This window comes from Larus michahellis, chromosome 18 (genome assembly GCF_964199755.1).
Source record: "Larus michahellis chromosome 18, bLarMic1.1, whole genome shotgun sequence".
Lineage (NCBI taxonomy): Eukaryota > Metazoa > Chordata > Aves > Charadriiformes > Laridae > Larus > Larus michahellis.
This window is the reverse complement of record NC_133913.1, coordinates 8,178,776-8,299,447: the sequence shown is the minus strand read 5'-3', so window position 1 is coordinate 8,299,447 and position 120,672 is coordinate 8,178,776. Positions and strand designations below refer to the sequence as shown.

Sequence of the window (120,672 nt, the reverse complement as noted above, 5' to 3'; positions counted from 1 at the left end):
CTAGGATGCTGGCCAGCTTCCTGACAGGGGTAGGAGAATGTCTGCTAGTGGCTGCCTTGCACAAACGTTCTTCTTTCATTCATTGGGAGCTATTGAATGTTACCTTCTGGCAGCAGTGTCTTGTGATTGATATTTGGCAACAGGCAAGCCGTTACATTACACAAACTGGATAAACCACAAGTCCCTGCCTTGGCTTGGATGTGTTTCCTGGATAAAAGTGTTATGGTATTGCTATAACGTCATTGGTGTCTGCACTAAGTCTTCTCTCATGAAATCCCACCTGGAGTACTGCATCCAGCTTTGAGGTCCCCAGTAAAAGAAAGACATGGACCTGTTAGAGCACGTCCAGAAGACTGCAACAAAAATGATCTAAGGGGTGGAACACCTCTCCTATGAAGAAAGGCTGAGGCAGTTAGGGCTGTTCAACCTGAGAAAAGTGTAATCCGGGGAGACCTTATTGCAGCCATTCAATTTATAAAGGGAGCTTATAAAATAGATGGAGAGCAACTTTTCCCCAGGGCCTGGAGTGACAGGACAAGGGGCAACGGTTTTAAAGTGAAAGAGGCTAGATTTAGATTGAATATAAGGCAGACGTTTTTTACAATGAGGGTAGTGAGACACTGGAACGGGCTGCCCAGAGAAGTTGTGGGTGCCCCAGCCTTGGAAGTGTTCAAAGGCAGGTTGGAAAGGTCTTTCAGCAACCTAATCTAGTGGAAGGTGGCCCTGCCCATGGCAGGGGGATTGGACCAGAAGACCTTACAATGTCCCTTCCAACACAAACCATTCTCTGTTTCTGTGATTATATGAACCTTCTGTGTCCCTAACGAAAGAGAAGACTTCTCTGATTTCAGCCCTGTGGCAAAACTTAGGTGCAGTGACACCTAATCACTGGCTAGTCCAGCTTTATCTTCACTAGTGATCACATTTACTCACACACCAACACTTCTTTCCATTGCTGGCACCACTGACTGCTGTCCACACATATTCACACAGAAGAGCGAGACCCTTGCCGTAAAATAGTTGAAGGTGGATTTCAAGAAGGAAGTAAGACAAACTGCAGTGATCAGGGGCAGGGCATGATCAGACAAGCGTCCCAAGCAAGCAGCCCCTGCTTACCTGTGAATGGATCCTTTTATTCCCTTGTGCATCTATTTTTCACACCTGTTGCTTCCCATGTCACTAAATCCCCCCTTTTTCTCACCTTTGGTTCCTCCCCTAAACATCCCATAAGATGTACTGTCGAATCCCAAAATGCTCTTCCCCTGGGGAAAGCGGGGGGGAACTGTCCTTCCCGCATAATGTGTCCCACACCCGTATGCACCAACCACCCGTTAGTTGCAAAGGTGAGCTCCTTGGAGTCACCTGGAGAGCTCCTCCTGGTGACCCATCTTGATGGATTTCATGCCTGGAGAATGGAGTTCATGACTTTTCAGGGACAGACCCAGGAGGAGCCTGGACAAGGTATTCATTCCTCAGGAGTCAGTTTCAGTTCTGAGTTGGAAGAAACCCATGAGTCCAACTCCTGACTCCACACAGAGCAACCTAAACGTTAATCCATATACCTAACAGTGTTGTCGTAGAATCATAGAATGGTTTAGGTTGGAAGCGACCTTAAATATCATCCAGTTCTAACCCCCCTGCCATGGGCAGGGACATCTCCCACTAGATCAGGTTGCTCAAAACCCCAGCCAGCCAGTCATCTTGAACACTTCCAGGAATGGGGCATCCACAGCTTCTCTGGGCAACCTCTTCCTGTGGCTCACCACCCTCATAGTGAGGGTTATCTATTCCTGTTATCTAATCTATATCTACCCTCGTTCAGTTTTAAGTCATTACCCCTTGTTCTATCACTACATGGCCTTGTAAAATGTCCCTTTCTGTCTTTCTTGTAGGCCCCCTTCAGATACTGGAAAGCCATTATAAGGTCTCCCCAAAGCCTTCTCTTCTGCAGGCTCAACCCCTCCCAAATCTTTCAGCTTGTCTTCATAGGAAAGCTGCTCTAACCCTCTGACCATCTTGTGGCCTTTCTCTGGACCCACTCCAACAGGCCCATGTTATGCTGGGGGCTCCATAGCTTGTCCAAGCGCTTCTTGAACACTGACAGTTTTGGGACCATGTCCATTTCCTCAGGGAGCTTGTTTCAGTGGTCGGATACTTTCTCAGTGAAGAACTTTTTCTTAATATCCAATCTGAACTTCCCCTAATGCAGCTTTAGGGCATTCCCTCATGTCCTATCACCAGAAAAGAGATCAGCACCAACCTCTCTGCTTCCCTTCATGAGGATATTGTAGACAGCAATGAGGTCATCCCTCAGTCACCTCTTCTCTAAACTGAACAAACCTAGTATCCTCAGACACTCCTCATAAGTCCTGCCCTCTAGTCCTTTCACCATCTTTGTTGCCCTCCTTTGGACATATTCTAATATTTTTATATCTTTCTTATATTGTGAAGCTCAAAAGTGCACACAGTACTTGAGGTGAGACTGCCCCAAGGCTGAGTAGAGTGAAGTCATTCCTGCACCTGTATGGAAGTAGAACATAACAGAAAGCCAACACGAGAGACATGCTTTTTAGAAACAGCAACCGCAAGCCTAATACAGCACCCTGCAGAGTTTAAAATGTAGCTTTTTGGTCACTTGAATCACGCCTCCACACTCCCTGCATAGTCAAAGACAGTAAATGAGTATTTCTTCTAATGGGGTTATCTGATTTGAAAGCAAAAGTAGGATTCAGTGTTTAGAATCACACAGAAAACCTTGGGAATTTCCAACAATTTAAAATGATTAAGCTGCTCAAAATAAGGCTGCAGTCATTCCATTTTGTGAGCATTTGGGCGTGAGGGTAGGACGAGGTGGAAGGCAGTGATAATTTGCTTTGAGAAAGGAAGATGTGCAATTATACTGGTAGTTTAGACGACTTACAGAGCAGATGTGAACAGTCATTTATTTAGACGTAAAGTGATGATAAAACAGATGCACATCTTGCACTGTAGTCATAATAGTACTTTATGTACTTGACACAATAAAGAAACAACAAACATTCCAGTTGTGACACAACCAAATGGACACCACCAAAACACCTCTCTGGATTTCTCATCATGTTTGCAAATAAATGTCTTGACCTCTTGGGCAGTCCCTCACACACACACTTAGATGCGTCTCTTTTCCACATCAGCCTGGTTATAAATGATACTTCACATAATATATGAATAATATATAATAATTATATTTCATCTCCATGACGAAAACCCAGTGCAACGTACTTTTTTCCCAGAAATACGTCTAGGTAGGAACAAGAGTCCCAACACGTCTGCAGTGATTCTATGTGGAGCTTTCAGAGTATTTCTTCTAACCCAAGCAAGAGTTGCTACTATTATCTTTCATGAAGTGTGACTCATCAGCCTTCTGTAGTGAGATCCTGGTGCCTAAATGGAGACAGAAAGTGCCAATTGGTGTTTGTCTTGGTCTTGGTATTTCACATCCTGGACTCCACTTTTCAGAAAGTGGCAGGTAACCTACAATCTCATGCAAACGTATCAGCAACCTTAAGGCATCTCAAAACACACTAAACACACACGTTTAAGCTTCTGACTCCCACTGTAGGATGGGAAGAAAAAGTCAGAATGAATTCCTGTGACCTCTTGTAAACATCCCGTGTAAGGATGAACTGCAAATCTCTCTCTCTCATTGCCCAACCTCTCCTCTGCTAATTAAAGGAGGGCAACATGATTAGTCTGGATCTAAATGGGCAATTTTAGATGTTAAAATTAAGTTAGATAAGTCCATACTTAGACCTTCTAGGACCCCACTTTTCTTCTCAGGCAATGATTCGCCCATCTCCAGAAGATGATTCATCCTGGTGCTGTGGTGCACATGCAATCTCAGAGAGAGAAACAGTCTATGGTTTCTCATTATTTTTTCCATTTGGAAATGCCTGCAAAATAAACTTTTTTATTGAACTTGTTGCAGTAGGAGTAAATACAAAGCAAAATGCTCAAACTTTACTGAATTCATATGATATTTCTTCTATTTTATATTAACGGCATTACTGTTATTACCTTGAATTGAAATGGCAAACCTAACACGTTGTTTCTTTTGGATGCGTTTCTAAGATGTGAAGCCTCTGGTCCTCTGAAATGGAGATTCTTTGTGAATGACTCAGTAATGAACAATTTGAAACACTAGAAATGCTGTTGTGCTGTCTAGGTATGAAAGATGCAGTCGCTGCAGTCTCCTTATACCTTCATGTCAGGATTAACTTAAAGCAGTAGATACAAACCAATTTACCTCAGGAAGAGCTGTGTACGCCTGGCTCACAGCTCCGCTGTAGGGATATGATCAATACTGCAAGAAAACAGCCTACTAATGTCTTCCTCCAGACTTGTGGGAGTAGCACTCTGGAGGCCTGCATAGGAGCTCAGAAGCACAAAGACAAAGCTAATCCGTGGTGTATTTTTCAACTGCAAAGTCAAAACGGACAACTTGCTAATAGAATGCTTTTCATATAATGGAAATCCAACTATGGTCTCAGGTAAAAAAACTAGATGTACACACAGTAGGATGTCGATTCATAGTACACTGGGTGGCAACCAGACTTGACTGTCTTGTCATTGTAAGAAAAGGAAGAATTGCTTCTCGACATGTTAATATCAGCTCATGGCTAAATTGTAAAGAAATTCTTGGGAGGGGGTTGGTTTGGGTCTTTTTTTTGATTTTTTTTCGTCTTGGATCACTGAATTTCATTTTGATTCTCTTTGTTTTCAGAATTCTGTCTGATGCTGTAACACAAGGAAATGGCTGGCATTTTCTGCACTGCCCTAGTGTAAAAAAAACCAGAATTGGTACACATAGCAAAGGATGCCTGGGATCCTGTCCCTTCCCAGGGAATGCGTTGGATTTGCAAGCTCTCTGACATGTCTTGATACCCTAGATACTTTTGTTAAGCAACAGAATATCATGTTTACTTCAAGACAGCTCTTCTCCTGGAGGAGCTGGTAAATCATGGCATAGACAAGTGTTCTCTTCGCTGGGGTAAAAACTGGCTGGATGGCCGTGCCCAGAGAGTCGTGATTAATGGGGTGAAATCCTCTTGGCGGCCCGTCACCATTGGTGTCTCTCAGGGCTCGGTTTAGGGGCAAGTTTTGTTTAATATCTTTATGAATGATCTGGATGAGGGGATTGAGTGCACCCTCAGTAACTTTGCAGACGACACCAAACTAGGTGGGAGTGTTGATCTGCTTCAGGGTAGGAAGGCTCTACAGAGCTGGACAGGCTGGATCGATGGACCAAGGCCAACTGTATGAGGTTTAATAAGGCCAAGTGCCGGGTCCTGCATTTCCGTCATGACAACCCCAAGTAATGCTACAGGCTTGGGGAAGACTTTTGGCACTCCAGGGCATGCTCTAGTGGCAGAGATTGTAGGTTGGTTGGTTGTGGGGTTTTTTTTTTTTTTTTTGGTGTGTGTGTGGTTGGACTCGATGATCTCAAAGGTCCTTTCCAACCATGAATATTCTATGATTCTATGATTCTAAGAGTGGCTAGAAAGCTGCCCAGCAGAAAAGGACGTGGGGTTGCTGGTGGACGGCCAGCTTAACATGAGCCAGCAGTGTGCCCAGGTGGCCAAGAAGCCCAACAGCATTCTGGCTTGTAGCAGGAATAGCGTGGCCAGCAGGAGCAGGGAAGTGATGGTGCCTCTGTACTCGGCACCGGTGAGGCCTCACCTCAAGTGCTGTGTTCAGTTCTGGGCCCCTCTGTACAAGAGGGACATTGAGGTGCTGGATTGTGTCCAGAGGAGAGCTACCAGGCTGGTGAGGGGTTTGGAGACCAGGGCATATGAGGAGAGGCTGAGGGAGCTGGGCATGTTTAGCTTGGAGAAGAGGAGGCTGAGGGGAGACCTCATTGCCCTCTACAACTACCTGAAAGGAGGTTGTAGAGAGGTGGGTGTTGGCCTCTTCTCCCAGAGGAGAGGTCTCTGAAGGAAATGGTCTGAAGTTGTGGCAGGGGAGGTTTAGATTAGATATTAGGAGGAATTACTTTACTGAAAGAGTGGTCAGGCACTGGAACAGCCTGCCCAGGGAGGTGGTTGAGTCACCATCCCTAGAGGTATTTAAGAAACATCTAGATTTGGCGCTTCAGGGCATGCTCTAGTGACAGAGATTTTAGGGTTTTTTTTTTTTGTGTGTGTGAATGGTTGGACTCGATGATTTCAAAGGTCCTTTCCAACCATGAAGAACCATATGATTCTATGACATTAATAAATAAAGAATTAAATAAAAAAGGTTCAGGCTATGTGTAAAATAAACCTTCTTCACCATGAGAACAGCGAAGCATCAGAGTCAGTTGCCCAGAGAGGCTGTGACATGAACCCCTCACCAAACCACAGGTTGGGGTTTGTAAGAACAAAACCAGCAAACGACACAAGCTGAAAGCAGGCTGAGGTTTCCTGTTTCAGCTCCAAACTTCATATATATAGATTGCCATTCTGTACCTGTCACCTGCCTGGCCTGGCCATAACAACTGTTTTGGCTCTTCAGAACAGTGGTAGAAGATGCTGCTTCTCCTTCTGCTCGCAAGTGCTTTTCTCCTTGTCCCATGGGCTGGGGTTGGTGAGTACAGACAGACGGGGTGTAGAGGAGGACGTACAAGGGCAGAAATGGGCACTGAATAGGAAATATGTCTGGTGCCTGCCTTGTCTTTTCTCATATCTCTACTCTCTACTCTACTCATATCGCTCAGCTCAGACTGTGGCTGAAACCAATGATGCATTACAGGTAGCCATGTAGTGTTCTTTGACAGCATTTTAGACATCCAGAGTCAGGTGTGGTCAGTCATCCCCAGGAAGTGTTTGTTTTTCTCTCCATTGTGCATAAGAAATGCTTTGGACAGCCCCAGGAAGGAGAGTTATTGGCATCATTGGCATATGACATCAGAGGATGACTCTCTCTCCTCACGTAGCTCCGAACTTGATGGGAAATAGTGGTGTATGTGATATTAACACTTCTTATCTCTCTTCCAGGAAGGATCATTGGCGGGTCAGAAGCTAAGCCCCACTCCTGGCCCTACATGGCTTATTTATCAATTAGAAATGAGTTAGATGATAACATTTGATGTGGAGGATTCCTAATTCGCCCAGATGCAGTGCTCTCATCAGCTCACTGTGCGGCTGAAGAAACGTAAGGCCCATTCTTACTTGTATGTGGAATTTTTTCACAGTCTCACACAGTCATGAAGAGCCGCAGTCCTGCTTTGGGGGGAAAGAGTCCTCTGTGTCTCTTCAGGCACAGCAGGGCTCTCTGTGAGGTGATACATCCCCTCTGAGTTGCAGGAATTGTCTGCCAGGGGCTGTGTGCCCCTGGGACGGGACTCCTTGGCAGTGGTCTCCTGGTCCATGGTTCCAACCATGGCTCGGAGCTACTTTTGCAGAAGAAAGGCCAGTGTCTCCCATTCCCTGCTTCCCTTTATTCTTCAGAATGGGACACCTCAGCCCTATGCCAGCGTGGAGTAAGGGACCCCATGTGGTTGTGGTCAGTGTAGCTGAAATGTGTTGGTGTTTCCTGGCAAAAACGTGAATATCACTGTGATCCTGAGAGCTGACAATGTAAATAAGGGCAAGCCAAGTCAGCAAGCTTTCCATGTTGGCCACTGGGTCATCCACCCCAATTATTCAAGTCATCCCTTTAAAAATGACATCATGCTGCTGAAGGTATGCCATCACACATCCTTGCTGACTGAGGGATCTCCTCCTGCTTGCTTCCCCAAGCCCATGAACTTGTTTCCCTTCCTTTGCCTGCTGGCAAAATTTTTTACTGATGGGTTGTGCAGTCAAAGAAGTTTGGAGACCACTGAACTAGATGATGCTATGGCCTATGATCACCATGAGTACCAGACCTCATGTGGAAGATAGTCATAAGCAGATGGGCAGGGGAAGAGGCAAACGTCAATGAGGTAGATGCAGGAGTTGAATGGAAGTTCGCTGATGATACTAAACCAGGAGGTGCTGCTGACTGTCTTGAGGGATAAGAGGCCTTGCAGAGGGATCTGTATAGATCGGAGCATCGGGCAATGATTCCAATGGATGGAATTTAACAAGTCCAAATGACAGATTCTGCACCTGGGATGGAGTGGGGTGGAGTAACACCAGGAACAAGTATAAACTGGGAGAGGAGTGTCTGGAGAGCAGCCCTGCAGAAAGGGATCTGGGGGTGCTGGTTGGCAGCAGGCTCAACAGGAGTCAGCAGTGTGCCCTGGCAGCCAAGAGGACAAACCACAGCCAAGAGGACAAACCACAGCCTGGGGTGCATCAAACACAGTCCAACCAGCCGGTCAAGAGAGGGGATTATCCTGCTGTATTTAACGTTGGTGTGGCCTCATCTTGAGTACTGCGTGCAGTTCTGGGCCCCACAATTTAAGAAAGATGTGAAAGTACCTGAATGCATCCAGAGGAAGGCAACAAAGACAGTGAAAGGGCTGAAAGGCATGTCCTATGAGGAGTGAGTGAGGACTTTGGGTTTGTCTAAGAGAAAAAGAGTCTGAGAGGTGACCTCATTGCTCTCTACAGCTTCCTGTGGAGGGGAAGCGAGAAAGGAAGGTGCTGATCCCTTCTCCCTGAAATCCAGTGACAGGACACATGAGAATGGTTCAAAGCTGCATCCAGGAAGGTTCAGGGTTCACATTAGGAAACATTTCTTTACTGAGAGGGTGGCCACACACCGGAATAGCCTTCCTGGAGATGTGGTTGATGCCCCATGCCTTTCAGTATTTACGAGGCATTTGGACAATGTTCTTTATAACATTCTTTAACTTTTGGTCAGCCCTGAAGTGGTCAGGCTCTTCTCTTCTCTTCTCTTCTCTTCTCTTCTCTTCTCTTCTCTTCTCTTCTCTTCTCTTCTCTTCTCTTCTCTTCTCTTCTCTTCTCTTCTCTTCTCTTCTCTTCTCTTCTCTTCTCTTCTCTTCTCTTCTTTCTCTTCTCTTCTCTTCTCTTCTCTTCTCTTCTCTTCTCTTCTCTTCTCTTCTCTTCTCTTCTCTTCTCTTCTCTTCTCTTCTCTTTTCTTCTCTTCTCTTCTCTTCTCTTCTCTTCTCTTCTCTTCTCTTCTCTTCTCTTCTCTTTTCTCTTCTCTCCTCTCCTCTTCTCTCCTCTTCTCTTCTCTCTTCTCCTCTCCCCTCCTCTCCCCTCCTCTCCTCTCCTCTCCCCTCCCCTCCCCTCCTCTCTCCTCCCCTCCCCTCCTCTCCCCTCCTCTCCTCTCCTCTCCTCTCCTCTCCCCTCCTCCCCTCTCCTCTCCTCTCCTCTCCTCTCCTCTCCCCTCCTCCCCTCTCCTCTCCTCTCCTCTCCTCTCCTCTCCTCTCCTCTCCTCTCCTCTCCTCTCCTCTCCTCTCCTCTCCTCTCCTCTCCTCTCCTCTCCTCTCCTCTCCTCTCCTCTCCTCTCCTCTCCTCTCCCTTCCTCCCCTCCCCTCCCCTCCTCTCCTCTCCTCTCCTCTCCCTCTTTTCATCTGAAATCATATTAAGAAATAAAGTGCAGATGTAGCTTTAGATTGAGGGAAAACTTGGAAAATTTGACATTTTGATGTTCATATGGAACTGCAGGGCCTTGATTCAGGTTGCTCAGTCAGGTTACCTAAGAACATCTCTGGATACCCTTTTCCAATGCTTGACTGCTTTTCAAGGTGAAAAAAGTTTTCCTTTAAATACAGTCTGTTTTAAATTTAAGCCTCTTATTTCACATCTTCCCACCTTGCACAACTATGAAGAGCCAGGCTCCTTCCTTTTCATAACATTCATAATGTACTGAAGGGCTTGCTGTTAGGTTTCTCTGAAAAATTCCTTTTTCCAGGATCAACAAGCCATCTTCCCTCAGCTCTTCCTCACACGGCATGTGCTAAGGTCACCAACCACCTTAGTGTCCTTCCTCTGAAATTGCTTCAGTTCATTCGCTTCTGTTTCCTGAACCAGGGGACCCACAACTTGATGCAGTAGCCTACATGTCGTCTAATGACTTCCCACTAGAGGGAAACAGTCACTTCCTTTGATGTAGTGACTATGCTCCTGTTAACGCAGCCCAGCGTGCTGTTGATTTTCTTTGCTGCTAGGGCATACTGCTTGTTTTATGCTCAACTTGCTGCTCACAGGGTCCTCTAAGTGCTTATCCATAGAGCTGTTCTCAAGACAATCAGTCGACAGTCTGTATTTTCACCCAAGGGGAATGTACATTGTTCTTGTTAAATTTCTTGCAGTTCCTTTTGTCCCCCTTCCTCCTGCCTAAGTCCTTCTGAACGGCAGTCCTGCCTTTAAGAGTATTGCCTGGTCCCCTCAATTTGGTATCATCTGTGAAACTGACAAGAATGCACTCTCTTGCCCCTCCTCCAGGTCACTGATAAACATGATGGGTTCTAGTACGGACCCCTACAGCACTCTACTTTTTATCAGCTTCCAAGTTGAGGACAACCTATTAACCACTGTCTTCCGAGTACAACTATCCAAGTAGTTTTTTTCCACGTCTAACTGTCCACTCATCCAGATTATAATGACCTAACTTAGATACAAGGATTTTATGGGAAACAATGAGGAAATCCTTGCTAAAGTCAAGGTAAATGATACACCATGCTCTCTCCTGGTCCACAAATCTAGTCAACTTATCGTAGAATCATAAAATGGATTGGGTTGGAAGGGACTTTAAAGGTCATCTAGTCCAATCCCCCTGCCATTGCTGAAATCCCTGACCAACCTGACCTTGAACAGTCTCAATTATCTGACTTCTACAACTTCTCTGGGCAACCTGTGTCTCATCACCCTCATCATAAAAAATGCTTCTTTATAGCCAATCTAGAGCTACCCTCTTTCAGTATAAAACCATTGCCCCTTGCCCTGTCACTACAGGCCTTGGTAAAAGGTTGCTCTCCATCTTTCCTAGAAGCCCCCTTTATATACAGAAAGGCTGTAATAAGGTCCCTGGACCTTTCTTTTCTCCAGGCTGAACACAGCCTTTCTTCATAAGGTAAGTGTTACAACTCATCATTTTATCAAGTGTTATCATTTTTGTGGCCTTCCTCTGGGCCTGCTCTAACAGGCCCACATCTCTCTTTTGCTGGGGACCCCAGAGCTGGATGCAGTACTACAGGTGAGGTCTCATGAGAGTGGAGCAGAGAGGCAGAATCACCTCGCTTGACCTGCTGGCCATGCTTCTTTTGATGCAGCCCAGGATATGATTGACTTTCTGGGCTGCAAGTGCACATTACTGGCTCATACCCAATTTTTCATCCACCAGTATCCCCAAGTCCTTCTCTGCAGGGCTGCTCTCAATGGATTTATCCCCAGTCTGTACTGATTCTGGTGACAACCTAAACCAGGTGCAGGACCTTGCACTTGGCCTTGTTGAACTTCATGAGTTTCACATGAAGCTAATAATCAAGCCTGTGAAGGTGAATCTGGATGGCATCTCTTCCCTCAAGTGAATCAACTGTGCCACTCCTCTTGGTGTCACCTGCAAACTTGCTGAAGTTGCCCTCAATTCTGCTATCTATGTCATTAATGAGATCTCCTTTGATGGCTTGGCCCTTAATTTTTATCCACAACCTCTCAATCTGTTCATTGCTGTTTTTCAAAGACAGTAATAGGCAATCAGGTTGACCACGTTGATCAGATCGGTACATGCAGACTGACTTTTCCCAAGTAACCTTTGTCTCCTATATATGGCCAGAAAAGTGTTCCAAGAGGAGGTGGTCATTCATTTTCTAGGATTTTTTGTGTCATTTGAGATGCCAGAGTTTATGTACAAAATCAGTACAAGACCGGTAGAGAGTGCAGGACCCAGCAGTAAGTCGAGCAGCAAGGTATGATATCCTGGGGTTATTTTGAGGCATCCTCAGTTGCCATGCACACCTCTGTGAGCAGTTGAACTCTAATGTTGGGTGAGATGGATCACATGGTAACTGTTCACTATTGCTCTTCCTTTATTCTTTTGAGCCGACACTCCAGTCCCAAACTCCATGCCTTTTAAGATCAAAAATATTACCTGGAAGGCAGGAATCAAGACACACTGAAAAGTTTACAGTAGTGTTCAAACAGTGAAGGATGCAGAGAGCGGACTAGGAGGCTGTGAGATCACCTAGAGCATTAAAATTGTGTGACACAGAAGTGTTTCTGAGATCATGGCTAACACCTCTCAAAGACTTCCATTCCCCCTCTGGTCTCTGCACAGACAGACTGAGCTGAGAATTGGGAATTCTGACTGAGATCATCTGACTGATTTACTTGAAAAGGACAAAGTAGAGTATCACATTGGTATTTTCTAGCCTTACATGTAATAAATGCAGCAGAATTTTACTTTGAATCTCAGCTTATGAACAGTACAGAGCTCCAGGGACTATGTTGAAGAAATCCTTAGAAAGAAAGACTCCCATTTCATGCGTGAAAGCCTAGAATATGAAAATGCATTGCTCACTTGAATAGTAATTCTGACCAGCTCTGCCTGTCACTTCAGACTCAAAAGGAGGAATGGGGGATTTGAGCCATTTTATCCAGCAGGCAGCACAGGGACCAGAGGGAGAAAAGTCAGATCAACAGAGGACAGGAACCTGAGCTGCTTTTACAGGGGGAGGACTTTGCTCCCCCAGTCCCTGTATCGTCATGTGAGTTATGCCTCTATGCTTCAAATGTACTGACTGGAGAGCAAGAAAATAAAAGGACTTGAGAGAGACATTCAGGTCCCCATAGCAAGAACACTTATATTTGATCAGCTGAATCTTTTTTTTGGCTCCATTGGTTGTTCTGACCGTTGGATGCCTGATTCACAAATAAATACCAGGATTTGGGCACCCCAATGTAGGTCCGTTAATCTCTCCTCAGGTTAGCTAAGAGTAATCCCACCCAAGAACATCCACAGGAGGTCAGACAGAAGCCCCACCTTGCTTGGTAACTTGATTTTTTAGGTAACCATTAGTGTACAGGCAAGACTGGAAGAATAAATCAAAATATAGTGCTAGGGCTACAGAATATTTTGCTAGCCTCCAGAAACTTGTACAGCAGTATATGCTGTCATTCTTTGACACTATAGCTTGTTTAATTCCAGTAACTGCATTAACTGGACCTGCAGGGATAATAATGAAGATTTAAATGCCCAATTTACATCTTCAGTTGGACACCTAGATTTAAATATCCTCATCTTCACCTAATTCTTGCCCATGCTGACTACACAGCTGAATCACACTGTCCCCTATAATGAAGACTTCTTCACTGGGTATGAAGTAATTGCAGATATTTGGAATGCATAAAGACATCAGCAAATGAAAACTAAGCATCAGGCTTTTTCCTGATGTCATTTGAGACAAATGAACTAGGAAAGGAAACTAAGGAACTAACAAAAGAACTAGGAAAGGAAAATATGTTTTGTACCCATTTTGGTGAAAATAGATTCTTCCCTACAAAGTCTCCTGGGGTTTGTCTTTCCCAGAAAGAAATGGATTTTCTTTAGTGCTGTCAAATAACTCTTCTGATTGCTCTTGGCACCTGGTCCTCTGAATGTCCACAGGGTGGAACTGACTGTCAATTACTTGTCTCCATCTGGAGTGAAACAAACACGTTTGTAGAGTAGATCACTCCAGGAATCCCTTTCAAAGAGGCAACATGGATAAGATTGGAACAGGTTTTGTTCTTTCTGCTCTACACTGTCATCCAACGCTACCTAGGTAAGCTCTGCAGTGTCTACCACCTGCAATGGCTCTCAAGCAATTCCTTCAGGGCTACAATGCAAACCCTCAGCTCCATGACATAGAAGTTTTCTCCTGGTTTTTTTTGGTGACTACGCATAGCCCTCATAATAGTTCAGGATTTTTGAACAGGGAAAAAAAAAATAAAGCCTCATGTAGAACCTAGATGGCTCTCTCTTAAGTAGAAATCTATCTGCCAGTCAGACAAACCGTGCCTGGAACTCAGATGGCTGCACTGGCTGGATCTCCAATGACTATTGGGAAATATGCTTATAGATGCCTTGATGTAGATATCTTAATACTGAAGTAAGTCCTGCCCTTGAAGTTCTAATCTCATAAATTCCACCCTTTCTGAACTTCAAAAAATGCTGTAGGTCCCCAAATGCAGTTTAAACATTGTTCCTGTCAAAGAGCTCGGTGTAGGCTCTAAGAAAAGAGCACCGGGTCCAAAACAAAACCAGAGAATAAACATAAAAATTGAAAATACAGTTTCCCTGGTTCTCCCCCAACAACTAACAAGAGACATTTCAGCATAATTCTGATTTCTAATTATTCTGCAGAAATTATTTTCTAATTATTTTGTACAATATATAGTCTGCCTTCATCATCTGAAGTGCACACTGCTGAGACACATTCAACACCTTGTTCACCAGGCCTCCAGCCTGTCCTCTGGAGGGGGCTTATTTTGTCCCAGGTGCAGGACTTTGCAAATGACTAGCTATACTGAAATTACAACAACCTCTTCTATGATGTAAATAAATACTGTAAGAAGGGCTTTTGGTGGATTTCAGCTCAATCCACTACGTTCACTCAAAATACACCCTCAAGTCCAAGCTGCCTTTGGAGGGTCTCTCAAGAGTCAGTCTGCTGAGAACATCAACTGGAGTCTTGTGCACTTTTCTAGAAAAGTCAGAACATGCAAGGCTTGGAGAAGAAAGCTACTTTAGTCCATCCCTGGAATAAGTACTGACACCCAAAAGCAAAACGTTATGAATGCCTTAATAATAAAAGCAAGAAACAAGCAATAAACTTTAGAAGGAAATACTACTTCACTACACCAAAAGATTTTTTTATGATCCATACATTTTTAACTGTAAGAAGTGTTGATATTTGCCTCTTTCCCATCTGTCTATTGATTATAGTTTGATTATAGATTGATTATCTCATGATTATATTTTTGTCTTGTTTTGCTATTCGTTTGCTTTTGTTTGGCTATAAATAGTATAAGAATTTTAAATGAACAGTTCCAACAATTAGTTTACCATTTCCAAAAAAATCACAGAATCACAGAATGGTTTGGGTTGGAAGGGACATTGAAGATCATCTAGTTCCAACCCCCTGCCCTGGATAGGGTCACCTCCCACTAGACCAGGTTACTCAAAGCCCCGTCCAACCTGGCCTTGAACACCTCCAGGGATGGGGCATCCACAACTTTCCTGGGTATCCCTCTATTTCAGCTGAGTCCATTCTTCACATTTGAAATGTCTTTGTTGTAACTTCCCGTGTTCCCGACATGGAAATGTTGAAAAATGGTGTTAACTTTGGAGAAGAAAAGCCATCCTAAGAGAATGCTCCTGTCCATAGCTCTACCTCACTAACGCTGTAATTCCTGAAGCAGTCAATCAAGTCGATACTCAGTTGTCCTGTCCATCTGCTAAATTATCTGGCAAGCCAATGGCATTCTCTTCTGCATGAGCATGCAGTTTTCCTGAATTTATTCCTGTTCATCCCATTGTTTAAACATTCCGTAGTCTAATTGCCCCTGAAAATTTCTATCACCTGTCCCTCTCTCCATTGAGCCAGCTATTTTCAGGGTTCATGTCCTGAGGAAACTGGAGGTCAGTGGGACCAGAGTAAAAGATATCACTTTCTTTAATAGAGATTTTTTTCTTTCTTTCATCAAAAAAGACCTTGAAATTGTTTTGCAGTGGTGACGAACATTCCTCCTGTTTCTGTGCATAGTTAGTACCAGGTAAAGACAGTGCTAATTAGAGCAGGCAAAGGCTTTGCAAGGAGAGCCTTTGACCCTGCTGTGGGCTGCGGTGACAAGAGAATAGACTGTAATAAGAACTATCTTATTCCCAGCACATGAATCAAAGTTTGACTATGGCCACTTGTTGCTTGGCGACAAAGATACTTTTCCTCTCTCTGCCTTATTCCCTCCAGGATATAAGCGGGGCTAATTTCCTTTCAAAACACCTTCATTTCTATTCTTCTTGTCATGCATAATTAAAACAAATGACAAATGAAAATTATACTGTACTTATTCATTGAAACACATCTGAGAGGCCCCTGATCAGCTACAGGATGCTTGCAACTCTATGGGGAGTGGCAGAAAACCACACGCAGAGCTCATTATGTCTGTCAGCATTTTAATGAGCCCCGTGAGGAATGTGGTGCTGCCTCCCTGTTACTTTGTAGCTGTGGCAAAATCTGGCAAGCTGCCTTGAAGAAATGACAGGCAGAAGCAGAAGGAAAAGTTACTTGGAGTTTAATGGAGCCCAGTGTGAGATGCGAGACCAGAAACGTAATTGGACAATGTGCTCCCACCAGGACTCATCAGAGCAGAAACTCACAGACTTTGATTACAGGCAGCACAGAAAGCCATAGACATCTCCTGTATCAAACTTCCCTTACAGAAGTCAAACGGCAATCCCCAGGTGCCGGGAAGGTGGTCCTCTCAGTCAGCAATCTCCACACACGGCACGTGGAAAGGAAATGGCCATGGACCCACCTCTCCAAACCTGCCCTTCTGAAACACTGGCAGATGCAGGGGTTCTGCTCCCCAGGCTTCCGTTATAACGATCAGCCAAGACACTGTGACTGCAACACACACTGCTGACACATTCATGAACCACAAGCCACCCTAACTCACAGCTCCCTCCTTCCACCTCGATCTGAGCCATCTCTGGATTCAAACACCTGCAGTCTTAAATGTTGCACCGCAGCCCCCATCCTCTGTTACATTTGACCTTGAACATCTCTTTCTCTGCTCTGTGAGATCAAAACCATGGGCTTAATGGCTTTTCTTGATGTCATGTATCCCACTACCTCTTGCCAGAGCTCTGATAATGCTCCAAGTAAGGACCTACAACAGTCTACTTTATGGTGTAAGAACAAATTCCAGCAATGTTCATTACCTCCTTGTTACAATGGAGATAAAAGAGACTGACCAAATGATCCTTTGGTACTGCCCTCTGCTTCCCAAGTTTTGCTCCCTGCAACTCACGGAGAACACTCATGCTGTCACCATCACTGAATGAGCACTTGTTCACTTCTTTGGAGTGAAACCTCAAGTCTACATCACAACAAAGGCAGAATATGGACTTGCAAATAGTTTGAGATTCCCTGGAGTACCCCACCTGGCATCCAACTGCATACTCAGAAGAGTGTGGTTTTCTTATAGTTTCTACATCATATTTAGTGGCCTGATGAGAATGTCCAGGTACCCCAGGGCACCTCAAATGTTTGGACAGATGAACTGACCTCTGTACAGCTGTATTTGGCAACCCAAAGATGGGCATAAATTCCAGAAGCCAAAAGGAGTTCATTCCATCTTCGCTGCTGTAATAGTCACAACTAGACTACAAGAACTGGCCCAAGAACTATCTTTTCGATCTATAGTACAACAAAGATGATATATCAAGTCTGAAATAGTCATGTTTGCTCTAGCTGGAGTCCTGGAGAGAGAGAAACACCTCCAGAAGACAACTCTTTCCACATGTCCTGGAGACATCCCTTGCCACTATACTCATCAGGCACCTTTTTCTCCGCTACATGTCTAGATTTGCAGCATTATTATTTTTCACATGTACTGTGACTGACAGAGTCCCTCTAGATGCACAGGGTGCAACCAGGGTGTGAATCACATAAGTTTTCACTCCATTCCTGAATTCCAAGTTCCAACCGTCCACAAGAAGGCAAACTTCATTCACTCTTGGGCTAATCCACAAATTCCCTCTGTGTTGTGGTGAGACTCTCCAGCTTGCTTGTTTCAGGGACTATAACCACAGACAATAGGAACAAAATCTCATTATTTGGCTCCCTCTGCAGTTCTCCATCAGTAACGCAGGAAGTCTTGCAAACCCAGACACTGCTGGTTGCCTTTGCACGTCATAACTGTTGAAACAGTTTCCTGCATGTTCCTTGTTCATCCTTTTACAACTAATGTAGCAATAGAAGGGACGGAGTTAACTTTCCCCACAGCAGCCCTCACAATGCTGTGCTTTGTAGCTAGAACTGTGTTGATAACACACCAGTGTTCTGGCTACTGCTGAGCAGTGCTCGCACAGCATCAAGGCTGAATGTCCCACGCCCTACCCCTCCGTCCCCAAAGGCCAGTAGGCTGGGGGTGGGTTGGGAGAGGACATTAGCCAGGACAGCTGACCCAGTCTGACCAAAGAGATATTCTATGCTGTATGACATCATGCTAAGCAATCAAACCTAAGACAAAGGAGGAGGAAAGGGGCGCATTCGTTATGACGTTGTTTGTCTTCCGAAGAAACCAGTATGTGTACTGAGCTCCTGCTTCCCGGGAAGGGGCTGGACATCGCCTGCTGATAGGAAGGAGAGAATAAATATTTTTTTCCTTTTTTTTCCTTTGCTTCTGTGTACAACCTTTCCTTTTGCTTTATTAAACTGTCTTTATCTCAGCCCACAAGTTTTTCATCTTACTGCACTCTCCCAGTGAGAAACAGCCAGGATGTGCTCTGGGAGCAACACATCTGAAGTCCAGTGCAATTTGGCCCTTCGAGTGTCTTGGTGCCCCGATGAGGTGGGTTGTCTCAACCAGGGGCTGGCTGCCAGGGAGGCATGTGCATGGGGCTGGCTCCTGCACGGAGAATGGAGATGGAGCTTCCCAATACAGCAGATGAGAGGACACACCCATGTCAAAAGTAGGTATATAAGCCTGAGCTGGTGTGCAAACTCTCCCCATTCCTCAGCTGGCCAGTATGTTGGGTTTGCTTCTTTGCAATCGACCGCCCAATTAACGGCCTAGCATTATTCAGCGTATGGCCCTGAGCCCAGTCTCCAAATCTGCAGTCGGTGCTGCAGGCCTGGCAAGGGGACAGGTTCCTGGTGGGACGAGTGCCACCTCCTCAGCCACCCAGAAGACACCGCCCTGGTTGCAGAGCCCCCTTGGCAGCTGCGGCCCATTGCACCGGGTGTGAGGGCAGAGCGGAAGGGCTGGGCAGAGCCCCTTTGGCCAGGAGCAGGCCTGCAGGGGCCTCTGCAGCCCCTTCCTCGGCTGTGCCCGGAGCATCCTGCGCTCGGGCGCGGGCGGGGCGGGGGCGCGGGTGCTCCCGCCGCTGCAGCAGCTCTTGCCGCGCTCCCGCCCACTCGCCACTTTGGCTTCCGAGGCGGAGTGAGGGGTCCAGGGACCCCGGTCAGATTCCCTCCACCGGGGCTGTCCCCTCTCCATCCCACAGCCTCCCGGCGGTGTCCGCTGCCCCCACAGCCCCCAAGGGAACCAGTCGCCCCGGTGCCGGGGAGGAGGTTTGCAGCGATCCCAGTGCCGATCCCAGTGTCTCCGCCCCCCTGCCCCTGCCTCCCCGCCTTCCCGGACGTCTGTCTGTCCGCCTGCCCCTCCGCCTCTCTCTCCATCACAGCCATCCCTCCTCCTTGCGTAGCCCTGCATCTTCCTGCCAGACCGAGCATCTCTCTCTGTCTCTGCAGCCCTCCCCCCTCTGTTCCCATATCTCGTTCGTCTGCCCCTTACCCTCTCTCCCCCTTCCTCTTCCATCTCTCCCTCCATCCGTCTGATCGTCAGTCCGTCCCTGCTGACTCTGGCCTTGATTCTGGTGAGTGTCTGCTTGTTTGTGCTTCGTTTTGTTATTCTGGCCTTATTCTCTGTTCATTGTCCCTGTGCGCTGAGGAGAGCTCGCTCCTATTCAATCCATCCCTCTCTCCATCCCTCACCCCTACTCCCCCAAGGACGTACACCCTAGTTGCTCTGTCTGACCACCCTGTCAGCACAATGGTGGGGTGGGGATTTTTCTGGTGCTCCCCACCCTGTCACCCCAGAGTGAGAAGGGGGGAAATTGAGGCAAATGCGTCTGAACCAGAGAGATCTATGTGGATGGGTCTGGAGTGGAGGGTGGTCCCTTTCACCTCCTGGCACTTGGCTGGAAGACAGCCAGATATGACTTGAACTACACCCTCCCCCTCATGCCTTTCTGGGATTTGCTCTGCAATCATGTCCTGGCCTCATTTCTCTCTCCATCATGTTCCTCTTATTACCTAGACTTTCAACCTGCCCTCACAAGTTACTCCATCAACATATCCTCATGTGTGCGGTCTCCTGTGCAGCTACATTGACACAATACTGTTAGTGATGGGTACCTGCTCATCTCTTCTGAAACGGACCCCTCTGCCTCTCCATCTATCCATTTCAACAAAAATTCTGATGTCTCTCTGCCCATCCATCTTTCCCAAAATGGACCTTGTCTGCCAGTCTGTCCGTCCAGCCATGGATGGAGAGCCATGTATTGTTCATCCCAATTCAGTCCCTCCCTTCCTTCCTTCCTTCCTTCCTTCCTTCCTTCCTTCCTTCCTTCCTTCCTTCCTTCCTTCCTTCCTTCCTTCCTTCCTTCCATCCATGCACTCTTGCTTTCACACCTTCTTCCCTCTGTCTTCCCTTGCTATTCCTTAGTTCTCTTCAAGATTCTCCCATGCTGGGGGTGGAGTCCAGACCTCTTCAATGCAGAGATACTCCTGGTGACAACCCAGTGCTCATGAACAGGGATTCTGGACCCCTGGGTTTGCTTTGGCTATACATGGTGGGTTGGGGCTTCCAGCTACGTGTGTAGGACAGGAAATGACAAGGAATCTTCACCAATGAGGGGCTGACATGGTTTCTGTGGATCTCTCCTCTTACAGAAGAACCTTCTTGTCTGCAGGTCTCCAGAAATGTGGCATCAGAGCTTTGGACTTCTAGGAAAATCCTACGCCCATGACAGTGAGCTGGGGATCAGACAGCTGAGGGACATTTTGGTGATGGGAATGCTCCCAAGGGGGGACAAAAAAAGGAGGACTGTAGGCAGCTATAGGATGAAACAAGGATGAGAATGGTCAAGAACTCTACAGGAAATGGGTGGGGACCAGAGATATGGGGAAAAAGGGAAAAAGGGGAGTGGAGGGCAGACACTGTTTGCTGGTAGGCTCACAATAGACCCTCAGTAATGTTGGTCACCTAGTCTTGGTTTTCAGAGTGGGAACAGCCACATAGTTGAAGCAGCCCCAATCACCTCCTTGTGTCATTCATGTGTGCTGATGGACAGGTTGCATCTCTCCCAACAGCAACAGGATCCTTTTTCCTGGGGAAGTGGCTCCGCGTACCCCTGTACCCAGTATCTCTGTGCAGTGCTGTTGTAGATGTTGCTATCCAGGATTATGTGGCTGATGTGGCTGCCGAACTTATCTACCAGAATAAGAGTCAGACCTCCACGGAAGTCCTCTTCGTCTTCCCCCTGGGCCCTCACATGGCCATCTACTCCTTCCAGGCCCGCAGTGAGGACGCCAAGGTCCACGCTGTGCTGCAAGATGAGGTACCAGCATCCAGGGATGAATGGGCGAACCACCACAGGGGCATGGGATGAGCAGCCCATGGCCTGCCTGGTGATCAGCTTTCTGTCCCTCCCTGTCCCTCCCAGGTCCAGCAGCCGCACGAGGCTACAGGGGGCTGGGAGAATCTGGAATACCTTCGGGATCAGTCTGAGTATCCAGGCGAGGCATTTGCCTGCTTCCTGGGCACCCTGTCCCCTGGCAGGGAGGTGGTCGTGACCTTGCGCTACGTCCAAGAGCTGCCACGGGAGCCAGATGGAGCAGCCCGTTTTGTGCTGTCACCCACACTGAATCCCTACGGAACACTCTATGGTGAGTGACCCCACAAGGAACCTGCCCTCCCAGTCACACACCCCACAGAAGGATCACAGGGTCCCCGTGTACTTTATGAACAGACTTGATGCAACTTCCCTTGGCACCCACAGGGGGACCCATATTGGTTCCCCATGCAGCCCCTGAACAGATTCACGTATTCTTCCTTGTGCCCCATGTGGGGATCCACACCTCCCACACACATTTCCCATAAACAGACTCTTGGACCCCTCCATACACCTTATTGACAGCCCCCAATTCTCTCCACATGTCCTAAATAGGGGTGCAAAATCCTGCTGCGCGCACCCACACAGGGAGAGCCTTTGTGCTACCCCGGGCCATGTTTCTCCTTGCAGTCTGGAATTGTCGCACTAGCAAGCTGCACTACAGCCTGCTGCTCACCGCTAGCCTACAGTCACCCCGTGGAGTGGTCGATGTCCAGGCCAACTTTGCCCTCACCCCTTTGATCTACACTGCCCAGGACCACAGCACTGCACAGGTATGTCCTCCTGCGTGCCAGGATCCCAGGGGGAGCTGGGGAAGGGTGTCTTCACTGAGAAAAAGGGGATGCACTGGTGTCAGGGCCTGTGCTCCCGGCCAAATGCTGGCTCTGGTCCCCTCCTCCTGTGTATTACCAGGCACCCCTTCTTCAGGTCTCACTGGCTGGCAGCCCCCAATGTCATCATGATTTGGAGCTGCTGGTATATTATGGAGACCCCACTGCAGTCAGTGCTGTGGTGGAGAAGGGAGACCCTGAGGCCCCTCCAGGTGAGTACAGCTGGGGAGGAAACATGGAGGCACCTCTGGGTTGCAGCAGGCACTGGGGCACAGGGTGACACTAGGAGGCGAGGTATCGTTGGACACTGGGATGGGAATAGTGGGCATTCAGATGGCATAGTTTGGGTCCTGGTGCTCCAGGGTGGGGTGCTGGGGACACTGTGGTGAGCTATCAGCTATAGCAGGATGCACATGTGAGGTTCTATGTTAGGTCTCACTGGGTAGCTGTATTGGAGACACTGGATTGGAATACATGAGGCACTGGGCTGTGCAATTGGTGGACAGTGCAGTAGGGTATTGAGGTACCAGTGTAGGGCACCACAGGCTCTGGGATGGTGGAAGCCCAAAGCACAATGAGAATCAGTACCAGAAGGAGGAGGGAGGTCCTTATCTAGCCTTCATCCCACCCCATGCCTCCTCCAGGCTCCCTCCTTGGTGACCCCATGGTGTTGGTGACGCTGGCACCCAGCATCCCTGAGGCAGTGCCTGGGCAGCGCCAGTCTGGAGAGTTCATCTTCCTCCTGAACACCACATTCCTCGAGCATGCACAGGTACCTCCTCAGAGCAGGGACCAGGATGGGGTGGAGGAGCAGGCTGAGGGGGAGCGGGCCAGGGCAGGTGTTTATGCAGGGACAGAGGCATGAGGGGGGATTGGTGGGGCCTGAAAAGGGCCTGAAATAACTTGTGTGACCAGCAGAGTTCAGGGCACTGGCTTGGGTCACCCAGGAGAGACCAGAGGCTTTAAGAGGACCAGGCTATGGGCCAAGGCACCTGTACTCCTTACAAGTGCCTCCCAAGACCTGCCTGCTGTGTCTTTCCACAGGACTCCCTGCTCTTCCTTCTCAAAAGCCTGCCCCTGGGCTGCTACTTCAACATCTACTGCTATGAAGAAACCTCTGTGGGCATCTACTCGTAAGCAAACATGGCACAGGCTGGGTGCTATGGTGCTGGATTGGGTGCTGTGGGTAGGGCTGGATACTGTGGGGCATGGTCAGGTGCTGGAATGGGTGCTATGAGGAAGGGTTAGATGCTGGAGGGCACGGGTGCATGTTCTGATGCTGGATGGTATAAGGCAAGGCTGGGTGCAGGAGGGCTCGACTAGCTGCGGGAGGGCAGGGCTGGATTCTGGGGTTGTCCTCTTTGTGGCATTATGGGACAGCACCTCTTGGGCTTCTGCTGAGAAGAGACTTGTAGGAACTACGAAGCCAGGTCTCTGGAAGAACTACTACGGGGCGGGGACTTGCAGAGGACCTTAGGGCATAGCTGTGGGAAGTGCTATGGGACAGGGTCTCAGGAGCACTAGGGCCAGCACAGAGCAATGTGCTCTCCAAACATGCTCTGTCCCCTGCAGGCAAAGTGTCGAATATACTCAGGACAACCTGACCGAGGCCATGCGGCGCATCCCCTCCACCGGCTCCAGTCTGGGTGACTCCAATCTGCTGGAAACCCTCCGCTCAGTCTACAATACCCCTCGTCCCCACCGCCATCCACGACAGGTCTGGGTACAGGGGCATGGAGGGGTGGAGGGGCAGGTGTCCAAGGGGAGAGAGAGAGGACACAGGAGTGTGGGTGGAAGGAACCACCCAAAGTACACGGTGGTCACAAGGGAACAAGGATGGTACTGTGGGTCGGGGAGGGGGGAATGGAGAGGTGGGTCTGTATCTTTGGGGGTTTCTGCCCCTGAGTGGATATCTCTCCCTAGGGTACTCTCTCTACAGAGGGTCTCTCTGCTGGACCCCTCTCTCCATTTCAGGGGCCTGCTCTCCCCATTTGGGGGTCACTGTGCCAGACCCCCACCACTCATGTCCCCTGTCTCTCAGCTCTTCATCTTTATGGCTGGGCTACCCCCTGATGTGGAAGCCATTGCAGCTGAGGTCTGCCGTCACCGCAACAGCCACCGGTAATGGAGACTCGCTCCCCAGTCCTCCAGTCATCCTTTGCTTGCCCAGTCATTTCCATCCCTTCCATGCTTTGTGACCAGCAGAAGTAGGGAGGTGATTGTCCCCCTGTACTCAGCATTGGTGAGGCCACACGTTGAGTAATGTGTCCGGTTCTGGGCACCTCAATATGAGAGAGATATCGAGGTGCTGGAGCGAGTGCAGAGGAGGGCAACGAAGCTGGTGAAGGGCCTGGAGAATAAATCTAATGAGGAGAGATTGAAGGAGCTGGGACTGTTTAGTTTGAGGAAGAGGAGGCTGAGGGTAGACCTCATCGCTCTCTACAACTACTTGAAAGGACATTGTCGAGAGGTTAGTGCTGGTCTCTTCTCACAGGTAATTAGCGATAGAACAAGAGGGAATGGCTTCAAGCTGCAACAGGGTAGGTTTAGACTGGACATTAGGAAAAAATTCTTCACAGAGAGAGTGGTCAGACATTGGAATAGGCTGCCCAGGGAGGTGGTGGAGTCACCATCCCCGAATGTGTTTAAGACTCGTTTAGATGTGGTGTTAAGGGATATGATGTAGGGGAGAACTTTGTAGAGTGGAGTTGATGGTTGGACTCGATGATCCCAAGGGTCTTTTCCAACCTAAATGATTCTATGATCCCTGATGAGGGTCCCTGTTCACTAGTGCCTGTCCCAGTCCTTGGGTGCCTCCAGTGTCCCAAAGACCCTTCCCACCCAGCACAGCTCTCCAGTGCCAAGCTCCCATGTGGCAGTCTTTGCGTACTACTCCCACAACCAAGGCACCTTTCACAGAGTGAGCAGGGAGACTGAGGCGCAGGGCTTGTACACCCTGATGTGTCCCTAAGCTCTCTCTCAGCCCCACTAGACTCACCCCAGCTCTGCCCCAAGTCCCAGCTCTCCTCTGCCAGCTCCCTGTCTAACCCCAGCTCCAACCCCAGGCCCTCACTCCCTGCTCTTCCTCCTGCCCCCTTGTTCTGCAACCCAACTTTGTTCTTCCAGCTTTAACTCCAGCCTGTGTCCTCCAGCTCTACTCCACATCCTTGCGCCCACCTCTGGCTCTCATTTCTGACACCTTTCCCTGCTTCCCCCATAGGTGTTTCTCCTTCTGCTTCTCTGAGGACAGCGCTGCCCTGGCTATGGCCCTGGCCAAGGAGACAGGGGGTGAAGCTGCCTACGTCTCCTCTGACAACAGGAGGAGCTTTGTGGTAGGAACCCAGGAGTCCTGGCTGGTCCCCCTCTATTCCACAGGCACACTGACTTCCAAGTACCCCAGCACCTGCACTGCCCACACACAGTAGTCAAGACCCAGCTGCCCCAGGACCCCAGGCACTCATTTTCCCTGACTCTACCCACACTGAGAACCCAGGTGCCCAGGCTTCTACCCCACTACAACCCACAGACATCACTGCACCCAGGGAACCCAGCTGGCACAGGTTACCCCACACATTCCACTGTCCCCCAGAGACCCCCAGCATCGGGGGACATGGGCTGAACCCTGGTGGAGCTGCCAACTGTGGTGTCCTGCCCTCTGTCGCCAGGTGCTGAAGTGCCTGAAGCAGGCCCTCAAGCCAGCAGCTGAGGGAGTCTCTCTGAGCTGGACCCTGCCCCGCGGCCTGGAGGTTGAGGTGCTGGGGGGCACTCCTCAATCCATCTTCCAGGGTCAACACAACCTCCTCTATGCCCAGATCCATGGACAGGCACAGGTGAGAGCTGGGCCTACAGTTACCTTCCAGTAGCCTCCCAGTAATCTTTCAGTAACTTTCCAATATCCCCCAGTAACCATCTTGTGTCCCCAGTAACCTCCAGTAGCTTCCCATGTGTTCACAGGATACAACAGTGGCCAAAGGGGTCATGACCTTGCAGTACAGCCTGGATGGCCAAGATGTCACTTACACCATTGAATTCCCCCTGTGCCCACAGGGAGATGGCCGGTGAGAGCCCGTCCTAAGGGAAGATGCATGCATCCCCCACATTGCTAACATTGACTCCAGCTGAGGAGGAGCCCAGATAGATTACGCATTCCCACCTTCCACACACAATCCCAAACTGGCAGAGAACCCAGGTGTCCAAGCATGCCTCCCTTCCCTGATTTGACCCCACAGTGGTAGGACCCAGAAACCTGGGCATCACTTTCAGACAGACAAGGACCCAGGCGTCCAGGTTTCCCCTCTGTCCATCCTCAGCCCTGAAGGGAAAGAATTCAGGTGTCCAGGCTCTCTCTCTGTCCACCTTCTCCTAACATGAAGATAAGCCAGGTGGTCAGGCTCACCCCATTCTGTCCCCAGGCTGGCTGGGCATCGTCTGGCTGCGAGGTGCTTGATGAAGAGGTTGTTGCCAGAGTCTGTGAGTGGGTCAGGGGAGGAACCAAGACATCGTGCAGTTGAGATCAGCCTCACTTCAGGGATCATCTGCCCCTTTACCAGCTATGTGGGGGTTCGCACACCACAGAGGGTCACCTGGTACCAAAGTAAGGAAAGACATTTCTGGGAAAGAGCTGGTGGGGCAGCTCCATGGGATGTTTTCATTCCACTGGATCTGGAACCCCAGCCACAGGGCACCCCCAGTCTTGCGGGGTAGGCCCCGTCACCACCAGGTGCTTCTTTCCCATCTGTTTAATTCAGCCCCTTGCCCTCTTTGCTCTCAAAGGGCCCCTGGCACTGTTGCCACCCCGCCAGTCACTCATCCCCTGCCAGATCGTTGAACTTCGTGGCTCCAGGATCTCTTCCTGCTATCCTAAGAGCATCTGGGTCCCACCTGGCTGGCTGACAGCGGTGCGTGCATCATGGCTTGCCCTCCGTCAACTTACCCATGACATTGCTGCCCTGCCCCAGAGGAGAGCTTGCTCAAAAGGTATGGGGCCTTGACCCACATGGGAGATGTCGGGATAACCTAATATCTTATAGAAGGGTTATGCTGCCATGTCTTGCCCATGGCATGGAAACCAATGAATTTTGCCTTTACCCCTTCCCTTAGTTACCCTTAAACCTGCAAGTCCTTCAGCAAATATCAGACCCAGCTCAAGGACACCCAGGGATGGGGCAGGGATGGTGCTGGATCATAAATACACGTTTGGATAAAATGTTTTGGGAGAGTATCAAGGGAGGTCCTGGGACATGGCTTGGAAGGAATGACAGGAGAATAGGCAATGACCGAGGTTGGAGATGAGTTAGGGGTGTCCAGAAAGAGCTGTGGATGGGTCTGCTCTGGGGACGTACAGGAAGGAGCTTAGACTGCAGGTAGCTGCCTAAAGAAGAGCAGAGATAATGTTCTGGAGCATTATTATTGCACAGGGGAGTAGAGAGAGGTCAGATTCCTGTCATTCTCCCAACCTTGCTGTTCACATCTCCTCCCACAGCATGTAAACCACCACCACCACTTTTTTCTTCTCTCAAGTATGTGGATCCCATGGAATTTGGTTTGTGCTCTTCAACTTTGTGGCGATGGTGCCCTGAAGCCGCTGCCAAGTGTCAGGAGCTGGTGGCCCTGCAGAATGCAGATGGCTCCTGGGCCCTCAGCTCAGGACTGGCCTCTGTGCTAGAAGTTGATGAGGATGAAATCAAGGGAAAGATGCCTGATGAGGTAAGGGGAGAACCTCTTACGGTGGCAGCATGTCATCCTGGAGCAGTGGGAGCCCATTGGCTGGTGGCAACACTGGCATCCAAAGGGCAGACAGAGAGGAATGAAGGGATCAGAAACCAGAAGCCACAAAGGAAGGGGTGGGAAGCAGTGAGGGGGCAGGGAGGATGCTCAGCACTGCGTGCTAGTCTCAGTTGTTGTTCTACTACAGGTCATGGAGCCAAGCATCTGGGCCACAGTGATGGCTGTGACGTGGCTACACAGACATGACGAGTATTACCAAGACCTCTGTGAGCTGCTGGAGGCCAAGGCTGTGACCTGGCTGTGCAGCCAAGCTGGTGAGTCTTGATGATCCTTCTCCTGCTGATCCCCACAGAACAGCCTCCTCCATTCTCTCTCCAGTGGGACCTGCCTCACCCCTTTGCAGGACCACAATTTCCTGGGGGCAGGTGAAGGAGTCCTGTGTCTCCATTCTCCTTTCCATTTGTGGAGTCTCCCTCCTGCCTAACTTCCCTAGTGTGCCTGTCTCTCTCTGACTGCAGTGTCTCAGCTGGACAAGTGCCTGGAGACAGCCAACACCCTCCTTGGGAGCAGCGTGAAGCCAAGTGTTTTCAGGCTCTGAGCTCAACACGTGCCTGTGCTACAGATCAGCAGCACCTGCAGAGATAAAAAGGGCCAGAAAGTATAGCCTAAATTCACCTACCATGCTGGGATACCACTATTGCTACCAGCTGCAATCTTACATTACAGATGAATTCTCACTGCTTATGTCTTATACCAGTTGGGCTGAACCTGTAGCATGCCGAACTCCTCAAGAGAAAGCCTCTAGTTCAGAGCCTCCAGCGTGTTTGGTTTGGATGGAGGTGGGAGTGGGAAGGAAGCATCACATTCTCCAGTGGTTGCGCTTCCTGCATTTGGCTTTGGCAAAATGGGCTACTGGCCTCCACAAAGGTGGTGCTTAGGGAGATGGTTTAGTGGTGGTTTTGGTAGTGTTAGGTTAACAATTGGACTTGATGGTCTGCAGGGTCTTTTCCAATGCAAATTATTATATGATTCTATGGTTTCTGTCCTGACGAGAGACTGCTGTGCACACCAGAAGAGTGTTTAGAGGTGTCAACGGCAGTGGCTCCCAATGAAGGACTCCTGCTGCACCCCACTCACCGAACTCTTCCCTTTACCCCATAAGGTCAGGCTGTGTCAGGAACTCCCGTATCTGCGTTGCCATGTAAAACAATCATTTTGGAAGTAAAACTCTCATCCGCATCAGTCCCAGCCCATCACAATGTCCAAGAGAACTCATGTGGGGCGAGATTGATTTGAAAACTAGTAGTATGTTGGAGGTGGAACAGCAGGAGGTTTTGATTAGCAAACCAGTCATGAAATGTACCACCTCCTGCCCCAGCACCCTTAATTCATGGGTCTCATGCCGTGTTGGCAAAGTCTCTGATTCATTTTCCAATAAACAGTGAATCTTCCCTAAGCCAAAAGGTGCAACATAGTCTTTATTTCAGTCGGGTCTATGATCCTTCCTTCCAGGGGCCGTCTATAAGTCACCAGGAGGGGCACGAAAGGTCGCTTCCCAGAGAGCTGTGTATTGTAATACAGTGAATAAGGGACTGCCATTGCTCTTGGAAGAACATAGATCTGTTCTAGGTTAGCAAGACAAGAGTTAAGGACATGCCAGGCTTTTTCTAGACTCCTTTTGGCTTGAACTTATTTCAGCTTGCTCTTAGAGGTACCGGCTGTAGCAACATTTGCCCAGCAGATCGATGACTGATATCTAACTTATCCTAGCTGTAACAGAAAAGTTGTCAGGTGATTAATGTCCAACTTGGTTTTAGCTTTAACTTTTTAACTCCATTGGAGCATGCGACTCTGAAGATAAATGCTGTTCTCCCTTTAAGCTTCATCTCTGCTATCTGGAGCAGACACAGCGCTAATGTCTGAGTGCATTGGCAACCCCCTCCTTCCCTGGGCGTCAGTGGGGAGACAGAGGAGTCACCTTCCCCAGAGATGCAAATGGGATGGGGCTGAGAGGAATGTCCCTGCCACACTTCTTGGGGTGCAGAAGGAGGAAAGAAGGGCATTGGGGACCTCCCATTTTGGAGAGGTGAATCATGGCTGTGAGGAAGTACTGGTAGCTCAGCTTACTTCAGCCACCAACAAATGCATTGTTGACCCAGGGACAGGTTTTGGCTTCTTCCCTCCAAGATACTTCCAAGGGTTGATCGAACTTGGTCTCCATGGCCTGGAGGGAATACCAGACTCTGCTTCTTTCTCCCCATTGACCACTGGCAGAGGCTGAAAAGGCAACCTCAGTCAGCCACGGCCGCCTAATTCTGAAGGAGTCAATCCTACTTTAGTCTTCTGCAGAATGTGAGCTGAATCCCCTTTTCGGAGCCTCACCAGGCTCTGCTGCATCAGTTTGGAAAAGGCTGTGCTTGTTGCCCCACCTCAGTTTCTCTTTTTCTCACAGCAGGCTGAAATGCTTTGGAGGTCTGGGGAGGGACAGCCATTGCCTGAGGTGTTGAAACAGTTTGCACCCACTCAGAGCTTTCATCCTCCACAGGGATACACTTGTGCAGTGCTCCCTCCCTGAAATCCCATAGGAGGCACCCTCCAGGACACCGATTATTTCCATAACACCAGGATATGGCATTCAGGTGCTTCAGGTCCAGAGCTCCATCTATGGAAGGAAGAGTGAAAAAGCTAAACTTTCTGTTGGCCTTCCTGCGAGGTAAGGGCTTTCAGAGAGAATAGGTAGGTAAGCGATATGGGGCAGAACAGGTGACACCCAGACCTGAGTCCTCATTCACAGGCACCATCACACTCTTCATTCACAGTGTTCAGCGGGGGAACCTCTCCTAATTGCACTTGTCATTAACATCTCCAGACACAATTCATCCCAGCCTCAGAGAAGGGTGCATTCGAGTTTGGGTGCATCACTTTTTGAGCAGCCCACCCATCCCAGAATTTCTATGGACCCTTAGCTGCTTTCCTTCAGCATCTCCATCTCCCTCTAAAGGCTCAAAAGCCATGGGGAGCAAATAAGCGGGGACATCATTGTGCTTACCCACAATCTTGGGAAATTGGGAAAACCCTAGGATGCACTCTGGGCAGAGGGTTCTGTTCCTCAAGCATGGGCTTTCCCTGAGCATGCACGCAGGTTTGTAATGGGTATTTACCACAAGCACACACTAGATGCTGCTCCTTCCCCACTCCCCACTCTATGCACTCAGCAGCCTCTTAATGGCAACAGAACACAGAGCCCTAAAACCACAGCTGGGAGCCCAGAGGTACTCAGCACCCGCGGTGCCAATTCTTCTCCTGACAGGAAAAAAGGCATCTGATATGATATGACATCAGTTGTGTGTTTTCCTCTGTTATTGGGGAGGAAAGCATAGAGCGGCATGAGCCAGTGAGGGAAGAAACTGTGACTATAGGAAGTACACGTGGAGAGATCTGTAATACCTTACCTAGGCTGTGGCCTGTGGTTATGATAATCACAGCAATAGCAGGCGCATTTATGTCAGTTATGTCTCTTTAAATTTGCCAGTATGTGACTACAATATAACTGTGATATGATTGACTCTAACAATTGGCAGTGGATACCTATCAAGCAGTCAGCCACACAGCCATGGTCACTATTAGCAGTGCAGTGTTATAGTTATGCAGGCACTTTCAGATGCCTTTGGACAAGCACTCTCAGATCCCCGAGAGCTACCAACCTGCTGAGTTCCACAAGACCTGCATGGAGAAAGGGAATGGGAACAACAGAGACTGTGCTTGGGAACATCTTCATTGTTGTGCTGGTGGCAACACACCAGCATCTCCCCAGCCCAGTGGAGAATTTGTCCAGCTTGGAGATCTGCTACGCTTCCATCGATCTTCCTAGGCTGCTGGCCAGCTTCCTGACTGTTGCACCACCTCTGCTCAGGACTGCTATGGCTCAGCTCTATTTCTTTGAATCTCTTGTAGTCTCCAAGTGTTACCTGCTGACCACCATGTCCTACGAACAGTACCTGGCCGTATGTCACCTCATGTTCTATACAAGAATGGTGAACTGGAAGGCGTTTTTCCAGCTGGCAGTTGGCTTGTGGCATGGAGGAACGACTAGTTCCACAATCATCACATACTTCTCAAGCCTATTGAAGTTTTGTGGCCCCAACCCAATTGACAATTGACGTCACAACGTCTGTGATTTGATCTCTTTGCTGGAGCTCTCCTGTAGTGACACCAGGCTGCTATAATGTCCATCCCAGATGCGGTCTTGCTATTTTTATTCCCTCTGGCATCCTATGTCTGCATTACAGATTCCATCCTGAGGATCTCATCAAGTAAGGGGAGGCAGAAGGCCTTTTATACCATGTGTGAGAACTGAAAGCCTTCTCACACATCCCTGTGGTCAACATTTTCTAAGGGACACTTCTTACTGTCTCTTTGCTGCCTGGGACACCTCCACTGAGTAACCTGAACAAAACCTTCTCCTTTTTCTATACCATCTTCCCACCCCTGGTCAATCCACTGTAAGCCTGAGGAATGGAGAGGTCAAGCAATCCTTGAGAAAAGCTGTCAGGAACACGGTGGCCTGCCCTGAGAGTGCACCCTAGCTGTGCATCACTGGCTACAAAACACTCTTTATTTCTCCTCAAAACTGTAGGGATGATGTGGAGGGAATACATTACGTAGCAGGTATATCTCTGGAGGTGTCTGGCTGTCAGAACAATTTTAGAAAGGCAGGCAGGGAGAGAGAAGAATTCCTTTCAGAAACATGAGTCTTCACTAAAAGGTAGTGGAACAAAATGTTTTTGCTTTATTCCTTTGAGGTAAAAAGAACATTCTTGCATGTGGGAACTATATACACAAGAACTATAGTCTTTCTGCATGAGATACCAAGAAAGACCACCTAGAAGGCTACTGGGGGCAATCAGGCATGTGCATCGTGAAAATCAGCAGTTTCAGCTATCTTCTTGTCCCAAGAAGTGCCGTGCAAGACGCCAACGTACACAGAGACCAAAGGTATTTTATTATAGTTTATTTGCGCAGAGATGGGCACTAGGTGGTATTCCACAAAGCTAGCGTACCTGTTCACAAAATCTTCAGTACATTTATATGAATCAAAACACAGAAGTACATGCCTTTAGTTATGATTATTGGTTAGTACCTTATTTTAACAATTTCAATTGGTTAGTATTATTCCTTGCTTTCATTTAAAGTTACAGTGCCCTTTAATTGATATGCACGTGCTCCAGTACAGTGGGGGGTAAGCCTGTTCATCTCCAATTGAGTTGGAGATCTCCCCCTGCCACCTTTCCCTTAGTTAAAGCTAACTTTTGCTGACTTTATGGTTTTTTTGCAATTATTTGGCTTTCAGCACCTCCTGGGCTACGATGTTTTGTTTTTATCAGCCTTTAGTCCTTCTTTATCAGCCTTTCAGATCTTCTTCAAGGATACAGTCATTAGTAAGGCATGCATTAATAAAGTAGCCAAGCTTACTTATTACAAAGTAGAATATCCCTTTTTCTGCTGTACATTAATCCGGCAGGCTCGTACAGACTGCTGCTCCGGGGGTGTGCTCAGAATGGCAGGTTTAGGGATTGTGCTGGCTGTTTGGGGTTAGCCATGAAAAATGAGCTAGACATGAGAACAAGGGGTTAGAAAAGGAAAAAGATACTTGGAGAAGATTTCACCCTCCCCCACGTAGAAGTTCACAGTTCAGGTGCTAAAACTTGTTCATCTCACCTGTTCTTTTTGGTTTGGTTTGGTTTTTTTTTGTTCAGTTGTTTGGTTTGGGTTTGGGTTTTTTTGTTGGTTTTTTTGTGTTGGTTTTTTTTACAGTCATTAACATTTACTGTTCTTGTTTGCTTAGCATTTGCAAAACAACCACATCTGTTTCCAAATTTGTGTCTTCCTTCTGGGTGTTTAACACCTTTCTTTCAAAACCAGCCTATTCAGCTAAGGAAAGAAAAGTTCCTGTGTGACTGCCTAGAGCCAGAACCTGCCAGGAGCTCTGGCTGCAGGGAGATATCTCCAGAGCCCTGGCTATTTAGTGTGAACAAGGGCTGACTCATTGCCAGAAGGCTTATGGACAGTGCTGAACAACATGTTTCTCAGGTGTCTGGTGAGGTAATGCCTGATACTTTCTTCTGGCCTCAGGTTATTCAGTTGCCAACAGGATGTGCTGATATTATCATTCATGCTCGTTGTGGTCCTTTTAAGATTTTCAGGCCAGACCCTTTTTAAAGTTTAAGACTTCAACGTCCCTCTTGTACAGAGGGGCCCAGAACTGAACACAGCACTCGAGGTGAGGCCTCACCAGTGCCGAGTACAGAGGCACCATCACTTCCCTGCTCCTGCTGGCCACGCTATTCCTGATAAAAGCCAGAATGCTATTGGCCTTCTTGGCCACCTGGGCACACTGCTGGCTCATGTTAAGCTGGCCGTCCACCAGCACCCCCAGGTCCTTTTCTGCCGGACAGCTTTCCAGCCACTCTTCCCCAAGCCTGTAGCATTACTTGGGTTTGTCATGACGGAAATGCAGGACCCGGCACTTGGCCTTATTAAACCTCATACAGTTGGCCTTGGTCCATCGATCCAGCCTGTCCAGCTCTGTAGAGCCTTCCTACCCTGAAGCAGATCAACACTCCCACCTAGTTTGGTGTCGTCTGCAAAGTTACTGAGGGTGCACTCAATCCCCTCATCCAGATCATTCACAAAGATATTAAACAAAACTTGCCCCTAAACTGAGCCCTGAGAGACACCAATGGTGACGGGCCGCCAAGAGGATTTCACCCCATTAATCACGACTCTCTGGGCACGGCCATCCAGCCAGTTTTTACCCCAGCAAAGAGTGCACTTGTCTATGCCATGATTCGCCAGCTTCTCCAGGAGAATGCTGTGGGGGACGCTGTCAAAGGCCTTACCAAAGTCCAGATAGACAATGTCCACAGCCTGCCCAGCATCCAGAAGGCAGGTCACATGGTCATAGAAAGAGATCAGGTCAGTTAAGCAGGACCTCCCTTTCCTAAACCCATGCTGGCTGGCCCTGATCCCTTGGCTGGCCCTGATCCCTTTAAGGTGGTAAACCCTCCTTTTATTCCTAAGTCCCTTCGGAAGTTCCTTATTCATCCAGACCGGCCATTTTCCCCGCCCTTTAAACTTGCGACACTTGGGGACAGCCTGCTCCTGGGCCTTTAAGATTTCCTTCTTGAAGTGTGTCCAGCCTTCCTGGACCCCTTTGCCCTTCAGGACTATCACCCAAGGGACTCTTTCAACCAGTGTCCTGAACAAGCCAAAGTGCGCCCTCCAGAAGTCCAAGGTGGAGGTTTTGCTAACCCCCCTCCTTACATCACTACAAATTGAAAACTTGACCATTTCATGATTGCTAAACCCAAGACGACCTCCGACCACCACATCTCCCACAAGTCCTTCCCTGTTTGTGAACAGTAGGTCCAGCGAGGCACCTCCCCTGGTAGGCTCACCTACCAGTTGGGTCAGGAAGTTCTCTTCCATGCACTTGAGGAACCTTCTAGCCTGCCTGCTCTCTGCTGTGTTATATTTCCAGCAGATACTCAGCAGGTTGAAGTCCCCAACCAGAACAAGGGCTGGCGATTGCGAGACTTCAGCCAGCCGCTTACAGAATACTTCATCTGTCTCCTCATCCTGGTTGCGTGGTCTATAGCATACTCCCAGCACAAGATCTCCCTTATTTGCCTTCCCCTTCATCCTTACCCATAAACACTCGACTTTATCATCACTGGAATCTAGCGCTATACAATCAAAACATTCCCTGATGCACAGAGCCACACCCCCACCTCTCCTTCCTTGCCTATCCCTTCTGAAGAGCTTATAGCCATTCATCGCAGCATGCCAGTCGTGACAGTCATCCCACCACGTTTCCATGATGGCAACTACATCATAGGTGCCCTGCTGCACAACGGCTTCCAGCTCATCCCGTTTGTTGCCCATGCTACGTGCATTTGTGTAGATGCACTTGAGCTGGGCTACCGATTTCACCCCCATCCTTGGCCCTTTATCCCTAGGCTCGTTACTAGTGGGCCTGGTTTTATCCCCTTCCCCCTTCGTTTCTAGTTTAAAGCCCTGTCCATGAGCCTTGCTAACTCCTGGCCTAGTCCCCTTTTCCCCTTTTGGGATAGGCTTTTCCCATTCTTAGCAAGCAGGCCTGGTGTCCTGCAGATCAAACTATGATCACAGAACCCAAAGTCCTGCTGGTATCACTAGTTTTGGAGCCAGGTGTCGATCTGTCCAATTTTCTTGTTTACCCATTCGTCAGTCCCCAAAACTGGAAGGGCAGAGGAGAACACAGTTTATGCTCCCGAACCCTTGACAAGCCGTCCCAACGCCCTGGAAACTTTCTTCATTGCCCTCAGACTTCTAGTGTCCAGCTCCTCACTCTCTGCCTGTACGATCAAAAGAGGGTAATAATGTGAGGGCTGTATCAGGCCAGGAAGCTTCCTGGCTATATCCTTAACGCGGGCCCCAGGGAGGCAGCAGACCTCCCTGTGGGAAGGGTCCGGCCTGCATATGGCACGCTCAGTTCCCCTCAGAATGGAACCCCCTATGAGTATTGCCCTCCTCCTGCTCTTCACAGAAGCAGTCTTAATGCCTGGAGCTGGCTGCTTTGGCAATTCCCCGGATGGGGCTTTATTGCATACTTAATTACCTCATCGTCTGTCTCCAGAGGCCCGTATCTGTTCTGTATGGGCAGATCCCATGGGCTTTCTCCAAGAGCACTGCAGAGTTCATCTGCACCTATGCGGATACCACGAGTAGCAGGTGGATCCCATTCGTCCAGAGCCAGACTGTGACTGGCTCACAATAAGATGTGACTGCCTATCCTGACCATTGCCTGTAATTAACACCTTCAGTTTTGCAGTGAGGTTGACCTCAGCTCTGTGTATAACTAGAAAAGCTAAAAATATTATTTCTAAATGCCAGTAGTCAACCTGGAACCCGTCCTCCCTGATGTGCGCTGTAGAGAAATGAACATCTGGAGACAACTGTTTATTTTCCCTAATATTTCTGTCCAAAAAAAGTGGAGTTATGTGGCTGCCATGTGGATGGATCCTGCCTGCCTTTATGCTCTGGCTCAAAGGAGAGCTTAAGGGTTCTAAGTTGCCTTTGCTTTGTAGTTCTTAGAATTGTAAAGCTGTGTGAGTCAATTATTCCCTCCCTTCGGGTTGGGGATGAATTGCTTAAGTATGAGCATCTTACGCCATAGGAGCTGGCAGGTAAGGTGCAAGACACACACGTGTCCTACAGGAGTATCACCTGTTGGCTGCAGAGATTACTTATTACTAAATTAGAGATTACTAAATTAGAGATTACTAACCAAAATGTTACCAAATGTTTATCTTTAGGTAACTAAAAGCTACCAGCCCCAAAAAGTAGCTGAGAAGAATCCCAGGCAGCATTAGAGTTGGTGTGCTGCATCCCTTCTTCTGATTGAACTGGAGAGAGGCTGATCAGCCCTTTCCTTCAGCATTGTGGATTCTCTGGAGAAAAGAGCTTTATGCAAAGAAAGAACAGATAAAGTGTGAAGAAGCAATGAGGCAGAACCAGGAGAGGTTGTCCCAGGGGGTGGAGAGACCAGTGTATCTGTGGAAGAAACGCTTGGACAATCTAGTGTAAAGGATGTGGCAGGTAGGATCTCAGCTGCAGGGCGGCAGGTGGAACTGGACAGCAAGAAGTTTTGGGGTGGCGTTTTGGGAGCTGGGTCCTCATATGAACAGTAGTCTCTGTCACAGGTCCCTGACATGACTGGCATGGCATTGCTCTGTAGAAGTCTTTCTCTGCACGGCTTTAACAGTGTGTCCCAAGTCAGGAGCTCTGGCAGGGCTGCAAAACTGTTCAATATTTAAGGTGAGAACATAGGCATACAACATTCCTTTCACTTGCAAGAAATAAAAACTCTGCTGATTAAAATCAGCATGCCATTTGAAATAAAGTGCACTCATTTGCCTTAGGATTTGGTATGTATTACAAATATTTGTAAGAGCAAGATGTAGAGACAAACCCTACAGGCTCTGAAGAAATTACATAGGTGTCTCCTAACCTTCCCTAACGTAGCTGATTCTGAACTAAATTTACTTCATCTGGCTGTCTCTGGGATTGTTTCCCACTGGAACCAAAAAAGCATAGATGATAAGATCAGAGGAATTTCGTTTCACAGGTGGTTTCTAAAGTTTCATGAGGTCACTGCCCTCCTTACAGCAGGTAAAGTTATTTCTTCTTTGAACACGTGATTCTTAATCTCTAAGAAAAAACACCAAAATACTCCAAAAATAGTTGTATATCCTCTAGAAGATAAACTCTCTGAAACCGTAAGCAAAATGCAAAGGCAATATGGAGAAGATTAATTTTTTTTTTAATATTTGTTTTTAGATCGTTAAGTTCCTCAGTCTTTCCTTTCCTCCTTCTTTCCTTCTATTATGGCAATAAAAGGTAAAGCAACCAAGAAAGCAGTGAAAGTAATCATCGGTTTACTGAAAGTGAGCCTACATCCCCTAAAATTTCTTCCCCAAAGTGTTAAGTAAAGTAATTTTGTTAACATTTTTTTCACTTTGTTCAACAAGATGGAGTTCCACTAACTGTGACGAGGATTTAGAAGTCCATCTCTGGTGGACAAATATCTGCACCCCATGAGGACAGGAGTGTATTCTGAGGCATACAGTATATCCTTCAGAAGACAAGTACACACAGGATTTTACACACCATCTAAAAATCCAAGGGCACACAAATAGTTGTAGAAGCATATCTCAAAAATAATGTATTTCTATTGTTATCTACTTAGGCTGTTTCTTTTTATTGTTTTCCTTTGCAGTGTCTTAACAAAAGTAAATCTGGAGAAGAATGAGGGAAAATCATGACCAATAGCCTGAGATTGAGCAGATAATCATGGAGATTTGTTTCTCATAATATTAAATGATGAATTGATTAATGATTTTTATGTTCTTAAGCAAAGATCTGCTTTTCTATATAAAAAACATTAGAAACATAAATGTTGGATAGTTTATCAATAGGTGGGCTGAGGTAATGGTAGGAGGGCATTCTACTTTACAATAGGGAGAAACAGACCTTTAAGGGAGAATCTCAGAAGCAGAAGGAGGTCTGGAAAATTCAGAGGCATTACCTCTTTAAAGCGCCTTTTCCTCTCTGCTGACCAAAACTAGAGATTGACTCAAGAGATCACTGGATTCAAAGCAACAAACACTTCTAAGGTACACTTCACCTCAGCCTGCTCTGAGTATCCTCAGTTCAGATTATTTCTTCTTAAGAACTACCATTGTTGCAGCCATACGAACTTCACTGAAAACAACATCACCCTTATTAGCAGCAAAGGTTGACACAACACTGCGACTACCCATGAGCGTGGACCATGCAGAACAGGGCCGACAAGGATGGGGATGTGGCTATGTGTATTAACTTTTCCTGAGAAATGATACAAATTCACAGAATGCCGCTTTGATGACTTTGTTTCGCAAGCTGTAGATCAGAGGGTTCACAGTGGGAGTCACCAGAGCATACATAATGCTCACTGGTTTGTTTTTCTTTTCTAATAGAGCGCTAGTTGGCTGGATATAGGTGTAGATGATGCTGGAGTAGAACAAGCCAACAACAGCAAGGTGTGAGGAGCAGGTGGAGAAGGCTTTCCACTTCCCTTCAGAACCCTGGATCTTCAGGATGGTGATAATGATAAGGCAATAGGAGAGGATGACCAGCAGGAAGTTTCCCATGCCTAAGATGATGTCTGCCGTGTAAACCATGATTTCACTGAGATAGGTTGAGCTGCAGGACAGGGCAAGGACTGGGGGTATCTCACATAAGAAATTTTGGACTAAATTTGGCCCACAAAAGTCCAACTGTGCCACAAGAAGGGTGTTTATGAGGGAATTGACAGTACCGATTCCCCAGACACCAGCCATTAAAGTGATGCAAGTCCCCTTGCTCATCATGCTTACATAGTGAGGAGGCCGGCAGATGGCCAGGTACCGGTCATAGGACATGACTGTTAACAGTATAAGCTCTGTTGAGCCTGAGAAAGTGAAGATGTAGAGCTGTGCTACACAACCCTCAAATGAGATGGTGTTCTTGCCCAGGATCAGGTTCTCCAACATCTTGGGCAGCACTGAGGAGATAATTACCAGGTCAAGGATGGCCAGGTTGGAGATGAAAAAGTACATAGGGTTGTGAAGCCGTGGGTGGACAATGGTAGCTATAATGACAAATGAGTTGCTGAGGATAGCAGTGAGGTAGACACACAAAGATATTGCAATATAGAGACCTTGGAGGTGAGGGTTGTCAAAAACACTCTCAAGGATGAATTCAGAGACCTTGGTGAGATTCTGTGGGTGCATTTGCCTTGGGGTCCCCTACGTAGGAACAAAAATAAAGACATTACTGCATCATGGCCAGAACATATTCAACGCTAACAGGACTTTTGGGGTTTTTCCTTTTTTTTCCCTTTCTCTTCTTTTCTTTTTCTCCTGAAATAGTATCAGAGACATTTTAAAGCAATCACATTGCATAGTGGATCTTCCCTGACTGTGGTATGGACTTAGACTTCTACACACGAATCCCCAAACTTAGATGCTGAAACCTAATTTCTTCCAGTGCTGTTTGGGTGCAAAATAAGTCTGCATTGGGCTAAAAGCAACACCTTTCAGAAGTGAACGCAAGGAGAGGAATAGGGAATATTGTGTCGTTGTACCACAGAGTAACAGATAGACAGAAGAGAACAGCGATATTGATTTACTAATTTATAAATAAATACGTAATGTAAATAATTACTTTTTAAAAAGAATTTCAGTGTTCCCTGAGGAACGGAGAAACTTGTTTAGCAGCTGTGTATCATGCACCCTACATACTTTAACTATGACCGATCAGGGTTATGAAGGGATCTCAGCTACTGAAGGTACATGCCTATTAATTGCAAGCAGAAAAGGTTAACGTTTCTGACCATCTTTGGTGATTGTCCTCCAGGAATCTGGCTGATAATGGAGAGATCAGAGACTGTCTGCATGAGGATTTACTCAGCAGTGTAAGGTTGAAGCTGTCTCTGGGCTTGCATTTCACCAAACTAGAGTGCTGCTAGCTGCAACTGGCGATCTTCCCAAATATGGTCATTACTAGTAGATTTTACATAGTTCCATCTGGTTCATCCCATTTTGACAATCTAAAATTGTGCCTGGGATTCCATTCCAAATGACCAAGCAGAGGTTCTCATACTCAGGTACAAGAAACAGAGTTATAATTTCTGCCTTGTAGTGCAATGGTACAAAATTAGCTCTTCAGTGGAATTCAACTCATCTCCCTGCACTTCCAGGCGACCTGCAAACAGAGTCTGATGGAGATTTCCCCTTTCACTGGTGTCAACTGAGAGAGACTGACTCATCTATAGCACACTCATCTCTTGATGAAGACACAAGTCTAAGATGGTTTACCCGAATCACCGTGCAGAGGCACCAGCATTTTCTCCCCTGTGTTGATTAAAACTTAGCTCAGAATTAGGTGACTAACTTGGGGTTGAATGAATCTCCAGTGATCATATTTTTCATACAATATTAAGGCATTACTGGAATGAAAAGTGTGGACCAAGTCTCTGCTCATTTCCCATTGAATTGAAGATGGAGATATTGAAGGTGGAGATATGGAGTTCCTGACACTAAAGTATTAATTTAAGACTGTAATAGTTAGTTCTGTTTACCTATAGCATTGAAAGAGTCAGACAAATATAGAACAAGGAATATAATTCATTGTTGCTTTATTAGACCCAGTGAAGAATGTACGAAAGAGAAAACAGCAAAGAAAATAGAAAAGGACCCAGCAGCAAAGGATTAATATTCTCACCTTTCATCAGAAGCACAAATAGTCTTCACAAGCCTTTCTGAAATAGTATCTTAAAATGCACCCCATCTATCAAGGTAATTTCTGCTGGAGGTTTCTCCTCCCTCATGAATGGAGGCTAGAATGAGCTCAAAAGCATGCCCCAAGAGGAGGAGGCAAGTACTTCTAACTCAGTTCAGCACTGAAGTCATGACCTGCAATAACCAAATGCCCCGTGGAGTGAGACCCAGACAGGTTTGTTACCTAATTTGCCTCTAGGGGAGAAGTTTCTCTTCATTTTCCCTCCTTGACAACCCTGGTATTAGTAAAGCTGATTTCTACTCAGACTTGCTGGTTATGATTCTTGGGCTTGAAAACTAACAGTGTACTGGGCTGTATCATGAGGAGGACAGCCAGCAGGCTATGGAGGGAAGTGTTTATTCCCTTTTACCCAGCACTGGTTAGACAGAATCTGGAATAGCACATCCAGTATGGGGTCCTCCTGTATAAGAAAGATGTTCATAAGCTTGGGTGAGTCCGGTGGAGATAAGTAAGATGGCCAAGGTGCTGGAAGAACACACTGTATTTGATGAGACTCAGGGAACTGAGTTTCTTGTTCCTGGAAAACAGAAGGCTTAGTGGGACCTTATGACAGCTTAATAATTCCCAAGGGGAAAAGGAGGGGTTCCTGTAAAAAATAGCCTAAAGAAGGATTAGTTCATGGTTTTTCTCATATTTTCATGCACATCGCCCCTATCCTGAGGAGCTGTTAAGGTGGCAAACTATGCAGGCTTCTGTAAAGCCTGTATTCATATTAAACAGGAAGAGAGGAAAAGAAGTTTCAGAATGATTCCTTTAACCATGAATGAAACACAGAACTTTATTCGCAATGGGATGGGAACAGGGAAGCTGTTGGTGGAGGTCCCAGGTCAGTTACTGGGTAGACTGAGTATCTCAGCCCAGCTGTGGGGAGATGCACAGTGTGCCTGTGTGGGATTGCTCATGTTTGTGGGAGGTTTGTAGGTCGGTCTGGGTCTGTGCCAGCTGTTGTAGTGGTGCTGGACCTCAGGACACACAGGCCCATGTGAGGGTAACTGGGGATTCAAGGACAGGCACTGCACACTCTAAGTGTCTAGGGCAGTGACTGGGAGATCTGTATCGTATGTGTACATGTATGTATGTTTACACTCGTATGTATGCTCCACTGACAGATCCTCAACCTGATCAGCCAGAGGTGAATCGGGATAGGTGCCATCAGCATTTGCAGAGTGTTTCTATCCACATTGATCTGTGTGGCCAGCCTGAAGATGTAGTCCTGCCAGGGGTGCACATGTGAATGTGCCTGGAGGGGTCCATCTGCTCTGGGAAACCCTGGCAGGAGGCACTGCAGCTGCTGCTTCAGTCCCTGTGCTGGGTCCTAGATCATGCGATGGCCCCTGCAGCTTGGGGTGAGGTGTCCTCTGGGACCCCAGCCCTCCAGGCACTGCCACTTCCAACAGCTGCCTCTGCTTTGGCCTGACAGGAAATGAATTTTGGGCATTCATTCAGAAGCAGTAGTAAGTTGTGCATTACACGAAATCTTCCATTTACTCCTTCCTGATCTCACCTCAGCTGTCATCACAGACCTTTCACTGAGTACTAAGGCTGCAGATTCCTTCTACCAGCACGCCCCAGGGAATCCCCTGTCCAGAGCAGAGTGTCGCCTTCAAGTCATCCTAGGCTTATAAAAGTATTATTAAATGTATGATATTGATTGTACTAACTTATAGGTATAGTAAATGAAAAGACTGCATGGATGTCTCCTTCTACATGATTTCTGGATATAACTGCATCAAGCCATTTAGTTATGTGACTTCTGTGTTCAAACACAATACAAGCAACTTAGTATGAGGTTTCCTAAGATAAGGGAGGAATGATCAGTGCATGCAGAATGCTGCATGAACGTTGCTGCAGATTACTGCAGGTTGATATGTTTCTTTCTTTTTTTTTTTTTAATAATTGACAGCTGCTCCCTCATAGCGGCAAGCAATCAAGCATGAAGACAGCAGTCACCTTTTCTTTTTTTTTGATGTAACAGTGCTACTTATACTTGGAGATGTTTAAACCTCAGCTCTCTAGGATGAGAGCAACAGTATTCTTTGACTGCTTTAAAATGCTTCCAGTACCTGAACCCTCAGTATCTTCTTCCTTTCTCTCCCAGCTTTGTCTTCCACGCAGTCTGCCCCTTCTTTCCCCTTCTTTTCAGCAGAAAACAGACGGAGATGCCTTCTGTACAGATGGGAAGATGTTCCCTGGAGGGACATAGAAGTGCAACAACATGCAGCTGTCCTTTTTGGCTGTGGCACGGAAATGTCAGAAACACAGGACTTATATGCGTCTGATCTCTGAGATGCTTCTAAGAGGCAATTTTCCTGTGTAGTACAGCACACTGGAAATATTTCATCCTCTATTTATTTATGTATTCATTTATTTATGATTTATTACGATCTTAACCAAACAACAAAGAGTGAACGTGTGAAACTTCATGGAAAATATTGCCTAAATTCCCTCCTATGCTAAATGAGGGTCAAGAGCGTAAAGCACAGTCATTATTGTTTTCAGAATACACCAAATACACCATTAGTGGCTTTGCCGCCAGCATATCACGAGCTCCTATTAATTTTCCCCATGGTGGATAGAAGAAAAATATAATTCCTTAATTAAATATTTCTATCAAAATAAATGGTTTTGCGAGTGTAAGTTACTTTTAGTCTCAAAAGCAAGGCTTTTAAAAATCTTCATACATGACGTAAATCAAAATAAACTCTCTCTAGCTTGCCTCTCTCTCAAGCCTGTTTATGTTTGTACACAAAAGGAATGAAGGCGTAGGAAATTTGACTTGTTTTGCTGAAAGGTAATTTTACAGATTTGAAGACTTCTGTTGGTGCACAGATCTAGCAAGTAAAGGTCTTTACCTCATTGTGAACACGAGCTAGAAAAGTCCATTTCTTGCCTGTGGTGATGGACAGAGTGTAGAGGTAGACCTGTTCCCTTTTGGAGGTACAGGTGGTTGCCAGAGGAGACATCCTAGGATGTATCAGGTGGCAGCAGGTGTGTACGTGTGGGTGACTGTCTTTAGTCCTTACTCAATACATTCAGCCGCATATAAAGATCACCTCATCTGAGCAAGTGAGGGCCCACTTCTGAGTGAGCTGGTTCATTCTCCAGACTCCACTGACTGTATCAATTAATGCTCTGTGGGGGTGACTCAGCCGACAGCCAAACACCCACACAGCCTCTCTCTGACTCCTTTCTCCTGTGGGATGGTGAGAAAATGGAAGGAAGGAGAGAAGATTCATGGATTTAGATAATGGGAGTTTAATAGGAAAACCACAAGCTGCGTGTGCAAGCATCGCAGCATTCATTTATTACCTCCCATCGGCAGGCAGGCATCCAGTCAATGCCTGGAAAGCAGAGCATCAGCACATGCTGCTGATGAAAATAGAGCATCAGCACATTGGTTGCTTGGGAACACAAATGCCATAACCAATAATGCTCCCCCTTCCTCCTCTTTTCCCATAGCTTTTATCGCTGAGCGTGATGTCATATGGCATGGAACATCCCTTTGGTCAGTTTGGGTCAGCTGTCCTGGCTATGCGCCCTCCCAACCTATTGCCCTCCTCCAGCCTACTCTCTGTGTGTGCATGGGGGCAGGGGGCAAAAGAGAAAGCCTTGATGCTGCGCAAGGGCTGTTCAGTAAGAGCCAGAATGTTGGTGTGTTATTGTGATATATTAATGTATGCTAAAGGCGGAACTCCCACCCAATTGGTCTCTCATTTTCCCTCCTCAACAGCACAGGGGGAGAAAACAGGTCAAGGTAAAGTCAGGGAGATCACTCACCTTAATACCGTCACGGGCAAAACATGCTTCACTTGGGGAAAATGAATTTCCTTTACTACCAATTAAAATAGGTTTGAGTAATGAGAAACAAAGACAAAAATTAGAACAACACATTGCCTCTCCCCTTTTTCCAGGCTCAGCTTCTCTCCATTACTCTTGACTCCGCCACCCTACTCTGACTACCACCTCAAGCAGTGCGGAGGGTGTGGAGGATGGGGGCGTTACGGTCAGTACATAACGATTCTTCCCTGCTGCTCTTTCCTCCTCATCTTTTCCCCTTCTCCAGTGGGGTCCTTCCCATGGCCTGCAATTGCTTCAGGAAACATCATGCTGCTCTTCTCACAGAGGCCATTCCTGCAGCCTCACCTTTGTACCCACGTTGGGCACCAAAAAAGACTGTTGGGGTTTAACCCCAGTTGGCAGCTAGGACCATACAGCCACTCTCTCAGTTCTTCCCCTGCCTCCCGGAAGGGCAGGGAGAAGAGGGAAAAATGGAGAGGAAAAGGAAAAAATACCAAAAAAACAAACTTGTGGGTTGAGAAAAAATAGCTTGATAGAACAATAACAGAAAAGGGAAATAGCAATGACAACCATTATAATGGTAAAAGAATATACAATAAAAGGTAATACAACACAAGTCACTCTCACCACCCAGTGAACCGGATGCCTAGCCCATCCCGAGCAGTGATCGCAGATTCCTGCCCCCCGGCCAACCCCTACTTATATATTCACAGAATCACAGAACGATAGTGGTTGGAAGGACCTCTGGAGATCATCCCCTCCAAGCCCCCCTGCCAGAGCAGGGTCACCCAGAGCAGGTGACACAGGAACGCGTGCAGGCGGGGTTGGAATGTCTCCAGAGACGGAGACTCCACCACCTCTCTGGGCAGCCTGTGCCAGGGCTCTGCCCTCTCTGAGGGTAAAGGAGTTCCTCCTCATGTTTAGGTGGAACTTCCTGTGTTCAAGTTTGTGCCCATTACTTCTTGTCCTGTCACTGGGCACCACTGGAGTAGGTCAAATAAAATACCTTGTCAGAAGTGACTGAAGAGCTGTCTAGGGAAGATGCTGTGATGGACCTAATACTCATAAACAACCGATAAGAAAACATTTTGCATGTGAAGGTTTAGGGCAGCCTTGGCTTCAGTGACCGTGAATCTGAAAAGCTGACAGAAGTGAATAATATAAATAGCATAACTACAACCCTATATTTCAGGAGAGCAGTTTTTGCCTTTTTCAGGGAGCTGCTTGGCTGGATCACACAAGGCCTTGGAGGGTCAAGCGGCCGCAGAAGAGCTGATTGATCTCTGAGGAGGACTCTGACTCAAAACACAAGAATGGTCCTGACCAACACATAGAAAGTTGAACTAGTGCGGTAAGTTTGGCTGACATGGATGAATGAAAAACTCCCATCTGAACTCGGATGCAAAAAAGAAGTACTCAAAAGGTGGAAGTGGCAATGGGCTACCCAGGAGAAATACAGGCTATATAGGTATGGAGTTAGGAAAGACAAAACTCTTCTGCAATTGAAAGTAGCCAGGGATATGATGGTTAATAAGATGTTGCCCGTAATTTCTTGGCAGAAAAAAAGAAAGGAAATGAAAAGATAATGTTGGCCTACTGCTCAGCAGTGCAGGGTAGACAGTGACACAGTACTTGGGAGAAGCCGAGGCACTCCACGCCTTTTTTTTTTCCCTCAGGAACAACAAGGCACAAGGCTGCGCGTAGGCACACCTATAACATAGTTCAGACGAGGAAGCAAAGCAAGAGTTTGACATTAAAAGCAGATTCCAAGCCAAAAGATGATGGTTCCTGAGGAGGCCTCTCACAGCATAGCTGTTTGTTTACTGGTCTGATTTAAGGTGCCAGATCAGAGCTGACTTTAAGTATAGGGAGCTAAGTCCTGTGGCATGGGCAGAAGGAGGAGGAGGCTGCAGAACCTCCTGGTACACTCAGGCCCTGGCAACGGTTTGGGATTCACACAGAATTTCAAAATAGGCCAAAACAATGTGAACTGAGAGCACACCCAATCTGCAAAGATTTTCAATTGTATTGTACGAGCTGGACAAATAGTAACATAAAAAGTTAAGGGAAAGCTATTGCATACTGACATATTTTTCTGCTTTCTTTTTCTCCCATATCTTCAATATGAGAAAGAAATTTTTCACTATAAGGATGGTGAGGTGCTGGAACAGGTTGTCCAGGGAAGCTGTGAATGCCCCATCCCTGAAGGTGTTCAAGGCCAGGCTGAATGGGGCTTTGAGCAACCTGGTCTAGTGGGAGGTGTCCCTGCCCATGGCAGGGGGGTTGGAACTAGATGATCTTTATGGACCCTTCCAACCTAAGACATTCTATGATTCTATGAAATATATTTAAGTGAAAATTCTAATTTATAAGCATAATTGTACTAATATATTTATTCAGTTCATGGAACAAAGATGCTTTGCCCTAGTTTCAATTATGACTATCTTGTTATGTGATGAATCGTTCTCTGCAGATTCCTCTTTCTCATGGCTCTGCAGACTATAAATAACTAACTTACATGTAAACAGTTAACTTGAGGAAGGTCACAATTCTGCGACATAGGTTTTACTTTCTTTCTGTCTTTCATATCACATTTTCAGACTACAAGTTAAAGATTCTGTCAATCACTCATAGAAGAAATGGAAAAAAAGATGGAACATTCCTTCAGTCTCCAAAAACAGAGAACTGTATATGCTTTTCCAGTTCCAAACTGGTTGTGGCTGTTTCCCTTTGAGATTCCCCTCCTTGTAGGTCTTTAACAGAAAGGTCATGGTTCAGGTACTGTTGAACAGTAACTGCACTGTAAGTGTAGCGCTTACTTTAAGCTCAACTCAAAAAACCCCAACAAAAGAGATGAAAAATGTGGCTGTTCTTTGAGAAAACAAAGATTTCTTATCCATTTGAAGGACAAAAATCCTTTTTCCCAATGTCTCCATAGAGTACTTTAAGTATTAAAGCAGGTGTCTAAGGGCGTCTCAAAGAATTCAAGAAACAAAAGCTGTAAACTTGCCTGATATTTTCCGTTCTCACACTCTTGACAATGAACAACTTAAAAAGTCTTAATTTGAATATTGTCTCATGCAATAATTGGTTCCATGGCTCTTCAGACTCTGCATGTCAGGGCTACTTAGATGAATTAAGTTTGTAGTACCAATCCTAAGTTAACCGAAAAGTATTTTTTTGTGTACTTCTAGAGAAATTTGCTAGTAAATTTGAGACACTCCTTACATAATTTTTAATTCCTGGTGCAAACAATGTGATTTCTTGTGTGAATCAAAATAATTCATGTGGCTATGCTTCGTCAGATCAGACCCAATGTATGCTGGACCTGAGTCACTGTTAGGCTGAAATAATATAGTGTTCAGAAACAGTTGTGATTTTAAATGAGATTGAGGTTATATTCATTCTCTAGTAAGATGAAACCCACAGAAAGGACATCAGTTTGGACAGATTCCACAGAGCAAGTCCAAATACTGCACACTTAGTAAAATATTTAAGCTAAATAGTGTGTGGCCATCTACTCTTTTCTGTCTTTTAGGTACTGGATGTCAGTAGTGATGACACTGCTGCTGAAGACACAGCACTTAGAGTACCTAGAGAATAACATTTTTTTTTCTGATCTTCCTTGGCAACTGGGTTACTCAGAAAGAACATGCATTACAAGCATGGGACATTTCAGAGCAAAACTTGTGTAAAGACAGCAAAAATGGAGAAGTTTTTATCTAAACATTTCTGGTTCTCAGGCCATTCTAAAGAGACCTTCAACAATTGGTTGAAGCTGAAATCCTCTTCATGGAAATACACGGAAAAGATCATGCGAAATAATCAAAGCCAAAAATGTAAAGACAGATCTTTGACCTATGCAAATAAGGTACACCAGGCAAAAAAAGTGAAATGAAATCCATGAATCCAAATGCGGAAGAAACTATAGTTTTGTACTCAATGACCAAGTCTTTTATTTTCAATGAATTTGCTTCTCATCTGTAAAAGAGAGGTTGACTAAATTTAAGTGCAACTTTATTATGGAATAGATACTCAGAACCTTTTGTTAGGTTGTCAATAGGTACACGTTTAATTCCAGTAAGTAATTCCAGTTCAAATCTGATTTTTGTTTGTTTGTTTGTTTGTTCCTACTGAAAGAAGGAAGGGAAAAAAGGAGGGTGAAAATGGAAATGAGGGAAGGGAAGGGAAGGGAAAAATTCAAAGTTAAGATTAAAGATTCAAATGTGAATGAAACCTCTGCTACAGGAGATAGCTCTTCCTCTAATCCACTGCAATTAGGCGAAGGCAGTAGGCTAGATCAAGCTAATTCTGTCCTTTGAATCACACATCCCTTGATGTTTCCAGCTATTTTTCAGCTGGTTCAGGATGCACAGTTCATAGCATTAGTCATGTAAGACATGATATGCCTAAATCTGAAGGAGTCACTCTGGTCCCACTTTGCAGACTATGGAGGGAAAGTTGCCATTCAAAATAGTGTTTCATCTGCTGTTGTAAAGATATCATTACCTTGTTGCCTCCCATTGCCCACAGAGAGAGCATTAAGTTCTGAACAACCAACTATGACATTTCTAAAATCAGCTGAAATCAATCCCACCCATAGGTTAAATGGGGATTTCAAGAGAGTCTATTTAATCGTGGAGTAAGTCATGTATCAGAGGTAGCTCAGCTGTTCTTCTCTTGGCCACAAAAAATAAAGATGCATTAAGGACTCTGTCTTTTCAGTTGCACCCAATTCAACTAAATTGAAACAACTTTAACAAATTCTTTTACTTCTTCTCTGTGAGGTTAATCTTTGACAACTAGCATTATGACATCTGTGTGAAGGGCAGGTAAATTCCATTTATCGTGTTTCAGAGAAAACTTGCCTGATGTCCCATGGAATATACCATGTGATAATGTCACAGATTATTCAAGATGTGGCAGGAGAGAATCTACATTTAACATACAATTTAAAATCTGCAATGTAAGCTGACTGTAGGAGTCATCAGCCCAACACTGTCCTTAATGTAAGAAAACAAGGGAAATACTTCTAGTGAAATTTGCATGATCCGTTCTGGATGATCCGTTCTGCATGATCCACTGGATGACAGAACTGCTGAAGGTAGGACACTTACTTCAAAATGCTCTTTGTGAATACATAAAGCAAATCCAAGGAAGAGTGAAGACCAAAACTTGAAGGTCCTCATAGGCACTAAACAAGAATTACACAAAGTGAGAGTTGTTTCTCTCAGTTGTTTCTCTCAGTTTCTGTTCAGTAAACCAATGACTGCTGTGAGACTTACTGACTTTAATTAACAGCTGATGACCAAAGCGATAGTCTAAAACTTTAGTAAGGGATCAAAGAGCAGAATTAGGTAGATTCAACTTCAGGTGCATGGATCTGACAAGTTAAGAAAACTGGTGTGAATGTGTGCCATTACAAACTGCAGAAAATATTTGATGTCATTCTCTATTCTGTTACGCACAGGTTATATTGAGGTATCTCTCAGACTTTGGAGCTTCAAATAGCACAGTGTTCTTTCATTTCTTTGTTAACGGAATCAGTCAAAACCAGAAAGATTCCTTTTAAATACATCAGACCTTTAAATGCCCAAGAACATTAGGAGTTTCTTTATTGTGCTTGTAAGCTAAAATCATCTGTGACTCCCAATTCCACAGCTTTCATTTTCATGTTCATGTCAGAAAAGAACGCTGACAGAAAGGCATCTTGTGTGAGTGAAGTTTTGGCAGAAAGAATTTAGATGAAGTCAGTATGAGAAATGATTGCATCATGGCAGGGCTGTGTGCACTGCTCTTGCTCTGATGATGTGTCCTTCTCTATGAGTGGTGGTCTGTTGACCAGGTCCATGTGTGCACAGTGGAAAAGGTGCTTCCCTGCTGTGTGCCCATATATGCATACATTTCTGCTGCCCAAATGCATTCTGTGCCTTGAGATTTACTGGTGTCGTCCACAGGTTGGTTGCCCCTTTGGGAAGAGATGACAAGTCGGAAGAACGCAGAATTAATGACCACTTTCTCCTCTGTGCCAGGCTAATTTCTTCTCTCCTTCTGTGCATCAGTTTCCCATTCTGGGCAGAAAGAAAACACAGAGGTACCACGGCTGGCACAGCGCTGCATGAATATCCCATTGGCATCGCACACACAGCAACACGGTAATGAGGCAATGTGACTAATGAAGGAGATGGTACTGAGCTTCACCCTCTACACTTTATTAGTGTTCTCTGTGGGTATCTTTCCCTCTAATTACTCCTTCTTCCATTTTTTGTCTGTATACAATGGGTATTTGGGTTTGCTTTGATTTGTTTTGGTTTTGCTTTCTTTGGACTGTGGGTGTTTTGGCTGTCAGCTGGGCTTTCTCTGCAGTGCAGAAAACACCTACAAAACCACTTGGGACCACAGACCTGACATGTGGGGGGAGCCCATGTTCTCAGCAATTAACCATACACCCATAATGGAGCCAACCCTTAAATACTAACTCCTCATAGTTGTATGCTTGGTCACTGTCCCAAACTATGAAATGTAGGGAGTGCTAACATCACGCACTTGCAGCACGCATGGACATTGCCTTCTTCCTTTGTTCAGCTGAGCCCTCTATAGAGTTTCACCCTTTGATCCAGTGGCTCTCCAGGGATTTCAAAGAAACTCCTCACTTCAGCAACTGGCTCTGGCTGAAGCACCGTGATCTTGGTCCAGTGACTACCCCTCTGACAGTCCGTCCATTTAATTCCTCCCAGATGAAGCCAACAGATGATCCAGAACCAGGAAACCACACTCTGCTGACTGGATTTGTCCTCTCTGGATTGTCCAGATACCCAGAACTGAAGCACTTGCTGTTCTTCACATTCTGCTTCATTTACACCATCACCATCTTTGGGAACCTTCTCATCTTCACGGTCACACTGCACCCCTCCCTCCGCATGCCCATGTACTTCTTCCTCCGGGTCCTGTCCTTCCTGGATATCTCCACAGCATCGGTGGTTGTTCCCAAGATGCTGGTAAACTTCCTGTCAGAGGACAGGAGCATTTCCTACATGGGCTGTGTCGCACAGCTCTACTGTGTGATTTTTTTAGGAGCCACTGAGTGGTACCTTTTGGCAGCCATGGCCTACGACCGTTACGTGGCCATATGCAACCCCCTTAGATATGCAATCATCATGAACAGCAGAGTTTGTCTTTCCTTGGTCCTGCTGTCATGCTGCAGTGGTAATGTTGTGTCCGTGGTGCAGACAGCTTGGGTGTTCGCATTGCCGTTTTGTGGGCCCAGGAAGATTAACTACTTCTTCTGTGATATTCCCCCCCTCATCATGCTCTCCTGCACTGACACTTCTTTGTATGAAAAGCAGATCGTTATAGCCACAGCACTGGTTATCGTTATGCCATTTTGTCTCATTCTGGTATCCTATGCCTACATCATCTCCAACATCCTGAAGATTTCCTCTGCAGAGGGTAGACACAAGATCTTCTCCACCTGTTCCTCACACCTAATTGTTGTAACATTGCACTGTGGAAGTGGGACCTTGATTTACTTACGGCCCAAAGTCAGTTACTCTCAAGACGCAAAGAAATTTATGCCTTTCACATACACAGCCATAATTCCTATGTTAAACCCTCTGATTTACAGCCTGAGGAATAAAGATGTGAAAGAAGTACTAATCAGAATGATGTCTGAGCTGATGAAGAAATAAATCTTTTCTTGTCCGAGAACGTGTGTTTTAAAAATGTTATTTCCACTTTCAGTGGGTGTGTAAGGTTTACTAGCTCACTGGAAACACCAGAAGCAAAGTGTTTCATACTTGAGAATATCTTGTCCTTATTCTTGGCTTCAGAAGCAAATTATTTAGAATTTCCATTTACATTTCTTCCTGAGGAGTATGAAATGTATACCAGACATTTCTTCTAAAACAGAGCAGCCAAAACCCACCCCACTTCCCACATCTTTTTCAGGTATTCAGGCTTGAAGTTCTCACTTTCATTGCAGGAGTTCAGCTGCCCCTCTCACTTAAGATATATTCTTTTACAGTGAACTTTTCAGGATAAGCATACACAATTGATAGTGAGTAGGCAGGTTGCTTTCACTTTTTTTTTCTTTTCATTTTATATGATTTCCATTCCTTCCAGCAGAAAAGGGATCCACTACATGAAAGTGATAAAGACATTACTGCAGTTCTTTAAGAGACTCATGGTTTTTATTGAAGGTGTGGAGAAGGCAAAGGAAAGGAAGAGAAACTAGTGCTCATTTGTTGTTTCTAGCAAGAACTAAGCATTTCATATAGTACAGTGCCCACAAGCATCTTAGAGTCTGAGTCATGGGATAATTAGCATTCTGCATCACTCAGATGGAGAGATTCATCCAGGCACGATCACGGGACAGTTCCAAGAGGAGCAGCTGAGATCTCCACAAGCACACGGAGAAAAAGGTATGCTACGACCTTGGAGTAATCATTTTTGGGGAGGGGGGATGGGTGTGGGGGGAAGAAAATACTGCTAGCCTTCTCTGAGAGAGAAGGACACTGAAACTAGTCTCCTGCATGACCCAGGTAAGTTCTGTGTCCGCAAGTGGCCCTGTGAAAGTGTGGCATCACTCCGTATGTGCCATTTCACCTGGTAATCTCAGCGCCTGGCCAGATTTCCCAAGTAGCTCCTGTGGTTTCTTCTCCAGTGCAGTACAGGGGAAACTTCCATCCCTACGGCCAGGCTCCAGATTTGACATTTTGGTTTCTAAAATTGACTGGGAGCAGAATTTGTGGTTCAGGAATGGGAAAAAAATAAAACCAACAATCCAACAGAAAACCTAAAAGACCTCAATGAGTGTACATCTACAGATGTAGTTTAGTGACCTGTTTATACACTCACATGTACCCATGAGGGTTAAATTTCAGCCTTCTCTGTAGTTGCCTAAAGATAGTGCTATTTTGGATACAATCATGGAGCTTGCTGGTAAAACCCATGGCATACAGGAAACTTTTGTTCCTTTTCACTGATAGCTCACCCTGCGTGAAAGCACTCTAGATGCCATGGGGTCTTAATTTTGAATTTTGCCCTATCCCAGCTGCCTGGTTTTAGATTGTTGCTGAGTCTTACTGAAAGTCAAAGGGATGTAATGAACACATTCAGAAGGAACGTTGGCCCAGGTTTGTGTTTGGACACAATGCATCTCTTTGTGAATGTATCCTTATGCCAGTACTTATAAAAGCATCCAAGACAGTTACTCCTGGTTGAGTCCAGGGGCTTTTACATTAAACTTGGGTCACTTGGTGTGGGATAATGGGGTTTCTGGGTAGGGTAAATAGGAAACAGGGAACTGAAAAGAATAGTAGAACCTACAGAGACGACACATCTGTGACTGCCATGAGAATAAATTCTGTCACCATGGCTTGGTTTTGCATATGAGACAATCTTTAATCATCTGCTTATTGTAAACAAGACTTTCCAAAAGGGAGAAAGGAATCCATAGCATTCTTCCCTATGGATGAAGTTTAGTGACCTGCTGTGAGCCCAGGTTTCTGTTGGGATAGGGTTGCATTACTCTCTTTAAGATCTGTGAAATCCCACATGGTGTTTGTATTGAGTTTATGTGGCTTGGGTTGAGGGTGGAAGTGGGAGGGGAGCTGCAGAGGTGTCCTCAGTGAGAAGAGACCAGGAGCTACCCCCATGTCAGACAGAGCCAAGGCTCCAAGACAGACACACCACTACCCAAAACAGAGCCAATGAGCAATGCTGGTGGCACCTCTGTGATAACATATTTACACCGCACAGCAGCTGTGAGAGAGGAGTGAGAAAATGTGAGAGAAACAGCCCTGCAGACACCAAGGCCAGTGAAGCAGGAGGGGGAAGAAGGGCTCCAGGGGATGGGTGCAGAGCACCTCTTGCAGCCCATGGAGAAGATCATGGTGGAGCAGGTTCTCCCCCTGCAGCCCACGGACAACCACAGAGGAGAGGATATCCACACCACAGCCCACTGAAGACCCCATGCTGGAGCAGGTCGAGATGCCCCGAAGGAAGTTGTGACCAGCGGGGGACCAATGCTGGGGCAGTCTGTTCCTGATGGACTGTGGCCCATTGAAAAGGACCCATGCTGGAGCAGTTCTTGAAGAACTGCAGCCCGTGGGAAGAACCCACGTTGGAGAAGTTCATGGACTGTATCCTGTGGGAAGAACCCCATGCTGGAGCAGCGGAAGAGCATGAGGAGGAAGAAGTGCCAGACAAAACATGTTATGAACTAACTGCAATCTCCATTCCCCATTCCCCTGGGCCACTCAGGGCGAATGAGGTAGAAGAGTCAGGGGTAAAGTTGAGCCTAGGAAGAAGAGAGGTGGTGGGAAGGTGGTTTTAGTTTTGTTTTTATTTCTCAGTTTCCTACTCTGTTATTGACAATAAATTAAATTCATTTCCTAAAGATGAGTCTCTTTTGCCCATGATGGTATCAGATGAGCAATTTGCCTGTCCTTATTTCCTCCCCCGAGTCCTGCTGAGAAAGAGGAGGGACAGAGCAGCTTGGTGTGCACCTGGCAGCCAACTGAGGCCTGTTATTAACCAGCCAGGGAGTAGGCTGGGAGTGCACAAGGAGTTAGGAGGGGACACAGCTGGGACAGCTGACCCCAACTGACCAAAGGCCTATTATCATGATGTCATATACCATATGACATCATGATCAGCCTATAAAGCTGGGGAAAGAAGAAGGAAGAGGGGAACATTTGGAGTGGTGTTGTTTGTTTTCCCAAGGAACCATTACATGTGACGGAGCCCCGCTTTCCTAGAGATGGCTGAACACCTGCCTGCCAATGGGAAGTAGTGAATGAATTCCTTGGATTGCTTTGCTTGTGTGCGTGGCTTTTGCTTTACTTATTAAACAGTCACCTATCCTCTCCCAACACCTGGTGCACTCCCCGCCTGCTCACTGGTGGAGTGGGTATGAGGAGCAGAAATGGCCTTGACTCTGTGTAAGCACTGTTCAACAGTAATGAAAACATCTCTATATTATCAACGCTGTTTTCAGCACAAATCACAAATACAAAACATAGCCCCATACTAGCTACTGTGAAGAAAATTAACTCTATACAGCCAAAACCAGAACAGAGAAGAAAATCCCTGAAAAGAAATTGATGAAATCTGGCTTACTGAAATGCCACAAGGTAGGAAATAGAAAATGTCACTGTTCCAGAAGCAAATCAGGGTCTGACCATGTCTGTTACTCCACAGTCATGCACATGGACATCTGACTACACTGTAGCTGCTCCTCTGACAAGATCATGCCCAAGCTACCTAGTGCACTTTGGTGACTCCGGCTCTCAACCTAAATAGTCTGTCCTCTGGGGAACAAGGAGATCTCGGTGCCCCTCAAGAAAATGGGACCTTGTCTTCTGATGTAGGCCCCCAGATTTCATTCATATCAGCACCCCTTCCATGTCTGGCGCTTTCGCATTCACTTTTCTGGAGGTGTATGACTCCAAGCAAGCTCAGCAATGTCTAGAATAAAGACACAAGATGGACATCTCTTCTTCCAAGTTTTTCTCACTGGTCCAAAACTGCCTTCCTACCTGTATCCTCTTGGACATGCTGAGGCCCGCTGGAAAAGGAAAAGTCAGGGGAGAGTGTCAGGAAGGCAGGGTGAAGTGCTTGTGTGGGTGCACTTTGGCTGCAGGAATGGGATGGCTCCCTGGTGCAGCAGCCACTTCTGCTTCTGGTGGGGAGGTGTTTCCCAACCGGGAACATGGGAGCCTTCCCCTGATCCCACCCCTCCCTCAGCTGCCTCCAACCCCCCCGCAGGGCAGGTGGTACTGGGCAGCTCCCCCTCCCCTGCCCACCCCGTGCGGCACTGCTGCAGTTCTCTCCCCAAGACACCCCTGCCACACACGAGAGTCCTTTCCAAGGCAGCATCCACAGCTCAGAGCCCCCAGGACAGTAAACAACCCAGAGCATTGTCTCTATTAGTGCCCTCTGCTCCTCCCAGCGTGGGTCCCCAGTTTGGGCCCAAAAAGTACCCTCTAAGTGGGTTCCCCATCAATCCCGCTTTCTTCGGGGCTCCACTGACCTCCCAGAGCTGCCCAGTGACCTGGAGCACCCCTACGCCCACTGCCTCCTACCCATCCCAGCAGGCAGGGATGGCAGCATCTCCAGTGCCCCTACCTCATCCCAGCAGGCAGGGCGGGCATCATCCCTGGTTCCTAACTGCATATCCCAGAGTGCGCATTTGGCAGCATTCCCTTTCCTGGAATCTGGCCAGGCACTGCGGCTGTAACCGCAGCTCCCACCCGTCCCTGCTGCTTCCTGCAATGACGCAATGATCAGCCCTCCTCCTCCTCCAAGAGCGCCTGTGAACATCCTTTCCTGCTGCAGCTGACAGGTTTGAGTCCTGGGGCCATTCCCGTGTCTGCTCATTGCTCCTGCTGCAGGCTGCGGTTCCACGGTGAGTGCGTTTGTCTGTGCATCCATCCTTCCTTCCCTCCACGTGGAATGCTTGCAGACCTGTTCTGTGTGCATGTGTGCTTTTGCCTGTCTGTGCTTGCCATACCCTGGCAAAGGCTTGGAGGCTTCCGTGTCTCCGTCTGTGTTTGCTGCCCCAAACTGCCAGGCCACTTAGTTCAAATGGTACCTACACATTTGGGATCTCTAAGGTCGCGGACAGCAGGCTATGGTCCAAATTCAAAATGAGGCACATCCTCCATCATGATATCTGTAAATTCAATCTCTTACCCTGACAGAAAATAATGTTTTATAATGATAACAGGGATGTCTGAGCATTCTGTTATTGGAATCCTTAAACGCAGTTGTCAGTAAACCAGGATTTCTACTAAGAACAAAAAACCACAGCTTTAGTTTTGTATCGATTTAGCAACTCTCGGTTTCATCAAATAGGGGCTATTTGCCCAGGAATTCCTCTGACAAAGGTGTCCTCCAGAACTTGGAGGATTATCCAAGTACAGCTTGAAGGATGGATGACTAAAGACAGAAGTCTCTGAGAGCACCAGAGAGAGAGAGTGTGTGCTTCGTTTTTTCATATGAGTAAAGTGAGGAGAATTATACCTGTCCATCTGTTTGGTGGTGAGTGAAGTCCAAATCCCTGGTGTTGGGTTTGGACCTGCTGGCTTTCCTTCATTCCTTTTTTTTCCTTTGACTTTTCTCACTCTCTGCTTTTGCTCTGGGCAGATCCCAAACTTCCACGAAAAAATTACCTTGATTCCTGTGGAGTTGTTTGAGATTCCTGTGTGTTAAGAAAAAGGGGCCATTAACTCAGAAGGTCTGCCTGGGGCAGCGCTGGCCCAGAATAAAAGACTGCTGTTAATGCTGGGCTGAGTCAGGGTAGCAGGAGATGATTCTTCACCTGGGAACTAAAGAGACGTTCCTGATAGCCATTCCCTTGGAAATCCCACCCCAAGCAGGATCATCAAGGGTTCCTCCCAGCTCTCTTGGGTGTTCTGTTATCGTGCCTGGGAGGGAACTGCATAATCATGCATTGCATCCTCCCGGCTGCAAGGTTAGAAGGACACTTTTCCACCCTAAGCCCCGATTTTCTTAACAGTCATCACTTTAATCCTGGGGTAATGGGGTGGCTTTCCATTACTTTGGGTTCCATCTGCCCCAGTACTTGCAGAGCCATCACCTGCTGCGTACTCTGCCGGCTCCGCAGTGGGTCAAGCAGAGTGTAAGGGCCTGTGCCCCCGCACCCCTTGTCCCCAGCCTCCCTGCCACCCATGCGGGGAGCACCTGCCCCTTCCCTGGGCTTGTTCGCAGGGAGCGGGGCGCAGTTAAGGATGGCGCCTCTTCCCTGTGACCGAGGGAGTGGCAGCTAGGGCCGGTGCCCCGTGGCTCGGTGCTTCCCTTCATGCCCCTGCCTTGGCCGTCTCAGTGTCCGGCGTCTGTGCAGAGCTGCAGGTGCTGCACTTGTGCCCCGACCCTGCTGGGGTCCCGAGGTCTCCCATCCCCCTTACCCCGTCACAAGTGGCTCATGTCTCAGCGGTCCCCGGCACTGGCCACCCCCTGCGCCCCCTGCCCCTTTTGCTGCCTGGGCCCCTCTTACACTGCTGGGCCTGCAGCTCCCACAGGGCCACTGCTTTGGCTCCAAGCATCCCCGTGACAGCGCTGAGCACATTACCAACAACTGAACACACCACACGTTTTTCTTGCCTTTTGCTTGCCCTACACTGTGTTTCTTGGTCTGCATTAATACTTCAGCCGGCCTGGGACATCCAGATAATCCCTCCTCACATTCCCAACTCACCAGGAAAACCATCTGGGCCAAGTTTCTTGTGACTGCCCCCCATGGCCCTGTGCAGGGACCAGCCAGGCTCTCAGTCTGTATCTTCCTAATTATCCCGTTTCCAGAAAAGTATTTTTCACTGGGACTTTCTGTCTGTGCAAAATGTTTTGCCCCAGGAGCCAGGTGCTTGTTCACTATGATCCCAGTAAGAAAGACACACAAATTCTGCAAAGTATCATTTGAAATACATTTCTTAGAGCCGACATGATAAAGACAGTATAGATAATCTTACGTCCCCTCAGACGCTGGGAACCCGGGTTGTGCAGCATCAAATGGGCCTCCGGTCAGTACACAGCATATTACAATGCGCATGTTCCAGAGCTGGCTCTTACAGTGAGATGGCTGAAGTTATCCTGCAGCCATGGGATTTGTGCAGCCCAGCACAGGTCTGAAGGCCAAGCTGAATGTGCAGCATGGCACAGTCCTGTCCTGTGCCTCCTTGGGTTAACTGCTATGTGGACCACCAAGTCCTTAATGTACAATGGTGTCCCCATCAGGATCACTATAGCACAGAATGCACATCCCTCCTTCCCTGCCTCATTCTACCTCCCTTCACATTCCCCTCACTCCTCATTCATTCCTGTGCCCCATTCTCACCCCCTCTTTTTGTGCCCTCTGGCAAAAGCCTTGCATTGGTTTAGAACTTAATCTGAATATATCTCGTTTTAAATACCTACATTTCTATATAATAATCTTGAAGTGAATCCTACTCTTGTGATAAGCAGAAGAGGCTCTTGCTCTTATTTAAATTTAGGGATGAGATTTAGTTGTTGAAACACGAGTGTCTAGTATAATTTTAGATGTCCTGTCATTTCCAAGATAGACACGTGATGCCAATATACATAGCACAGGACCTATGGGAGACAGCTAGATAGGATTTCCCCACCTTTGCAAGAAACACTCAGCTGTTCTAGGGCTCCTCACTGCAAATGGCCCTCCTGTCCAATGTTTTGACAGTGGAGTTAAAGCTTTATTCAGTACTGGGAGACTTCCAGACCACTGACCTGTAGAAAGGCTTGTGGCTTTAGACGCCTCTCTTTATCTGCCTAATTGACAGATTAGTCACAAACCGGGCACCTTTTTATCACCCACTCCCTCACATTCCACACAACTGCATTTGCTCATCAATTCCTCCAACAACTTCCTGCCCCCCTCTTCCTTGGATGTGCATCCATGCATCCCAACTACAAATTCATTCATCCATTCCCCTCCCCAATTCCCCATACGTTCACTGTTTTCTGCCATTGACTCTTACTGCCACTAAATATAGCCCCCTCCAACTATCCAACTATGCCACTCTCCTCATACGAATTCATGCATTCTTCCACTCATCCTCCCAGACCGTTCTTCGCCTGCTCTATCTTTCTGCTTCTCTGCCTATTTCTTCCTCTGTCATCATTGGTACTGGTGTCTTCCAGGTGCAATTATCACTCAGGCCCAAACGCATCCCGTGCCTTGTGTCTCAGACTTTGACACATCGTTGCGCCCACCTTCCCTGTGCTCCAATCTGATTTAAGCACCGCCACCCCACTGAACCGATAGGCATTTTTGACACCTGCAACTCCCATCCGACGCCTGTCTCCTACTAATCTGCTACCAGGTTGGTGACAGAGGGGCAAAAAGGATCCTGAGGTGGGATGTGAAGAAGCAAAGAGTCATCTTGTCCCATGTATGCGGGGGTAGCTCCGTACCTTGGAGCAAGGCAAGATGGAGGTGCCCTTTTTTTTTTCCCACAAGGTCCTCATAGCTCACTTCATGCTCTTTCCCACACAGAAGCTGTCTTCAACTAAAGAGTTAAGATGAGGAAAAGTGGCATCCTGAGCAAAAGGTATATGTATAGAGGTGAGTTGGGGCCATAAAGGTGGCATCTGTGAGCAGTGGGGAAGATTTTATCTGGGAGAGCAACGTGGGAAGCAACTGATTTCTTGGGTCATTGACAAGGAGGCATACCTCACCATGTACTGGGAACTCAGGAGCAGGGCCTGTAGTCAGCCTTCACTTTTTCTGGACGACATAGTAAAAGATGTTTTTGTAAGTGTGATTTTGTAAGTGCTGAAGGCTTTCCAGGGAAACCATCACAAAGTGAGGGGATGATGCAGAAGAGACGTCTGGCACTATGGGATGGGGGGGCAACACTCCTCAGTGCTAGGATATTGCATCACCTCTACTGTGGTGCTAAATCATCCACTACTGAATTGTGTTGTGATACCTAGGTACATCACTTGATTGGTGAGTTGCATTGTTCCCTCCAGGTGAACTCTACCATCTTCTGTATACCATCCCCTTCCAAGACATTACAACAACTCCTGTGAAGGTCTTATACCTTCCTTTGCTAACTGTCCCTCTGTTCCTACTACAATGTTATGCCATTCTTGACTAAGACACTACTCCAACGCATTTTGCCATCAGGTTTGACACACCACTGATGCCAAACCTTGCCCTAATACGAGATGCTCTTCATCTCAAACTGCGTGCAAAGGTATGGAGAAGGTTGCCTTTCCATGGGCTGCTGTCATAACAGGAAGACAGATCATCAAATTTGCATGTGCATATTGTTGGCCTCAAATAAAACATATGCTACAGGTATGACAGGTGAGGAAGCGAGGTCATCAAGAAACATCTCCACTGCTGACAATGAAAAGGAGATGAAGTAACTTCCTGTGACTGTACCTCTGATGCCATGCTAAGTGCCCTTGGTATGGTCCCCCCTTCCCTTCCAGTAGTCCAAAATGAGTAGTATATCTACTTAAGTTGAAAATCAAGATAATCTCTTTGGAGCATTAGTCTCAAAGCAGGTGACAGCACCTGCTCCTATCTCTGAGATATGGTCTGAAGGTTTGAGGAGCTGCAGGGCACCTCCTGCAGTTTGCATGAAGCTCTATTGTGGGACTGTCACACTCTATGTGCTGGGGGACAGACAGACTCCTCTCAATGCCATGGAAGGCCTGAACTAAGATGAAGCACAACGCATTTAGGTGATCTGAGGGCACAGTTGTTGTGTGTTGGACAGAAAGGGGCTTAGAAAGATGGGAAACACGTTGACAGCCTCAGGGACTTTTTATTACTATTTGTCAGCTTCTGCAACTGGCATTTCTGTGGCAGGTTTGGACACGAAATTTTTTCCCATTACAAGCAGACACCTCAAATTTAAAGTTTCCTACGTGCAGCCAGGGAATCTGACAGCTGTTGTGTCTTCCTCAGGCTTATTCCAGAGGGGAATATGGTTCTTTTCTTCCTATTCTGAAATGGAGCTGGAAAGTGTGACAGTAAATGTAACCATCCAGGACTTTGTGGCTGATGTGGTGTCTGAGCTGTTTTTCCGCAATACGCACCAAGTCCCTAAGGAGACCATGTTCGTATTTCCTGTGGACTCTGATACTGTTGTACACACCTTCTACGCTACCATGGGGGACACTCGCATTGAAGCAATGCTCTGGGAGAAGGAGGAGGTATTGGGACTGTGGTGAGAGGGGGTCAGCAGATTGGGATGAAGGGTGGAGGTGAGAGAATGGAATCCTGTGGAGGCCTGTGACACAATTTTCTCCCTCTGTGGCAGGCCCAGCAGCTGTGCAGAGCCACTTCAGGCATGGAGAATTTAGGATACCTGCAGAACCAGTGGGATCTTTGGGGTCCTGTGTTCGCTTGTTTCTTGGGGACCCTGCCTCCTAACAGCGAAGTGACCATCAGCCTGTGCTATGTCCAGGAGCTGCCAATGCAGCCTGATGGAGCTGCTCAGTTTTGCTGGCCACACGAGCTCTTCCCCCGGACAAACTACATTAGTGAGTGATCACCCAGGTGCATCCCCTAAGGAGGAACACATCACTGCCCAGCACCCCTCCTGGAGGGGACCCCTATATCTGCACACGTGCCTCAGTGAGAAAATCTGAATATTCCCCCTTGCACTTCATAGTCAGGAACTCCACAGGTCTCCCCATGTATCCCACAGGAAGAGATCCCCACAGATACCTATACAAACCAGTGTCTACAGATTCACCACCACCACCCCCCAACTAAGCACCACAGTGAGGGACATCTCAGAAGCTGCATTTTCCCCCTACCAATGACAAACTGTGCTCCACCATAGCTGTCTGCTGCCCTAGGGTCTCTTCTTTCATCTTCTCACACCTCTTTCTTTCTGCAGGATGGCATTCTTCTGAGGAGGAGACAGAATCTGAAAACCTGCACTTCAGCATCTGTCTGAATTCAGCCCGTGGTGTGTCCCATATAGCCATTAACAGCAGCTACACTCCTCTGCAATACACGACTCCAGATCAAACATCTGCTGTGGTACGGCCCTGCCAGATGCTAGAATATCAAAGGGGAAGAGGATGGAAGGGTCTGCAACCTGCTGATGTTCCTTAGGACTCCTCAGTCCTTTTATTTGTTTCTCTTTCCTCTCCACACCCTGCTTGTCCTCAGGTATCCTTGAAATGTCCACCCTGTATGCAGGCTGATCTGAACGTGCTGGTGTATTACAGAGGGTCTCACACACTCAGCGCAGTGGTGGAGAGGAGAGATCCCAAAGCCCCACCTGGTGAGTGAGGAGGGTGGAAGTGAGCATTAGAGAGAGGCTGTCAGGGAGCCTGGGAGTCTCTGAGGGGCTTTTCAGGCAATAGGTCAAAGCTGAGGGCTATGTGGAGGACAAAAGCAAAGAGACAGAGAAGAAAACTCCAACCTAAAAGTCCTCCTTGTTTCCCCCCACACACTCCAGGCTCTCTGCTGGGAGACCCTGTGGTGATGGTGACACTGATGCCCAGTATTCCTGAGGTCGAGCCCAGTCCAGGCCATCTGGGGGAATTTCTCTTTCTCATGGACTGCAGCCTCTTCCAGGATGCACAGGTACCACCGGAGGAGGTCATCAGGGAGAATTTTCCACGCTGGTCATGCCCAGCTGGTGGGGTTAGAGGCAAGCTACTTCACGTAGCCAGATGTTCTGCCAAGTTTCCCCATCTGAGCTCTGCTCATCCCTCCGTCTGTCTCCAGAACACCCTGCTCTTCCTCCTCAAGAGTTTGCCTCTGGGCTGTTACTTCAACATCTACAGTTTTGGGGCCACTTTCAAAGCCTTCTATCTGTGAGTTGCGGGTGATGATGGGGCAGGGCCAAGGGGTAAGTACAGTATGACTTTTCGAAGTGAAACTATGGGACAAGCTCTTGCTAGAGGGTAGTTATGGGGCAGGATATGTTGGGAGCAGTGAGGGGGTAAGTCCTCTTTTCAGGGTGCTTCTGTAGCACTGGTAATGAGGTAGGGCTTTTCTAGGGAGTGGCCATGTGAGGGTAGCTGTGGGCCAGGTTCTCTCCCCTCTGACACTCCAGGTGCCATCCCACAGGCAGAGTGTGGAATACACGCAGGAAAGCATGGACAATGCAGTGGGGCGCATCTCCTCCATCTGCCCTGATCTGGGGGGCTGTGACCTGTTGGGCCTTCTAAGGTTTATCTACAGCACTCCTCTCCTTCATGGGCACGCCCGCCAGGTATCAGGGGCCAAGTGGTTATGGGGAGGGGAATGAGTGTAAACAATGGGGTAAAGGTAGACGTCAGGGCTCAGGGTGAGATAGTCTGCTGCTGTTTGCACTGGGAGTTGGCATGGCGGGGGGGTGTCCTCATGGCAGAAAGTGACACCATCTTTGGTGTGGGCAGTGTGGGAGGGCTTCTGTGGAATTTGCCTGCACTTGAGGAAGGTGGATTTTCCTTGTGGGGTGCCCCTTTGTGCAAAGAGGTGGCCTGGTGTTAATGAAAGGAGACAAACAATCTCTTTTCCTGCTTCAAGGCCAGTGGGTGTGAGAGGGTAAGGGAGCAAACTGGGAAGGCTTCCTGCATTTTAGAAGGGCGTTTTTCCTCTACGGGGGTGCCCAGCCCTGTCAATCTTTGTTTCCCCTCCTCTCTCCCTCAGCTTTTCATCTTCATTCAAAGGAAGATCTCCAGTGAAGAGGAAGCTGTCATGGCTGAGGTCTACCGTTACCGGGACCACCACCGGTAATGGGGGAGCCCTGTTCCTGTCCCTTAACATACTAATTCACAACCTTCCCCTCCCCTTGACTGTCAGAGTGCTTCAAACGTTCTCTCAGATCCTAGCTTGCCACAGATATTCTCTTTACCTTGGTGGAACTTCAGCAAGGACACCCCCACATGTTTTCCTTACCTCACAAAGAATGCCTGTACTTTTCATCTAGTGAGTCTCCTGTCCCAAACTTTCCCTGCTCTTCTCACCACTTTTCCTCTTCCCTCTCAGCCTGCAATACCTTAACATTCTCTTTGGGCCCAAAACACATTCCCATGATCTCCCTGTCCAGCAGGTAATGTTTCTCACCCCGAAGTGAATGGGGAAACTCCGAGTCAATTCCATTTCTGTTATGTACTATTACCGGTACAGGCTGGGGCTGACCTGCTGGAGAGCAGCTCGGTGGAAGGAGACCTGGGAGTCCTGGTGGACAACAGGATGACCATGAGCCAGCAATGTGCCCTTGTGGACAAAAAGGCCAATGGCATCCTGGGGTGCATTAAAAAGAGCGTGGCCAGCAGGTCAAGGGAGGTCATCCTCCCCCTCTACTCTGCCCTGGTGAGGCCACACCTGGAGTACTGTTACTGTGTCCATTTCTGGGCTCCCCGCTTCAAGAAGGACAGGGAACTGCTGGAGAGGTTACAGCAAAGGGCTACCGAGATGATTAGGGGACTGGAACACCTCTCTGATGAAGAAAGGCTGAGGGACTTGGGTCTTTTTAGTCTGGAAAAAAGAAGGCTGAGGGGGGATCTTATCAATGCTTATAAATACTGAAAGGGTAGGTGTCAGGAGGATGGGACCAGGCTCTTTTCAGTGTTGCCCAGTGACAGGACAAGCAGTAATGGGCACAAACTTGGACGTAGGAAGTTCCATCTCAACATGAGGAAAAACTTCTTTGCTGTGAGGGTGGCAGAGGCCTGGCACAGGCTGCCCAGAGAGGTGGTGGAGTCTCCGTCTCTGGAGACGTTCAAAACCCGCCTGGACACATTCCTGTGCAACCTGCTCTAGGTGACCCTGCTGTAGCAGGGGGGCTGGACTAGATGAAATCCAGGGGTCCCTTCGAACCCCTATCATTCTGTGATTCTGTAATTCTGTGATTAGAAGTATTCTTACCTCTCCAGATTTTGTCCTTTGTACCACTCTTGTCCTTCATACCTCTCACCTTTGTCCCATCTCTAACGTCCTCCTTTTTCCTGTACAGGTGTTTCTGTTTTCCTACTAACCGATGTGACAGCTTCAACCTTTCCCAGGCCATGGCCCTGGAGACCAAAGGTGAATGTGTGTGCATCCACTCTAGGATGGACATGACATCCGAGGTAATGACCCAGGTACCCCTCTGCTCTATTCAATACCTCCCATGGCTCTCCTAGACATGGAAGGCAATCTAGATACCACCATCCATTCAAACTCAGAGATCCACCTCCAACTTCTCCCCCCGCCCCAGAACTGGGAGTGAACCTGAGTGATCTGTGCTCTCTTCTTCCCCTTACCAGGCAGTGAAATGCTTACAGAGGGCATTGCAGCCTCTGGCAAGTGGGATCTCACTACACTGGGAACTTCCACCTGGCCTGGAGGTGTCAATGATCAGAAAAGCTCCTGACATGATCTTCCAGGGACATAAGAGCTCCATCTATGCCCAGATCCATGGGCAAACACAGGTGAGATTGATCCAGGAACGATATGCACTGGGGCAGGGCTTTCTGGAAAGTAAAGGACCCACTGCCTGTTTCATCTTCCCAGCACTCAGAGTCGTTCACCTCCACTATACCTGAGAGACACCATGATAGGGCTCTTCTGACCCCCCTTCTTTCCCTCAGAGACACCACTGCTGCTGCTCCAACCATGGACATCTACTACATTAATAGATCAGGCTACCTAGGTAGCCAGGCTGCCTGTGCCTTGCAGATGAATATTTCTGTCTGACTCTTTCCCCTGTGTCGCCAGGATCCAAAAGTGGGTGAGGGAGCTGTGACCCTTCAGTACCACGTGGGCAGCCAGTCCTTTGATTACACGCTCAGATTCTCACTGTCCCCATCAGCAGACAACAGGTGAGAGGGTAACACACTTGCCCATGAGTTCTGGAAGAGGGACAGCAGGTGTCCCTCTTCCTTCCCGCTTGCATCCTTCCTGCTGTAGCCTGAGGTGGGAAGAGGATCTGGGCATTCAGTGCTCCCCTGTTGTCCCCTCTGCCCTGACCTCGGGAGATGACCTGTGTGACCATTGCCCCGCTGCTCCCTCCTCTTTACTCCACGTGTCCTGCGCCCCTCTCCAAGGTGAAGCCAAGGACTAACTCCCTGCCCCTGCAGGCTACCTGTGCACCGCATGGCCATGATGCACCTGCTGTGGAAACTGGCCTGGGAAGGGACAAGCAGGACAGAGAAGGATATCTGGCACAATGCAGTTAAGTCCAGCCTCAGCCTGGGGGTCTTGTCCCCCTTCACATCCATTGTGGCAGTACGCATGAAACAGAGGGATGCCTGGCACCACGGTAAGGCCAGAAGCAGTGGGGACAGGACTGGGAGGGGAAAGTGGGGCTTGTTGGTCTGATGCCTCCTCACCATCTGCAGCCCTCTATCCTGTGGACCTGACCACCCTTTTGGCTATCTCTAGTACCTCTGGATCTAACCCCCATCTCCTTGCTTCTCTCCCCAGATTCTTTGCCTCCAGACTCCTCAATGTTTTTCTCTCCCTCTTGCAACCTGGTTCCCTGCCAGCTGCTCTGGTTAAGTAGCTTCAGGCCTGCGTTGTTCAAGTCCACCAAGTTTTGGATGGTCCAGAAGTGCCAGTTCTTGCTTGACATACTTGATCGCAAAACCCCGGACACTGAGGCACTCACTCAGCTTTCAGCAACCTGTAAAGGTAAGGAGAAACTTCTCAGCCAGGCATTCTCAAAATGTATTGGTCTAGGGTTGAACTCCCCTTTCAGCATTTATCTTCTCACCAGACTTCTTGATTGTCATTGTGCTGGGGACAGATGGAGTGACAGACTAAGCAAACTCCTACATCTCAATTCTGGGCTGGAAATTGAGAATCAAATGCCTTATTACTTTTCTGAAGTAACCTTATTCTTGTCTTCAGCTATCCTTAACTCCATACCCAAACACTAAGTTCGTCACAAAATATCTGCATGAATCTTTAGCTTTATCCTCATACAGTTCAGCAAAAATGAGCCAGCTAGCGCAGCGTTTGCACAGCAGTTTCCGTACTTCCTTTTCTTCCAGCCTTCTGCTTGTCCAGGTCTCATCTTCTGATCTCCAAGGATCACCTGCTGGGAACTTCTTGTGATTTCTGTTGACGAGTGTTAGCTTCTGTAGACTTGTACTTCAGTCATCTCTAACGATCGGCTTCTGCTGACTGTTTCCACATCAGGGAGTGTGTCTGCTTACTGTTTTCAAGAAACTTCTCACAGTGGGAGAAGGTGTCAAGCACTTTTTCAGCTGGTGTTGCAATATATCAGGTAGGCAAGAACTTACAGCTAGTTAACAGAGACATAGCAGTTGTCTCAGCAGTTAGTGCAGCAGGGATGCAGAGGGGTCCATCAGCTGTTCAATCCTGCGTGGGGCTGAGTGAAGCTTGTGCAGCATGCGACACAACACCCTCTCCAGCACTAACTGGTGCATTTACCCTTGGTACATTGGAAGCCTCAGGCCAGACAGACCATAAAAGTAAGATAGTGCTGCCTAGGTCTTGAACTGAAGAGAGAAGAAGCTGGTGTTTCACCCTGGGGCTGGGGCAGAAGTGCCCTCCTCTATTGGAGGTATGTTGTGGTCAAGGCTCGGACTTGCTAACTGGAGGAGCTAGAAGGAAGAAGTAAGCACACTGCACACTGTCAGGGTGAATGAAGAGGAGATTGTCCTGTTTTTTATGGAAAGTCTGCAGAGAAAAAAGCCTGAGTTATGTGAAGCAAGGAGGATGGAAGATCTGGAGGATGTAGTGAAAAGAGGGAAAGGTACCTTGTGGCTTCTGACAGTAGGGGGAAGGCTTCTGCTCAACCTGCAGACCTACAGCTTCAGAGTAGGTATAGTGCCTGGGCACTGGTGAGGACAAACAAGGCCTGTCAGGAGAGGCATCCAGAGCCAGCTGAGCCTGAACCTAGTGTCCAAGCAGAGGGGAAAGGCATGTCATAGTTACTGGAAATTGTCTCCTGCAGGGGATGGACACATATATCTCACATATAACCTCACACTTCCGGATGCTCATCAGAGGCCAGGACTGAAGAATCTGCAGAGACTGCCAAGGCTATTACCCATTGCTGCTCTTCTCTGTGGACAGCAATGGCACTAACAGGGATAACCTGGAGCATATCATGTGCAATTATGGAACCCTGTGGGAGAGGGTGAAGGGCATGGGAGCCCACATGGTGTTCTTCAGTTCTTCCAGTGAAAGAGAAAGGATTGGTAGAAATTGACTCATCCTACAGGTCAATTGGATGCATAGCTGGTGTCACATGCAGGACTTTTACTACCATGACTGCAGGACCCTCTCTGAGGAACAAGTGTTACTGAAAAGGAACAGGATTGGTCTGACCACGTGGAACAAAAGTGCCCTTGCAAACAGGCTTGCAAACCTAGCAAGGAGGACTGTAAAGCAGGTTTGTTGAGGAAGGGCTACAGTAACCTGAAGAAAAGTGGGGGCACAAGGGGTTGAGAAGATGTGTTTACGGGACAGGAAGACAGGGAAGCCTCTCATACTTCCCTGGCACCTCTGGCACCTCTCCTATGAAGACAGGCTGAGAGAATTGGGGTTGTTCAGCCTGGAGAAGAGAAGGCTCGAGGGACACCTTTTACTGGCCTTCCAGTATTGGAAGTGTGCCTACAAGAAAGATGGAGAGGGACTTTTTACAAGGGTATGTAGTGATAAGACGAGGGGTAATGGCTTCAAATTGGAAGAGGGTAGATTTAGATTAGATATCAGGAAGAAATTTTTCACTATGAGGGTGACGAGATACTGGCACAGGTTGCCCAGAGAAGTTGTGGAGGTCTGATCCCTGGAAATGTTCAAGGCCAGGCTGGACGGGACCTCTAGTGGGAGGTGTCCCTGCCCATGGCAAGGGCGTTAGAACTGGGTGATCTTTAAGGTCCCTTCCAACCTAAACCATTCTATGATTCTATGGTTCAGGTAGTTACAGAGAGCGACAAGGTCTCCCCGTCAGCCTCCTTTTCTCCAGACTAAACAACCCTAGTTCCCACAGCCGCTCCTCATAAGGCTTGTGCTCCAGACCCCTCACCAGCTTTGTTGCCCTCCTCTGGACATGCTCCGCTCCAGCACCTCAGTGTCTTTATTGTACTGAGGGGCCTGAAACTGAACACAGTATTCAAGGTGTGGCCTCTCTGGTGCCGAGTACAGGGGGATGATCCTACTCACCACACTGTTCCTGATACAGGCCTGGATGCTGTTAGCATTCTTGTCCACCTGGGCACACTGCTGGCTCATACTCAGTCGGCAGTCGACCAACACCCCCAGGTCCTTTTCCACCGGGCAGCTTTCCAGCCACTCTTCCCCAAGCCTGTAGCACTGCATGGGGGAAGGAGTAACATTAGTGATGCTCATGGGAGGAATTAAGGGTGTTCAGAGGGAATTATGCTGAGTGAACTAGAGCTTATAGGGCAGATTTTTAGTATGCTTATGAAGGACTGGGAAAATCTGTGGATGCTCTGGGAGGGATGCTTGTGGAGGACTAGAAAAGATTGGGAAAGCACAGAGACGATGGCGTATATCTATTAAGTGTATCTGGAGAAGGCAGAATTTAAGGTTATGAGCTGTTGCCTGTCTCATATGAGCTACGTGGAAGTTTTTGTCTTCCAGACCAGAAGCCTCCTCCTGAAGAGCAGCCAATGGAAGAACCAACAGCATTTAAAATGAGTTGGGACTGGACAATCTCACCACTGTCAACAAGACTGTGCGACTTCTCTAGGCTTAGGGTAGTGGTGGCACTCCAGAAAGCAAATGGCTCCTGGGCCCTCACCACAGCTCTGGCCTCTGCCCTGGGACTCAGCAAGGCTGATGTTGAGCTACAAAGGCCCAGTGCGGTAAGCAGATCAAGGGCAGGAGTGAGGCACTGTCATGAGCTGAACCTTCCTCTGCTCCAAGTTTCCAGTCTAAGCTGAACCGAGAGGAAGAGATCAAAGCAGTTGGGATATAGAGCCTCTTTGCTTGTGGAAGCGGGGTATGGGGGCTGTGGGGCAGAATCCGCAGAGACACCTGGGAACTTTCCCTGTGAGGATTTCAGAAGCTTAGGGATTTTCTGTGTACATGTGGAGGTCTTACTTTTTAAATGTGCTGGTTTAGGTTTGATCTTTCTTTTTCTTTCTTCCACCTGATTGTTCTGGTTTCCCCCACAGGATGTGCAGCCAACTGTCTGGGCAACAGTTTTGGCTTTAGTCTGGTTGCATCAGTATAAATGGAAAGTGTCTTGGTCAGAGATTCTGGAGACCAAAGCGCGTAGCTGGCTGCGGGACCAAGCTGGTAAGAAGATTTTATTGGGAGGAGTCACGCTTTGGGCCTTCCCCACCAAATCTACAGCTGACAGCTGTTGACCCATGTCCTTCTTTCCCAGTGCTCTTGCATGGCTATTTGTCAATACACAGCCTTTCCTCACTGAGTTGTTGTCACCCTCTACTTTTCCTCTCTGCTTACAGAGGTTCAGCTGGATGCATGTCTGGAGGCAGCAAATTCCCTGCTAGGCTGCTTTGTGGAGCCCACCATCTTCAGGATTCGAACTTACCCTGTTACTGCGGGCGGGCAACAAGCTGTGTAGGAACACAGCCAGAACAGCTGACCCAAACTAGCCCAAGGCATATTCTGTAGCATTAACATCATGCCCTTGTGGGAGTGACTGAGTGAATGGCTGCGTGGGTGCTCAGATGCTGCATGGGGCCAACCCACTGCAGCTGACTTGTTCACACATATGCTCTCCACCATAATATGCGAGTTTCCACTGGGCTCTGAAAAATAGCCCTAAATACATACACTAAACTTTGCTTCATTTTTCCACATTCTGATTTTCTCTGAGGTTTACCCACACAGTCATCTGCTGAAAATACCAGATCGCAGGGAGAAAAGTCGTGCTCAGATACAACAGAAAAACACCTTCTACACGAATCAAGCTATCTATCTATCTGTCTATGTATGTACTTTTTTTCTGCCTTTTATAGAAATGTAAGATCAATATTATTTGGTTTTGCATATTCACTCATCCCCACAAGCTAGAGGATTTTTTTTTGTTTTGTTTTGTTTATTTTTAAAGGGGTCAAATATAGGGGTGGATTTCACCGTATCACTGTAGGGCCTACCGTAGGTGCCCAGTGCCATTTCTGCTGTTCTGAGGTATCTGAAACACCTGCCAGATAGGAGCTAGGATATAAAGGACTGATTTTCTGAGGTGGCAGGTGGAGAGTGAATGGAATACCATGTGTCATGGGATTCAGTTGCCTATATATGGTTGTTCTAGGATTTTCAAGTGTATTTGGTTTACATGGCAAGGTTTCAGTAGCAGTGGGTTTGCAGGGGTGACCTCTGTGGTAAAAGGCTGCCCCATGCCAGTCACAGAGCATTCCAAAACAGACCCACTGCTGGCCAAAGATGAGCCAATCAGCAAAGCTGGTGGCGTCCCTATAAAAGCATATTTAAAAAAAGATAAAAAATGCCACACAGCCAGAGAAGGAGGGGGGAAAAAAAATGAGAATAGCAGTGCAAACACCAAGATAAGAGGGGAAGGAGGAGGCATTTCCCTAAAGTCCATGGTAGAGCAGATATTCATGCTGCAGCCCATGGAGGGCCCCATGCAGATGGATGTTTACTAAAGGACTTGCAGACCATGGAGAGGACCCATGCTGGAGCAGAAGAAATGTGTAAGGAGGAAAGCGCATCAAAGAGAAAATGCTATGTGTTGATCACAGCTCCCTGTGTTCCATCCCCCCTGTACAGATGGCAGGGGCATGGGGTAGAGGAGAAGGCAGGAGCTAAGGAGTGAAACTGAACCTGGGAATATGGGGACAGGGGGGAAGAGTGGTTATGTTTTTGGTTTTGTTTCTCAGCATCCTATTCTATTTTTAATTGTCAATAAATTATATTAATCTTGCCCAAGACAAGTCTGTTTTGCCTGTGATGGTAATTGCCAAGCAATCTGCCTGTCTTTTTCTTGACCCTCATTAGTTCATCTTATTTTTCTCCTGCTGTCTTATTGAGAAAGACGAATGAGAGAATAGCTGTATGGGCATCTGGCAGCTAGCCAAGGTCAAACCCTAAGAAAAAAAAATCATCATATTTTAACAGTGGTTACTTTTCTACATCTACACTTTTTATACTGATTGTTGGGGAAGTTGAATCTCACACTTAAGATTAGATCAAATTTACCCCATATGCATGGATGGTTACAGTATCCCAGAAATCCCCCAAAATATTAACACAAAGTTGATTTTCTACCCCACAACCTTTTGATGGCTTCCTGGACCTCCTTATTTCTCAAGCTGTATATAAGAGGATTAGGATCACAGTTTTATAGCAGGTGGAGAACGCTTAATTCAGATATAGGGAAATACTGGTAGGTAGTAATACACACATGATAGCAAGAATCCCATAAAAAGTAGTGACCACAGTGAGGGGATATGAACTAGTACAAATGGTTTTCTGCAGCCCCATTTTGGCCACCAAAAATCAAATTCAGCTTCAATACAATGATCACCAGGGTGACTGCAAAGGCAGTAATTCAGAAAAGAGCTTTGAGCGCTGAAAAAATATTCCGGTTCATTATAGCTGTATAATGAAGAGGTTTACAGATAGCTAAATAGCAATCACACAGCATCATGACTAATCGAAGACATTCAGTTCCTCCCAAGGAGACAAACATATAACTGTGCAGTATAGTCCCTGAAAGAGAGGCTTCTCCTCTGTGAGGAAATTGGTTAGCATCCAAGGAACAGTACTGTCTGTATAGCAGGTCTCACAGAAGGAAAGACTACTCAAGAAAAAATAAATGGGGTTGTGGAGGCTTTAGTCAGCATATATGGCAAGAGGGAGAAGAGTGTTCCCAGAAATGACTACAAGTCAAAAAAGCAAGAGCAATACAGAGTGCCGTCTGGTTAAAATCCCAGTGGACTGAATTCTGTCACAGAAGTTCTGTTCCTTGGGTCAGCATGTAGAAGGGATCAGGAGGACAGAGACAATGTCATACAAATGAAAACTGTAGGAACTTAGGGAGAATTACTACAATGACTTCACTCCAACCTTGGCGAGAGTCTGACATTAAGCAAACTAGATTTATCTTCCTCACTAAGACAGCATCACTGTGTCATCGTTTAACCCCAGCCAGCAACTAAGCACCACACAGCCAGTAACTCACTTCCCCCTGCAGTAGAATGGGAGAGAGAATCAGAAGTACAAAAGTGAGAAAGCCCGTGGATTGAGATAAAAACAGTTTAATATGTAAAGCAAAAGCTGTGCACGCAAGCAAAACACACCACGGAATTCAGTCACTGCTTCCCATTGGCAGGCAGTTGTTCAGCCATCCCAAGGAAAGCAGTGCTCCATCACACATAATTGTTCCTCGGGAAGTCAAACACCATCACCTAGACGTGTCCCCCCCCCTTCCTTCTTCTTACCCAGCTTTATACGCTGACCATGACATCATATGGTATGGAATATACCTTTGTTCAGTTGGGGTCAGCTGTCCCAGCTGTGTCCCCCTCAGCTTCTTGTGCACCCCCCAGCCTACTCACTGGTGGGGTGGTGTGAGAGGCAGAAAAGACCTTGACACTGTATAAGTACTGCTCAGCCAGAACTAAAACATCCCTGTGTTATCAACACTGTTTTCAGCAAAAAACCAAAACATAGCCCCATACTAGCTACTATAAAGAAAACTAACTCTACCCCAGCCAAAACCAGCAGACACCGGAGACGATTTATCCTCCTTCATGCACAGATTCTTATCATTCAATTCAGAATTGGCCTTTGAATGGTAGCGCCTGGACTTTTCAATAGACAAACTACACTAGAGTAAATTTCCCCTATTCGGTTATGTTTAGCCATTTAAATAATTTTCCAAAAATGTCACAGAATCATGTAACAATTAGGTGGGAAGGGAACTCTTGAGTTCATCTAGTCCAATCTCCCCCTGCTCAAGCAGTGTCAGGTAGAACAGGTTCCAAGAATGTGTTCAGTCAGGTTTTGAATATCTCCACAGATGAAAATTCCACATCGTCTTTGGGCCACCTGCTTCCACTGTTCGACTACCCCTACAGTAAAAATGGTTTTTGTTGTGTTCAGCAAGTCACTGTAAGAAAGGTAATACTCCATTTTTATTTTATTTTTGTTAAGATTACTACTAAACTCAAAGCTCATATTCCTGAAACTCTCCTATTGTTATTTGCTTGCATTTCATTTGCCCTTTCTCACTCCCTTTGATACTAACAAGCAAATTAAACAGGGCTTGCCTCAGGATGGACATCAATATCTGATTTTCCATCTCTACAAACTTTTTAGATTTGGAAATTTGCCTTAAAAAAGTTCAAATACAATGATTCTGACTGTAGGTACTGGTGTTTTCATTTGCAACCATGTAGCGTTATCAGAATTGCTGAAAAATTTCCTTATTTTTTTCCTACTCCGTTCAGGACAAAAATCTCAGTATGTATCGTTTGAGAATGTTTTCATAAAGAAGAAATAAGTCACCCTGAAAGTGACACTGGAAGTCAAATCCACAAAACCTCTTTTTTTCCCCCCCCGTAGAACTAGCAACATAAAATATGCCTAGATGCATGTCTTAGATGGTGAACAGGGATGGAATTCACAGTAAGTACTTTTTTCATTAATTTCATTTTTTCATTTTCATATAGTGAGTGTAACATACTGAAAACACTTGAAGAGAAAAAAAAATGCATCCCTTGCCACTTCATAGGTTAGCTAGGTTTCACTTTTCTTTATTCAAGAAAGTTACATTTTACTTCAGCTTACTGTGTGTCTTTTATTTCAAAAAGACAGCATTCCCCAGCCTACCAACATTAGAATGGTGTGGTCATATGCGTGCTAAGATCACCACCTGCAGTTTCCCTCCAAACAGTAGAAGGCATTGGAATTTGAATGCACTTGAAATGCATTTCAAATTTCAAACTCAATTTGAAAGCATTGAATTTGGATGTCAGAGCTACCAGATCCTGATGAAGAGAATATGACCAGAAAATAAGCCTCCACTCAGGGCTAGGGCAGCAATGGTATCAGGGGAGATACGAACGATACAAGAGGTATCTCATGTCACTGGAAAGTCACTTGGACTTTGAGGAAAAATAACTAAAAGCTACTTGAGCATGCAATTGCCAAGTATACGGTGTGTTCTTACATCATAAAGAAATAAAAAAATGTAAGTGTGCAGGGAAGACAGAGTTGATTTGAGGTAATTGCCTGGCATTTATTTAAGGAATCACCCTGCAGTCCTTTGACAGCTGGTGCTCTTCTTGACATTCAGGAGAGATTTCTTGGGCTTCCCTGTAAAACCCTTTGTTTCTGAAAGACTCTGGCTGCAGCTCAGCAGTCCTCATCAGAGAAGCAGACGCATCTTCAATAAAAGCAGAAGTAGTTGAGCTACTGAGGAATCTTTCTTGCTTCTGGCTGAATGCTTTACTGGCTGAATGGCAGAGCTCGGAGGGTTGTGATCAGTGGTGCAGACTCTAGTTGGAGGCCTGTAACTAGCAGCGTTCCCCAGGGGTCAGTACTGGGCCCTGTCTTGTTCAATATATTCATCAATGACCTGGATGAAGGGATAGAGAGCACCCTCAGCAAGTTTGCTGATGACACAAAGCTGGGAGGGGTGGCTGACACAGCAGAAGGCTGTGCTGCCATTCAGTGAGACCTAGACAGGCTGGAGAGTTGGGCGGAGAGAAACCTTATGAAATTCAACGAGGGCAAGTGTAGGGTGCTGCACCCGTGGGGGAATAACCCCACACACCAGTTAGGGGCTGACCTGCTGGAGAGCAGCTCGGTGGAAGGAGACCTGGGAGTCCTGGTGGACAACAGGATGACCATGAGCCAGCAATGTGCCCTTGTGGACAAAAAAGGCCAATGGCATCCTCAGGTGCATCAAGGAGAGTGTGGCCAGCAGGTCGAGGGAGGTCATCCTCCCCCTCTACTCTGCCGTGGTGAGGCCACATCTGGAGTACTGTGTCCACTTGTGGGCTCCCTGGTTCAAGAAAGCCAGGAAACTACTGGAAAGAGTCCAGCAGAGGGTTATGAAGATGATCAAGGGAATGGAGCACCTCTCTTATGAGGAAAGGCTGAGAGACCTGGGTCTGTTTAGCCTGGAGAAGAGAAGACTGAGAGGGGGTCTCATTAATCCTTATAAATACCTAAAGGGTGGGTATCAAGTGGATGGGGTCAGATTCTTCTCAGTGGTGCCTGGTGACAGGACACGGGGCAATGGACACAAGCTAAAACACAGGAAATTTCACCTAAACATGAGGAAAAACTTCTTTACTTTGTGGGTAACAGAGCACTGTAACAAGCTGCCCAGAGAGGTTGTGGAGTCTCTGCCTCTGGAGGCATTCTTGTCCAGCCTGCTCTAGGTGAACCTGCTTGTCCCTTCTAGGTGAACCTCGTTCACCTCTAGGTCCCTTTGAACCCCTACAATTCTGTGATTCTCTGATTCTCTCCTTCCATCCCTCTCAATGCACATTTCACATCTGAACTCCTGATTCAGCCGATAGGCAAAAACACCACAAGGGAATCAAGAATTTCTGTGTTCAAGAATAAAAGCAAAGATGTTTGGTGATAACTGAAAGTATTTCTGGTTCATCCTTGCTGACTAGATAATGCTGCTACCAGAAACAGAGTGCAGAAATCAACCTAATATCATGGAGTCTTGATATTTGAGTATCCTTGCATTTGAGTACCTTGCTGAATAACGGGTTTCCTTTTCCTGTTTTTCCTCATCATTTACAGGGTTTCTGTGGATGGAAACATCCTTATGTTTCCTAGTTGTAACTGATCAGCACCTTTAAGCATCAATGTACCTTTTTCTAGGGAAGCTGTTGTCCTTGAAGACTGATTATACCTTCACCATCCTGCCTAGGATGCTGGCCAGCTTCCTGACAGGGGTAGGAGAATGTCTGCTAGTGGCTGCCTTGCACAAACGTTCTTCTTTCATTCATTGGGAGCTATTGAATGTTACCTTCTGGCAGCAGTGTCTTGTGATTGATATTTGGCAACAGGCAAGCCGTTACATTACACAAACTGGATAAACCACAAGTCCCTGCCTTGGCTTGGATGTGTTTCCTGGATAAAAGTGTTATGGTATTGCTATAACGTCATTGGTGTCTGCACTAAGTCTTCTCTCATGAAATCCCACCTGGAGTACTGCATCCAGCTTTGAGGTCCCCAGTAAAAGAAAGACATGGACCTGTTAGAGCACGTCCAGAAGACTGCAACAAAAATGATCTAAGGGGTGGAACACCTCTCCTATGAAGAAAGGCTGAGGCAGTTAGGGCTGTTCAACCTGAGAAAAGTGTAATCCGGGGAGACCTTATTGCAGCCATTCAATTTATAAAGGGAGCTTATAAAATAGATGGAGAGCAACTTTTCCCCAGGGCCTGGAGTGACAGGACAAGGGGCAACGGTTTTAAAGTGAAAGAGGCTAGATTTAGATTGAATATAAGGCAGACGTTTTTTACAATGAGGGTAGTGAGACACTGGAACGGGCTGCCCAGAGAAGTTGTGGGTGCCCCAGCCTTGGAAGTGTTCAAAGGCAGGTTGGAAAGGTCTTTCAGCAACCTAATCTAGTGGAAGGTGGCCCTGCCCATGGCAGGGGGATTGGACCAGAAGACCTTACAATGTCCCTTCCAACACAAACCATTCTCTGTTTCTGTGATTATATGAACCTTCTGTGTCCCTAACGAAAGAGAAGACTTCTCTGATTTCAGCCCTGTGGCAAAACTTAGGTGCAGTGACACCTAATCACTGGCTAGTCCAGCTTTATCTTCACTAGTGATCACATTTACTCACACACCAACACTTCTTTCCATTGCTGGCACCACTGACTGCTGTCCACACATATTCACACAGAAGAGCGAGACCCTTGCCGTAAAATAGTTGAAGGTGGATTTCAAGAAGGAAATAAGACAAACTGCAGTGATCAGGGGCAGGGCATGATCAGACAAGCATCCCAAGCAAGCAGCCCCTGCTTACCTGTGAATGGATCCTTTTATTCCCTTGTGCATCTATTTTTCACACCTGTTGCTTCCCATGTCACTAAATCCCCCCTTTTTCTCACCTTTGGTTCCTCCCCTAAACATCCCATAAGATGTACTGTCGAATCCCAAAATGCTCTTCCCCTGGGGAAAGCGGGGGGGAACTGTCCTTCCCGCATAATGTGTCCCACACCCGTATGCACCAACCACCCGTTAGTTGCAAAGGTGAGCTCCTTGGAGTCACCTGGAGAGCTCCTCCTGGTGACCCATCTTGATGGATTTCATGCCTGGAGAATGGAGTTCATGACTTTTCAGGGACAGACCCAGGAGGAGCCTGGACAAGGTATTCATTCCTCAGGAGTCAGTTTCAGTCCTGAGTTGGAAGGAACCCATGAGTCCAACTCCTGACTCCACACAGAGCAACCTAAACGTTAATCCATATACCTAACAGTGTTGTCGTAGAATCATAGAATGGTTTAGGTTGGAAGGGACCTTAAATATCATCCAGTTCTAACCCCCCTGCCACGGGCAGGGACATCTCCCACTAGACCAGGTTGCTCAAAACCCCAGCCAGCCAGTCATCTTGAACACTTCCAGGAATGGGGCATCCACAGCTTCTCTGGGCAACCTCTTCCTGTGGCTCACCACCCTCATAGTGAGGGTTATCTATTCCTGTTATCTAATCTATATCTACCCTCGTTCAGTTTTAAGTCATTACCCCTTGTTCTATCACTACATGGCCTTGTAAAATGTCCCTTTCTGTCTTTCTTGTAGGCCCCCTTCAGATACTGGAAAGCCATTATAAGGTCTCCCCAAAGCCTTCTCTTCTGCAGGCTCAACCCCTCCCAAATCTTTCAGCTTGTCTTCATAGGAAAGCTGCTCTAACCCTCTGACCATCTTGTGGCCTTTCTCTGGACCCACTCCAACAGGCCCATGTTATGCTGGGGGCTCCATAGCTTGTCCAAGCGCTTCTTGAACACTGACAGTTTTGGGACCATGTCCATTTCCTCAGGGAGCTTGTTTCAGTGGTCGGATACTTTCTCAGTGAAGAACTTTTTCTTAATATCCAATCTGAACTTCCCCTAATGCAGCTTTAGGGCATTCCCTCATGTCCTATCACCAGAAAAGAGATCAGCACCAACCTCTCTGCTTCCCTTCATGAGGATATTGTAGACAGCAATGAGGTCATCCCTCAGTCACCTCTTCTCTAAACTGAACAAACCTAGTATCCTCAGACACTCCTCATAAGTCCTGCCCTCTAGTCCTTTCACCATCTTTGTTGCCCTCCTTTGGACATATTCTAATATTTTTATATCTTTCTTATATTGTGAAGCTCAAAAGTGCACACAGTACTTGAGGTGAGACTGCCCCAAGGCTGAGTAGAGTGAAGTCATTCCTGCACCTGTATGGAAGTAGAACATAACAGAAAGCCAACACGAGAGACATGCTTTTTAGAAACAGCAACCGCAAGCCTAATACAGCACCCTGCAGAGTTTAAAATGTAGCTTTTTGGTCACTTGAATCACGCCTCCACACTCCCTGCATAGTCAAAGACAGTAAATGAGTATTTCTTCTAATGGGGTTATCTGATTTGAAAGCAAAAGTAGGATTCAGTGTTTAGAATCACACAGAAAACCTTGGGAATTTCCAACAATTTAAAATGATTAAGCTGCTCAAAATAAGGCTGCAGTCATTCCATTTTGTGAGCATTTGGGCGTGAGGGTAGGACGAGGTGGAAGGCAGTGATAATTTGCTTTGAGAAAGGAAGATGTGCAATTATACTGGTAGTTTAGACGACTTACAGAGCAGATGTGAACAGTCATTTATTTAGACGTAAAGTGATGATAAAACAGATGCACATCTTGCACTGTAGTCATAATAGTACTTTATGTACTTGACACAATAAAGAAACAACAAACATTCCAGTTGTGACACAACCAAATGGACACCACCAAAACACCTCTCTGGATTTCTCATCATGTTTGCAAATAAATGTCTTGACCTCTTGGGCAGTCCCTCACACACACACTTAGATGCGTCTCTTTTCCACATCAGCCTGGTTATAAATGATACTTCACATAATATATGAATAATATATAATAATTATATTTCATCTCCATGACGAAAACCCAGTGCAACGTACTTTTTTCCCAGAAATACGTCTAGGTAGGAACAAGAGTCCCAACACGTCTGCAGTGATTCTATGTGGAGCTTTCAGAGTATTTCTTCTAACCCAAGCAAGAGTTGCTACTATTATCTTTCATGAAGTGTGACTCATCAGCCTTCTGTAGTGAGATCCTGGTGCCTAAATGGAGACAGAAAGTGCCAATTGGTGTTTGTCTTGGTCTTGGTATTTCACATCCTGGACTCCACTTTTCAGAAAGTGGCAGGTAACCTACAATCTCATGCAAACGTATCAGCAACCTTAAGGCATCTCAAAACACACTAAACACACACGTTTAAGCTTCTGACTCCCACTGTAGGATGGGAAGAAAAAGTCAGAATGAATTCCTGTGACCTCTTGTAAACATCCCGTGTAAGGATGAACTGCAAATCTCTCTCTCTCATTGCCCAACCTCTCCTCTGCTAATTAAAGGAGGGCAACATGATTAGTCTGGATCTAAATGGGCAATTTTAGATGTTAAAATTAAGTTAGATAAGTCCATACTTAGACCTTCTAGGACCCCACTTTTCTTCTCAGGCAATGATTCGCCCATCTCCAGAAGATGATTCATCCTGGTGCTGTGGTGCACATGCAATCTCAGAGAGAGAAACAGTCTATGGTTTCTCATTATTTTTTCCATTTGGAAATGCCTGCAAAATAAACTTTTTTATTGAACTTGTTGCAGTAGGAGTAAATACAAAGCAAAATGCTCAAACTTTACTGAATTCATATGATATTTCTTCTATTTTATATTAACGGCATTACTGTTATTACCTTGAATTGAAATGGCAAACCTAACACGTTGTTTCTTTTGGATGCGTTTCTAAGATGTGAAGCCTCTGGTCCTCTGAAATGGAGATTCTTTGTGAATGACTCAGTAATGAACAATTTGAAACACTAGAAATGCTGTTGTGCTGTCTAGGTATGAAAGATGCAGTCGCTGCAGTCTCCTTATACCTTCATGTCAGGATTAACTTAAAGCAGTAGATACAAACCAATTTACCTCAGGAAGAGCTGTGTACGCCTGGCTCACAGCTCCGCTGTAGGGATATGATCAATACTGCAAGAAAACAGCCTACTAATGTCTTCCTCCAGACTTGTGGGAGTAGCACTCTGGAGGCCTGCATAGGAGCTCAGAAGCACAAAGACAAAGCTAATCCGTGGTGTATTTTTCAACTGCAAAGTCAAAACGGACAACTTGCTAATAGAATGCTTTTCATATAATGGAAATCCAACTATGGTCTCAGGTAAAAAAACTAGATGTACACACAGTAGGATGTCGATTCATAGTACACTGGGTGGCAACCAGACTTGACTGTCTTGTCATTGTAAGAAAAGGAAGAATTGCTTCTCGACATGTTAATATCAGCTCATGGCTAAATTGTAAAGAAATTCTTGGGAGGGGGTTGGTTTGGGTCTTTTTTTTGATTTTTTTTCGTCTTGGATCACTGAATTTCATTTTGATTCTCTTTGTTTTCAGAATTCTGTCTGATGCTGTAACACAAGGAAATGGCTGGCATTTTCTGCACTGCCCTAGTGTAAAAAAAACCAGAATTGGTACACATAGCAAAGGATGCCTGGGATCCTGTCCCTTCCCAGGGAATGCGTTGGATTTGCAAGCTCTCTGACATGTCTTGATACCCTAGATACTTTTGTTAAGCAACAGAATATCATGTTTACTTCAAGACAGCTCTTCTCCTGGAGGAGCTGGTAAATCATGGCATAGACAAGTGTTCTCTTCGCTGGGGTAAAAACTGGCTGGATGGCCGTGCCCAGAGAGTCGTGATTAATGGGGTGAAATCCTCTTGGTGGCCCGTCACCATTGGTGTCTCTCAGGGCTCGGTTTAGGGGCAAGTTTTGTTTAATATCTTTATGAATGATCTGGATGAGGGGATTGAGTGCACCCTCAGTAACTTTGCAGACGACACCAAACTAGGTGGGAGTGTTGATCTGCTTCAGGGTAGGAAGGCTCTACAGAGGGACCTGGACAGGCTGGATCAATGGACCAAGGCCAACTGTATGAGGTTTAATAAGGCCAAGTGCCGGGTCCTGCATTTCCGTCATGACAACCCCAAGTAATGCTACAGGCTTGGGGAAGACTTTTGGCACTCCAGGGCATGCTCTAGTGGCAGAGATTGTAGGTTGGTTGGTTGTGGGGTTTTTTTTTTTTTTTTTGGTGTGTGTGTGGTTGGACTCGATGATCTCAAAGGTCCTTTCCAACCATGAATATTCTATGATTCTATGATTCTAAGAGTGGCTAGAAAGCTGCCCAGCAGAAAAGGACGTGGGGTTGCTGGTGGACGGCCAGCTTAACATGAGCCAGCAGTGTGCCCAGGTGGCCAAGAAGGCCAACAGCATTCTGGCTTGTATCAGGAATAGCGTGGCCAGCAGGAGCAGGGAAGTGATGGTGCCTCTGTACTCGGCACCGGTGAGGCCTCACCTCAAGTGCTGTGTTCAGTTCTGGGCCCCTCTGTACAAGAGGGACATTGAGGTGCTGGATTGTGTCCAGAGGAGAGCTACCAGGCTGGTGAGGGGTTTGGAGACCAGGGCATATGAGGAGAGGCTGAGGGAGCTGGGCATGTTTAGCTTGGAGAAGAGGAGGCTGAGGGGAGACCTCATTGCCCTCTACAACTACCTGAAAGGAGGTTGTAGAGAGGTGGGTGTTGGCCTCTTCTCCCAGAGGAGAGGTCTCTGAAGGAAATGGTCTGAAGTTGTGGCAGGGGAGGTTTAGATTAGATATTAGGAGGAATTACTTTACTGAAAGAGTGGTCAGGCACTGGAACAGCCTGCCCAGGGAGGTGGTTGAGTCACCATCCCTAGAGGTATTTAAGAAACATCTAGATTTGGCGCTTCAGGGCATGCTCTAGTGACAGAGATTTTAGGGTTTTTTTTTTTTGTGTGTGTGAATGGTTGGACTCGATGATTTCAAAGGTCCTTTCCAACCATGAAGAACCATATGATTCTATGACATTAATAAATAAAGAATTAAATAAAAGAGGTTCAGGCTATGTGTAAAAAAAACCTTCTTCACCATGAGAACAGCGAAGCATCAGAGTCAGTTGCCCAGAGAGGCTGTGACATGAACCCCTCACCAAACCACAGGTTGGGGTTTGTAAGAACAAAACCAGCAAACGACACAAGCTGAAAGCAGGCTGAGGTTTCCTGTTTCAGCTCCAAACTTCATATATATAGATTGCCATTCTGTACCTGTCACCTGCCTGGCCTGGCCATAACAACTGTTTTGGCTCTTCAGAACAGTGGTAGAAGATGCTGCTTCTCCTTCTGCTCGCAAGTGCTTTTCTCCTTGTCCCATGGGCTGGGGTTGGTGAGTACAGACAGACGGGGTGTAGAGGAGGACGTACAAGGGCAGAAATGGGCACTGAATAGGAAATATGTCTGGTGCCTGCCTTGTCTTTTCTCATATCTCTACTCTCTACTCTACTCATATCGCTCAGCTCAGACTGTGGCTGAAACCAATGATGCATTACAGGTAGCCATGTAGTGTTCTTTGACAGCATTTTAGACATCCAGAGTCAGGTGTGGTCAGTCATCCCCAGGAAGTGTTTGTTTTTCTCTCCATTGTGCATAAGAAATGCTTTGGACAGCCCCAGGAAGGAGAGTTATTGGCATCATTGGCATATGACATCAGAGGATGACTCTCTCTCCTCACGTAGCTCCGAACTTGATGGGAAATAGTGGTGTATGTGATATTAACACTTCTTATCTCTCTTCCAGGAAGGATCATTGGCGGGTCAGAAGCTAAGCCCCACTCCTGGCCCTACATGGCTTATTTATCAATTAGAAATGAGTTAGATGATAACATTTGATGTGGAGGATTCCTAATTCGCCCAGATGCAGTGCTCTCATCAGCTCACTGTGCGGCTGAAGAAACGTAAGGCCCATTCTTACTTGTATGTGGAATTTTTTCACAGTCTCACACAGTCATGAAGAGCCGCAGTCCTGCTTTGGGGGGAAAGAGTCCTCTGTGTCTCTTCAGGCACAGCAGGGCTCTCTGTGAGGTGATACATCCCCTCTGAGTTGCAGGAATTGTCTGCCAGGGGCTGTGTGCCCCTGGGACGGGACTCCTTGGCAGTGGTCTCCTGGTCCATGGTTCCAACCATGGCTCGGAGCTACTTTTGCAGAAGAAAGGCCAGTGTCTCCCATTCCCTGCTTCCCTTTATTCTTCAGAATGGGACACCTCAGCCCTATGCCAGCGTGGAGTAAGGGACCCCATGTGGTTGTGGTCAGTGTAGCTGAAATGTGTTGGTGTTTCCTGGCAAAAACGTGAATATCACTGTGATCCTGAGAGCTGACAATGTAAATAAGGGCAAGCCAAGTCAGCAAGCTTTCCATGTTGGCCACTGGGTCATCCACCCCAATTATTCAAGTCATCCCTTTAAAAATGACATCATGCTGCTGAAGGTATGCCATCACACATCCTTGCTGACTGAGGGATCTCCTCCTGCTTGCTTCCCCAAGCCCATGAACTTGTTTCCCTTCCTTTGCCTGCTGGCAAAATTTTTTACTGATGGGTTGTGCAGTCAAAGAAGTTTGGAGACCACTGAACTAGATGATGCTATGGCCTATGATCACCATGAGTACCAGACCTCATGTGGAAGATAGTCATAAGCAGATGGGCAGGGGAAGAGGCAAACGTCAATGAGGTAGATGCAGGAGTTGAATGGAAGTTCGCTGATGATACTAAACCAGGAGGTGCTGCTGACTGTCTTGAGGGATAAGAGGCCTTGCAGAGGGATCTGTATAGATCGGAGCATCGGGCAATGATTCCAATGGATGGAATTTAACAAGTCCAAATGACAGATTCTGCACCTGGGATGGAGTGGGGTGGAGTAACACCAGGAACAAGTATAAACTGGGAGAGGAGTGTCTGGAGAGCAGCCCTGCAGAAAGGGATCTGGGGGTGCTGGTTGGCAGCAGGCTCAACAGGAGTCAGCAGTGTGCCCTGGCAGCCAAGAGGACAAACCACAGCCAAGAGGACAAACCACAGCCTGGGGTGCATCAAACACAGTCCAACCAGCCGGTCAAGAGAGGGGATTATCCTGCTGTATTTAACGTTGGTGTGGCCTCATCTTGAGTACTGCGTGCAGTTCTGGGCCCCACAATTTAAGAAAGATGTGAAAGTACCTGAATGCATCCAGAGGAAGGCAACAAAGACAGTGAAAGGGCTGAAAGGCATGTCCTATGAGGAGTGAGTGAGGACTTTGGGTTTGTCTAAGAGAAAAAGAGTCTGAGAGGTGACCTCATTGCTCTCTACAGCTTCCTGTGGAGGGGAAGCGAGAAAGGAAGGTGCTGATCCCTTCTCCCTGAAATCCAGTGACAGGACACATGAGAATGGTTCAAAGCTGCATCCAGGAAGGTTCAGGGTTCACATTAGGAAACATTTCTTTACTGAGAGGGTGGCCACACACCGGAATAGCCTTCCTGGAGATGTGGTTGATGCCCCATGCCTTTCAGTATTTACGAGGCATTTGGACAATGTTCTTTATAACATTCTTTAACTTTTGGTCAGCCCTGAAGTGGTCAGGCTCTTCTCTTCTCTTCTCTTCTCTTCTCTTCTCTTCTCTTCTCTTCTCTTCTCTTCTCTTCTCTTCTCTTCTCTTCTCTTCTCTTCTCTTCTCTTCTCTTTTCTCTTCTCTCCTCTCCTCTTCTCTCCTCTTCTCTTCTCTCTTCTCCTCTCCCCTCCTCTCCCCTCCTCTCCTCTCCTCTCCCCTCCCCTCCCCTCCTCTCTCCTCCCCTCCCCTCCCCTCCCCTCCTCTCCTCTCCTCTCCTCTCCTCTCCCCTCCTCCCCTCTCCTCTCCTCTCCTCTCCTCTCCCCTCCTCTCTCCTCTCCTCTCCTCTCCTCTCCTCTCCTCTCCTCTCCTCTCCTCTCCTCTCCTCTCCTCTCCTCTCCTCTCCTCTCCTCTCCTCTCCTCTCCTCTCCTCTCCCTTCCTCCCCTCCCCTCCCCTCCTCTCCTCTCCTCTCCTCTCCCTCTTTTCATCTGAAATCATATTAAGAAATAAAGTGCAGATGTAGCTTTAGATTGAGGGAAAACTTGGAAAATTTGACATTTTGATGTTCATATGGAACTGCAGGGCCTTGATTCAGGTTGCTCAGTCAGGTTACCTAAGAACATCTCTGGATACCCTTTTCCAATGCTTGACTGCTTTTCAAGGTGAAAAAAGTTTTCCTTTAAATACAGTCTGTTTTAAATTTAAGCCTCTTATTTCACATCTTCCCACCTTGCACAACTATGAAGAGCCAGGCTCCTTCCTTTTCATAACATTCATAATGTACTGAAGGGCTTGCTGTTAGGTTTCTCTGAAAAATTCCTTTTTCCAGGATCAACAAGCCATCTTCCCTCAGCTCTTCCTCACACGGCATGTGCTAAGGTCACCAACCACCTTAGTGTCCTTCCTCTGAAATTGCTTCAGTTCATTCGCTTCTGTTTCCTGAACCAGGGGACCCACAACTTGATGCAGTAGCCTACATGTCGTCTAATGACTTCCCACTAGAGGGAAACAGTCACTTCCTTTGATGTAGTGACTATGCTCCTGTTAACGCAGCCCAGCGTGCTGTTGATTTTCTTTGCTGCTAGGGCATACTGCTTGTTTTATGCTCAACTTGCTGCTCACAGGGTCCTCTAAGTGCTTATCCATAGAGCTGTTCTCAAGACAATCAGTCGACAGTCTGTATTTTCACCCAAGGGGAATGTACATTGTTCTTGTTAAATTTCTTGCAGTTCCTTTTGTCCCCCTTCCTCCTGCCTAAGTCCTTCTGAACGGCAGTCCTGCCTTTAAGAGTATTGCCTGGTCCCCTCAATTTGGTATCATCTGTGAAACTGACAAGAATGCACTCTCTTGCCCCTCCTCCAGGTCACTGATAAACATGATGGGTTCTAGTACGGACCCCTACAGCACTCTACTTTTTATCAGCTTCCAAGTTGAGGACAACCTATTAACCACTGTCTTCCGAGTACAACTATCCAAGTAGTTTTTTTCCACGTCTAACTGTCCACTCATCCAGATTATAATGACCTAACTTAGATACAAGGATTTTATGGGAAACAATGAGGAAATCCTTGCTAAAGTCAAGGTAAATGATACACCATGCTCTCTCCTGGTCCACAAATCTAGTCAACTTATCGTAGAATCATAAAATGGATTGGGTTGGAAGGGACTTTAAAGGTCATCTAGTCCAATCCCCCTGCCATTGCTGAAATCCCTGACCAACCTGACCTTGAACAGTCTCAATTATCTGACTTCTACAACTTCTCTGGGCAACCTGTGTCTCATCACCCTCATCATAAAAAATGCTTCTTTATAGCCAATCTAGAGCTACCCTCTTTCAGTATAAAACCATTGCCCCTTGCCCTGTCACTACAGGCCTTGGTAAAAGGTTGCTCTCCATCTTTCCTAGAAGCCCCCTTTATATACAGAAAGGCTGTAATAAGGTCCCTGGACCTTTCTTTTCTCCAGGCTGAACACAGCCTTTCTTCATAAGGTAAGTGTTACAACTCATCATTTTATCAAGTGTTATCATTTTTGTGGCCTTCCTCTGGGCCTGCTCTAACAGGCCCACATCTCTCTTTTGCTGGGGACCCCAGAGCTGGATGCAGTACTACAGGTGAGGTCTCATGAGAGTGGAGCAGAGAGGCAGAATCACCTCGCTTGACCTGCTGGCCATGCTTCTTTTGATGCAGCCCAGGATATGATTGACTTTCTGGGCTGCAAGTGCACATTACTGGCTCATACCCAATTTTTCATCCACCAGTATCCCCAAGTCCTTCTCTGCAGGGCTGCTCTCAATGGATTTATCCCCAGTCTGTACTGATTCTGGTGACAACCTAAACCAGGTGCAGGACCTTGCACTTGGCCTTGTTGAACTTCATGAGTTTCACATGAAGCTAATAATCAAGCCTGTGAAGGTGAATCTGGATGGCATCTCTTCCCTCAAGTGAATCAACTGTGCCACTCCTCTTGGTGTCACCTGCAAACTTGCTGAAGTTGCCCTCAATTCTGCTATCTATGTCATTAATGAGATCTCCTTTGATGGCTTGGCCCTTAATTTTTATCCACAACCTCTCAATCTGTTCATTGCTGTTTTTCAAAGACAGTAATAGGCAATCAGGTTGACCACGTTGATCAGATCGGTACATGCAGACTGACTTTTCCCAAGTAACCTTTGTCTCCTATATATGGCCAGAAAAGTGTTCCAAGAGGAGGTGGTCATTCATTTTCTAGGATTTTTTGTGTCATTTGAGATGCCAGAGTTTATGTACAAAATCAGTACAAGACCGGTAGAGAGTGCAGGACCCAGCAGTAAGTCGAGCAGCAAGGTATGATATCCTGGGGTTATTTTGAGGCATCCTCAGTTGCCATGCACACCTCTGTGAGCAGTTGAACTCTAATGTTGGGTGAGATGGATCACATGGTAACTGTTCACTATTGCTCTTCCTTTATTCTTTTGAGCCGACACTCCAGTCCCAAACTCCATGCCTTTTAAGATCAAAAATATTACCTGGAAGGCAGGAATCAAGACACACTGAAAAGTTTACAGTAGTGTTCAAACAGTGAAGGATGCAGAGAGCGGACTAGGAGGCTGTGAGATCACCTAGAGCATTAAAATTGTGTGACACAGAAGTGTTTCTGAGATCATGGCTAACACCTCTCAAAGACTTCCATTCCCCCTCTGGTCTCTGCACAGACAGACTGAGCTGAGAATTGGGAATTCTGACTGAGATCATCTGACTGATTTACTTGAAAAGGACAAAGTAGAGTATCACATTGGTATTTTCTAGCCTTACATGTAATAAATGCAGCAGAATTTTACTTTGAATCTCAGCTTATGAACAGTACAGAGCTCCAGGGACTATGTTGAAGAAATCCTTAGAAAGAAAGACTCCCATTTCATGCGTGAAAGCCTAGAATATGAAAATGCATTTCTCACTTGAATAGTAATTCTGACCAGCTCTGCCTGTCACTTCAGACTCAAAAGGAGGAATGGGGGATTTGAGCCATTTTATCCAGCAGGCAGCACAGGGACCAGAGGGAGAAAAGTCAGATCAACAGAGGACAGGAACCTGAGCTGCTTTTACAGGGGGAGGACTTTGCTCCCCCAGTCCCTGTATCGTCATGTGAGTTATGCCTCTATGCTTCAAATGTACTGACTGGAGAGCAAGAAAATAAAAGGACTTGAGAGAGACATTCAGGTCCCCATAGCAAGAACACTTATATTTGATCAGCTGAATCTTTTTTTTGGCTCCATTGGTTGTTCTGACCGTTGGATGCCTGATTCACAAATAAATACCAGGATTTGGGCACCCCAATGTAGGTCCGTTAATCTCTCCTCAGGTTAGCTAAGAGTAATCCCACCCAAGAACATCCACAGGAGGTCAGACAGAAGCCCCACCTTGCTTGGTAACTTGATTTTTTAGGTAACCATTAGTGTACAGGCAAGACTGGAAGAATAAATCAAAATATAGTGCTAGGGCTACAGAATATTTTGCTAGCCTCCAGAAACTTGTACAGCAGTATATGCTGTCATTCTTTGACACTATAGCTTGTTTAATTCCAGTAACTGCATTAACTGGACCTGCAGGGATAATAATGAAGATTTAAATGCCCAATTTACATCTTCAGTTGGACACCTAGATTTAAATATCCTCATCTTCACCTAATTCTTGCCCATGCTGACTACACAGCTGAATCACACTGTCCCCTATAATGAAGACTTCTTCACTGGGTATGAAGTAATTGCAGATATTTGGAATGCATAAAGACATCAGCAAATGAAAACTAAGCATCAGGCTTTTTCCTGATGTCATTTGAGACAAATGAACTAGGAAAGGAAACTAAGGAACTAACAAAAGAACTAGGAAAGGAAAATATGTTTTGTACCCATTTTGGTGAAAATAGATTCTTCCCTACAAAGTCTCCTGGGGTTTGTCTTTCCCAGAAAGAAATGGATTTTCTTTAGTGCTGTCAAATAACTCTTCTGATTGCTCTTGGCACCTGGTCCTCTGAATGTCCACAGGGTGGAACTGACTGTCAATTACTTGTCTCCATCTGGAGTGAAACAAACACGTTTGTAGAGTAGATCACTCCAGGAATCCCTTTCAAAGAGGCAACATGGATAAGATTGGAACAGGTTTTGTTCTTTCTGCTCTACACTGTCATCCAACGCTACCTAGGTAAGCTCTGCAGTGTCTACCACCTGCAATGGCTCTCAAGCAATTCCTTCAGGGCTACAATGCAAACCCTCAGCTCCATGACATAGAAGTTTTCTCCTGGTTTTTTTTGGTGACTACGCATAGCCCTCATAATAGTTCAGGATTTTTGAACAGGGAAAAAAAAAATAAAGCCTCATGTAGAACCTAGATGGCTCTCTCTTAAGTAGAAATCTATCTGCCAGTCAGACAAACCGTGCCTGGAACTCAGATGGCTGCACTGGCTGGATCTCCAATGACTATTGGGAAATATGCTTATAGATGCCTTGATGTAGATATCTTAATACTGAAGTAAGTCCTGCCCTTGAAGTTCTAATCTCATAAATTCCACCCTTTCTGAACTTCAAAAAATGCTGTAGGTCCCCAAATGCAGTTTAAACATTGTTCCTGTCAAAGAGCTCGGTGTAGGCTCTAAGAAAAGAGCACCGGGTCCAAAACAAAACCAGAGAATAAACATAAAAATTGAAAATACAGTTTCCCTGGTTCTCCCCCAACAACTAACAAGAGACATTTCAGCATAATTCTGATTTCTAATTATTCTGCAGAAATTATTTTCTAATTATTTTGTACAATATATAGTCTGCCTTCATCATCTGAAGTGCACACTGCTGAGACACATTCAACACCTTGTTCACCAGGCCTCCAGCCTGTCCTCTGGAGGGGGCTTATTTTGTCCCAGGTGCAGGACTTTGCAAATGACTAGCTATACTGAAATTACAACAACCTCTTCTATGATGTAAATAAATACTGTAAGAAGGGCTTTTGGTGGATTTCAGCTCAATCCACTACGTTCACTCAAAATACACCCTCAAGTCCAAGCTGCCTTTGGAGGGTCTCTCAAGAGTCAGTCTGCTGAGAACATCAACTGGAGTCTTGTGCACTTTTCTAGAAAAGTCAGAACATGCAAGGCTTGGAGAAGAAAGCTACTTTAGTCCATCCCTGGAATAAGTACTGACACCCAAAAGCAAAACGTTATGAATGCCTTAATAATAAAAGCAAGAAACAAGCAATAAACTTTAGAAGGAAATACTACTTCACTACACCAAAAGATTTTTTTATGATCCATACATTTTTAACTGTAAGAAGTGTTGATATTTGCCTCTTTCCCATCTGTCTATTGATTATAATTTGATTATAGATTGATTATCTCATGATTATATTTTTGTCTTGTTTTGCTATTCGTTTGCTTTTGTTTGGCTATAAATAGTATAAGAATTTTAAATGAACAGTTCCAACAATTAGTTTACCATTTCCAAAAAAATCACAGAATCACAGAATGGTTTGGGTTGGAAGGGACATTGAAGATCATCTAGTTCCAACCCCCTGCCCTGGATAGGGTCACCTCCCACTAGACCAGGTTACTCAAAGCCCCGTCCAACCTGGCCTTGAACACCTCCAGGGATGGGGCATCCACAACTTTCCTGGGTATCCCTCTATTTCAGCTGAGTCCATTCTTCACATTTGAAATGTCTTTGTTGTAACTTCCCGTGTTCCCGACATGGAAATGTTGAAAAATGGTGTTAACTTTGGAGAAGAAAAGCCATCCTAAGAGAATGCTCCTGTCCATAGCTCTACCTCACTAACGCTGTAATTCCTGAAGCAGTCAATCAAGTCGATACTCAGTTGTCCTGTCCATCTGCTAAATTATCTGGCAAGCCAATGGCATTCTCTTCTGCATGAGCATGCAGTTTTCCTGAATTTATTCCTGTTCATCCCATTGTTTAAACATTCCGTAGTCTAATTGCCCCTGAAAATTTCTATCACCTGTCCCTCTCTCCATTGAGCCAGCTATTTTCAGGGTTCATGTCCTGAGGAAACTGGAGGTCAGTGGGACCAGAGTAAAAGATATCACTTTCTTTAATAGAGATTTTTTTCTTTCTTTCATCAAAAAAGACCTTGAAATTGTTTTGCAGTGGTGACGAACATTCCTCCTGTTTCTGTGCATAGTTAGTACCAGGTAAAGACAGTGCTAATTAGAGCAGGCAAAGGCTTTGCAAGGAGAGCCTTTGACCCTGCTGTGGGCTGCGGTGACAAGAGAATAGACTGTAATAAGAACTATCTTATTCCCAGCACATGAATCAAAGTTTGACTATGGCCACTTGTTGCTTGGCGACAAAGATACTTTTCCTCTCTCTGCCTTATTCCCTCCAGGATATAAGCGGGGCTAATTTCCTTTCAAAACACCTTCATTTCTATTCTTCTTGTCATGCATAATTAAAACAAATGACAAATGAAAATTATACTGTACTTATTCATTGAAACACATCTGAGAGGCCCCTGATCAGCTACAGGATGCTTGCAACTCTATGGGGAGTGGCAGAAAACCACACGCAGAGCTCATTATGTCTGTCAGCATTTTAATGAGCCCCGTGAGGAATGTGGTGCTGCCTCCCTGTTACTTTGTAGCTGTGGCAAAATCTGGCAAGCTGCCTTGAAGAAATGACAGGCAGAAGCAGAAGGAAAAGTTACTTGGAGTTTAATGGAGCCCAGTGTGAGATGCGAGACCAGAAACGTAATTGGACAATGTGCTCCCACCAGGACTCATCAGAGCAGAAACTCACAGACTTTGATTACAGGCAGCACAGAAAGCCATAGACATCTCCTGTATCAAACTTCCCTTACAGAAGTCAAACGGCAATCCCCAGGTGCCGGGAAGGTGGTCCTCTCAGTCAGCAATCTCCACACACGGCACGTGGAAAGGAAATGGCCATGGACCCACCTCTCCAAACCTGCCCTTCTGAAACACTGGCAGATGCAGGGGTTCTGCTCCCCAGGCTTCCGTTATAACGATCAGCCAAGACACTGTGACTGCAACACACACTGCTGACACATTCATGAACCACAAGCCACCCTAACTCACAGCTCCCTCCTTCCACCTCGATCTGAGCCATCTCTGGATTCAAACACCTGCAGTCTTAAATGTTGCACCGCAGCCCCCATCCTCTGTTACATTTGACCTTGAACATCTCTTTCTCTGCTCTGTGAGATCAAAACCATGGGCTTAATGGCTTTTCTTGATGTCATGTATCCCACTACCTCTTGCCAGAGCTCTGATAATGCTCCAAGTAAGGACCTACAACAGTCTACTTTATGGTGTAAGAACAAATTCCAGCAATGTTCATTACCTCCTTGTTACAATGGAGATAAAAGAGACTGACCAAATGATCCTTTGGTACTGCCCTCTGCTTCCCAAGTTTTGCTCCCTGCAACTCACGGAGAACACTCATGCTGTCACCATCACTGAATGAGCACTTGTTCACTTCTTTGGAGTGAAACCTCAAGTCTACATCACAACAAAGGCAGAATATGGACTTGCAAATAGTTTGAGATTCCCTGGAGTACCCCACCTGGCATCCAACTGCATACTCAGAAGAGTGTGGTTTTCTTATAGTTTCTACATCATATTTAGTGGCCTGATGAGAATGTCCAGGTACCCCAGGGCACCTCAAATGTTTGGACAGATGAACTGACCTCTGTACAGCTGTATTTGGCAACCCAAAGATGGGCATAAATTCCAGAAGCCAAAAGGAGTTCATTCCATCTTCGCTGCTGTAATAGTCACAACTAGACTACAAGAACTGGCCCAAGAACTATCTTTTCGATCTATAGTACAACAAAGATGATATATCAAGTCTGAAATAGTCATGTTTGCTCTAGCTGGAGTCCTGGAGAGAGAGAAACACCTCCAGAAGACAACTCTTTCCACATGTCCTGGAGACATCCCTTGCCACTATACTCATCAGGCACCTTTTTCTCCGCTACATGTCTAGATTTGCAGCATTATTATTTTTCACATGTACTGTGACTGACAGAGTCCCTCTAGATGCACAGGGTGCAACCAGGGTGTGAATCACATAAGTTTTCACTCCATTCCTGAATTCCAAGTTCCAACCGTCCACAAGAAGGCAAACTTCATTCACTCTTGGGCTAATCCACAAATTCCCTCTGTGTTGTGGTGAGACTCTCCAGCTTGCTTGTTTCAGGGACTATAACCACAGACAATAGGAACAAAATCTCATTATTTGGCTCCCTCTGCAGTTCTCCATCAGTAACGCAGGAAGTCTTGCAAACCCAGACACTGCTGGTTGCCTTTGCACATCATAACTGTTGAAACAGTTTCCTGCATGTTCCTTGTTCATCCTTTTACAACTAATGTAGCAATAGAAGGGACGGAGTTAACTTTCCCCACAGCAGCCCTCACAATGCTGTGCTTTGTAGCTAGAACTGTGTTGATAACACACCAGTGTTCTGGCTACTGCTGAGCAGTGCTCGCACAGCATCAAGGCTGAATGTCCCACGCCCTACCCCTCCGTCCCCAAAGGCCAGTAGGCTGGGGGTGGGTTGGGAGAGGACATTAGCCAGGACAGCTGACCCAGTCTGACCAAAGAGATATTCTATGCTGTATGACATCATGCTAAGCAATCAAACCTAAGACAAAGGAGGAGGAAAGGGGCGCATTCGTTATGACGTTGTTTGTCTTCCGAAGAAACCAGTATGTGTACTGAGCTCCTGCTTCCCGGGAAGGGGCTGGACATCGCCTGCTGATAGGAAGGAGAGAATAAATATTTTTTTCCTTTTTTTTCCTTTGCTTCTGTGTACAACCTTTCCTTTTGCTTTATTAAACTGTCTTTATCTCAGCCCACAAGTTTTTCATCTTACTGCACTCTCCCAGTGAGAAACAGCCAGGATGTGCTCTGGGAGCAACACATCTGAAGTCCAGTGCAATTTGGCCCTTCGAGTGTCTTGGTGCCCCGATGAGGTGGGTTGTCTCAACCAGGGGCTGGCTGCCAGGGAGGCATGTGCATGGGGCTGGCTCCTGCACGGAGAATGGAGATGGAGCTTCCCAATACAGCAGATGAGAGGACACACCCATGTCAAAAGTAGGTATATAAGCCTGAGCTGGTGTGCAAACTCTCCCCATTCCTCAGCTGGCCAGTATGTTGGGTTTGCTTCTTTGCAATCGACCGCCCAATTAACGGCCTAGCATTATTCAGCGTATGGCCCTGAGCCCAGTCTCCAAATCTGCAGTCGGTGCTGCAGGCCTGGCAAGGGGACAGGTTCCTGGTGGGACGAGTGCCACCTCCTCAGCCACCCAGAAGACACCGCCCTGGTTGCAGAGCCCCCTTGGCAGCTGCGGCCCATTGCACCGGGTGTGAGGGCAGAGCGGAAGGGCTGGGCAGAGCCCCTTTGGCCAGGAGCAGGCCTGCAGGGGCCTCTGCAGCCCCTTCCTCGGCTGTGCCCGGAGCATCCTGCGCTCGGGCGCGGGCGGGGCGGGGGCGCGGGTGCTCCCGCCGCTGCAGCAGCTCTTGCCGCGCTCCCGCCCACTCGCCACTTTGGCTTCCGAGGCGGAGTGAGGGGTCCAGGGACCCCGGTCAGATTCCCTCCACCGGGGCTGTCCCCTCTCCATCCCACAGCCTCCCGGCGGTGTCCGCTGCCCCCACAGCCCCCAAGGGAACCAGTCGCCCCGGTGCCGGGGAGGAGGTTTGCAGCGATCCCAGTGCCGATCCCAGTGTCTCCGCCCCCCTGCCCCTGCCTCCCCGCCTTCCCGGACGTCTGTCTGTCCGCCTGCCCCTCCGCCTCTCTCTCCATCACAGCCATCCCTCCTCCTTGCGTAGCCCTGCATCTTCCTGCCAGACCGAGCATCTCTCTCTGTCTCTGCAGCCCTCCCCCCTCTGTTCCCATATCTCGTTCGTCTGCCCCTTACCCTCTCTCCCCCTTCCTCTTCCATCTCTCCCTCCATCCGTCTGATCGTCAGTCCGTCCCTGCTGACTCTGGCCTTGATTCTGGTGAGTGTCTGCTTGTTTGTGCTTCGTTTTGTTATTCTGGCCTTATTCTCTGTTCATTGTCCCTGTGCGCTGAGGAGAGCTCGCTCCTATTCAATCCATCCCTCTCTCCATCCCTCACCCCTACTCCCCCAAGGACGTACACCCTAGTTGCTCTGTCTGACCACCCTGTCAGCACAATGGTGGGGTGGGGATTTTTCTGGTGCTCCCCACCCTGTCACCCCAGAGTGAGAAGGGGGGAAATTGAGGCAAATGCGTCTGAACCAGAGAGATCTATGTGGATGGGTCTGGAGTGGAGGGTGGTCCCTTTCACCTCCTGGCACTTGGCTGGAAGACAGCCAGATATGACTTGAACTACACCCTCCCCCTCATGCCTTTCTGGGATTTGCTCTGCAATCATGTCCTGGCCTCATTTCTCTCTCCATCATGTTCCTCTTATTACCTAGACTTTCAACCTGCCCTCACAAGCTACTCCATCAACATATCCTCATGTGTGCGGTCTCCTGTGCAGCTACATTGACACAATACTGTTAGTGATGGGTACCTGCTCATCTCTTCTGAAACGGACCCCTCTGCCTCTCCATCTATCCATTTCAACAAAAATTCTGATGTCTCACTGCCCATCCATCTTTCCCAAAATGGACCTTGTCTGCCAGTCTGTCCGTCCAGCCATGGATGGAGAGCCATCTATTGTTCATCCCAATTCAGTCCCTCCCTTCCTTCCTTCCTTCCTTCCTTCCTTCCTTCCTTCCTTCCTTCCTTCCTTCCTTCCTTCCTTCCTTCCTTCCTTCCTTCCTTCCATCCATGCACTCTTGCTTTCACACCTTCTTCCCTCTGTCTTCCCTTGCTATTCCTTAGTTCTCTTCAAGATTCTCCCATGCTGGGGGTGGAGTCCAGACCTCTTCAATGCAGAGATACTCCTGGTGACAACCCAGTGCTCATGAACAGGGATTCTGGACCCCTGGGTTTGCTTTGGCTATACATGGTGGGTTGGGGCTTCCAGCTACGTGTGTAGGACAGGAAATGACAAGGAATCTTCACCAATGAGGGGCTGACATGGTTTCTGTGGATCTCTCCTCTTACAGAAGAACCTTCTTGTCTGCAGGTCTCCAGAAATGTGGCATCAGAGCTTTGGACTTCTAGGAAAATCCTACGCCCATGACAGTGAGCTGGGGATCAGACAGCTGAGGGACATTTTGGTGATGGGAATGCTCCCAAGGGGGGACAAAAAAAGGAGGACTGTAGGCAGCTATAGGATGAAACAAGGATGAGAATGGTCAAGAACTCTACAGGAAATGGGTGGGGACCAGAGATATGGGGAAAAAGGGAAAAAGGGGAGTGGAGGGCAGACACTGTTTGCTGGTAGGCTCACAATAGACCCTCAGTAATGTTGGTCACCTAGTCTTGGTTTTCAGAGTGGGAACAGCCACATAGTTGAAGCAGCCCCAATCACCTCCTTGTGTCATTCATGTGTGCTGATGGACAGGTTGCATCTCTCCCAACAGCAACAGGATCCTTTTTCCTGGGGAAGTGGCTCCGCGTACCCCTGTACCCAGTATCTCTGTGCAGTGCTGTTGTAGATGTTGCTATCCAGGATTATGTGGCTGATGTGGCTGCCGAACTTATCTACCAGAATAAGAGTCAGACCTCCACGGAAGTCCTCTTCGTCTTCCCCCTGGGCCCTCACATGGCCATCTACTCCTTCCAGGCCCGCAGTGAGGACGCCAAGGTCCACGCTGTGCTGCAAGATGAGGTACCAGCATCCAGGGATGAATGGGCGAACCACCACAGGGGCATGGGATGAGCAGCCCATGGCCTGCCTGGTGATCAGCTTTCTGTCCCTCCCTGTCCCTCCCAGGTCCAGCAGCCGCACGAGGCTACAGGGGGCTGGGAGAATCTGGAATACCTTCGGGATCAGTCTGAGTATCCAGGCGAGGCATTTGCCTGCTTCCTGGGCACCCTGTCCCCTGGCAGGGAGGTGGTCGTGACCTTGCGCTACGTCCAAGAGCTGCCACGGGAGCCAGATGGAGCAGCCCGTTTTGTGCTGTCACCCACACTGAATCCCTACGGAACACTCTATGGTGAGTGACCCCACAAGGAACCTGCCCTCCCAGTCACACACCCCACAGAAGGATCACAGGGTCCCCGTGTACTTTATGAACAGACTTGATGCAACTTCCCTTGGCACCCACAGGGGGACCCATATTGGTTCCCCATGCAGCCCCTGAACAGATTCACATATTCTTCCTTGTGCCCCATGTGGGGATCCACACCTCCCACACACATTTCCCATAAACAGACTCTTGGACCCCTCCATACACCTTATTGACAGCCCCCAATTCTCTCCACATGTCCTAAATAGGGGTGCAAAATCCTGCTGCGCGCACCCACACAGGGAGAGCCTTTGTGCTACCCCGGGCCATGTTTCTCCTTGCAGTCTGGAATTGTCGCACTAGCAAGCTGCACTACAGCCTGCTGCTCACCGCTAGCCTACAGTCACCCCGTGGAGTGGTCGATGTCCAGGCCAACTTTGCCCTCACCCCTTTGATCTACACTGCCCAGGACCACAGCACTGCACAGGTATGTCCTCCTGCGTGCCAGGATCCCAGGGGGAGCTGGGGAAGGGTGTCTTCACTGAGAAAAAGGGGATGCACTGGTGTCAGGGCCTGTGCTCCCGGCCAAATGCTGGCTCTGGTCCCCTCCTCCTGTGTATTACCAGGCACCCCTTCTTCAGGTCTCACTGGCTGGCAGCCCCCAATGTCATCATGATTTGGAGCTGCTGGTATATTATGGAGACCCCACTGCAGTCAGTGCTGTGGTGGAGAAGGGAGACCCTGAGGCCCCTCCAGGTGAGTACAGCTGGGGAGGAAACATGGAGGCACCTCTGGGTTGCAGCAGGCACTGGGGCACAGGGTGACACTAGGAGGCGAGGTATCGTTGGACACTGGGATGGGAATAGTGGGCATTCAGATGGCATAGTTTGGGTCCTGGTGCTCCAGGGTGGGGTGCTGGGGACACTGTGGTGAGCTATCAGCTATAGCAGGATGCACATGTGAGGTTCTATGTTAGGTCTCACTGGGTAGCTGTATTGGAGACACTGGATTGGAATACATGAGGCACTGGGCTGTGCAATTGGTGGACAGTGCAGTAGGGTATTGAGGTACCAGTGTAGGGCACCACAGGCTCTGGGATGGTGGAAGCCCAAAGCACAATGAGAATCAGTACCAGAAGGAGGAGGGAGGTCCTTATCTAGCCTTCATCCCACCCCATGCCTCCTCCAGGCTCCCTCCTTGGTGACCCCATGGTGTTGGTGACGCTGGCACCCAGCATCCCTGAGGCAGTGCCTGGGCAGCGCCAGTCTGGAGAGTTCATCTTCCTCCTGAACACCACATTCCTCGAGCATGCACAGGTACCTCCTCAGAGCAGGGACCAGGATGGGGTGGAGGAGCAGGCTGAGGGGGAGCGGGCCAGGGCAGGTGTTTATGCAGGGACAGAGGCATGAGGGGGGATTGGTGGGGCCTGAAAAGGGCCTGAAATAACTTGTGTGACCAGCAGAGTTCAGGGCACTGGCTTGGGTCACCCAGGAGAGACCAGAGGCTTTAAGAGGACCAGGCTATGGGCCAAGGCACCTGTACTCCTTACAAGTGCCTCCCAAGACCTGCCTGCTGTGTCTTTCCACAGGACTCCCTGCTCTTCCTTCTCAAAAGCCTGCCCCTGGGCTGCTACTTCAACATCTACTGCTATGAAGAAACCTCTGTGGGCATCTACTCGTAAGCAAACATGGCACAGGCTGGGTGCTATGGTGCTGGATTGGGTGCTGTGGGTAGGGCTTGATACTGTGGGGCATGGTCAGGTGCTGGAATGGGTGCTATGAGGAAGGGTTAGATGCTGGAGGGCACGGGTGCATGTTCTGATGCTGGATGGTATAAGGCAAGGCTGGGTGCAGGAGGGCTCGACTAGCTGCGGGAGGGCAGGGCTGGATTCTGGGGTTGTCCTCTTTGTGGCATTATGGGACAGCACCTCTTGGGCTTCTGCTGAGAAGAGACTTGTAGGAACTACGAAGCCAGGTCTCTGGAAGAACTACTACGGGGCGGGGACTTGCAGAGGACCTTAGGGCATAGCTGTGGGAAGTGCTATGGGACAGGGTCTCAGGAGCACTAGGGCCAGCACAGAGCAATGTGCTCTCCAAACATGCTCTGTCCCCTGCAGGCAAAGTGTCGAATATACTCAGGACAACCTGACCGAGGCCATGCGGCGCATCCCCTCCACCGGCTCCAGTCTGGGTGACTCCAATCTGCTGGAAACCCTCCGCTCAGTCTACAATACCCCTCGTCCCCACCGCCATCCACGACAGGTCTGGGTACAGGGGCATGGAGGGGTGGAGGGGCAGGTGTCCAAGGGGAGAGAGAGAGGACACAGGAGTGTGGGTGGAAGGAACCACCCAAAGTACACGGTGGTCACAAGGGAACAAGGATGGTACTGTGGGTCGGGGAGGGGGGAATGGAGAGGTGGGTCTGTATCTTTGGGGGTTTCTGCCCCTGAGTGGATATCTCTCCCTAGGGTACTCTCTCTACAGAGGGTCTCTCTGCTGGACCCCTCTCTCCATTTCAGGGGCCTGCTCTCCCCATTTGGGGGTCACTGTGCCAGACCCCCACCACTCATGTCCCCTGTCTCTCAGCTCTTCATCTTTATGGCTGGGCTACCCCCTGATGTGGAAGCCATTGCAGCTGAGGTCTGCCGTCACCGCAACAGCCACCGGTAATGGAGACTCGCTCCCCAGTCCTCCAGTCATCCTTTGCTTGCCCAGTCATTTCCATCCCTTCCATGCTTCGTGACCAGCAGAAGTAGGGAGGTGATTGTCCCCCTGTACTCAGCATTGGTGAGGCCACACGTTGAGTAATGTGTCCGGTTCTGGGCACCTCAATATGAGAGAGATATCGAGGTGCTGGAGCGAGTGCAGAGGAGGGCAACGAAGCTGGTGAAGGGCCTGGAGAATAAATCTAATGAGGAGAGATTGAAGGAGCTGGGACTGTTTAGTTTGAGGAAGAGGAGGCTGAGGGTAGACCTCATCGCTCTCTACAACTACTTGAAAGGACATTGTCGAGAGGTTAGTGCTGGTCTCTTCTCACAGGTAATTAGCGATAGAACAAGAGGGAATGGCTTCAAGCTGCAACAGGGTAGGTTTAGACTGGACATTAGGAAAAAATTCTTCACAGAGAGAGTGGTCAGACATTGGAATAGGCTGCCCAGGGAGGTGGTGGAGTCACCATCCCCGAATGTGTTTAAGACTCGTTTAGATGTGGTGTTAAGGGATATGATGTAGGGGAGAACTTTGTAGAGTGGAGTTGATGGTTGGACTCGATGATCCCAAGGGTCTTTTCCAACCTAAATGATTCTATGATCCCTGATGAGGGTCCCTGTTCACTAGTGCCTGTCCCAGTCCTTGGGTGCCTCCAGTGTCCCAAAGACCCTTCCCACCCAGCACAGCTCTCCAGTGCCAAGCTCCCATGTGGCAGTCTTTGCGTACTACTCCCACAACCAAGGCACCTTTCACAGAGTGAGCAGGGAGACTGAGGCGCAGGGCTTGTACACCCTGATGTGTCCCTAAGCTCTCTCTCAGCCCCACTAGACTCACCCCAGCTCTGCCCCAAGTCCCAGCTCTCCTCTGCCAGCTCCCTGTCTAACCCCAGCTCCAACCCCAGGCCCTCACTCCCTGCTCTTCCTCCTGCCCCCTTGTTCTGCAACCCAACTTTGTTCTTCCAGCTTTAACTCCAGCCTGTGTCCTCCAGCTCTACTCCACATCCTTGCGCCCACCTCTGGCTCTCATTTCTGACACCTTTCCCTGCTTCCCCCATAGGTGTTTCTCCTTCTGCTTCTCTGAGGACAGCGCTGCCCTGGCTATGGCCCTGGCCAAGGAGACAGGGGGTGAAGCTGCCTACGTCTCCTCTGACAACAGGAGGAGCTTTGTGGTAGGAACCCAGGAGTCCTGGCTGGTCCCCCTCTATTCCACAGGCACACTGACTTCCAAGTACCCCAGCACCTGCACTGCCCACACACAGTAGTCAAGACCCAGCTGCCCCAGGACCCCAGGCACTCATTTTCCCTGACTCTACCCACACTGAGAACCCAGGTGCCCAGGCTTCTACCCCACTACAACCCACAGACATCACTGCACCCAGGGAACCCAGCTGGCACAGGTTACCCCACACATTCCACTGTCCCCCAGAGACCCCCAGCATCGGGGGACATGGGCTGAACCCTGGTGGAGCTGCCAACTGTGGTGTCCTGCCCTCTGTCGCCAGGTGCTGAAGTGCCTGAAGCAGGCCCTCAAGCCAGCAGCTGAGGGAGTCTCTCTGAGCTGGACCCTGCCCCGCGGCCTGGAGGTTGAGGTGCTGGGGGGCACTCCTCAATCCATCTTCCAGGGTCAACACAACCTCCTCTATGCCCAGATCCATGGACAGGCACAGGTGAGAGCTGGGCCTACAGTTACCTTCCAGTAGCCTCCCAGTAATCTTTCAGTAACTTTCCAATATCCCCCAGTAACCATCTTGTGTCCCCAGTAACCTCCAGTAGCTTCCCATGTGTTCACAGGATACAACAGTGGCCAAAGGGGTCATGACCTTGCAGTACAGCCTGGATGGCCAAGATGTCACTTACACCATTGAATTCCCCCTGTGCCCACAGGGAGATGGCCGGTGAGAGCCCGTCCTAAGGGAAGATGCATGCATCCCCCACATTGCTAACATTGACTCCAGCTGAGGAGGAGCCCAGATAGATTACGCATTCCCACCTTCCACACACAATCCCAAACTGGCAGAGAACCCAGGTGTCCAAGCATGCCTCCCTTCCCTGATTTGACCCCACAGTGGTAGGACCCAGAAACCTGGGCATCACTTTCAGACAGACAAGGACCCAGGCGTCCAGGTTTCCCCTCTGTCCATCCTCAGCCCTGAAGGGAAAGAATTCAGGTGTCCAGGCTCTCTCTCTGTCCACCTTCTCCTAACATGAAGATAAGCCAGGTGGTCAGGCTCACCCCATTCTGTCCCCAGGCTGGCTGGGCATCGTCTGGCTGCGAGGTGCTTGATGAAGAGGTTGTTGCCAGAGTCTGTGAGTGGGTCAGGGGAGGAACCAAGACATCGTGCAGTTGAGATCAGCCTCACTTCAGGGATCATCTGCCCCTTTACCAGCTATGTGGGGGTTCGCACACCACAGAGGGTCACCTGGTACCAAAGTAAGGAAAGACATTTCTGGGAAAGAGCTGGTGGGGCAGCTCCATGGGATGTTTTCATTCCACTGGATCTGGAACCCCAGCCACAGGGCACCCCCAGTCTTGCGGGGTAGGCCCCGTCACCACCAGGTGCTTCTTTCCCATCTGTTTAATTCAGCCCCTTGCCCTCTTTGCTCTCAAAGGGCCCCTGGCACTGTTGCCACCCCGCCAGTCACTCATCCCCTGCCAGATCGTTGAACTTCGTGGCTCCAGGATCTCTTCCTGCTATCCTAAGAGCATCTGGGTCCCACCTGGCTGGCTGACAGCGGTGCGTGCATCATGGCTTGCCCTCCGTCAACTTACCCATGACATTGCTGCCCTGCCCCAGAGGAGAGCTTGCTCAAAAGGTATGGGGCCTTGACCCACATGGGAGATGTCGGGATAACCTAATATCTTATAGAAGGGTTATGCTGCCATGTCTTGCCCATGGCATGGAAACCAATGAATTTTGCCTTTACCCCTTCCCTTAGTTACCCTTAAACCTGCAAGTCCTTCAGCAAATATCAGACCCAGCTCAAGGACACCCAGGGATGGGGCAGGGATGGTGCTGGATCATAAATACACGTTTGGATAAAATGTTTTGGGAGAGTATCAAGGGAGGTCCTGGGACATGGCTTGGAAGGAATGACAGGAGAATAGGCAATGACCGAGGTTGGAGATGAGTTAGGGGTGTCCAGAAAGAGCTGTGGATGGGTCTGCTCTGGGGACGTACAGGAAGGAGCTTAGACTGCAGGTAGCTGCCTAAAGAAGAGCAGAGATAATGTTCTGGAGCATTATTATTGCACAGGGGAGTAGAGAGAGGTCAGATTCCTGTCATTCTCCCAACCTTGCTGTTCACATCTCCTCCCACAGCATGTAAACCACCACCACCACTTTTTTCTTCTCTCAAGTATGTGGATCCCATGGAATTTGGTTTGTGCTCTTCAACTTTGTGGCGATGGTGCCCTGAAGCCGCTGCCAAGTGTCAGGAGCTGGTGGCCCTGCAGAATGCAGATGGCTCCTGGGCCCTCAGCTCAGGACTGGCCTCTGTGCTAGAAGTTGATGAGGATGAAATCAAGGGAAAGATGCCTGATGAGGTAAGGGGAGAACCTCTTACGGTGGCAGCATGTCATCCTGGAGCAGTGGGAGCCCATTGGCTGGTGGCAACACTGGCATCCAAAGGGCAGACAGAGAGGAATGAAGGGATCAGAAACCAGAAGCCACAAAGGAAGGGGTGGGAAGCAGTGAGGGGGCAGGGAGGATGCTCAGCACTGCGTGCTAGTCTCAGTTGTTGTTCTACTACAGGTCATGGAGCCAAGCATCTGGGCCACAGTGATGGCTGTGACGTGGCTACACAGACATGACGAGTATTACCAAGACCTCTGTGAGCTGCTGGAGGCCAAGGCTGTGACCTGGCTGTGCAGCCAAGCTGGTGAGTCTTGATGATCCTTCTCCTGCTGATCCCCACAGAACAGCCTCCTCCATTCTCTCTCCAGTGGGACCTGCCTCACCCCTTTGCAGGACCACAATTTCCTGGGGGCAGGTGAAGGAGTCCTGTGTCTCCATTCTCCTTTCCATTTGTGGAGTCTCCCTCCTGCCTAACTTCCCTAGTGTGCCTGTCTCTCTCTGACTGCAGTGTCTCAGCTGGACAAGTGCCTGGAGACAGCCAACACCCTCCTTGGGAGCAGCGTGAAGCCAAGTGTTTTCAGGCTCTGAGCTCAACACGTGCCTGTGCTACAGATCAGCAGCACCTGCAGAGATAAAAAGGGCCAGAAAGTATAGCCTAAATTCACCTACCATGCTGGGATACCACTATTGCTACCAGCTGCGATCTTACATTACAGATGAATTCTCACTGCTTATGTCTTATACCAGTTGGGCTGAACCTGTAGCATGCCGAACTCCTCAAGAGAAAGCCTCTAGTTCAGAGCCTCCAGCGTGTTTGGTTTGGATGGAGGTGGGAGTGGGAAGGAAGCATCACATTCTCCAGTGGTTGCGCTTCCTGCATTTGGCTTTGGCAAAATGGGCTACTGGCCTCCACAAAGGTGGTGCTTAGGGAGATGGTTTAGTGGTGGTTTTGGTAGTGTTAGGTTAACAATTGGACTTGATGGTCTGCAGGGTCTTTTCCAATGCAAATTATTATATGATTCTATGGTTTCTGTCCTGACGAGAGACTGCTGTGCACACCAGAAGAGTGTTTAGAGGTGTCAACGGCAGTGGCTCCCAATGAAGGACTCCTGCTGCACCCCACTCACCGAACTCTTCCCTTTACCCCATAAGGTCAGGCTGTGTCAGGAACTCCCGTATCTGCGTTGCCATGTAAAACAATCATTTTGGAAGTAAAACTCTCATCCGCATCAGTCCCAGCCCATCACAATGTCCAAGAGAACTCATGTGGGGCGAGATTGATTTGAAAACTAGTAGTATGTTGGAGGTGGAACAGCAGGAGGTTTTGATTAGCAAACCAGTCATGAAATGTACCACCTCCTGCCCCAGCACCCTTAATTCATGGGTCTCATGCCGTGTTGGCAAAGTCTCTGATTCATTTTCCAATAAACAGTGAATCTTCCCTAAGCCAAAAGGTGCAACATAGTCTTTATTTCAGTCGGGTCTATGATCCTTCCTTCCAGGGGCCGTCTATAAGTCACCAGGAGGGGCACGAAAGGTCGCTTCCCAGAGAGCTGTGTATTGTAATACAGTGAATAAGGGACTGCCATTGCTCTTGGAAGAACATAGATCTGTTCTAGGTTAGCAAGACAAGAGTTAAGGACATGCCAGGCTTTTTCTAGACTCCTTTTGGCTTGAACTTATTTCAGCTTGCTCTTAGAGGTACCGGCTGTAGCAACATTTGCCCAGCAGATCGATGACTGATATCTAACTTATCCTAGCTGTAACAGAAAAGTTGTCAGGTGATTAATGTCCAACTTGGTTTTAGCTTTAACTTTTTAACTCCATTGGAGCATGCGACTCTGAAGATAAATGCTGTTCTCCCTTTAAGCTTCATCTCTGCTATCTGGAGCAGACACAGCGCTAATGTCTGAGTGCATTGGCAACCCCCTCCTTCCCTGGGCGTCAGTGGGGAGACAGAGGAGTCACCTTCCCCAGAGATGCAAATGGGATGGGGCTGAGAGGAATGTCCCTGCCACACTTCTTGGGGTGCAGAAGGAGGAAAGAAGGGCATTGGGGACCTCCCATTTTGGAGAGATGAATCATGGCTGTGAGGAAGTACTGGTAGCTCAGCTTACTTCAGCCACCAACAAATGCATTGTTGACCCAGGGACAGGTTTTGGCTTCTTCCCTCCAAGATACTTCCAAGGGTTGATCGAACTTGGTCTCCATGGCCTGGAGGGAATACCAGACTCTGCTTCTTTCTCCCCATTGACCACTGGCAGAGGCTGAAAAGGCAACCTCAGTCAGCCACGGCCGCCTAATTCTGAAGGAGTCAATCCTACTTTAGTCTTCTGCAGAATGTGAGCTGAATCCCCTTTTCGGAGCCTCACCAGGCTCTGCTGCATCAGTTTGGAAAAGGCTGTGCTTGTTGCCCCACCTCAGTTTCTCTTTTTCTCACAGCAGGCTGAAATGCTTTGGAGGTCTGGGGAGGGACAGCCATTGCCTGAGGTGTTGAAACAGTTTGCACCCACTCAGAGCTTTCATCCTCCACAGGGATACACTTGTGCAGTGCTCCCTCCCTGAAATCCCATAGGAGGCACCCTCCAGGACACCGATTATTTCCATAACACCAGGATATGGCATTCAGGTGCTTCAGGTCCAGAGCTCCATCTATGGAAGGAAGAGTGAAAAAGCTAAACTTTCTGTTGGCCTTCCTGCGAGGTAAGGGCTTTCAGAGAGAATAGGTAGGTAAGCGATATGGGGCAGAACAGGTGACACCCAGACCTGAGTCCTCATTCACAGGCACCATCACACTCTTCATTCACAGTGTTCAGCGGGGGAACCTCTCCTAATTGCACTTGTCATTAACATCTCCAGACACAATTCATCCCAGCCTCAGAGAAAGGTGCATTCGAGTTTGGGTGCATCACTTTTTGAGCAGCCCACCCATCCCAGAATTTCTATGGACCCTTAGCTGCTTTCCTTCAGCATCTCCATCTCCCTCTAAAGGCTCAAAAGCCATGGGGAGCAAATAAGCGGGGACATCATTGTGCTTACCCACAATCTTGGGAAATTGGGAAAACCCTAGGATGCACTCTGGGCAGAGGGTTCTGTTCCTCAAGCATGGGCTTTCCCTGAGCATGCACGCAGGTTTGTAATGGGTATTTACCACAAGCACACACTAGATGCTGCTCCTTCCCCACTCCCCACTCTATGCACTCAGCAGCCTCTTAATGGCAACAGAACACAGAGCCCTAAAACCACAGCTGGGAGCCCAGAGGTACTCAGCACCCGCGGTGCCAATTCTTCTCCTGACAGGAAAAAAGGCATCTGATATGATATGACATCAGTTGTGTGTTTTCCTCTGTTATTGGGGAGGAAAGCATAGAGCGGCATGAGCCAGTGAGGGAAGAAACTGTGACTATAGGAAGTACACGTGGAGAGATCTGTAATACCTTACCTAGGCTGTGGCCTGTGGTTATGATAATCACAGCAATAGCAGGCGCATTTATGTCAGTTATGTCTCTTTAAATTTGCCAGTATGTGACTACAATATAACTGTGATATGATTGACTCTAACAATTGGCAGTGGATACCTATCAAGCAGTCAGCCACACAGCCATGGTCACTATTAGCAGTGCAGTGTTATAGTTATGCAGGCACTTTCAGATGCCTTTGGACAAGCACTCTCAGATCCCCGAGAGCTACCAACCTGCTGAGTTCCACAAGACCTGCATGGAGAAAGGGAATGGGAACAACAGAGACTGTGCTTGGGAACATCTTCATTGTTGTGCTGGTGGCAACACACCAGCATCTCCCCAGCCCAGTGGAGAATTTGTCCAGCTTGGAGATCTGCTACGCTTCCATCGATCTTCCTAGGCTGCTGGCCAGCTTCCTGACTGTTGCACCACCTCTGCTCAGGACTGCTATGGCTCAGCTCTATTTCTTTGAATCTCTTGTAGTCTCCAAGTGTTACCTGCTGACCACCATGTCCTACGAACAGTACCTGGCCGTATGTCACCTCATGTTCTATACAAGAATGGTGAACTGGAAGGCGTTTTTCCAGCTGGCAGTTGGCTTGTGGCATGGAGGAACGACTAGTTCCACAATCATCACATACTTCTCAAGCCTATTGAAGTTTTGTGGCCCCAACCCAATTGACAATTGACGTCACAACGTCTGTGATTTGATCTCTTTGCTGGAGCTCTCCTGTAGTGACACCAGGCTGCTATAATGTCCATCCCAGATGCGGTCTTGCTATTTTTATTCCCTCTGGCATCCTATGTCTGCATTACAGATTCCATCCTGAGGATCTCATCAAGTAAGGGGAGGCAGAAGGCCTTTTATACCATGTGTGAGAACTGAAAGCCTTCTCACACATCCCTGTGGTCAACATTTTCTAAGGGACACTTCTTACTGTCTCTTTGCTGCCTGGGACACCTCCACTGAGTAACCTGAACAAAACCTTCTCCTTTTTCTATACCATCTTCCCACCCCTGGTCAATCCACTGTAAGCCTGAGGAATGGAGAGGTCAAGCAATCCTTGAGAAAAGCTGTCAGGAACACGGTGGCCTGCCCTGAGAGTGCACCCTAGCTGTGCATCACTGGCTACAAAACACTCTTTATTTCTCCTCAAAACTGTAGGGATGATGTGGAGGGAATACATTACGTAGCAGGTATATCTCTGGAGGTGTCTGGCTGTCAGAACAATTTTAGAAAGGCAGGCAGGGAGAGAGAAGAATTCCTTTCAGAAACATGAGTCTTCACTAAAAGGTAGTGGAACAAAATGTTTTTGCTTTATTCCTTTGAGGTAAAAAGAACATTCTTGCATGTGGGAACTATATACACAAGAACTATAGTCTTTCTGCATGAGATACCAAGAAAGACCACCTAGAAGGCTACTGGGGGCAATCAGGCATGTGCATCGTGAAAATCAGCAGTTTCAGCTATCTTCTTGTCCCAAGAAGTGCCGTGCAAGACGCCAACGTACACAGAGACCAAAGGTATTTTATTATAGTTTATTTGCGCAGAGATGGGCACTAGGTGGTATTCCACAAAGCTAGCGTACCTGTTCACAAAATCTTCAGTACATTTATATGAATCAAAACACAGAAGTACATGCCTTTAGTTATGATTATTGGTTAGTACCTTATTTTAACAATTTCAATTGGTTAGTATTATTCCTTGCTTTCATTTAAAGTTACAGTGCCCTTTAATTGATATGCACGTGCTCCAGTACAGTGGGGGGTAAGCCTGTTCATCTCCAATTGAGTTGGAGATCTCCCCCTGCCACCTTTCCCTTAGTTAAAGCTAACTTTTGCTGACTTTATGGTTTTTTTGCAATTATTTGGCTTTCAGCACCTCCTGGGCTACGATGTTTTGTTTTTATCAGCCTTTAGTCCTTCTTTATCAGCCTTTCAGATCTTCTTCAAGGATACAGTCATTAGTAAGGCATGCATTAATAAAGTAGCCAAGCTTACTTATTACAAAGTAGAATATCCCTTTTTCTGCTGTACATTAATCCGGCAGGCTCGTACAGACTGCTGCTCCGGGGGTGTGCTCAGAATGGCAGGTTTAGGGATTGTGCTGGCTGTTTGGGGTTAGCCATGAAAAATGAGCTAGACATGAGAACAAGGGGTTAGAAAAGGAAAAAGATACTTGGAGAAGATTTCACCCTCCCCCACGTAGAAGTTCACAGTTCAGGTGCTAAAACTTGTTCATCTCACCTGTTCTTTTTGGTTTGGTTTGGTTTTTTTTTGTTCAGTTGTTTGGTTTGGGTTTGGGTTTTTTTGTTGGTTTTTTTGTGTTGGTTTTTTTTACAGTCATTAACATTTACTGTTCTTGTTTGCTTAGCATTTGCAAAACAACCACATCTGTTTCCAAATTTGTGTCTTCCTTCTGGGTGTTTAACACCTTTCTTTCAAAACCAGCCTATTCAGCTAAGGAAAGAAAAGTTCCTGTGTGACTGCCTAGAGCCAGAACCTGCCAGGAGCTCTGGCTGCAGGGAGATATCTCCAGAGCCCTGGCTATTTAGTGTGAACAAGGGCTGACTCATTGCCAGAAGGCTTATGGACAGTGCTGAACAACATGTTTCTCAGGTGTCTGGTGAGGTAATGCCTGATACTTTCTTCTGGCCTCAGGTTATTCAGTTGCCAACAGGATGTGCTGATATTATCATTCATGCTCGTTGTGGTCCTTTTAAGATTTTCAGGCCAGACCCTTTTTAAAGTTTAAGACTTCAACGTCCCTCTTGTACAGAGGGGCCCAGAACTGAACACAGCACTCGAGGTGAGGCCTCACCAGCGCCGAGTACAGAGGCACCATCACTTCCCTGCTCCTGCTGGCCACGCTATTCCTGATAAAAGCCAGAATGCTGTTGGCCTTCTTGGCCACCTGGGCACACTGCTGGCTCATGTTAAGCTGGCCGTCCACCAGCACCCCCAGGTCCTTTTCTGCTGGGCAGCTTTCCAGCCACTCTTCCCCAAGCCTGTAGCATTACTTGGGGTTGTCATGACGGAAATGCAGGACCCGGCACTTGGCCTTATTAAACCTCATACAGTTGGCCTTGGTCCATCGATCCAGCCTGTCCAGCTCTGTAGAGCCTTCCTACCCTGAAGCAGATCAACACTCCCACCTAGTTTGGTGTCGTCTGCAAAGTTACTGAGGGTGCACTCAATCCCCTCATCCAGATCATTCACAAAGATATTAAACAAAACTTGCCCCTAGACTGAGCCCTGAGAGACACCAATGGTGACGGGCCGCCAAGAGGATTTCACCCCATTAATCACAACTCTCTGGACATGGCCATCCAGCCAGTTTTTACCCCAGCAAAGAGTACACTTGTCTATGCCATGATTCGCCAGCTTCTCCAGGAGAATGCTGTGGGGGACGCTGTCAAAGGCCTTACCAAAGTCCAGATAGACAATGTCCACAGCCTTCCCAGCATCCAGAAGGCAGGTCACATGGTCATAGAAAGAGATCAGGTCAGTTAAGCAGGACCTCCCTTTCCTAAACCCATGCTGGCTGGCCCTGATCCCTTGGCTGGCCCTGATCCCTTTAAGGTGGTAAACCCTCCTTTTATTCCTAAGTCCCTTCGGAAGTTCCTTATTCATCCAGACCGGCCATTTTCCCCGCCCTTTAAACTTGCGACACTTGGGGACAGCCTGCTCCTGGGCCTTTAAGATTTCCTTCTTGAAGTGTGTCCAGCCTTCCTGGACCCCTTTGCCCTTCAGGACTATCACCCAAGGGACTCTTTCAACCAGTGTCCTGAACAAGCCAAAGTGCGCCCTCCAGAAGTCCAAGGTGGAGGTTTTGCTAACCCCCCTCCTTACATCACTACAAATTGAAAACTTGACCATTTCATGATTGCTAAACCCAAGACGACCTCCGACCACCACATCTCCCACAAGTCCTTCCCTGTTTGTGAACAGTAGGTCCAGCGAGGCACCTCCCCTGGTAGGCTCACCTACCAGTTGGGTCAGGAAGTTCTCTTCCATGCACTTGAGGAACCTTCTAGCCTGCCTGCTCTCTGCTGTGTTATATTTCCAGCAGATACTCAGCAGGTTGAAGTCCCCAACCAGAACAAGGGCTGGCGATTGCGAGACTTCAGCCAGCCGCTTACAGAATACTTCATCTGTCTCCTCATCCTGGTTGCGTGGTCTATAGCATACTCCCAGCACAAGATCTCCCTTATTTGCCTTCCCCTTCATCCTTACCCATAAACACTCGACTTTATCATCACTGGAATCTAGCGCTATACAATCAAAACATTCCCTGATGCACAGAGCCACACCCCCACCTCTCCTTCCTTGCCTATCCCTTCTGAAGAGCTTATAGCCATTCATCGCAGCATGCCAGTCGTGACAGTCATCCCACCACGTTTCCATGATGGCAACTACATCATAGGTGCCCTGCTGCACAACGGCTTCCAGCTCATCCTGTTTGTTGCCCATGCTACGTGCATTTGTGTAGATGCACTTGAGCTGGGCTACCGATTTCACCCCCATCCTTGGCCCTTTATCCCTAGGCTCGTTACTAGTGGGCCTGGTTTTATCCCCTTCCCCCTTCGTTTCTAGTTTAAAGCCCTGTCCATGAGCCTTGCTAACTCCTGGCCTAGTCCCCTTTTCCCCTTTTGGGATAGGCTTTTCCCATTCTTAGCAAGCAGGCCTGGTGTCCTGCAGATCAAACTATGATCACAGAACCCAAAGTCCTGCTGGTATCACTAGTTTTGGAGCCAGGTGTCGATCTGTCCAATTTTCTTGTTTACCCATTCGTCAGTCCCCAAAACTGGAAGGGCAGAGGAGAACACAGTTTATGCTCCCGAACCCTTGACAAGCCGTCCCAACGCCCTGGAAACTTTCTTCATTGCCCTCAGACTTCTAGTGTCCAGCTCCTCACTCTCTGCCTGTACGATCAAAAGAGGGTAATAATGTGAGGGCTGTATCAGGCCAGGAAGCTTCCTGGCTATATCCTTAACGCGGGCCCCAGGGAGGCAGCAGACCTCCCTGTGGGAAGGGTCCGGCCTGCATATGGCACGCTCAGTTCCCCTCAGAATGGAACCCCCTATGAGTATTGCCCTCCTCCTGCTCTTCACAGAAGCAGTCTTAATGCCTGGAGCTGGCTGCTTTGGCAATTCCCCGGATGGGGCTTTATTGCATACTTAATTACCTCATCGTCTGTCTCCAGAGGCCCGTATCTGTTCTGTACGGGCAGATCCCATGGGCTTTCTCCAAGAGCACTGCAGAGTTCATCTGCACCTATGCGGATACCACGAGTAGCAGGTGGATCCCATTCGTCCAGAGCCAGACTGTGACTGGCTCACAATAAGATGTGACTGCCTATCCTGACCATTGCCTGTAATTAACACCTTCAGTTTTGCAGTGAGGTTGACCTCAGCTCTGTGTATAACTAGAAAAGCTAAAAATATTATTTCTAAATGCCAGTAGTCAACCTGGAACCCGTCCTCCCTGATGTGCGCTGTAGAGAAATGAACATCTGGAGACAACTGTTTATTTTCCCTAATATTTCTGTCCAAAAAAAGTGGAGTTATGTGGCTGCCATGTGGATGGATCCTGCCTGCCTTTATGCTCTGGCTCAAAGGAGAGCTTAAGGGTTCTAAGTTGCCTTTGCTTTGTAGTTCTTAGAATTGTAAAGCTGTGTGAGTCAATTATTCCCTCCCTTCGGGTTGGGGATGAATTGCTTAAGTATGAGCATCTTACGCCATAGGAGCTGGCAGGTAAGGTGCAAGACACACACGTGTCCTACAGGAGTATCACCTGTTGGCTGCAGAGATTACTTATTACTAAATTAGAGATTACTAAATTAGAGATTACTAACCAAAATGTTACCAAATGTTTATCTTTAGGTAACTAAAAGCTACCAGCCCCAAAAAGTAGCTGAGAAGAATCCCAGGCAGCATTAGAGTTGGTGTGCTGCATCCCTTCTTCTGATTGAACTGGAGAGAGGCTGATCAGCCCTTTCCTTCAGCATTGTGGATTCTCTGGAGAAAAGAGCTTTATGCAAAGAAAGAACAGATAAAGTGTGAAGAAGCAATGAGGCAGAACCAGGAGAGGTTGTCCCAGGGGGTGAAGAGACCAGTGTATCTGTGGAAGAAACGCTTGGACAATCTAGTGTAAAGGATGTGGCAGGTAGGATCTCAGCTGCAGGGCGGCAGGTGGAACTGGACAGCAAGAAGTTTTGGGGTGGCGTTTTGGGAGCTGGGTCCTCATATGAACAGTAGTCTCTGTCACAGGTCCCTGACATGACTGGCATGGCATTGCTCTGTAGAAGTCTTTCTCTGCACGGCTTTAACAGTGTGTCCCAAGTCAGGAGCTCTGGCAGGGCTGCAAAACTGTTCAATATTTAAGGTGAGAACATAGGCATACAACATTCCTTTCACTTGCAAGAAATAAAAACTCTGCTGATTAAAATCAGCATGCCATTTGAAATAAAGTGCACTCATTTGCCTTAGGATTTGGTATGTATTACAAATATTTGTAAGAGCAAGATGTAGAGACAAACCCTACAGGCTCTGAAGAAATTACATAGGTGTCTCCTAACCTTCCCTAACGTAGCTGATTCTGAACTAAATTTACTTCATCTGGCTGTCTCTGGGATTGTTTCCCACTGGAACCAAAAAAGCATAGATGATAAGATCAGAGGAATTTCGTTTCACAGGTGGTTTCTAAAGTTTCATGAGGTCACTGCCCTCCTTACAGCAGGTAAAGTTATTTCTTCTTTGAACACGTGATTCTTAATCTCTAAGAAAAAACACCAAAATACTCCAAAAATAGTTGTATATCCTCTAGAAGATAAACTCTCTGAAACCGTAAGCAAAATGCAAAGGCAATATGGAGAAGATTAATTTTTTTTTTAATATTTGTTTTTAGATCGTTAAGTTCCTCAGTCTTTCCTTTCCTCCTTCTTTCCTTCTATTATGGCAATAAAAGGTAAAGCAACCAAGAAAGCAGTGAAAGTAATCATCGGTTTACTGAAAGTGAGCCTACATCCCCTAAAATTTCTTCCCCAAAGTGTTAAGTAAAGTAATTTTGTTAACATTTTTTTCACTTTGTTCAACAAGATGGAGTTCCACTAACTGTGACGAGGATTTAGAAGTCCATCTCTGGTGGACAAATATCTGCACCCCATGAGGACAGGAGTGTATTCTGAGGCATACAGTATATCCTTCAGAAGACAAGTACACACAGGATTTTACACACCATCTAAAAATCCAAGGGCACACAAATAGTTGTAGAAGCATATCTTAAAAATAATGTATTTCTATTGTTATCTACTTAGGCTGTTTCTTTTTATTGTTTTCCTTTGCAGTGTCTTAACAAAAGTAAATCTGGAGAAGAATGAGGGAAAATCATGACCAATAGCCTGAGATTGAGCAGATAATCATGGAGATTTGTTTCTCATAATATTAAATGATGATTTGATTAATGATTTTTATGTTCTTAAGCAAAGATCTGCTTTTCTATATAAAAAACATTAGAAACATAAATGTTGGATAGTTTATCAATAGGTGGGCTGAGGTAATGGTAGGAGGGCATTCTACTTTACAATAGGGAGAAACAGACCTTTAAGGGAGAATCTCAGAAGCAGAAGGAGGTCTGGAAAATTCAGAGGCATTACCTCTTTAAAGCGCCTTTTCCTCTCTGCTGACCAAAACTAGAGATTGACTCAAGAGATCACTGGATTCAAAGCAACAAACACTTCTAAGGTACACTTCACCTCAGCCTGCTCTGAGTATCCTCAGTTCAGATTATTTCTTCTTAAGAACTACCATTGTTGCAGCCATATGAACTTCACTGAAAACAACATCACCCTTATTAGCAGCAAAGGTTGACACAACACTGCGACTACCCATGAGCGTGGACCATGCAGAACAGGGCCGACAAGGATGGGGATGTGGCTATGTGTATTAATTTTTCCTGAGAAATGATACAAATTCACAGAATGCCGCTTTGATGACTTTGTTTCGCAAGCTGTAGATCAGAGGGTTCACAGTGGGAGTCACCAGAGCATACATAATGCTCACTGGTTTGTTTTTCTTTTCTAATAGAGCGCTAGTTGGCTGGATATAGGTGTAGATGATGCTGGAGTAGAACAAGCCAACAACAGCAAGGTGTGAGGAGCAGGTGGAGAAGGCTTTCCACTTCCCTTCAGAACCCTGGATCTTCAGGATGGTGATAATGATAAGGCAATAGGAGAGGATGACCAGCAGGAAGTTTCCCATGCCTAAGATGATGTCTGCCGTGTAAACCATGATTTCACTGAGATAGGTTGAGCTGCAGGACAGGGCAAGGACTGGGGGTATCTCACATAAGAAATTTTGGACTAAATTTGGCCCACAAAAGTCCAACTGTGCCACAAGAAGGGTGTTTATGAGGGAATTGACAGTACCGATTCCCCAGACACCAGCCATTAAAGTGATGCAAGTCCCCTTGCTCATCATGCTTACATAGTGAAGAGGCCGGCAGATGGCCAGGTACCGGTCATAGGACATGACTGTTAACAGTATAAGCTCTGTTGAGCCTGAGAAAGTGAAGATGTAGAGCTGTGCTACACAACCCTCAAATGAGATGGTGTTCTTGCCCAGGATCAGGTTCTCCAACATCTTGGGCAGCACTGAGGAGATAATTACCAGGTCAAGGATGGCCAGGTTGGAGATGAAAAAGTACATAGGGTTGTGAAGCCGTGGGTGGACAATGGTAGCTATAATGACAAATGAGTTGCTGAGGATAGCAGTGAGGTAGACACACAAAGATATTGCAATATAGAGACCTTGGAGGTGAGGGTTGTCAAAAACACTCTCAAGGATGAATTCAGAGACCTTGGTGAGATTCTGTGGGTGCATTTGCCTTGGGGTCCCCTACGTAGGAACAAAAATAAAGACATTACTGCATCATGGCCAGAACATATTCAACGCTAACAGGACTTTTGGGGTTTTTCCTTTTTTTTCCCTTTCTCTTCTTTTCTTTTTCTCCTGAAATAGTATCAGAGACATTTTAAAGCAATCACATTGCATAGTGGATCTTCCCTGACTGTGGTATGGACTTAGACTTCTACACACGAATCCCCAAACTTAGATGCTGAAACCTAATTTCTTCCAGTGCTGTTTGGGTGCAAAATAAGTCTGCATTGGGCTAAAAGCAACACCTTTCAGAAGTGAACGCAAGGAGAGGAATAGGGAATATTGTGTCGTTGTACCACAGAGTAACAGATAGACAGAAGAGAACAGCGATATTGATTTACTAATTTATAAATAAATACGTAATGTAAATAATTACTTTTTAAAAAGAATTTCAGTGTTCCCTGAGGAACGGAGAAACTTGTTTAGCAGCTGTGTATCATGCACCCTACATACTTTAACTATGACCGATCAGGGTTATGAAGGGATCTCAGCTACTGAAGGTACATGCCTATTAATTGCAAGCAGAAAAGGTTAACGTTTCTGACCATCTTTGGTGATTGTCCTCCAGGAATCTGGCTGATAATGGAGAGATCAGAGACTGTCTGCATGAGGATTTACTCAGCAGTGTAAGGTTGAAGCTGTCTCTGGGCTTGCATTTCACCAAACTAGAGTGCTGCTAGCTGCAACTGGCGATCTTCCCAAATATGGTCATTACTAGTAGATTTTACATAGTTCCATCTGGTTCATCCCATTTTGACAATCTAAAATTGTGCCTGGGATTCCATTCCAAATGACCAAGCAGAGGTTCTCATACTCAGGTACAAGAAACAGAGTTATAATTTCTGCCTTGTAGTGCAATGGTACAAAATTAGCTCTTCAGTGGAATTCAACTCATCTCCCTGCACTTCCAGGCGACCTGCAAACAGAGTCTGATGGAGATTTCCCCTTTCACTGGTGTCAACTGAGAGAGACTGACTCATCTATAGCACACTCATCTCTTGATGAAGACACAAGTCTAAGATGGTTTACCCGAATCACCGTGCAGAGGCACCAGCATTTTCTCCCCTGTGTTGATTAAAACTTAGCTCAGAATTAGGTGACTAACTTGGGGTTGAATGAATCTCCAGTGATCATATTTTTCATACAATATTAAGGCATTACTGGAATGAAAAGTGTGGACCAAGTCTCTGCTCATTTCCCATTGAATTGAAGATGGAGATATTGAAGGTGGAGATATGGAGTTCCTGACACTAAAGTATTAATTTAAGACTGTAATAGTTAGTTCTGTTTACCTATAGCATTGAAAGAGTCAGACAAATATAGAACAAGGAATATAATTCATTGTTGCTTTATTAGACCCAGTGAAGAATGTACGAAAGAGAAAACAGCAAAGAAAATAGAAAAGGACCCAGCAGCAAAGGATTAATATTCTCACCTTTCATCAGAAGCACAAATAGTCTTCACAAGCCTTTCTGAAATAGTATCTTAAAATGCACCCCATCTATCAAGGTAATTTCTGCTGGAGGTTTCTCCTCCCTCATGAATGGAGGCTAGAATGAGCTCAAAAGCATGCCCCAAGAGGAGGAGGCAAGTACTTCTAACTCAGTTCAGCACTGAAGTCATGACCTGCAATAACCAAATGCCCCGTGGAGTGAGACCCAGACAGGTTTGTTACCTAATTTGCCTCTAGGGGAGAAGTTTCTCTTCATTTTCCCTCCT

General features: G+C 47.3%; 6 protein-coding genes and 1 long non-coding RNA gene across 42 annotated transcripts; 5 read left to right on the top strand and 2 right to left on the bottom strand.

Annotated features, from left to right (window-relative positions):
* Positions 1 to 19,270: 19,270 nt before the first annotated feature.
* LOC141732888 (von Willebrand factor A domain-containing protein 5A-like) lies at positions 19,271 to 29,313 on the top strand. Of its 14 annotated transcripts, none has more exons than XM_074562366.1 (19): positions 19,272 to 19,497; positions 20,349 to 20,475; positions 20,596 to 20,654; positions 21,124 to 21,243; positions 21,322 to 21,571; positions 21,928 to 22,070; positions 22,210 to 22,339; positions 22,772 to 22,899; positions 23,172 to 23,260; positions 23,700 to 23,844; positions 24,169 to 24,248; positions 25,348 to 25,459; positions 25,793 to 25,957; positions 26,082 to 26,185; positions 26,540 to 26,721; positions 26,901 to 27,104; positions 27,610 to 27,833; positions 28,042 to 28,168; positions 28,373 to 29,313. In XM_074562366.1, the coding sequence occupies exons 3-19, from the start codon at positions 20,649 to 20,651 to the stop codon at positions 28,450 to 28,452; spliced, it is 2,289 nt and encodes a 762-aa protein (XP_074418467.1). In that variant the 5' UTR covers positions 19,272 to 19,497; positions 20,349 to 20,475; positions 20,596 to 20,648; the 3' UTR covers positions 28,453 to 29,313. The 14 variants fall into 14 exon arrangements, with proteins under 14 accessions (XP_074418464.1, XP_074418467.1, XP_074418463.1 ...); XM_074562362.1 differs by having other exon boundaries at positions 20,996 to 21,243; XM_074562364.1 differs by having other exon boundaries at positions 20,576 to 20,654.
* Positions 29,314 to 39,271: 9,958 nt separating this feature from the next.
* LOC141732633 (olfactory receptor 13G1-like) lies at positions 39,272 to 40,574 on the bottom strand. Its single transcript, XM_074561892.1, has one exon. It carries the CDS (start codon positions 40,205 to 40,207, stop codon positions 39,272 to 39,274), a length of 936 nt encoding a protein of 311 aa, XP_074417993.1. The 5' UTR covers positions 40,208 to 40,574.
* An 11,738-nt stretch (positions 40,575 to 52,312) lies between these two features.
* On the top strand, positions 52,313 to 53,263 carry LOC141732737 (olfactory receptor 10A7-like). The gene has a single exon (XM_074562056.1). The coding sequence runs from the start codon at positions 52,313 to 52,315 to the stop codon at positions 53,261 to 53,263; it is 951 nt and encodes a 316-aa protein (XP_074418157.1).
* A 642-nt stretch (positions 53,264 to 53,905) lies between these two features.
* Positions 53,906 to 55,974, top strand: LOC141732523 (uncharacterized). Its single transcript, XR_012584129.1, has 2 exons — positions 53,906 to 53,995; positions 55,338 to 55,974. It is a non-coding gene; the product is annotated as an uncharacterized LOC141732523 (long non-coding RNA).
* Positions 55,975 to 57,852: 1,878 nt separating this feature from the next.
* On the top strand, positions 57,853 to 73,925 carry LOC141732522 (von Willebrand factor A domain-containing protein 5A-like). Of its 7 annotated transcripts, none has more exons than XR_012584127.1 (19): positions 57,853 to 57,984; positions 61,609 to 61,677; positions 63,037 to 63,284; positions 63,392 to 63,614; positions 63,977 to 64,122; positions 64,255 to 64,369; positions 64,547 to 64,674; positions 64,819 to 64,907; positions 65,164 to 65,308; positions 65,728 to 65,810; positions 67,037 to 67,151; positions 67,329 to 67,493; positions 67,780 to 67,883; positions 68,142 to 68,323; positions 68,488 to 68,694; positions 69,057 to 69,292; positions 71,641 to 71,864; positions 72,177 to 72,300; positions 72,474 to 73,925. XR_012584127.1 is itself a non-coding variant. In XM_074561627.1 (18 exons), exons 2-18 carry the CDS (start codon positions 61,635 to 61,637, stop codon positions 72,590 to 72,592), a joined length of 2,460 nt encoding a protein of 819 aa, XP_074417728.1. In that variant the 5' UTR covers positions 57,853 to 57,984; positions 61,609 to 61,634; the 3' UTR covers positions 72,593 to 73,925. The 7 variants fall into 7 exon arrangements, 5 of the variants coding, with proteins under 5 accessions (XP_074417728.1, XP_074417729.1, XP_074417730.1 ...); XR_012584128.1 differs by having other exon boundaries at positions 57,916 to 57,984; positions 61,612 to 61,677; XM_074561627.1 differs by lacking the exon at positions 69,057 to 69,292.
* Positions 73,926 to 97,935: 24,010 nt separating this feature from the next.
* On the top strand, positions 97,936 to 108,002 carry LOC141732520 (von Willebrand factor A domain-containing protein 5A-like). 17 transcript variants are annotated; one of them, XM_074561614.1, is made up of 19 exons: positions 97,936 to 98,182; positions 99,038 to 99,164; positions 99,285 to 99,343; positions 99,685 to 99,932; positions 100,038 to 100,260; positions 100,617 to 100,759; positions 100,899 to 101,028; positions 101,461 to 101,588; positions 101,861 to 101,949; positions 102,389 to 102,533; positions 102,858 to 102,937; positions 104,037 to 104,148; positions 104,482 to 104,646; positions 104,771 to 104,874; positions 105,229 to 105,410; positions 105,590 to 105,793; positions 106,299 to 106,522; positions 106,731 to 106,857; positions 107,062 to 108,002. In XM_074561614.1, the coding sequence occupies exons 3-19, from the start codon at positions 99,295 to 99,297 to the stop codon at positions 107,139 to 107,141; spliced, it is 2,433 nt and encodes an 810-aa protein (XP_074417715.1). In that variant the 5' UTR covers positions 97,936 to 98,182; positions 99,038 to 99,164; positions 99,285 to 99,294; the 3' UTR covers positions 107,142 to 108,002. The 17 variants fall into 17 exon arrangements, with proteins under 17 accessions (XP_074417715.1, XP_074417721.1, XP_074417712.1 ...); XM_074561611.1 differs by having other exon boundaries at positions 98,000 to 98,182; positions 99,265 to 99,343; positions 100,914 to 101,028; XM_074561610.1 differs by having other exon boundaries at positions 98,000 to 98,182; positions 99,265 to 99,343.
* Positions 108,003 to 117,960: 9,958 nt separating this feature from the next.
* LOC141732632 (olfactory receptor 13G1-like) lies at positions 117,961 to 119,263 on the bottom strand. Its single transcript, XM_074561891.1, has one exon. It carries the CDS (start codon positions 118,894 to 118,896, stop codon positions 117,961 to 117,963), a length of 936 nt encoding a protein of 311 aa, XP_074417992.1. The 5' UTR covers positions 118,897 to 119,263.
* Positions 119,264 to 120,672: the final 1,409 nt, after the last annotated feature.

Excerpts from the sequence above, each read along its gene's own strand:
- LOC141732888 (XM_074562356.1), top strand. The coding sequence starts at position 20,368 with ATGCTGGGGGTGGAGTCCAGACCTCTTCAATGCAGAGATACTCCTGGT. Across the intron at positions 22,340-22,771 it reads AGACCCTGAGGCCCCTCCAG|GCTCCCTCCTTGGTGACCCC; the intron begins GTGAGTACAGCT and ends TGCCTCCTCCAG. Across the intron at positions 24,249-25,347 it reads CGTCACCGCAACAGCCACCG|GTGTTTCTCCTTCTGCTTCT; the intron begins GTAATGGAGACT and ends CTTCCCCCATAG.
- LOC141732633 (XM_074561892.1), bottom strand. The coding sequence starts at position 40,207 with ATGCACCCACAGAATCTCACCAAGGTCTCTGAATTCATCCTTGAGAGT.
- LOC141732737 (XM_074562056.1), top strand. The coding sequence starts at position 52,313 with ATGAAGCCAACAGATGATCCAGAACCAGGAAACCACACTCTGCTGACT.
- LOC141732522 (XM_074561626.1), top strand. The coding sequence starts at position 62,862 with ATGGGAAACACGTTGACAGCCTCAGGGACTTTTTATTACTATTTGTCA. Across the intron at positions 64,370-64,546 it reads AGATCCCAAAGCCCCACCTG|GCTCTCTGCTGGGAGACCCT; the intron begins GTGAGTGAGGAG and ends CACACACTCCAG. Across the intron at positions 65,309-65,727 it reads TTCATGGGCACGCCCGCCAG|CTTTTCATCTTCATTCAAAG; the intron begins GTATCAGGGGCC and ends TCTCTCCCTCAG.
- LOC141732520 (XM_074561608.1), top strand. The coding sequence starts at position 99,057 with ATGCTGGGGGTGGAGTCCAGACCTCTTCAATGCAGAGATACTCCTGGT. Across the intron at positions 99,344-99,684 it reads AAAATCCTACGCCCATGACA|CAACAGGATCCTTTTTCCTG; the intron begins GTGAGCTGGGGA and ends CTCTCCCAACAG. Across the intron at positions 100,760-100,898 it reads AGGACCACAGCACTGCACAG|GCACCCCTTCTTCAGGTCTC; the intron begins GTATGTCCTCCT and ends GTGTATTACCAG.
- LOC141732632 (XM_074561891.1), bottom strand. The coding sequence starts at position 118,896 with ATGCACCCACAGAATCTCACCAAGGTCTCTGAATTCATCCTTGAGAGT.